General features: G+C 37.1%; 3 protein-coding genes across 7 annotated transcripts; 2 read left to right on the top strand and 1 right to left on the bottom strand.

The window, feature by feature from the left end:
* Nucleotides 1-27,406: 27,406 nt before the first annotated feature.
* On the bottom strand, nucleotides 27,407-45,979 carry METTL4 (methyltransferase 4, N6-adenosine). 3 transcript variants are annotated; one of them, XM_018909165.3, is made up of 9 exons: nucleotides 45,887-45,979; nucleotides 44,668-45,182; nucleotides 43,897-43,959; nucleotides 40,407-40,773; nucleotides 38,242-38,311; nucleotides 36,253-36,427; nucleotides 35,985-36,091; nucleotides 35,310-35,398; nucleotides 27,407-29,164 (listed from the first exon to the last, which is right to left on the bottom strand). In XM_018909165.3, exons 2-9 carry the CDS (start codon nucleotides 45,094-45,096, stop codon nucleotides 29,019-29,021), a joined length of 1,446 nt encoding a protein of 481 aa, XP_018764710.2. In that variant the 5' UTR covers nucleotides 45,097-45,182; nucleotides 45,887-45,979; the 3' UTR covers nucleotides 27,407-29,018. The 3 variants fall into 3 exon arrangements, with proteins under 3 accessions (XP_018764710.2, XP_018764715.2, XP_050826677.1); XM_018909170.3 differs by having other exon boundaries at nucleotides 27,407-29,161; XM_050970720.1 differs by lacking the exon at nucleotides 27,407-29,164 and adding an exon at nucleotides 30,914-31,117.
* A 65-nt stretch (nucleotides 45,980-46,044) lies between these two features.
* On the top strand, nucleotides 46,045-62,147 carry NDC80 (NDC80 kinetochore complex component). Of its 2 annotated transcripts, none has more exons than XM_018909160.3 (17): nucleotides 46,045-46,122; nucleotides 47,868-48,091; nucleotides 48,574-48,660; nucleotides 49,416-49,539; nucleotides 49,690-49,862; nucleotides 51,084-51,186; nucleotides 51,905-51,994; nucleotides 53,241-53,334; nucleotides 54,448-54,554; nucleotides 55,350-55,494; nucleotides 55,791-55,996; nucleotides 57,182-57,334; nucleotides 57,606-57,695; nucleotides 58,497-58,589; nucleotides 60,101-60,231; nucleotides 60,748-60,850; nucleotides 61,205-62,147. In XM_018909160.3, the coding sequence occupies exons 2-17, from the start codon at nucleotides 47,991-47,993 to the stop codon at nucleotides 61,325-61,327; spliced, it is 1,923 nt and encodes a 640-aa protein (XP_018764705.1). In that variant the 5' UTR covers nucleotides 46,045-46,122; nucleotides 47,868-47,990; the 3' UTR covers nucleotides 61,328-62,147. The 2 variants fall into 2 exon arrangements, with proteins under 2 accessions (XP_018764705.1, XP_009100614.1); XM_009102366.4 differs by lacking the exon at nucleotides 46,045-46,122 and adding an exon at nucleotides 46,173-46,264.
* Nucleotides 62,148-73,865: 11,718 nt separating this feature from the next.
* Nucleotides 73,866-143,811, top strand: SMCHD1 (structural maintenance of chromosomes flexible hinge domain containing 1). Of its 2 annotated transcripts, XM_009102356.4 has the most exons (48): nucleotides 73,866-74,069; nucleotides 84,717-84,792; nucleotides 85,237-85,398; nucleotides 87,993-88,075; nucleotides 88,181-88,311; nucleotides 89,809-89,923; nucleotides 90,075-90,194; nucleotides 93,055-93,221; nucleotides 95,256-95,349; nucleotides 95,602-95,812; nucleotides 96,689-96,806; nucleotides 96,894-97,077; nucleotides 97,599-97,796; nucleotides 97,880-97,993; nucleotides 98,446-98,552; nucleotides 98,838-98,920; nucleotides 99,073-99,186; nucleotides 101,488-101,565; nucleotides 101,641-101,760; nucleotides 107,134-107,278; nucleotides 107,488-107,584; nucleotides 109,166-109,238; nucleotides 110,847-110,986; nucleotides 111,954-112,088; nucleotides 112,923-113,150; nucleotides 113,799-113,947; nucleotides 114,652-114,740; nucleotides 115,874-115,992; nucleotides 116,634-116,801; nucleotides 117,848-117,973; nucleotides 119,899-119,978; nucleotides 121,276-121,433; nucleotides 123,070-123,185; nucleotides 123,625-123,686; nucleotides 125,677-125,764; nucleotides 126,176-126,307; nucleotides 127,445-127,594; nucleotides 131,018-131,144; nucleotides 131,315-131,434; nucleotides 132,710-132,795; nucleotides 133,805-133,927; nucleotides 134,138-134,328; nucleotides 135,099-135,208; nucleotides 136,553-136,623; nucleotides 137,493-137,664; nucleotides 139,609-139,767; nucleotides 140,467-140,590; nucleotides 141,299-143,811. In XM_009102356.4, the coding sequence occupies exons 1-48, from the start codon at nucleotides 73,890-73,892 to the stop codon at nucleotides 141,396-141,398; spliced, it is 6,093 nt and encodes a 2,030-aa protein (XP_009100604.2). In that variant the 5' UTR covers nucleotides 73,866-73,889; the 3' UTR covers nucleotides 141,399-143,811. The 2 variants fall into 2 exon arrangements, with proteins under 2 accessions (XP_009100604.2, XP_050826765.1); XM_050970808.1 differs by lacking the exons at nucleotides 73,866-74,069; nucleotides 84,717-84,792; nucleotides 85,237-85,398; ... (1 more) ...; nucleotides 88,181-88,311; nucleotides 89,809-89,923 and having other exon boundaries at nucleotides 93,158-93,221; nucleotides 141,299-143,800.
* The last annotated feature ends 368 nt before the right edge of the window (nucleotides 143,812-144,179 follow it).

Below are 144,179 nucleotides of genomic sequence, written 5' to 3'. Positions count from 1 at the left end.
CCACATTTGCATTTCTCTTTGCTAAATTGCATTCTACTTATTTCTAAATCATTGCTCTTTAAGAAAAAAAAAAAAAAAAAAAAAAGAAAAAGAAAAACTCTATTCCTATCCTTCAACAAGTTTGAAATCCTTAGGAACTGTAGCTTTAGTAACTTCTATGTTTAAGGACTCTTCCTCCAAAGATAAAGCTTTGCAGTCCTTTCAGATCTTAGTCTCATATTCCAAAGAATCCTCCTTCAAAAATCTGGGAAGGCAGAAACAAACCCCAAACTGATGAAGTTGCATTTGTGTATCAGATGACATTCAAATCATATGAAGAACGAAATTAAATATGCAGGCAAGCTAGAACAGTACTTTTTAATTCAGTCCTGAGAATTAAACTAAAAGCAGATTTTATAGACAAAGGTGTATTTTCTTCCACCCACAAACTACATATAAAGTTTTTCCTGGTATTCTTCAATCAAATGATCCATCCCTTGAAGACAATCAGAAAATGGTTCTTCTCAAGCACTGAATATGCTAATGTAGTATTAGTTTGAATGCATAAAGAAAATAAACCCTCTAATTATAAAACTATGGAATGGACCTTTTTAATTCTTGTGATGATTTTTCTTATTTTATAAAAGAAATCTCATCCAATTTAAGAGTGATGTTTTTCTTTAGGTGCCAAAGGAATGTGAGCACTGAGTATAACCTCACTTTCAAAGAGGGAAGGGTGAACAGAAAAGCTGATTATGACTATTGAACAAAGCATGATCCACTTAGGGTAAAATTCTGCATAAAAACACCTTTTTTCCTTTCATGAAAATTTATTCAAAGAACAGATGGGTATGGGTTTTTAGCATTTAAAATGGTCTCTTAGGTGTTTAGAAGCAATGATACATGGAAGCTTGTCAACAAATGGCCTAGGGGGTAAAGAAGCTTGACAGTAACAGAGGATCAAATATTTTTTTAAATACTTTCAGAAACAAGCAAAACATTTTTAGACAAACAGGACACATAAAAGCGAACTCTACATTGAACTTTTTTATAATTCAAATGTGTGGCTTCCTTAACAGAGAGGAAAAGTGGTTTCTTCTTGGATTCTACTTCTGGCTTTTTCAACAGATAACTTCTATTTGTGCTATTCTTCCACAACTCCTTTTCAGATATTAGCAACACCAGTAGAAAGGAGACCTAGTGAGCTGAAATATTTGTTCCTCAGGCTGTAAGTGGGGGAGTCCTGCATTCAGTGCAGACCAAACACCTGTGCTCCTGTGTGTGAATGGAATACACTCCAGAATAAAGTCTCACAAATTGACTCCAGAAGTATCCTAGCCATGACTAGTTTAGTTAAAGCTACTCTTGATTTCTCTTTAGTATAATCTGTCTCATCCAAAGGAATACAATTTTCCTGGTCAACAACATCAGTGGGATGGGCTGTTTAAGTGGATGACTTGGATGTGTTGAGGGCAACCAGGTCTAAAAGAAGCCATAAGAGTGAAATCCTTAGATATTTCTGCTTCATATATGAGTAGTGACAAATGTGAGTTATGTGTGAAGGCAATTCCTGTTCTCTCTCCACTAAAGATAAAAACCATTTTTCTTTCAGAAAAAAGTCTCTGCACTCTTGCAGTATCATCAGGACTTCTGCTGAGCAGTGGTCTTGAGCATGTGCACATGCTGGCAGGCTGTAGTGAAGAATAAACCTCAAATCAAATCTAATCTTTCCAGCAGGGATATCTGGCAAAGTCACAAGGATCACTGAAGTTCCATTTCTTCTGGAACTTCCCAGAAAACACCCAAAAAGCTATTACCTTCAACATTAGCAGCAAATTACTGCAACATCAAAATTAATTTTGGGAACACCTAGGAATACTTTCAACAGTTTGGCTACACTTAAGATTGTCACACTGTGAGATTCATACTTGTTTAAAAAATAGTAAAAAGTAATCACAGTGGATGTGGGAAAAGCAATATTCTTGAGGCACAATGAAAGTTGTTATTCATTTGATGTATGCACCTTCTTAAAGATCCTTTTTTTTACATACTCAAGAAAAACATGTAGATGTTACCACAGAGCCATGAAAATATTTCACTATTTTAAGGGGTTAATGGAAGGCAAAACAAAGCAGCTGTAACTTTAAATCCTGATAATTTAAAAGATGTTGCTCTGTCATTATTACAACTCATAAAAAATGTATTGTTGCTATAACAACTGCCTTATCACATGTGAGACTGCCTGAAAAACTCAAGCTTTCTTTAATCAGACAGACACATGGGCCCAAACCTGAAAATATTTCACCAATACATTCATGACATTTACTCTCTTGTAAAATGAACTTTAATGCACACAAATATTTTTTAACAATCATTACTACAAGGAAAAAAAAAAACCACACACTATTACCAGAAGACTCTAGCAGATTCTGCTTCTCCTCCTAGGCACAAAATTTGTGTCAGGGAATGATTGCATTTCTTCAGATGGAATAGGGTCGATGAATGCACTCAGTGTACATTCTCTTCACTGCCATCATTTTCCTGGGGCTGCACCATGTATCTCTTGAGTAACACTGCACATTAATCCCAGATGGTGGCAGGACTTGCAAATGATCTAATGTGGCAGTCCCTGCCTGCATGCAAGGATTCATTGAAGAGAATTGCATTTTAATGGCAGTAGAACGTGCACCACCTGGCTCCATCTGATAAAAAGCCTACACAAAAGAGCAACCACATTTCCCATCCTATGGGCCTGAGAGCTTCAGCTGAGTACAGGACCTGCTGCTAAAGCTGCATAGTTCAGGCAGAAACATGGAGCTGGAAGGATGGCCATTCAGAGGGATGGGCAGCATGTCCCCACGCCCTGTGGCAAGTCATTCTACAGTGCTGCAGGGCACAGGTGTCTGGTGAGATGGGCAGCAGTGCAGTCACACTGCTCCTGGCTGCCCAAAAGTCATCTCTGCAGCAGTGGTCACCTCATTCCTGTCCCAGACCTTCACAGGAGCAGATTCCTCAGATGGTCCCACACCTGGGCTGAAGCCCTCAGCCTGAATGAGCCAGCATCAGGGGACTTACACCTCAAGTCCCATTCCCAGGGGAGCCTAATCTCTCTAATTAATGGGTATCTGGGGACATTGGCTGGGCTTAGAACAAAAATTTCAGCTTTGATGAAGCAGGGCTTAAGTTACACCCTCCAAATTTTAGTTTCCACAAACTGAAGCTTTCCAGCAAAATCTTATTTTCTTGGATTTTTGTCAGTCAGTTCTCCTGTGCCACACAAATGATGTTTCATGTGCTACATTTGATAAAAAAAAATTAATGTATCCTTTCTTTCTATATGGGTATTTTCTTCAAGTTTTGATAATTTTCAATCTTAATTCTTCTTAAGTGTTGTTCAACAAGTAAATGCATTCCTTTCTAAAATATCCCCTTGTTTAATCATGGTTTAATCTGCTTTTCTGCTTTGGATTTTATGGGTCAAAGTGCTTGGCTCAAATCCTAGAGCAAACTTGCTTTCTGTGCTTCCTTTGCTTTGTGTTTTATCTTTTTTTTTTTTTCCAGGATGTCCCAAAACCTGCTCAATGTGCTCAGTCACTGGTGCTAAGTGCCCAAATTAGCTGTATGAGGGGACATAGTGTTGTGCACTTGTCATTCTAGCATTCAGGCCTCAGCAAATATCCCTCATGAAAAAGGAACAGCCCAGAAATATGTTTCTCCTTCAACTGAAATCCAGTTGTATTCTGCTACTACCTCTTTTTTTTCCCCATACTTCCACAGACTGGGCTAAATTTACCTCTAAAACGGAGAAGGAAACAAGAAAACAGCGCAGATAATTTATATGGTCCAGAGGAATATGTGTCTAATGTCAGAGAGTGGTGGATTAGAGAAACCAGAGGTCTGACTCACTCTGGCAGTTCCTGACTTTCCTCTGTTTTTCTAGAGAAATGCACAAACACTTGGTGAACCGCCAGTCCTTGGCATACACCTGCCTCACTGATAGCTCCCACACACACAGGGGAGGTGGGGATTACTTTGGGAAAGATTTAAAGGAAAAGAGGAAGAGAAAAAAGAGGATGATGGGACAAAACCATGAGTGAATTCAACCCACAGGTTCAGGGAATGGTTAAAGGCAGAGTAAGGAAGAAAGATGCAATCCTCAGCCACCAATAAACCACTTCTCTCACAAGTCACTGCTAGAAAACACATGCTGAGTCACAGGCTCTATAAGCAGTAATTTTAGGAGAGATGATTGAACAGTGTGAATGGTCCCTTAAAACACTAATCTGCTTTGGAAATATTTTAGGTCGTTCAAGGAATACAGAAAACAATCTTCCCTGAAACCCATCTGTCTGTCCAGACAGTTTTGGATCACAAAGAATTAGCTGTTTATTTTGCTCATATTTTCATTAAAAGGTTATGTGTTAAACTTAGTACTAATGAGAAGAAAAATAATGGCACTCAGCCTTCATCCCCAAATGAGTCCCTCCTAGAAGTGTTTCATGTTAAATGTCGAGATCGTTATGCAATTATATTTCAAATTCACACACAGACGTACTGTGCTTGCATATTTAACTATGTTTTCCTATACAAGACCTGCCTTCTCTCTTTCAGACTGAATCACTGACTGAAATGTCCCTTCTGGCTACATTTAAAATCTTGATTATAATCCTTGATGGAACAGGGAAGTGAACAATCCTTGTATTTAATCATAATAAATTAAAATAATGAGCTTTCCTGGCAGATTTATTACTTTTCCTATGGATGAAATTCCACTGGCTGATCAAATGCAAGCCAAAGTCTTATATAAGGGGAGGGGGTGGGGGAAGGGGTGCATAATATTTTACTTGAAAACAGAACATTCCCTATATGTTCCTAAGAACAACTAGGTTTGTGATTTTTTCCTTCACCCTTGTATGAGAACCAGAGAGGAATAGTCAAAGGCAAAGTTCAGAGACTCAGCAATGGGGTGCAGAGGTGCAGGATAGTGCCAGGAATGGTTTTAGCCAATAGCAGTCCTATCTGACACAATGAACAATGGCTTTAGTTCTTTGCCTTTGCATTCACGTAGTACAATACTGTGACTCTTTTGGCAGCACTCTAAAATATATACTCCAAAACTGCACGTTCTTATCTAAGACTATACATAAGAAAAAAGGTAATATTTTCCACTTAAATCCAAGAAGCTGTTGAAGCAATTTTCCTTTTTCATCATGAAAAGCCTCTTAGGATGGGGTCTGGTCTTGACCCTGCAGAGATTTTTCTCTGTAATATGGAGACAAAGCCTGGATCCTAAGCTGCAAGTAGAATCAGAGAGGAGGGCTTTCCTCCTTGAGTTTCCTGGTCCCTTTCAAAAGTAGGCACAAGACGTCTCCCTCTCTTCACATTTGTCTCAGGGCTGCACTAATGTTGGCTGATAGCAAACCAGAAGAAGGCATACCCCAGCATGAGGACACACACTGTCCCAGAGAGCTGTGACCATGCATGAACTTCAATGGGTGATTGTTAGCAAAGTTCAGTGCATGAAAGGGCACAAAAATCTCCATATCCAAGTAACAGTAATTTGTCCTTGCAGTCCTTTCCCTTCTTTTTCTCATGGCAATCAGATAAAGTGTGGGAGGCCATCTCCCACAAGTGTGAAAGGCCATCTTCAAGAAAAAGACAATCATGTCTCTGCCGTCCCCAGTAGGGTGACTTAGTCACTGCTTAAGGAGAGTCACAGGTCTGAGCCAATTACTGCAGACTCTACACACAACATGCTTGCTTCTTCACTCCACTCAGACAGAAAACTATTTTTAAATGCAATCCTCTGACTTTCTTTTCAGACCTCTTGTAATAAAACAGGAAGTGCTTAATGTTTCTGCTTCTGAAACTTTGGTCATTCATACACCATCACTTTAGACCACGCAGTGCCAATCCAAGGACATGGCTAAAACTTGTTGACATGCCTTTCAAAGACCAGTCAATTTGCAAGCACCTTGTTAGAAGAAATGAATAATGTTGTTTTCTGCTGCAGATAAAACTTGTTCCTGACACCAGCAGCAAACTTGGGCATCAAAGAATTTCTGGTCCAGCGGAGCCCTCACAAGCCTAATCGATACTTCAATTGGATACTGCCTGGCAGGGCACTATCCCTGTAATAATTTTCTTTCGACTTTCTTCCTCCCCCGTGGAATATCAGGTGAGAAAAATTTCCAATGCAGTAACAAACCAAGACACAGGGATATATAGCAAAAGCGATGGTGGGAGAGCTGGGCAGCTGCTTCATTACAGGATTACAGGCTACTGGCATTTGACTGACATTCCTACAGCAAAAGACAAACAAGCTCTGGCTACTAACATTCATTTTTCTCTCTCCTGCATACCTCTCTCAGAAGTGGCAAGCCTCTGATAATTGCTGCTGGATTCTCCCCAAAGAAATGGGTGAGATTTTAATCCAAGCAGACTGTGCAACTGCAAACACAACAGAAAGAGAAGAAATTATATTAAATTCCAGTGTTCTTACTTTCTTCTTGTCTAGGTTTGCTGCTTCTGGGTGAGTATGGATTCAGCATGGTATACACAGAGAATTTAATTAAGGAGAGCCAATGAAAGCAAACCTTTCCCTGCTCAGCACACGTACTCCAATTTCAGTTTTAGAAGCTTGCGTGATTACTGCAGGAAGCAGTTGTACAGAAAAGTAAATTTTGATTGTTCTTCATTCTTAAGCTCTGTTTGATTACATCTGGTAAATATTGTGCCCTAAAGTCATTTAATTATTCAGCTTTTCCACTTTTAAATAATATTAGTGCTGTATGAAAGGTTACCTGGAGGGCCAATTTTAATGGCTGAATACATCCTGAATAAAAATATTCAAAATTATATCCAAATGTTTACCAGCCCCAGCTTTAATAATATTCTTTTACAAGTGTAGTTAAATTTCAATGTGTTCATCAAACTACATTTTTCTTATTTAACTGCTGGGCTACTCCAGTTGTGGATTTTTGGATATTTTGGAAACAGGTGGCTGTTAAACTAAGTTCTAGTTGAGAGGATAGTATTAATCAGTATATTGCAATTTGCAAGACACTTAAGACTTGGATCCCCCATTAAATCCAAATCTACCCTCACAAGACATTAATTATGGAAATGCATTCATATATTTCAGTGATATTAGTTGCACATCGACATCTGCCTCCGACAGACAAATTAAAAAATACTGCTGCAAGTTAAACATGGGGCTCTTAGACACATGAGAAGGGAGATGCAGCACCAGGCTACCACCCATTGCAACAGAATTTAATTTCTATGCACTTATAATTGTTTCAAAGATGATAGATAATTTCAAAATACAATCACGGAATAAAAGCAGATGAAAATCAGAAGTTAGCTGAAACCTTTCAGTATAAAAACCTCATATTTTTGCATTGATTAAAGTCCCAGACTGAGCAAATATTCATTTGGAGTCACTAAACTACACTCTCCATCATTTTACATGCTGCTATGTTGTGCAATAAAAAGTATAGGAAGCTCAGCAGTATCTGTCAAAAGTATTGGCAAAAATAAGGCACTCAATTTCAACAATTTTGCTAGTTATAGTATAAAAAATTGTCCTATCACCCTGCCTATAATAAATAATAATCTTCACAAGTGTTTGAAAGAATGATATTACAGTCATGTGAATTCATAACTCACAGGGTATATAAATGGGGGAATAATATCTAAGGTAAGCAAAGCCTTCTGGAGCCTTCCCTTACCAACCACAATCATGCACTAAAGACAGTGCAAAGTTCAGCTAAGCCAGCTGGAAGGCTTCTGTAAGCCTCAGGAAGGATTGATCAGACCATGACAAAAGCACTTCAGTCAAACATAAATAGAACTCACATTCATTCAATAATGGTATATCACTAGTTTAAAAGACAAAGAGCTTTTCTGTCGTCTAGAAACAGAACATCTGAGTTGAGAGTGTGATGTAAAAAGCCTTACAAGTAGATGAATCAAAATGGATTTTCACCATCTATTGGGTCACACATCTGTAATCCAAGCCCCTTGGTTCCTGATAGATTTAGTCTCTGTTCCAAATCAAGAGGCACTTTCCTGTTTAAATCGCTAAGGCTTTACTTTTAGCACTGAAATAATATGGGTGGTTTAGGCAGAGGTAAATTTCTTCACAGGAAAGAAGATCTGGTACAGCTTGAACCCTCTGCAGAAAGAAAAAAGAAAAAAAAAAAAGAAAAAGAAAAAGGAAAAGAAAAAGAAAAAGAAAAAGAAAAAGAAAAAGAAAAAGAAAAAAAAAAGAAAAAGAAAAGAAAAAGAAAAGAAAAAAAAAGAAAAAGAAAAAAAAGAAAAGAAAAAGAAAAAGAAAAGAAAAGAAAAGAAAAAGAAAAAGAAAAGAACAAAGAAAAGAACAAAAAGAAAAAGAAAAAGAAAAGAAAAAGAAAAAGAAAAAGAAAAAGAAAAAGAAAAAGAAAAAGAAGACTGACCAAAGCCATGTAATTTTTCAAAGTGAAGGGCAAATATTTGACAAGGTTATAATAGACTCAGATAGACTTCTCCAAAGGAATCACACTTGTACCCTTACAGGCAGCAGGCCTCTGCAGTGATGAATATATCTGTTTCTTCAGGCCTCATGGGAATGTGGACCTGGGGTTGGGGTTGGTGGTCCCAAGCCAAGATCTCACCTGGGCTGGAGATCGGGTTTACAACCACACAAAACCAATCAACCAAAACCCACCCAGACAAAAGGGACATGTCTATATTTTTTGTCTCTAAACTGAAATTCTCTGAAGTGATTTGATGTTGTTGAGCTTCTTGGTCAAAGAATGGACTTTCCTTGAGGTATTCCTAGTGCCCCTTCTGAACACCACAAGAGATGCCACAGCTCTCTAAGCAAATCTTTGCAGAAGCCCCAAGTGATCAGAACACAATGCGAAATGGTCACAGCCACTTCTTCCTCAGCACACCTTCTCATACCACCCTCTGAAATGTAAGGGGGAGATAAGGAGGAAAATCCTCAGCCACCAGAACTTTTCATGGAAAGTGCATCTGGTTTTGCAGGCATGAGAGAAGCCAAAACTTGGATCTCCTGAGGCTAATCATGGTTTGGAAACTACATCCCAAAGTCTTCACTGTGTTAACACTTCATTTCAGGAAATAAAAAATAATAGGGAATGAGGGTGAATGCTGTACTTCACTAGATGAGCAATCTTGGAAAAGATTCCAAGAACTCCTTCAGATATTTGAGAGTGCTGCTGGCACCAAAATCATCTTGTTTTCCTGTGATGTTGCTTTCACCGAGGTGGATAAATGTTCAGCTTCCAGTTTCCAAACAAATATCATCTCACTTGTGAGGTTCTTTGTCTTCCAAACAAAGCTTTAGTGTTTTGGGTTTTTCCTGAAGAATTTCAGCCTGATGGATATTGGCAGTGGAAGGCATGGTAAATAATGCATGAAGAAAAGGATGGACACAAGAAGTGTCAGTTTTCCATTTTATATCCTTTTCCCCTGCAGCCTTTGAAACATATTTTATGCAGTTTCTTTATAATTCATACAAATACATAAAGGCTAACCCTTCACATTAGGCTGTCATGAATACACCGTGCAAATTCATATGCAAATCAGATGTAACCCTCAGGCCATTGCCACATGCCCAGCTGTAAAAGAGGTACCACTGTATCAGGCAGCATTTTGTTGTTTCTGGCAATCCCTCTGAATTTAAGTCAGTAATGAAACAAAATGGAACAGACAAAGGCAGTATATTTTACACTCCTTTACCCTGTAAGTACAAGTACAAGTCTCTAACCTTGTGGGATTTTTAGCTGTCTCCAGGGTAAATAATCAGTCTCTACTTTTGTTCCTTCCCTCAAAAATGCCCACAATACTGTCAATGATTTGAAAGTAGTGGTGTAGTAAGATATTATCTTAAAAACTGATTCAATATGTACAACAAACATCCTTTATTTCAAACACACATATATTTGCATTGCTTGCTCAGAGCTAGACTGTGACAAAACAAATGGATGATCTCATTCAAGAAAATCTTCTTTCTAATGATACAAGTTGGCATCATATATTTTGATAAAGAAAATACCTTATCTTACCAAGAACCAGTCCTTATACGAGTGTCAGTATGGAACTGAAGAGAAGTATCTGAAAATGTTTGCTTCAGCATGATCCAAAACCAACTAAAACCACTGGAAAGACATCCACAATCTTTTCTGAACTTAGTCTTATCTCTTCCAGGCATCACACGCTATCCTGCACTGATACTCCCACCTAAATAATGTTGAAATATTTGTGCATCAAAGAACAATTAGTCTGAGAAAAGCAAGAAACAAAATATACTTTCAAAGAACAGTTTCTACTAAAAATTTAATATCAGTATTTTACCACTAGGCTAAAACAGCATAATGCAACCATGAATGTTAACATAAGACACCCATTAAAATCTTAATTAAAGTTCATTCTGCATAACAGCAAGTCTTAGCATTGCAAGTCATCTACAAAACCCTATGAATTGCATTTGAAATTTGAAAAGAGTATGTACAATTCTTTTTCAAAAATACATAATTTATCTCAAGAGAGAAGGAGGTTTAAAAGCATTCAAATTGCCCAGCACTTTAGGTTTGCCTGAAATTATACATACATCATATAATTTGGTCCTTATAAATGTTATTATTTATCCTACCCAAATCCACCATGCTATCTAGGCTGAGGTCCCAATAAACTGGTGTTTTTACAGAAGGGCTTAACACTAGTAGCTCTGATCCAATAAATTCTCTCTCCATAATCTCTTTGGAATTAATAATTTATTATACTTAATGAGACTTCTAACATGCAGAAAATTAGACAAGTCATTATGTCTTCAAAGGATCACTTCCTGCCAGGCAAAAGTAAGAAAGTGGCAGACACTCAGCAGAGGGATGATCTCTCCAGCTCAGACAAACAGCTCACTATTTTTTTAAAGATATGAATCAATCATCTCCTCTTATGAAGCCATTGCTGCTTAGTTTTTGTATATAAGTGTACATCTCAAATCTCTATATTCAAGTGTTGCACACCTGTCAATTAGCATTAATGTGATACAAGGCTCCCTATTTTAGGTTTTATGAGAGCTTAAAGTAGTTAATTTCCTCTCAGGTTGCTCCTAAGCATAGAGCTTAACTTCAAAACAGTAAAATCTCACTTTCCTCTCTTCAAACATCCTTCATTCATCTCTTTGTCAGCAGAAATTCTATTTCTTTTAAACGAATACTCTTGTGTTGATGTCGTGACAACCAATTTGTGCGGCAGTGAAAATATGGTCCTTGTCCTCCACTGCTTCTTCCCTTCCTTTGAATCTCACATGCACAAGGCTGGATCAAGACTTTAAGGGTCTTCACCTAAAGAGATTACCCCAGAACTCTTTCCTGGCAAAGGTCAACTGGTTCAGATTAAAACCTCAGATTCAGACTGCCACTCAGAAACTGCTCTTGCTTGAGCCAAGTCGTGTCCGTAACACATGGTCAGAGAGGGAAGTGGCCCTTGCCGTGTAAGAGGGGCTGTTGCACCCTTGTGAGGAAGCCATTGTGCTGCCTGTGGTTGGTTATGGTTTTATTTTAGAGCGAAGCATACTCAGCAAACCTGGTAAAAGGCAGCTATGAGAAATATGGGAAGAAGCTAAACTAGGGTTGAGGTCAGCAAAAAACAGATGCCAATGTAAGAAGGTGGGCCATATTTAGAAATAATAGGATATGGGTTTACACTAGGGAAACCAAGTGTAGTAGGATTCAATAATGCAGGGGAAGATAAGATTCTGGTGTGAGGATCTTAGATTTTCAGTCCTTTCTTTTCTCCAGAAGAGAATAATTTTCAGGGTCTGATCTGATTTCCACTTTTCCATTCATATATGACAGATCTTGGTTTCACTTCCTTAGGCTGTGGGACCAATCAATGTGAAAGGAGAAAAGTGGGAGATGAAAATGCTGTGTACCCACTGTAAACAATATTTACAGCTAAATATTTGTTCAGAATTGCCCATTCTTTCCATAGGGGACTTTGGAGAAGAGAATGGAGTTAAAATACAAGACTCACCTTGTGTGTTTCAGCCTTTTACACTGCTCCAAGATAGGAAAAACATGTGCAGAATTAGGGAAGACCTATTGAGTCACCAACTTTCGTGACCAGCATGGAATCAGTGTTAGCTGTTTTTTTCTTTGGGGCTGAAGGGTGGGATTTAGCACCTGGAATTTTTTTTTTGTGCTATGGTTTCTTTAACTGCTGCCTTTGCAATGTACCAAAAAGAACGCGAGTGCCAATGCTTCTTGAGATTTCCTCTGCATTTACCTTTTCTCATTAGAAGTCATTTTAATAATCACACATGACTCCAGAGCAGCAAAAATGTGCCCTTGTTTCTGTCAGAAATATTGCACTTGGTATGCAAAGTTGTTTTTAATCTTCATATTGGTCTGCATACGTATAGATAGCGCCTTACAGCATTGTTTTTGCAGCCTTAATGGGGAAAATGTACGTACTGGGGCAAGGTAATTGGATTTCAACTGAGAAGCAGCATTTGAATGAAATCAATAAAGATTCTGTCATCTAATATTTTAAGTTTGGTACAATGTGTATACTGCAGGTCAGTGTAAATTCATTAAAAAGATCAATGCGATGAAATTTGTCTTGGGTGCCTTGAAATATCCTAGGGTGACTTGAGAGGAAGTTGCCAAGGAAACAAGAGATGCAACTCAGAGAAACATTTAGGCACTTTAACTTGATGTCTGAGTTCTACTGAGTTTCTGTGATAGTATAATATAGGAAGTTGTCATGGAAACAAAATTCAACAAATGGTTAATGAAGAGCCAGGCCAGGCAATTACTGCAGGTGGCTGTGTCAAACAGTTTGGACCAGAACACCCTTAAAAAATGAGAATTTTCCACAGGTCCTTGGTTGTTGTTTTTCACACCAAATAAAAAGAGGAAATTATGCTTAGGCACCAAAATGGTAGATGCATTCTCAAAACTGCTAACAGATAAAAGTCTTTATAGATGTGTTAATTTTTGGTAATATAAATCATAACCCCTTAACCAGCCTGTAGAAGCTGTCCTACAGGTAATCAACCCGTCTTGAAGTCCAGATATAATTCTCTTGTATTATTGTCCATATTAAATGAAACATTTTAATTAAAAATACTTTTAAAACTCAGTCTGTATCTTGATTGGTGTCTCTCCTCTTCCAAAGGCTTTTTGTTTGACATGATGTTTTGATTTTGCTCTTTTACCCTAGGTTTAGTCCCATGCGTGCTTTTCTTCAGTAGTAAATCCTTGCCAAATTTATTTTAATTTCTGTAATAGAACATAACAGTCATTTTCCAGGATCATGCAAGCATCAATATTTTTCTTCCTTTATTATTCTGTTTCAGCTTCTCAATTTCCTGTCTCATTAGGTCTGAGGCATTTGTTAGCATGTGTACAGTGCTTTAAGGTCTCAGCACTGATGTGAAAACCCATAACTTCCTATTAAATTCAAAGGAGAAATCAAAGAACACAGACAATAGCATGCAATGTGTATTCTTTTTTAATGCATTGAGGAAACCATGGCATTGGTAGTCTCAAGGAGATTGGCTGACACAGGCTCCAAAACTGAATATGCAGAAGGCATTTCATTCTGTTATATACAGAAATTAATATATATACATTCTGTTCTATGCAGACAGACCACACCTAATGAATAGATAGGTAATCTAAATACTTCTGCATGGAAATTCCTTTCACAAAGCAACTTAAAATTCACAATAATTTTACTACCCCAATGGAATACCCTCAAATAGTTGTTCCTGGGATGTATTTCCTATCTAACACTCATACTAAGAACATAATACTATTTAATTTGCTAAAAAGCTCCTGACCATTATGTTCTAGTTTCACCCTGTCACCTGTTAAAAATAAGGCTATTTGAGACATTTCACAAACATTTTTGTCTGCCTTAAACAAAGATGCCAAGTACTGGATGACAATATTTGTAGCTACCTCACCATTTTCAGTTATAACTACAATTGTGAAAATTACATCATGTCATTTCTGCCAACTACACACACACACACACAAATGGCACATTTTGAAGCATATCTGTGCTTGCACAGGAATGAGGGTAAAGAAAGCTTGTGCCATGTGCTTGTGCTTGGCTACTAGAAATGCCATATGCTTTTAATGAGGTTTAGCTTTTTCATGAACACAGAAAAATCTTCCCTTTGATCCCTTCACCTCCTCCTCACCACTGTAGCACAAGGGTGACAGAGGTTGGTGGACTATCCACACACCTGTGGTCCTGTCTCACTCTTCCTGCTGCCCCAGGTTGTTCCTCATTTAGTGCAGCCACACTGATGGTGAACAGGAGAAAAAATAGGAATCCAACTCAAAAATGCAATATTTCTAGCTCAGCAAGACCCCTCCAATTTGCTATGGGATTTTTGTGGAGTTTTGTGACTTAAAGAAAGGGAACGTAAGATGTAGTGTTGCTTTCAAATCTGTCTTCACATGATCTCCACAAGGCCCAGATGGATGCTTGGATAGAAGAAAAAAGGGAATCAAACTTTCACAATCTCATTAAAATTCTGGAAATATCAGCACTTCCCCATTCCTCTGAATAAAGGTTTCCAGGAAAATTTCAGCTGTTATGTAAGTTTCTGGACTTCATGGTCATGTAGAAAAGTGCTTAAAAGGTTTAGAAAGAGAGGACAGATAGGTTAAGCCCTGTTTGGGATTTTTGTATGCCTTTTTTAACATCTACACATTCTTGAGAGGCTGAAAGCGTGATACATGAGTGATTTGGACTGGTCAATTATCAAGACTCCAAATGTAAACCATATTTAACATGAATGCATGCCCTTGGAAACCACACACAATCTCTTTTACCATCAATTCTCCCAGCAGAAAATCTAAATAGAAGTAGGATTTTACCAAGCACCAGATGACATCCCTGAGATGTGAAGGGTACAGTAAGATAAAGAGAGGAAAAATAATTCATTGTCCTTCCCAACATAGTAGTTTTGCCTACCTTGCCCTTAAATGTATTTTGCAACCTGGATGATTCTGTAATTGTACAGCTTTGTGCTAAAGATAATACAATAACCTTGAATTGTGCTTCATAGCAACACAATCAATTAACTACTTACATATGGACAAACACTTGAATATATTGTATTGTGTCTGGATGCCACATTACACTTCTCTTGTAGACTGCATTCAATTAACTCAAGGCTGCAGTGAGTTCCTGAGCATGCTGCAGAATAAAGCCCTTCAGTGAAAGGGTGTTTGCCTCTTGTGTGTCAAGATATTCAAACTTTAAACTTGAATGAGTCCTCTGAAAGTTTAATTGCAACACTATTAGTGCTAGAAAGTCTGTTTTTAAGGCCTGTTGCAGCTTAAGGCAGCTGAGGAAGCAAATCAGACTCTGGCTCACTGCTCATTGCCCAAAGATGGTATAGTCAGCTGGATAAAGGCAAAAATGCATCTTTGTTTGCTATGTAGTCAAATACCAAATGTTCTCTGGAATTTTTTTTTAATAGCATTTATCAGAATTTATCAACTTCTTGAGATCCTAAGTAAAGGGTATGGGAATAAGGAACCTTAAAGTTGGGGTTTCTTTCTCTACTATTTGTACTAGCTAACAAGAAAAAAAGGTGCTCCAAAGTAACAGCAGTATTTTCCCAGCAACACATTTTGCTTGGTGTTCTGAAAATACAAGCTGAAGAGATATGGAAGCTATGGGAATCCTGGGATACAAAGTTATTTTATCTTATTAATCATCTGTCCTTATTAAATGCTCACATAGGTTAGCACTTATGTAAGAATCAATGGCATCACTGGGTTTCTTGCATACTTTGGAATGACCAGTGCTACTATGTTCAGTCAGGGGTAAAAAAATTATACTTTACCTAAATAATACAATTATCATTTCATATTTCAGCTACTCACAGAAAACAATTTGCATCCCATACACAAATTTAATGCTTGAACCTGCGAAATTGGCAGCAGTTCTATAAAGAAAACTGATTCCTTATGAATGATTTTTCAAACTGTAAATGTGAAAACGCAACTTTAAAGAAATTCAACAGTCCTTTTTCCATTAATATAACTTTCAAAATGAATAGGTCTGTGAGATTTTTATTCTTGAAAAACATAGCGAAGAGAGGCCAGAGCTGTCTTCCCAGGAAAAGTCTGTTAAATAATAAATATAAACCCAATAACTTTCAGGCACTTCAAACCAGGCACAAAATACAGAAAACTCACAGCAGTTAGTCAGTAGATCAGAACCAGGGATTCAAGTAATTTTTATTCACTTGCACAACTCAGGGCAGTTTGTCTCTCACTGAACTGCTGTTTACACGAAGCATCCACAGCAGAAGAACATTTTAAACATCTTGTTTATGGAACTTCCCACTAGGAAACACAGCTGGTGATATGGCAATTTAACAAAAATAAATTAAATCTATACACGACCCTCTCAAAGGCAGAGCAGTTTGCCAGTGCTTTGGGGAAAATTCTCCTGTTGCTAACAACCTCTTTCAAAAATTTTCAGGTCTCTTCTGATCTGCAGACCCTCCCTGCATCTTCACAGTATGGACTCATGGGTAAATTTAAGCCTATGGCCAAAAGACCTAGCAAGGACTGAGCAAAAAAATCCACATCAAAGGGTACAGGATGGGACAGGGAATCCAGTCAGCCCCTTGTTCAGCATCAAGGCAATAGCTGTGCACTGTAGGATGTGAGAGTGCACACCCATGAGCCAAGCCTCTTGCAAAGCTGGTGAGGTCTGCTCTTGGTGAACAGTGACAGGACAGGGCACAGACATAAGGCTGCTAAATGCCAATTGTCCCTTGCTGGGGGGCTGCAGCATCTGGGGTGGACACCTCCAGCAGCAACACCTGCTTCTCCTCCATCTGAGAAACTAGACCACCTGCTATCAAACAGATGTGGTGCAGGGTCTGCTAACCCTGACTGTGGCACCCTTCATTCCAGGCAGAGAAATCCTGACCTCTTATTTTCTTTCTTGCCCAACACTTTTCAGCCATTCCCTGCACTGAACAAGCTGCATTGCTGAATTGGGCCACCCTTCAGCAGCGACCTTGACTTCAGACTGTGCCCCTCACTGGGCCAGCAAAGATCTGTTCAGAGCTCATATAAGCACAGGTGAAAAGTTTAAGTGTGCTGCTGACAGAGAGATTTTTACTAAAATGTAGGTGGGAGCTTGAGTTAAGCCTGTGGTGAAAATATGGTCTCAGTCTAGATATTCCATCACAAGAATGACAGATCCAAAGTGCACCAATGCACTGTCCTAAATCACACCGTTGCTAGTGTCAGGAAAGGAAAGCCAATAAAGCAAGGAGGTAAGGATGAGTTCACATGATCAGTGAAAATATGTATGTGTATCCATAAGTACGTGTGCCCACCCTACACACACACACTGCATAATGTAATTGCATTTCCCATGATAACACCTTCAAGAAGACAGTTCAATTCCAGCCATGAAACATAGCTCCATTTTTTTGGGTATGTCATAGATTTCAGCTGGCAGTTTACCAGTTGATAGTTTGAGGCTGAAGGAAACACTTTCATTCATTTCACTGAGGGTAATTGTGGTGTGCAAAGGCACTGATTAAAATGATAAACTGAAAGAGGGCCAGAAGTGAGAGAAAACCTCTCTGCTCCCTCTTGCCTCTACTCACTTCCCGCTCCTCGGCGCTGGATTCTTCAACCTTTGCCACAACTTGCTGGTAAATAGTCTGGGCTAAAATTAGGTATATAGCAAAGGGTAGGTGTTACCATCTGCTGCATGTTGTTAATTCTTGATGGCCTGATAACATCTATTTTTGATGTTCTTTGTTAGCTTTCTGGGGAGGAGAACACAGGGATAGGGCTCTAGTGCCACCATCAGTGGTTTGCAGTATTTGCTGCTTTTCTTCAGTTAACAGCCACCTCTGCCACAGCAAAGGAGTTTTAGAAGAACATGCTAGGTAAAACAAGTGACCATGACAATATTTGAGATATTATCCTTCATTTCAGTGCTTTGAAATCATCACTGCTTCTTCTCATCTGGTTCTGAACTCTCCATATTCATTCTCCACCTACAATCATGCTCCTAAGGATGGAGTAAACAAGCCAGATAAGTGACACATGACTCTCAGCCTCTTACTAAGCACATAAATTATGGTTCTTTAAAGACAACAGCTGAAGGCCTGAGCTGCCTTTCTGATATTTTACATTATACATAGCTACGTAGTTTGCATCATGCTCAGCTAGGCATACTGCAAACAAAACCTGGGAAGAGAAAAATCACTCAGAAATTAGCTCAGGCCTCTCAAACTAAAGATAATCTTCATCATAGGTCAAATATTCAAGTGAAAAGTTCATTAAATATTTTAAAGGTTAGCACTGGAGGCTACCTTTTTAATACAAGCTTGGCATGCATTACAAGTTTTCACCTGGAATCCTAAGCTTTATACCGACCCGTTATTTTGGAATTCCGACATTATGCAGACTTCTTACTCTTATCTTGCACATCCTCATTAAAACTCCTTCATTGCATGCTACCAGTTGTCTCTTCCTAGAGCTCATGTTGGTCATACTCAATAATTCTTTCTTCTCTAAAATACCAGAGATTCACTATGACACCAGCTGTGACAATTAAGTGCTTCATCCTCTAATGAACCACGATGATGCAGCAGTCCAGCTCTCGATCCCACTGAGCTGCCATCCTGGCTGGGTGCCTCTGCCATCTTGACCTGTCTGCCCAAAGCCCTTCCTGAGAAAGCTTGGCTGTGTTCACCAACTGCATGAAAAAACCAACAAGCCAAGCACCGCTTTCAGGACTGGCAAGTATATTTGCTTTCAGCGTCTCTGCGGTGAGTCAGTGAGACAGATGTACTCTGGAGGGCTAGCAAAGTCACATTGCCTTTTTATGAATAGCTGAGATATTCAAAACTGCAAAACAGCTTCCCAGAGGAGGCAAATGCACCCCAGCCTGAGTCGGCTTAGGCCCTCCTGGAAGGCTCAGTGTCTGAAAACATTAAGAGGTAAGAAATATCAACAGCAACTGTAAATGTCAGCAAAGAGAGTTACTACTCACAAGTGATACATTAAAGATCCCCATCCAGTGGGAAAACTGTATCTGATATTAAGCTCTCCCCAGACATAGAGCTCTGCTACAGAGAGATGGAATACTTGTAACTGAAATAGATAAATGCTCTGGCTTCTTTTAGAAAGCCTCCTGCATTATTTGCCTTTTTCAATCTAAAGAGATTTATATCTCAACATGAGCGGGCTCTACTAGAACAAGCAGAGAAAAAGCGAATGTCTGCAGGTGACAGTGTTACCCAACTCCAACACACCATGTGACTTAGAAGCAATATTTAGCTCAGTATTTCTAAAATTGTGGTCCGTGATGTTTCTAAGGGTCAATAAAAAATACAAAAGAAGTTTAAAATGTTAGATATCAGGAGCAGCTAAAGTTCATTTCTAAAGGAGGTGGGTTTTGGATGTGGATTATAATACAAGGCTGCAACATTTACAAGATGAGGAACTCATGCACCCTCAGCTGCTACCAGCAGCTCAGTTCCTTCAAGGTAAATCATTAATAAAAATCACATGTAGCTGTCAATTATAGTTTGGTTTGATACCCCTATAAGACAAGGAAGGAGCTATGTCTCATGCAGCAAGTAAAAATGTTGGGATTACATGGAAAAAATGAGTCAAAAAATAGTCACAGATGGTTTAGAAAATACTACGCCTGCCTTATAGGGAGCTATCTGTTGTTTTCTAGTCTGAATAAGCTGAGAAATTCACAGAAGGGATGAAAAAAGTGGACACCAGAAGCTGTCAGGCAAAGGCTTTGTTTGTGTAATCTAGCAGCATTTCATTAGCTTCCAAAAAAATTCACAAGTTCATTCCAGTTGAAGACCACCACGTGTGCTGCTGCTGTGAAGAAATGGAAGAATAAAAGTCTTGCAAATATGAAATTATCACCTATAGTACCCACTCAGAGGAAGAAAACTAATAGTTTTCTCCCTTCTCTCACAAACACACAGAGTATGCAGAAGGATAAGGACTACTTGCTAATCCCTGGCTGTTGCAAAGGAAGATAAGTAATCTCCTGTAATCAAATCTGTATGCAGCCTTCATTTCTTCATAATAAAGCATTCATGTTACAGATGCCCTGCCAGAGTTTACCATCTTGCCTTTATATTGATTCTTAAATAGGAAAGCTATCATACTTTTGACTGCTTCTCATGAGGAGACTAATTAGATTATTTCATCATCTGGTTCATCAAAGCAGGAAATACTTAAGTGTCACAGCTGGTCTCGAACTAAATATCTAGTACCAAGATTTTAAGTGAAAATTATTACATCTTCAGTGGGTAACATTTCATAAATGGCTAGACAGTAAAAAATTATGAAGATAACAGATATAATCTCACATCTTTGGGCTGCAAAGGGAGTCAACTCTGCAAGTGCATTTGGATTTATTTTCTCTTGCTAGTACTATCATCAAAGAGGTTTTGTATAATGAACAGATCTGGAAAACTGAGAGAGCTGTTTAGATTTCTGGCAAAGATTTATGACTGAGAATTAAAAACTCTGAGGCAACATCTTTATTTTAAGTGAACCTCCTGTTACTGATGCAGCCTTTCCAACCAGAGTACTCACCACTGTGGAAAGATCAACTACAAGGAAGCACATGCCCCTTGCAAAGGAACCATCCCACTGTCCAATCACTATTCACTGCCCATCATTCCTTTCTGAATTTGTAAAAGATCTTCCTCTCTTGCACATACTGTGTATATTCAGTGAATCCTCCTGTAAAGAAACGTGTGACAAAGCCACAACTTGGTTGTGCTTCACCTTCTATATACACACAGAAGAAAAGACAAACTACTCATGTTAAAGAAGAGTTTGTTACCACAGTGATTTGGAATGAAATGGCCACCTATCACCAGCAGACACTTAGGAAAAGACCTAGGCTTTGCAGGTCTACTTAAGACATCAAAAAGAGCAGTGTGATAGTATGTAAATCATTTCCTTAGAAGAGTGTTCTCATGAAAATCATATGGAAAAGTAGAGTCTTCATATTATATCAAAGCCTCAGTAACTTTGTTATGGGATAATATAATCCTGTTTCTCTTACAGACCTATAATGTCATTATGTAAATGGCTATACAAATCCATGATTGTATCAACTAAATGAAATTGTTGTGTAAGACAGTTGCCAGCCTCTGCAAATGAGGCTTTTCAGCACTGTAATACCAGAAAGTTTCCTCCTACAATGCTAGAGGTAATGCTAACATTGTTGATTCTGTGGCATTTTTACTTTGAGGTTTATCACAATTAACCTTGAAGAGCACAGGACCAAAAAAATAATACTTATGTGGAAGCTGCATCATGCAGTGAAAATTGTAATAATATTTAGACTCCTCTTATGTTCTACACTTCCTTGACTTTATTAGAAATTTAGAAATCCTCATAAATTTGCTGGCCAGTTTACTTGGTCAAAAATAGCTTCTTGTAATCTAAACTCTCTTGGGTACTTTTAAAAAATTAGGCTGTAGGCATCATAAAAATTTTCAACTGAAGTTTTGACTGGGTCACTTTGATGTGGAAAAATGTAATTCTTATGTCATAACTATCTTTTTGAAGTTATATGAACCATGAACCTCAGAAAAGGACACACACTTTCTTTCTGAACTCAGCCTAATTTTTGGAGAGCAGAGTAATGGAAGATGCAAATTTTTTAAAACACACATGCAAGAGTTTGAGGGCATTAACAGGGCCATAAGAATATTTCCAATAAGCTGTCTCCTGAATTAATAGCATAAAGCTGTTACAAGACAGTGCTATTAAATAAACTTGGTAAAATTTGGCTAAACAAACTTCAGTTAATGATCCTGTAAAATCATGACCCATGATGCAGATATTTTTAGCCTATTACATCATTAGCTATTCTTAAATTTCTAACTTATCTCTGCCTTTGTGCTGGTTTTACCTTTAAGGCATTTAATTTTCTACATAGTAGTTAATGTGTAGCCATACTTTATGCTGAAAAAAGGCCAGAAATGAAATTCAGATTTTTGTACAATTCTGCAGCTGACCTGCAACCAGCAGTGTGCAACGTCTGCTGTGCTAAAAATGCTGGCCAGGGGACTGCACCCACTCTCCTGTGTTGAAAAATGTCTCCATCTCCAAAAAGGCAAAGAGATGGATCTTAACAGATCTTTACAATAAAGTCTCAAACACATGAATGAGCTTGTCCACAGTAATGGTTTAGAGAACCACGAGCACTGCAGTGGCACTAGCTGTGAAGTGTACAATCCTCATTATTCCACTGCTTTTTGAGCACTGTTTTCCACTTAGTTTTCTCCTCTTTACAGACCCTCATTTTCTCATACATAACTCATTTTCTCATCTCAAAACTGTATCTTACAGAAATACCCTTTAAAAAGGACACAGAAGGGAAAAAAGAGATCTAAGACATCCCAAAGTGAGTATGCCACCAATCCCAGGTGCTTAAAGGACTGTAGGTTCCACAATCTGAGGCAAATGGAGGCAATATTACAGACAAAATGAGAATGTCTGACCTCCTTCTCTCTCAGCAGAAGTTATTGTTTGGGTTTTACACAAGAAAAGGAAAACTGGATATGGGTACCCGACATTCCAACTAGTGATAAGCAATACTGCTATTTTACTTTAACACAATTTACTTACTGACATGGGAAAAAGGAAGACATGCCACTGCATATTGAGCAATAGCAGAGAAAAATCTTACTCAAATATTTGCCTTCACAGCATTTAGCAGTAGTTTTTGTGGTAATCACATATCCTCTGAACAGAGAGAGACATAATTCTCTCCCAGGATCTTCTGTAGACTGTGAGAAGGCTCAGAGAAAACAATTCTTATCACTACTTGCTGCACCTGTTGTTGTGCACATGTGGAATGTGTTATGGAGATTGTTTACCGAAGAGTGATTTCTTAATTGGACACTGGTGATGGTGTTTTGATTGACTGACCAATTAGGTCAAAGCTGTATAGGACTGTATGGCAAGGGTGATGTGTTTTTCATACAGTGTAGGATAGTGTGGCAAGAATAAAGTGATGGATCAGCCTTCTGCAGTCATGGAGTCAATGCTCGTCATTTCCCAGCGGGGACCACTGCTACTACGGTATTTTAACTATGAGTACTATCTCCCTAGCTCATCTGAAAAAAGTCTCCTGTATTCTGTCAGGGCTATCATTTCCATAAAGGTCATCGAATGAGGCCTTACTTTGTTGTTTTGTTATCAAACAGGTAGCACCAGAGAACTGATAAATAAAATTTCCTTGTGGAGAGTAGTCCTGCTATGGTACTACTGTCCTAATTAATTATTTTACTTACAAGTTAGGCAACACAACAGAGAACTCACATCTTTCTCTCATGTGGCTTGCACATTTTATGTTCTTGTGGCAGCAGCCAATTTTGCTATTGCCACAACTTCCCATCCTCTGGCTTACATTTACTAAGTAGCTCCTCATTCCTCCCTAATCACCAGATGTGGTGTTCATGTTTCCAATCCCATGCCATATGGGATTCATGTTTCCAATCCATGCCACTCTGTTATCTACAGCTGTTTGTGGAAACAGGCAACAAACAAATTCAAACCATGCAATTTTACAGATAAGCCTTCCTAACAGTTAAAAGAAATGTAAAGGCACCTCCAGTAAAAAATATTTAACACAATAAAGTTACTAATGTGTAAATGATTATTAGATTGAAGAAAAACAGTTGAGAAATAGAGAAGGAAGAAGGAAGAACTAAGCAGCAAAAAACAGCTTATGGAAATTCAAACTTACTTTGCTGTAAGTAAATGCAAACTACTGACTGAAATACAAAAATGGTCTGAAACAAATAAAGGAAATTTGAGATTTTCTCATCACAGGGAAAATATGAAAGATGATGCATTTCTTAAGAATGCACTGTGATTTCAGTGTCAAGACCCCAGTGTCAACAGTGCCTCCCAGCCCTTCTTTTCATAAGACAGGTAGCTAAAAAAGCCAAAAAGCCAGAAGGGAGGACCGCTACAGAGCTCTGCCTGCAGTTTGGCAGCCAGAGTACTTCCAAGAATGCCTGGATGTCTTGAGACCAGAGGAATTTTGAATGTCAGCCCTGAGAGCACGGCTCATAACTCTCTAACCCCAAAACAGCCGGTGTGGCAGGCTCAGACCCAGAGCTGAAAGCCCAGGCCCTGCAGCACACCAACAGTTCAGCAGGTTGAATAAAAAATGTTTGCAAGTAAAAAGCAATTTTCTTTAAAAAATTTTCAGTCTACTTGAAGAACAACTCTGACAAGGTGATAACCTCAACTCCTTTATGCCAGGAAGGAAAGTCCTCATAGCTAGTCCCAGCAAAGTGACCCAGCCTCATTAGAGCAGCTCTGATGTCATTTTAGCGATGACAAGGCACACGGAAGCTGCCAAAGAACCCACAGAACCCCCTGCAGGCTCCCCATGCTTCTGAGATGTGGCCAGGGTCATGGGAACACACCTGGGCAGCTGCTATGTTGTTCACTTGTGTTTTTTCACAGTCAATGTTATGCTTCCAGAAGATTACAAAGCAAAAATATACCTAATAAACATGCCCCAGACAAGCTTTCAAACCATGTATGGTATTGGAACATCTCTATCCAAATAAATAATACATTTTCCCCACAACTTGGTAACATTAGGACACTGACAAGTGAAAATATGGTGATTTTAAATTTCTAGCAATGCACATATCGTTGTTATTCAAAGCACTGGATACCAGGGATTCACACTACTCCAACAATCAGCTTTGCCTGCATACACATATGCACATACACAACTCTCTCCACAAAAAACTGGCAGACCCAGCCATGGAAACACTGAAGGTCAGGCAGGGGCTGGGTATAGGGCTCTTGGCAACCTGATCCAGACAAAGATGTCCCTGCTCATTGCAGAGAAGTTGGACTAGATGACCTGTAAAGGTCCTTTCCAAATCAAACTATTCTATGATTCTATGAAAAAACCTGCCAGCTTGGACACCACAACACTTCTTTCAGCAGCTGGAACATACCTCATATGCCTTGGCTATTCTCCAACCATCTTCCATTCTCTTCCTCTTATGTCCAATCCAAAATAAGCAGTAGGCAAGTTTTTATTGGTGTGTTGAGGCTAATGAACGCAATTATCAAGGCAGAGTAGCATTCATCTCCTGTAATTTATAGTTGTTTATGTAATTTGGAAATCTATTTTTAAAAGTCAACCCTTTGCTGCTGCTGACACCTATCCAAGCTGAATGCTATGAAGAGGTACGACCTTCCTCAGTTATCTCACTTCTTTAATAATGTTTAATCTTGCAAAAGAAGTTTTGCTGTTTCCACAGGAGTACATGCCTAGCAATCATTATTCCAAAAACATATCTTACTGGTATAATTCTTTTTACTTCACAGAAGTTTAAAAACACAAGTAAAGGTCATATGCTAATTTGACATTTCAAAATCACACTCAAACCTGAAGATTCATAAAAGTTTGATTATGACACTTGATGTACTCTACGTATAGAAAAAGCTTAAAATTACTTCTTTTTGTAATGCAACTGAGGTTTTTATGCAACAAGACACAATGTTAAAAGGCTTTAAATAGTAGAGAATATATTGCCAAAGAAACTTTTACCATTGTCCTGCTAAACAACAACAGATGTACCAAACAACATACTTTCTGAAAATTCTTCAGTAATCACAGTTGTCACTTCTCCAAGTTGCCACAAGTAGAATTTATAGCTTAAAAAAACCTTTTAATTTGTTAATGTTGTAAGTAAAATACACACTCCACCAATTTTTTATTTGAATGTGTGATACAAGAATACAAAAGAAGAAAATTCAATTTAAAATAGGGGAAACAACCTTACAATTCCTTAGGAACGCTGAAGATGTGCATAATACCTAGGCTGATACTTATTAAATACACCTTTAACATCTCATTACCATCTTGTATTCCTCCATCCTTACCTTCTCCCTTTTTCTTTCATTTCTTACCAACTTTGTAAACTTCAGAGCATGTTTTCATTTTTATACAAGTCTTGACACAACAGAGAGTATTACTCCCTCTGAGCAATTGACATATATAACATAAAAGGAAACCAGATCTTAAATTGTCCTGTTATATTAGCTAGTTTCACTCATCACTGATCTTTCAGTATGCTAGATTCTGTCTCAGAAGAATCTTTTGACAGACACTGAACAATCTGATGGCTGGTTAGGAACAGCTGGGGTCTTGGAGAGCTGGAAAAGTGTAAGGGGCTATTTAAATTATGAATTCAGCAAAACAGGCAAATAATTATGTTTAAAAGATAACCCTATCAACTCAAACTATCAACTGCTAATACCTACCACCATGAGATTTCCAAGTTAGCAACAGGCTTTCGCCCCCTGAGAAAATGCAATGGTTTCAGTTTGGCTGCAGATGTGGAACACAACTTCTGTCATTTTCTTCATGGCCAGAGCAGTGGAAAAGCAGGAAACAGGTGTCCAAGGCACAAGTTTGTAACTATTTAGGAAAGAATCAGGTATGACACAAGTTCCAATTTTCAATTTGACTTAGTCTGAGAAGCTTAGAGCCTGCCTCCACAAGTCCTCTACATACAAGCCATACTTAGGAGGCTGGATTCCCAGTTGCTGGAAGTAGCTGCTCAGCTGCTTCTATTTAGTGGTGAACACAGTGATGGAAGGTTAACAGCTGGGTTTGATCTTAGAGGTCTTTTCCAATCTTAATTTTTCTAGGATTCTAGAAAGCCACTATTTGCAAGGGGACTCCACAGAAAAGAAAAATTAATAAAGTCATCAATTCTTAAACAGCCTAAAGAAGGTTATTCCCTTAGAAGGGCTCTGCTGCTTAGCTCAAAGGAGAAAGGTGGTTTCTTGATCTCTAAGATTGCCCATCTTTCTTTTAGTTGGAATTGAAAAGATAATCTGGAGCTGTTCATAGCAGCGGATGTGGAACAGACAACATTGTCATTTCTTGTACTGTTTTGTAAAATACAAAGGGAAAACAAGATAAGTGCAGCAGTTATCATTTATTACATGCCTGAGTCCCATGCAGCACTTAGTACTGGATGAGAGCATCTTGGGAGGGCAGGGGAATTCTGACTGGGAAAGCAGAAGCTCCAGGTAGGGAATGTCTTCTAAGATTGCTTATATACTGACAGTTTAAAACGCAGACTAAATAAAATCATGCAGCAAGGAATATTTTCCTGGGTAACTATTTCCACTGTTCCATTATTTACTTATTTTGAGTATATGTTTAACTGTTGGGGGAGGGAGAAAAAAAACATTTTTCTTGTATTATTAACTCTACTGCTCCAATATGCAAAACATGGAAGACACAAGTTTTCATTTTCATCTTTATTACAAAATTATCAAAAAATACTCTGCTACCATTTGAAGTTTAACTTAAAAAAATTGTCACAGCTCATGAGGCTACCAAAATGGAAATGAAGGTAATGTTAGGTAATTTCCAATGTATTTTGTTCTCCATTAAAAACAGTCAGAACTCAGGAACCTGCCATCAGGAAAATCAGTTTGTCCAGCACCTATGCCTCTACTGCTATAAATAAGTAAGTGGCAGAGGCCTCATTACATTTTCTTTGTATTTTTTAAAGTAAATCTAAGCACAACAAAGGATACACAAAGTGTACAATTCTTTAATATTTTTTAAAGGGATCATTTTTTTGTTAGCTGAAAAATACAGCTCACTAGCATGGCTTTATAATGTTCCAGAACATAAGGAAAGACTCTTTTAAAAAATACATATAATCTGTTAAAATTTCAGAATTTTTTAAGCTGTTGAGACTATTCATTTACAATATTGTCAAAAAATTAACACCATATACACAATGACAGAATTACCAATTGTTTTAAAAGTATAATTTTACATAGAATATGGTCAGTCAAGAATTAATGCGCTAATAAATATAAGCACTGCTCCTTTTATTTTCTCTGAGGCAGACAGACACATACAAATATGTAGGAAGATACACTGCCTTCATAACTATTTTAGCTCAAAATCGATTGTTTTGCAAAAAAAAATTAAAACATGCAGCATTCAGAATTGTTTACTTCCACTGACTCTTGAAAAACAAGATAATATAATTCTTTATTGTAATTCTTTAAAAATAGCAAGAACTATTTTTTTTTAGCTATTACAGCTAATACTGTAGCAAGAGCTACAGTACAGCAGTAGCAATGTGCTATCAGCTCAGATTTGATAGCTGGAGTGAAAATACTTTAAAATTTCTTTTCTTGAGGCTTGAAAAAGAACAGGGATGAACTTACACTCTAACATTGTTGCCAGATTAAAAATTGTTTTAATTCACCATATTAACCTGATGGGTTAATATGATTATTCTTCAAAACCCACAAGCTTATAGAACCACAAAATGCTTATTCTCTAGGGTCATGTTAAACATTGAACAAGAAGGAAAACTGCAGAGTAACCAGCCCAGTTACCAACTTTTTACCAGTTCACTGGATGTTCAAATATGATTTTGGGGTGGCTGACCACCAGGAACCACCAAGGAAACCCCTGGTACAGAGGAACACATGTGCAAAGGGGAGGGAACATATGTTAATGATTTTGGGGAAATTATTATCATCAATGTCAATGCATATGTATGTAAAATACAGAATATAAACAGGAGCTTTCTCTGTAATCAGCATATACAATATTTCACACTACTTCATGCACCTGGCCAAATAAAGAATGCCTGCTTCTTAATGCTTCACTGCTGTTAAGGAGTTTTATCTTCACTGATTTTTGGTAACAACATCAGTATTTAGATATGTCCAGATCATCAAAATAAGGGACCACCTTATACAGAGGGGAGATAGCATTAAACAGATATCTTGTCACTTAAATAATTCTAACTAAAATGCAATTGGTTTTATTTCTGCTACCTTTAGGTGCACCATCAGTAATAAAGCTAAGTTCAAGAGCCCCCCGGGAAGATGTGGAATTTCAGAAGGTATAGATGTCTAAGACCACGCTCAGTTGTCATTCTGCAGAAGAGTAAAATAATCAATGTGCTGAAACTTCAAGACCTCATTTCCCCAGCTGGTCCAACCAGGCTGGAGATTGCGAGCAAACAACTCCAAGCATTCCACATCTGGCTTGATAAACTCTGCCAGAACTGCTGTGCAAGAGAAAAAAAAAAAAAGACAACAACAATGACAATGGTACAAATAACAATAGCAAAAAAGTAAAACCTCCCCTGTGATGCTGGCAGATGAAAAAATGAATGTTTCATTAAAAAAGGGAGAGACAGCAAATTAATTTCAGAGGTTTCATCAAACAGCTGGACTATTTATAGTGAGAAAGTAATCTTAAATAAATGCCCTTGAGATTCTGAAAAATACTGTCAAGGCCTTCAATAGCCTTGATTTATTGGTTTTCATTTAGAGAAAGAGAAGGAGGATTTATTTCAGCCTCTACATAGATGAGATCTGAATTTTTTTTACTAATATCAACCAAACACCTCCTAAAGCCTCACTTAGCTCCAATAATATAGGGGCAATACTTATATATATAAATACATAAACCCTTTCCTTAATTAAGAGCACACTCTCTTTTCCTCTATACCTTAAAGGGAATAAAACTATTTTTGTAATGACAACTGTTAAAAGTAATACCAGTTAAATAAGTATAGCACTAAAAGGGCTATAAAAAAGCAGGAACTATTTTTTTCCCCAATATCAACCTGGCAGCTGAAGAGATATTTCTATAACTGTTACTGCTATTCAGTAACATAAATCTCAAATTTCTTTAACAGTAAGGCATTTTTGCTGCCTAAATCCAAATATAAAGATGCCTGTCATTAACATCAACTGTGTCACTGATCATGACTGGTATTCTTGGAGTCATAGAAAAAGATCTTGCGTCTTGCTTGAAAAGTATTATTGCAAAGAGTTTATTGTTAAATGTGTTACTTGTCATATAGAACCATTTAGTCTGTGGCTGGTTTGAGCAACTCTTGACTAGGTTTCATGAAATGGCTACAAAACCATTGTGTACAAAAACATGAGAAAAACAAAGGGTTAAGGAGCACCCAACACAGAGAAGGGAGAAAGACTGAAAAACTTATCTATACCAAAAATGGCATGCTAAGTTTTTGTTTTGCTGCTGAAGATAAGAGAAGAAAAGTTACAGAAACATTACCTTCCCAAATGAAACTTTGGTCATTTTTAGATCAGATCTGCCAATGATTTCTGAATCTCTGTCACATAAAAATACAGCTCATAAGGCCAACAATTTGCTACTTCACTCAGTCTCTTCAGATATGGTCATTGAAAAAACATATCCAGTCAACATACACCAAAGTATGAGAGGAAATGTTTTTTCTTTTTATTTTTTTTTTGGTGCAATTCAAGTACTGACTTTTTGCATCAAGTTTGCCAGTTGATCAGGTCATGGATTGCTCCTGTTGCAGAAAGATAACCACCCACTTCACTTTCTAGTATTAGCCAAGATGCATTTTCTACCTACATGATCACCTTTTCCAAAGCTCCAATATATTAAAAACTTTTCTGTAAATATTTCTAATGGGTGTTTCCAGGCTTTACTGTATTTCGGCATGGCATAAAAATCTATTCGCCTTCTCCCAATCTTTAACAAATGTCACATGGATGTCTCAGATGGGTTATCATCAAGGCAGCTTTTAATCTAAAAAATACTGCTACCAGAAGGAATCTTATTCCAAAAACCTGCTTCTTTTAGAGGCAAGATAAAATGTTTAAACAAATCTAGCATTTACAGAGAAGAGTCTGGGAAGTTTAGAGGAAAATGTAAGTTCTGACAGAAAATTCACACACTGTTTGGTGTCGTGGGTGTTCATCTAATTAGACACCACTTATGAGTAGTTGCTTAATATCAATTTGCAAACACATCATAATAAAAAAGTGGTAAAATTTATTGTTCTTTTCACAGCTCCATTAAGATAAGAATTTCTTTTGCATAATTTGCTGACAATTTGATCAGAGGGCTAAAGCAACTCTCCTAGGAGGACAAGCTAAGAGGTGGTGTTGTTCATCTTGAAGATGAGAAGGCTCCAGGGAGACCTTATTGTGGCTTTTCAATGCTTATATGGGGCCTGTAAGAAAGAAGGCAACAAGCTTATTTTAGCAGGGCCCGCAGCAGTAGGACAGGGGATAAAGGTTTTAAACTAAAATAGGATCAATAGAAATTGATTTAAATTAGAAAAAAAAATTTAGACTTGATATAAGGAAACAAATTTAGACTTGATATAAGGAAACAATTGTTTACAATGAGGGTGCTGAAACACTGAACAGATTGCCTAGAGAGGTGGTAGATCTTAAAATTCATAAGTTAAAAAAAATCATAATAGCATTAGGTTCAGTAATCCAAAGCAGTTTTAATAGGCACCAAAAACTTCCATGCCTAAAAGAACAAATTTGAAAAGCCCACTTCAGAGATTCAAAGACTGGTTCACCAGAAAGCAAAAAAAGGGTAGCCAAGAAATCGATCAGTTCAGCAGAAGCAGGAAACATGTGCCAGTCTTTCTATCAGTTTGGTTCTAGAATTTAAAAAGGAAGTCACAGGAATCTCCCCCCCTCCTTCTGGCAGAGACAGCATCTTTTTAAACTTAGAGGGCTTTTTAAAAAAAGCAGCCATATTACACATAATTTGAGATCACATTATAGTATGATTGTTCATTGCTAGGTTGTAGGCATTTACATAATCACATCGGGCAGTAACTTGCACTGCAACAAAATTACCATATCAAAAGAGCTGAATTTTGTTGGCTTTAAATCTCATTACATTGCTTTCCTTCAAATAGGAAAAATCAGTGTTCAAGTCACAAATTACGTCTTCTTTGTTAGACCTTTACATCACCAGCAGGCTATCTTAACACACATGGATCTGATCTGCAGCCCTCAAGCAAACCCTTGGGGTTTTTTCCTCTGAAAACAGCTTAGAGGAGTTCCATCAGTAGAAAAAAAATTAAGTATTGAGTTTTTCTACCACAGGAATAGATTGAAAAACAAAACCCAGAACACAATTACTTCTATCCACTTACAGTTACCACTGACAGGAAACAGGTTAAATAGATGATAAACAGCCTATTCTTTATCACTTGCAGGTGTCACAAACACAATGACAGCAACTCAGGTACTTATACTTGAGCACCTAATGCCCTAGGACACGTGAAGCAAGCACAAAGCCAGCTGGCAGACACAACAGCTCCAGAAAACCCATTTCATTCTGAAGTACGATCCAGTGGCCAGGCAGGAGACTTGACACACCTGCATACTCCTAATCCCAGACACGAATTGAAGATGCGTGCACCTAAAAATGTTTAAATGAGCTATCTTTGAAACAAGCAACAGTTTCTCCTTATTTTTTGAACTTCCACTGCCTAAAAAGCAGGTTCTGCATTGACAAACTGGATATATAAAATGAAAATAACTGTCTGCTTTTTCACTGCCTGATCAGTGAGCCACGCAAAGCACAAGTTCTCTCAGTTTAAAACAACCCTTCAAAAGTGTTTGCAGCGTAGAGGTCCTTATTGCCCAATTTGTCTAAACCCTGGACCAGAAAACGATCTGAAATCCAGCTCAAAGATGGCTTTACAGCACTGCATCTTTTCTGAACTTCAAGTTAAACCTAGATGCTGATGCAACAATCAGTCTTACAGCAAGGGCTCACAAGGCCCATAAGGAAACAAAAGGCATTTACTTTTTTCAGTTCCAAGCAAACCTTTGTAACATGGCCTAATAAACCATCATTGCTACAGGAGAGACCTCTCATGAGTCTTCATTGCACAGTTCTCCTGAATATATGCAAATTAGTTAGAACACAGCCAAGAATTAATTCCACTGGTTTTAGGCAAACTCCTACACAACAGCATTATTTTCTGACAATAAATGCATATACTTAAAAACTGGAAGAGCAATGGCTGTAACAAGAACAATCTATAATACAGGAAAAGGAAAAAAGGTGCTGTGGAGTTATGTAAAACTTCATACATACATACCTGTAACAGAGTATCTTTTGTGCTCTCTAAGAGCACCATTGAATTGAATTAGGAAGAAAACCTGCTGTTATTTGAATCAAAACCTGGAGTAATAAAATTTGATTTTAATACATTTGCATAAAGCAGCTTAAGTACATTTACAATGACATATTAGAGCTCTAAGCATTGAACACAGCACATGCATCACCAAAAACCCCTACAGTTGCAATTTCATGGTTAAATGCACTGTAGGAACACAAACATCTCTTTTTGATGGCTTACTTTAATTTACATCTTTCTTTTCCCCCAGAGAGATAAACTCTTATAATCAGTCATTAAGTGGCTACATATGTACCAACATACAACCTTTATTGTTGTAATAAGAAATAAAGTGCCAGACAGCATCAGTAAATACTAATATTTTTGGCTTTGTTACTACTTAAACAAAGCATAAAGAATGTGTGTGACTCATCAAGTGTCCTTCTCCCCCCTTGCCAAATCTCTGCTTCTGTTCAAATTTCTTCTGAACTCCTCTAGGATGCAGCTCAGCTGCTCTCTACTGGCTGCTTGAGAATATTGCCTGGTCATGAAAGCAACACCTTGTACAGCACAGAAGTCAAAGCATCAGCAATCAGCTTTTGCTTTATTGTCTACATTTTCATTACATAACCATATTCTGCACAGACCTGCCAAAAAAACCTGTAGGATATACCTGGATTTTCACAAAAACTTTTTAGATCATTCATACTGCTCCAAGCAAGCTCATTTTTTCAAAGCGAAACACAAATGCTGCACAATGTTATCAAATCCCATTACTCAACTGAAGACTCTAGGAATACACACAAAAAAATTAGGAAGGACACTTTCCTTCAAAATCCACTCAGGGTTGTAATTTATAAAGTATTCTCCAATATGGTTTCTAGATTCTGCCCTACAAAATAATTGTTCCAAGGACCATTGTTGCACTAAAATTTTCCATAATACATCCAAACTGCTGGTTTGCACCCTTGAATGCCTCACAAGTTTCCTGTTTGTGTCCAAGTTTGCTGATAAGTATTGGCTTGCTAAAGAGACCCTAGGTGACAGCCTCATAAATAACCACCCCACTGTTCATCAGCTTAAATCAACACATATACTCCCTGCTATAGTCCTAATTCTTGAAGATGTGGCTTCAGGATGGCACAAAGATCCTCCTAGAACTGCCCTTCTTTTTCTTCTATTTTTAGCTAACCAAAGTATGTCCATTCTACTAGTTTTTTAACAGGTGTGTGTGTAGGTATACATATGTACATATAAATGGTAATTTAATGCATGCAAGCCCCCATACACAGATGTTAGAAGCATCCCCGGAGGTACAACAATTGTTCAGATCAAAAGTAGTTCTACCCCTTGGAAAGAGAAAAAGGAAAGCATATCAGTGAAGCAACGCATGACTCCTCTCCAAGAGCATTAAACACTTCTTCTACCTGCCTTTTCTGATGTGAATACAAAACACATTTGCAGACTCATCACAAGCTTCCCCCTTGGTGAAGGATGAAATCGATTTTTTGAGAGATATTAAATATACTTCCTACCACAGCCTTGTAAAATTCTAAGGCGCTGTAATGATGAAAGAAGTACCACTTTCTATTGATGAAATTAATAGAAGTGCTCCAGAACAATTCTTTGGACTAACTCTAAAAAGCAGAATTTATACCCATGCTAACTGACTGGCTGGAATTACTGCATCAATTTCAGTGAGTGAAATACAACTTCAGTGAGTGAAATACAATTCCTCAGAAACAAGCAGGGCATGCCTTATTTTTTGCCTCTTGTTGGCAGTCTTAAAATAACTACGTTTTTGGATTTAAAGGCATAATTGTACTGCAGGCATATAATCAATTAATGCAGATATGTAAACATTTATTTCAGGATGACATAATAAAGAAAGAGGTTTCTGCTTTCCTATTTTATGTATTCCCAAAGGTCTCTCCCTCACAAGGTACATTAGGTCATTTGTCACAACTTCATATATGAAGTATCTGTAAAACTGCTTTTGCAGCATTTAAAAGATAAGTTCTGAAAAAGGCAACATTTTTTCTATGTCTACCCAAAATGTTCACACAGTACTACCTGAAGTTCTAGTTTTCACATTAATTTTTTGAGACCAGGACTGAGGTGCTTCAAAACACTTTTAGAGGAACCACAAGTTCTGTTGAGTAAAATTGCTTGACAGATGGGAAATTAAGGCATTTCTAGATACATCCCATAATGAGGCATTCAAGTCCACTGTGCTACAGAAACATTAGGCTTAAAAACCAAAACTTACCAGCAAGAGGAGGCTTATGTGAATGCAGACTGCAGGGTATGCTGACAATTAACTGATGCTCTGGAATTGGAAGAGCACCTTCAGATTTCCTGTCATATAAATCAAAATAGAAAAGAAACATGAGAATGAGTGTTACCCAATGTGATGCTACAGCTCTTGCAGTGTTATTTCAGATGGGAGATAACACTCAGAATGCTCATTCACAAATTTCAGGGAAGCCCAAGGGAAGTTAAACGCTGCTCAGATGTAATATATTGAGGCTTTGGCCAAAACATGGTTTACAACAGCCATGTAAAGCCACTGAGAACAAACAATGCAGTCAATGCCACTGAGAACAAACAATGTCGTCATGTGCAGAACAGCAGCATCCCCAAAATGGCATCAGCCTGTGCCAAGGACTCGTGGTCCAAGAGAACCTGTCAGCAAAGGAAGCCCTGTCCACAAGGCTTTTGTCCAAGACAGTTTCCCAAGACAGCAGATGCAGGAACAGACAAGAGGTTCCATTCTTTAGTCTCACTAAGGCATTCCCTTACTCCAAAGCTAATAAGGCTATCTTTAGGTCCACAGTCAGCCAAGAGATTGTGGGACATTATATTGCATTCTGAGTAAGTGATACAATAAAAAGGGAATCCTAGCAGCTGCAAAACAACATTTACCATAAATATCCTGACATACCTTAGGGCTTCCTTTACGTCTCCTTGAACTCTCCCCAATATGAGAACTTCATATGGTTTTTTGTGCAAAGAATCCAAAGGCAACACAAATTCTCCAGCTGTAGTAATCTGACACAAGAGAGTTAAAAATATACAGTAGAAAATTTTAATATCTCATATTTTTCCAAGTCTTTTTTCTTTATAAAAAGAAGGATACTGATGATATCACAAAGCAAATGTAGTGCAAGTCTTAGTCTCCAAGAAAGCAACAAAATAAATTAAGAACTTACTTTTACCCAGTGCCACTCGGCAAGTGTTTTCACCGACCAGTGAGGATAAAGTTCATCCTTAACAAAACGTAAGTGCTTCTGTCTATTAGTCACCCATGTGACTACAAGACAATTTGGAGCAGCCAGTGCTGGTACAGGAATCTGCTTGATTTGCCATGAAGACAAGTAGCTGTACCTATGCCAATAAAGTGAGAAAGCAAATTAGCATATACCAACCATAAAACTCGCAAAGCAAAACAAATGGATAAAAAAATTACACAGACCAGTCACTTCAAGAATTATCTCCTGACAATCTAAGTCATAAAAATAGTTCAAGACTGACACCCAGTGGACAATTCTGAGAGATTTGTTATAAATTCATTAGTGTACATAAGTTTTACTGAGCAGAACCTTGAACTACTCATTTCCACTATCCCTTGTAATAAAGCTCTATTAGTTGTGACTCTGAAGTTTAGAAGCACGTGTTTCATTTAAGAACCATCAGATGTAACTAAATAGTCTCATCTTTTTGCCAGAACAAAGCTATTTAGTGAACAGCTTCTTAGGCAATGTAATACTATTCACTTCTCATAATAAACTCTCTTCTGAATGAAAATGACAAGTGAGTCACACTAATTTGAATGGCAAGAGAAGAGGTCATTAGAGATAATAACTTCTCCAATTATTTTCACAAGTTGTTAATTTTTTTAAATTATCAGCCATGGTAGAAGTTTTCTAGGTTATTCAAAGCCATTCTGCACTTTTCTGAGCTAACTGAATGATACACCAGTGACTGCAGGATGCTTTCCAGATCCTGTCCTGTTCTACCATTTTTTTTCATGATGCAATTCTACACTATCAATAAACTGAAGCTCGTGGAACCTACACATTGCAGCACCAAAAATATTGGCCCACTGCCTAATGAAAATTGGCAGCCACCGTGTGGGTAGCCAGGACCCCACACAATGCTACAGTGAGAAACAGTGAACAAGGATAAAATTCAAATACCTCCTGGACTGTATAGAGGGGAAAATATTCACCTAGATGAGAAATGCTCCACAATGATTAGCTGTCAACAAGATAATTAGGAGCAGTGATAGTTCCTCCACTCTTTGCCTTTATTTCACAAGGGAGAAAGGATCTTGGTGACTAACTTATGCTAACTACAATTATTCTCTGAGTAACTTATATACTCAAGAAAGACATTTCTGAATTAGAAATGTCTCATTTGAATAAGAGTTTATAGAGGTTTCTGAAGGGCTTTCAAAGGAAAGCCTACACATCAGTCTCTACAGCTTCAAATTATGTCTTCATAACAAGCATCAAAAGCCACAGCAAACTTCATTCTAGAAAGTCATAAGACCGTATTTCCTGTCCACCCTTCTTTCAAAGAGATACAATTCTATGGTAATCAAGAGGACTCCACTAGCACAAACATAATGTTTCTCAGCAGTGAAGGAAGCCCATAAAAATTTAAGTTAATAACTTCATAAACTACAGTACTCAGAGCTCCTATTGCAATAGAGGATTTCACTGCTGCATTATTGTGTTCTTCTAAACATTAGACTGAAGCTTAAGTTACACCTCAAATTAAATAAAAACGCACTCAAACTTCTGAGCAAGATTTCAGTCCTGGAAATGCTTACATATTTATCTAGCTTTGTGTCCACTGAAGGAACTCTATTAATTACAAACTAATATGTGCATGATCTAGACCTTACAGAATAGCTGAATCCATACTTTCTTTGTAAAGGGCTAACATTCTCTCAGCAGCTAGATAATTTAAGATCTACTTTTGCAAATATCTTGTATGCCAAGTATCCAACACATTCCAGTGCAATACCTAAGACAGTCCATAGATTTGAAGGTAAGCATGTGTGAAAATATTTACAAGTTTGAGCTACAGTCTCACAGTTATACTGGTCCTGCATTGGATCAATAAATTAAAATGTTAGTTACCCTTTGTAAGCTGCAATGACAAAGTTTGTTTGATTTTACTATAAAACATACCTGTTACTCCTTTTAACAGACTTGTTCTCCCATGGTGGATCAATCACAATTACATCATATTTTTTCTTATCTGGCAAGTGAAATTAAGAAAAAAAAATAAAAATCAGTAAACTAGCTTTAAAAAATATCTATGAGTTAAAACAGATATATAGCAAAACTGCAAATTTCTTCTGTTCTTTCCAAATAAGAAGTTAAAAGACTTTTGACATCTTGTTTTAATTCAGATAATCATATCCAGAAAATTCAATATTTTTAGGCTGATCACCTAAGGAAAGGATTTTATGTGGCCTGTGTCAGAGCCCTCTAAGAAATTTCATGTATCTTTAGGAGTTTCAGGAAAAAAACAGATAGCAGAGTGCAAGTCTGAAAAATAAAAATTTTTCAAAGTTTCCCAACAGAAGCTATGCAATAAGGCACCCAGCTGAGTGAAAACCTACAGCCCTGAATGCAAGATTCTTGTCCTGTTTGATCTTTTATCAGGCCAACAGGGATATGCAGAGATTCAAGCCAGCCCTAGAAAACTGTTTTGCACTACTGGAGGTAAAGAGAGACAGATAGCTAGACATAGTGTATGAAATGGGAATCAATGAAGAAGAGTAAAGAACTGAAAGCATTTTCATGGGAGAAGCTGAGTTTACTTTAGCTGGAAGATAGAAGATACAGAACACATCCATGAAAAAACAGAACTCTCCAATTTTATTTCTCCAGAGAACATATTTGTACTTTCATTGAGTCTGACAGTAAGAACAACAGCTTAGTATTTGATGTTCATGAAATGTGATTACTACATATTATTCATTAAACACTGGAGGTGTTATCCTTACTGTGGACTGACCAGCAAAAATTACTTCTCTTTTGACAGGTGAAAGGGAAGAAGAAAAATAATAATTAAAATGGACAGCAGATTTACTCAGGAAAAAAAGTCTACAGTCAGGGCATTATGTTAACATTCACTGTTGTTTATTTCAAAAGCATTTGCTCAGATTTCCTGGACTGCTCTGTAACTCCTTGGAGAATCTTACACACTCAACTGTGCAGAGTGGTAGCAGAGTAATAATAATCTTCTTTCCTACAGATGAAAACAACTAACTAGCTAGATTTTGGACTTCAAATGCAAGATTATTATTAAGATTCTACCTCCTGAATATCTTCTCAATAAAAAAAAAATTAAAAAATCATAACATCTAAATTACACATGCTTCCTCTCTTCTCATGCACAATTAAAAAATCTAAAATTACTGATTAGAGGGAAGAGCAGTAATGCCCAGCTCTTGCTCACAGGCAACATCTTTACTGCAAGACTGTCTGATAAATCCTAGCTGTGACTGATAGTGATAAAAATAATGGTAATAATAACAATGAAGATCAATTTGAAAGCTAATGGAATGGCACTGAAGACTGATGCATGCTATCCGCTTAAGGTTGGGGATAGTGCCTCAGATAGCTTTTGATCTACTTTTACAGAGAACTTATTATTCTAAAATCCCCTCATTTCCCTGTCATGATTTTTGCATAAGCCAATACTCTCAGCTGTGAAACACAGAAGCTGAAAAGTAAAGTAATGCTTGCTACTGGTGGTCTTGCCCACCAGCTGGGTGCAGCAGCCTCTCAAACCGTTCCCTTCCCTGGGGGATACTGGGCTTTGTTCCACGACCTGTTTATTCCAATCTAAAAAGACCCTACCACTGAACAGGAGGAGTCTGTAAATGAACATTTGCTTTATGGTGCATTATCTCATCCCTCCCCCATAGTTGAATCTAGCTAAAAATCAAGACAGCAGGACCACAACTTCAGCAGCAGCATGGACCTACCTATGCTAAAGGCTCATCCTGTGGGACAGGGACCCAGCAGCACAGCCAGTCCCAATTCAGTTTGTGACTTCTATGCTGACAGCTGCTCAGAACACACTCACAAACTGCTGTATTTTGGCTGAGACTTTTAAAGGAGCCTCCTGGAGACAAATAATCCCCTCATGACATGACTTCCTAACCACTCAACATTCCTTTGAAAGTCCTTACCTATTTGCACAAAGTTAGAAATATCACCTTGAAAGCCTGCAGCAGCATTTGCTACCAGTGTGATACTGTATGTTAAAATCTGTTCATTGAGTCATCTTGACATTAACTGCCCTTCTTGGGCAGGAGAAATCACCTAAAAATACTTACAGTTCAGCAGGGGCTGTAAACATGAAATATCAGATAAGAGAAAAGAGCTTCTTGGTGGCACCAAGTATTTCTGCCCCATTAACACAATTATCTTTGCACAGTCTGAGCTGTTTTCCATGACACACGAAAGCAGGTCCTGCTCTGCACTGGAGGTTTCCTCCTCTAGCACACATACAGCTTGATGGTCACTTTCATTCACAGCTGGAAACTGCTTTGCCATTTCACATAATTCAGCCAACCCACAGACAATGTGCTGAGGAACATTATTCTTCCTGCAACTGAGTTTTGTAGTCGTACGGTGAAGAAAACCACTTTTGAGTCCCTCTTGGACTAAATGCAAAGTCCCTTCCCAAATGAGCTTCCTGACCTGTATGGTGACAAAAAACCAAAGGAAAAAAAGAAAAGATCTTTCAAGTATCTACTTGACCAGGGAAAATGCAACTGAAGTCAAAACATTTTCAATCTGCAGGCAGGGAAAAGGATCCTTGCCAATTACTGAGATCATTGGCTCAAAAGCTACAAAGGCATTATAATAAGGTGTGTGTCTTGGTACAACCCCAGCTGGCAACCAAGTACCACACAGCCATTCGCTCACACCACATGCCTCACAATCCCTGGTGGGGAGAAGAATCCAAGGAAAAAAAGCTAACCTCATGGGCTACTATAAGATCAGTTTAAAAACTAAAACTAAAAAATTATTATCATTATTTTTATTATTGAAAAGTGGAGGAGAGAGAAAAGCACAGCCCAAGAGAAACAACTGACGCACAGTAAGAACACCCACCACCTACCAACTGATGTCCAGCCCATCCCTTAGCAGCAAATCCATGGCTCCTGGCGAACTCTCATTGTTTATATAGTGAGCATGACATCCTATGCATGGAATATCTCTCTGGCCAAATTTAGGTCACCTGTCCTGGCCGTGTTCCCTCCCAGCTTCCTTTGTGCATCTGCTCGCTGGCAGAGCACAGGAAACTGAAAACTCCTTGACTTAGGGTAAGCACGGCTTAACACACTGATGTCTGAATTGTTGCTGTCAACACTATCCTCATGCTAAACCCAAAATGAGAATCTTTGATGTTTTCTGATCTATCCTGACCAGGCTGGAAGGGACAAAGCAGCTGCAGCTGGGCACAGACATTTGGGCAACACATCTACCTTGAACATCCAATATGCTGACTGTGGGGCTTTTTAAAAGTCTTAGGTTTATTTTTCATTTGCAGCACGTCCACCCCATCAACTCTGCATTAGCTGTCCAGCTACCAAGCAGAAAACTAAATCTATCCCAGCCAAAACCAGGACACCACACTAACTTCTGTTGCTGGTTTTCATTTTTTGGTAAAGTTACAATAATTAGAAAGCTGGAGAAAGAAAGAGCGAGAAACTACTGAATAAAACATTTCAGACAACAGATGTGGAATATCATTGTTTCAACCAAACACAAATTTCAAAGCAATTATCTGATGTTTAATTTAAAATTCTAATTTAATTTCAAGTTACTATGCCCATGAACATCTTTTTAATTAAAATGTATACTGGGATCTAAAAATCAGTAATTTTCCACATTTCAATTCACTTCATAAAACAACAGTTTATGCATTTTACAGTCACACAGAAGTACAATCAGTAAATCAAATTAAAGTACCATAATTCGATTTTTGCAACTTTCCTGTGGCAAACATCTTAATAGCCTGTTAGTCAGTCCAGGATGACACGATTCCTGGATGTATATGCACTGTCATTCACCTGCTGGGGAGTCTGCACCACCCCTTCACAAAATTTAGAGGCCCATTTTATTTCCAAATCATGGAGCCTTTATGAGGTGGGTTTATCCATTTGTTCACTGTCAGTTACAGGGGCTTTATTAAAGCCCCCGTAAAAAAGTCATTATATACCGTAGTTTCAAAAGCTTCTGATTACAGAATCTTCAAGATTACAAGAGGGTTTTACAAAATGCACTTTATTACAATTCCCAGATTACTGGCACGGGAAGAAAAAGATTTTTTTTTAGTAATTTAATAGTGCCACCTCTAAATACCAGAGAATACAGAGTTATAAATTTTTAGTACCTATGTTTGTGATAAGAAAAGTTCATACTTCTTCAAAAGAATTAATAAACATATCTTTAGAAATTATATCTTCTTACATGCATGTGTTAACTCACAGATGGAGAAAGTGGACAAAGTCTCTTGACTATGAAGCAATCAAACCAGGAGTTTTAACAAATGGCTGCTGAAGGAATTTAGCATATTGTGTACTGTTTCCTGTGTTGACACTGACTGAAATTCATAGATTCACTTGCAAAAACAAAAAATTGTGGTTGTTTGGGTTTATTTTTGATTAGTCTACAAATATAAATAAGTGACAAAATAATCTGGGTTAACTTGCAGAGCTATAACGTTTAATAACACAAATATAGTTAAAACCCAATACTTTCTAATCTGTGAATGATATAAGAGGCTAACTGGAGTCACAGATATTTCCAAACTCTGTCTTTTCCACATATTCACCAAATATCACCAAAGTTACCCAAGCCTCTGAGGCATCAAACTTCTTATCTTCATTTCTTTTCTTATTGTTAAATCATTTTATTTTAGCCTTAGCGTTTTCATACTCATGTTGATGCTGAATTTCAAAGTTTTCTCCTTTAAGGTGATTCTGCACATGCATAGCTTATTCACAAAAATAATCACAGGACTTCTACATTGTATCAGCAAGTTTACACATGCACATGTGTACTACAAGATTGTTGCCATATAAAAGAAAAAAGCATAGTCCTCTAAATAAAGTTCAAGCAGAACAGATTTAAGCAAAAAGCCCAATTTGACTAAACCTTTGTCAAAGGAAAGAAAGCAAGAGTAGCTCCTAGTTCAGGTTCACATTACTATTTGGGAAAGCAGTAATACATCAAACATTACCTACAGATTGCATTTCTACAACTCACTACTATGTTTCAGTGTAATTCAGTTGTATCTTTACAACTGACATAAGCATACAGACTTGAATTCCAATTCATTCATAATGTTTTAGTAGGACAATATAAAACACTAGGGAAAGATTTTTTTTCAATTGCAGAATAAGATATTTTGAAGCACATTTGGTCACAAAAGTGTTGAGTAACTTCAGCACAATGTCATGAAACACTGAGGAGCTGATCTTCAGAACAGGTTACACTGCCAATTTCAAATCAGCCAATTCCTAATAGTCAACTCATCACAACATTCAGCTGTCTACAACAGTCCAAGTTACTTTGTGAATGAAGCTTCCAGCTCCTTGTAATGTCTCAGATGCAATTTCACATAGAAGATTTATGCTGTAAGCATGAATTCAAATGAGGACTGGAGAGATTGACCTTCCTTTCCCTTTCCTTCTTTTCACCAGTGGAACAAGCTATAAAACCAGAATTTGTTTGCAACCATGCCCTCCACTCGGCACACGCCCAAAGTCAAGTAGCAGGTACTTGCAAAATACACGTTTTTTTCCAACTTACCTTTGAATGGTATTCCAAAGCATCCAGTTCACCTTGGTTGAATACACATTTCCTTTTACGTTTCTGCAGAATTAACAAAAACCAACAACAAATCCACATCACTCCACAATGAAATTAAAGGGGAAAAGAAGTCAAACATACTTGAATAACAAATGAACTCTTTAAAAGCAGAAGAAAGTTTCCATCTGTTTTTCTACAAGTACAAGTCAAATAAGCAAAAAGATCTGAAAATACCTAACCTGCTGCAGGCTTTCAAGGTACATAGGCTTAAAGCTGTTTTAAATTATTCATGGCACTAGGATCTGAGTGTACCTAGTGCACAGTTTTTGCTCATGCCTCCTTTGGGCCCATAGTAAAAGTTTTAGCTGCCAAGTGCAATTTACCAATAAAAGAAAAAAAAAACTATGTCTTCATGTACATTTATTGGTTTAGACCAGTGACTCTCTCTTTTTTTTTGTCCATATGGAACAGTACTGAACAACACTGAAAGTAAATTCATGCTGTCTTTCCCATCTTGCTAATCTGTACAATCTCAACAGCTACCACAGCTTCCAACTGTGTACCTGGCCACAACCAGTGTCAGGAGATTTCAGGAGAAATCCACCGCTTATGAGACATAGAATGCACATTACTGACATGAGGGACACAGGAATATTCTCAAAAGTTCCCACTCTTCTATACCATCTAAAAAGACTTGGGTATGCAAAACAATATTAGTAGTATATTATTTATCAAGGGATTACTGTATTTACTGTGTTACAGGTAACATACCTTCCTAGCAGTGGCAAGAGAATCTCCAGTGTCACTCTTTGCTCCTTCTTGGTATTCCTCTCTGTTGCTGTTGACCTTTATTTCTGTCAGACTCATCTCAGGGCATCCCTGACACAGCTGCTCCTCAGGAGCTATGGCTATATGGGGCTTAGAAACATCAAAGAACTCCTCCCGAAACACGTATCTCATTTTTGCTCTTTTACCTTCTGTTTCCACGGCATTTCCAGGACCATAAGAAGGACCGTCGCTTGATAAGGGGGTGGCAGCAAAAGCAGAAATACTGTGACAGTCTTCAGTAGATGTGACAGAAGTGTTGTGAGTGACACCCCCAGGGTGTGCAAAGGAGTCACAGGTCTCATAGCCACACTGGTTGATGAAAGAGAGATGATCCACAAGCCATCCCACTGCCAGACGATGTACCACAGACATCGTAAGTCCACTTTTCAGGACGAAAAATCAGCTCCCTGAAACCACAGCCTTCACCAACCATTTGCCTTTCCTGGAGCAACCTCCTCCTGGGGGAATTTTTATAAGAATTGACTTTAAAAAACTATCACCGTTTAATAAATTAGCACCTACCTTCTGACACTCATTTCCATGCACGCACAGGGCATACTGTTGAAACTTCTGACTTCAGTTGGTTTCCCCATTATACACCACTATACTTCCCCATCCCTATTTCGTTTTTTATAGCAACTAAATTTTACATGACTTTTTATACTTTTATATGGTATGCACTTACTCTTTTTAACAAGTCAGAAACAGCCCTATGACACACCAGTTATGTCTAACATTATATGGTATGTGTGTATATCTATACACTGTATATACACCACATATACATGCATTTAACACTACATGTCTTTACTACATATGTTACACACATGCTATATAGACTACATATACACACATGTGCTATATATATTCACACAAAAACACACACATATATGCATATATATGTGCATACTCTGTATCTACACACACACACAAATATACATATATATATAGAGAGATATAGATTACTATGACAGCACCCAGGAGCAGTAATACAGGCACAAGGGCAGCTGCAGCCCCAGAGCTGCTGAGGCCGGGCGCCGACTCCCATTCCCGTGGGCACACACGGACCGAGACCTCGGGCTTCTCCCTAGCAAAACTCTCGGCGGCTGGAGAAAAAAGCCAGGGGCTCGCCGTGACACGGCAGCGCCTGGCACACACTCACCGTGGGCGCATCCATGTTGTACGGCCATGGCCCTACCCCGAGCCTTACCGGGGAGTGAGAGTCTCCTCCCCTCTATTTCCACGGCTCCTCCTCCCCTCTATTCCCCCCGCCCCTGGTCCCGCCCGCCGCGCTGCCCGCCCGCGGCCCCGCCGTGACGCAGTTCCGTGTGACGCTCTGGGCCACGTCCGGGCGGGCGGATTTGAAATTGCGAGGAGGCGGCGGCGGCGGCGCTGGCGGTAACGGCAGGGCAGGGCAGGGCAGGGCAGGGCAGGGCAGGGCAGGGCAGGGCGGGGAGCGGGAGGGTAGCAGGAGGGTAGCGGCAGCAATACCTTCACCCTTGCGGCTTCACCTCCTGGGACAAGTGTCCGTGCGGCGGCGGTGAGTCCCGGGCTGCGGACTCGCTGCTGAGTACCCCCGGTCGCCTTCAGTACGGTTTAGACGCGCTCTGAGGGCGAGCGGGTGGAGCTGCGTCCAGCTCTGCCGCGCTCTACGCTTTCTTGGTTTTTTTCCTGCTGGTGTGTTGGCTCTGGCAAATTGCTCTTAAATCTCTGCTTCAACTCTGCTCTTATAGCGTCTTGGCTTATGTCAGCAGCAGTGTGGCCAGCAGGACCAGGGCAGTGACACCCCTGTACGCGGCAATGGTGAGGCCGCACCTCCAGTGCTGTGGCTGATTCTGGGCCCCGCAATTCATTGAGGGGCTGGAGCGTGTTCAGAGAAGGACAACGGAGCTGGGGAAGGTCTGGAGCACAAGTCCTATAAGGAACGGCTGTGGGAGCTGGGGGTGTTTAGCCTGGAGAAAAGGAGGCTCTGGGAGCCTTTTCACTCTGGAACCACCTGAAAGCAGGCTGTAGCCAGGTGGGGGTCGGCCTCTTCTCCCAGGCAATAAGCGAGAGGACACGGTCTCAAACTGCACCAGGCTTTGGTGAGACAGTTGGAGGAATTCCTCCACAGAAAAGGCGATTGGCGGTTATACACTGGAGGAATGGATTACTGTCGTGAATGTCGTGAGTAAGCTTGCTCAAACTACCACCACTCTGCCCAGCATGGTGGTGGAGTCAGTGTCCCTGGAGGTGTTTAAGGAAAGGCTGGATGTAGCACTTAGTGCCATGGTTTAGCTTACAAGGTGGTGTTTGGTCATAAGTTGGACTTGAGGATCTTGTAGGTTTTTTCCAAACTAATCGGTTCTGTTATTCTAGAAGCTAATTGCTTGCTATGATTGTGAAAATTCATTCTCTCTGTGGTTGGTCCCAGTTAAAGTAATGGAATAATGCAGATTCTTCCCCAAACACAGTGAGAAATGCTGCCCTATGAATTGAGCTTGAGCTAAACTCCTGTTGTTTATGAGCAGTGGAACTGGAAGCAAAATGAAGCAACAGTTTATATGAATAATGTGTTTTGGTATCGTCTGTAATAGAGGGATTAAGCCCATCCCGCAAATTAGGTAGAACCTTTGTAGAGGGCAGAAGCTGGCAATTTTTTGTGACTTAATGTTTCGTGAGTTCTGTTTATCTCAAATTCCCCCTTAATGCCACAGTGGGGACAATGGTATTTAATATTCCAGTTTGATTTATATTCTGTGTGCTCTGAAGAGAGCCATAATGTTATCTCAGAATAGCTTTTTCAGTTATTGTGCTATAATACTGGCAGATCATTTGTAGAGGAATGGGTAGGCTCAGAATGAGCAGCTCAGGAGCTGGTATATGGCTGAAGGGCTGTAAGCAGTACTTGTGTAATCGTGGTAGTGTGGCCTTTTTCCCAGTGGACTGAACAGAAAAATTTCTCATGTTCTTTTGCTTTTGGAAACTGGAGGTTTGAAGTGACCAAATATAAAGAAAGGCAAAACAGTAGTTTTAGAACAAGCACTGACACTTTTATCAATAAAATGGTTGACTTAAAAGGCTGTGGGTGCTCTTATATATTTCTGGAGTCTAGCATATTCTTTTTTTTTTTTTTTTTTTTTTTTTTTTTGTCCAACTTACAGGTCTACTTGTTTATTCTGAGCCTTTGGAAAATTATTGTGACATTTAGAAAAGAAAATACCCTTAGGTCCTGGATTTCCTGATACTGCTGGAATACTGAGGGATTGTGGTTTACAGCAGTCACAATGAGGCGAAGCTCAAGTATTGCTGGAAGCAGCAGTCGACAATCTATGATGGCACTGAGAGTGCAGGATAACAACAAGATTGGTCTTCAGACACCTCAGATGTAAGTCTGGCTGGTCATGTTGCTAAAAAGAAGTATATAAAACTAATTCTAAAGAGATTTATCATAGTGTGTTTGAGTGTGTGAGTAGCAACTGAGGAAAAAAAAATGTAAACAGTGAGGAGAAGGCTCCTTACAGCCAAGGATGTTTGCACATGTGCTCCAGTTTTGCAAAAATACTTGCTTTAACCTTTTTGTGTACTTGTGTCACGTTTCAAATTGTAACACTTTGTTACATGTTTCTGAGGAGATAGCTGGATGCATCAGTTAACCTTTCTGAGGTGTTGCTGGGATGAAGGTGCTAAGGAATATACGAGTGTTTGTATAGCACTTGTACGAGCTATGTATGGTCTATGCTGGGGTCTTTTCCTAGGTCTATTCCTTTTAAATATTCCTTAAATATTTTAGATTTTATTTACAGTCACTATAGCTCTTGAATTGAATGGTATGAGGCAGTCACTTGAATCCTTCTCTCTGCTCCTCAGGAAGGACAGAAGTGCCTTTGGGAAGCTAAGCATGAGCAAACCTACATCTGGAGCTTCAGAAAGAAAAGTCAGCTGTTTTGGGAACAGGTATGGATAGCTTTCATTCTCTGCACTGTAAATCAAAATAAAAATGGTCTCTAATTTTGGCATTTTTCTTTCTTGACAGATTTTCACTATAGGGAATAATGGATCTGAGGCAAGCAGACCTTCAGGTCTGCCTTCCTCCAGTGCTTGATCACTAAAACATAGGCTGTGGAGCAGGAATTGCTTTGGGAGCTGTTTTGGGGTTTTTTTGGGGAATGATGTGCACTGTAGACCTTAAGAGTATCTCAATACATTTTCTTATTTAAGGAAGAATGACATCTGAAGTATACTCTGCATTAGTTTCCTCTCTTTAAGATACAAACCTTCCAAAACTCTATAATCTTTCTGTTTAGCTCATGACTTTGTGTGGTGGGTATCTTCTTGATAGCACCCCAGTGTTGCAAGGGTCTATTCCTTTTAAATATTCCTTAAATATTTTTAGAGTTTATTTACAGTCACCAACATTATTTTTTCTTCATCTTTGGGGTATTTTTCTCCTCTCTAGAAGTTTATTTCAATAAAATGAAGAAAGTATTCATCTAGGATGCAGTAATCTCTTTGTTGTACTTATGGCATTGGGGCTTCCAGGTTGATGATGTTTTTCCAATGACCTTAAATGAAGAGAAAACGTCAAGTATCACTTTGTATAACAAATGCAAAAAAAAACCATAAATATAGCGGGTTTTGTGACTTAAACATGAAGAGAGTTCTTCTTTCTATGTATTGACACAAGACCTGTATTTATTGTCTGTCCCTAGAACCAGTGGGGCTGGAGGGTCACGCAGCAGCCAGTATGGTGTGTTTGGGACAGAAAAGATAAAGGATCCCAGGCCCCTTCATGACAAGGCATTCATCCAACAATGTATCAAAAAGCTTTGTGAGGTAACCTATTAACTTACTCTGCATGTATGTTATGAGGTGTAAAATGTGCTAATCAAAATGTTTTTTCTCTTGGTTTCAAAGTTTTTTTTTCTCTTGGTTTCAACTATAAATTTTATTTAGTGACTGGTATTCTGTGTTTGTTTTGCACAGTTTCTCGTTGAGAATGCTTATGCCCACAATGTTTCCATGAAATCACTACAATCTCCATCAGTTAAGGACTTTTTAAAGATCTTCACCTTTATCTATAAATTCCTCTGCCCTTCTTATGAACTGCCTGACTCAAAATTTGAAGAGGAAATTCCCAAAGTTTTCAAAGACCTTGGGTAAGATGATTACTGTTAGTCTCCTGGGCTGAATAGATATGCTATGGCCAAAAATTTAAAAGCTAAGAATTCTGCATTGATAGTTGGGGAGAATGGATAGGTTTCTTTATTCAGATGAGACTCTAAAAATACAGTGTTGTGATTGTTTTGCTTAGCTCTAGGTTTACTCTTATTTTCAGTGTCTGCTATACATTTCATATTTGAACTTGCAGAACTATAAGCTCTTGGAATCTTGCTTTGTAATGTAAAGTTTAATTGATTATTTGTATAGAACTTTGGAAGACAAGACACAATTTTCTTTTACAGACCTTTCTGTTCATTCTGTTAGAATTTAAGAACTAACATTTCCAGAATTTTGGATCAAGACCATTACATTAATTTAGTTTAAACAAATTTAATTTAGTTCAAAATATGTTTTCCTGCCACTTTTCTCATTCTGCTTTCAAAGCAGAATGTGAAAATAACAGAAATTACTGTTGAGATGAAAAAAACACTAAGTAGCTGAGTGGTTTTTTATTGAATTTGTTCAGTGTTTGAAATCATTAATGCCACAATGCTTTCCAAGAAAGAAAATCCTCTGCCTGTTGATAACTGTGAATTTTCAGTCTCATTTGAAAAAAAAAAAAAAGGGAGTGTATTTTATTTTATGCCTGTAGACTTGAACCAATGATGGTGTGAAAGTGCCAGGGCTCCTTAAATGTAGGTGTAAATCTGTTTTGTTCACTTCTCAGGATTTTAATAAAATTTTGTTTTAATCTGTAACATTTGAAACTGCTGATGTAACTTGAAATGTTGATGTAGCTTGAAATGCTTGAAAAGAATTATACTCTGCTGCACCAAGAGTGTAATTCTGGATAAAATAACTAATTTTGACAAGTCACTTAAAGTTTTGGGAGTTCCAGGAGCATCTGGATGACACTCTGGATCACATGGTTTAGTTGTAGGCAGTCCTATGAGGAGTAGGGAGTTGGATTTGTTAGGAGTCTCTTTCAAGCCAAGATATTGTGTGAATCACAAAATTAGAAACCCACGATAAGTTGAATTCTTACAGCAGTATTTTATTCAGTTATTTCCTCTGAAGTACAGTCCAATTGAGTTTGCTCTTCCTTCTGTGCTTTCATGTACATATAAAAATGTTCTGGTTTATTTTAAAAATGTACTGGTTTGTTTTCTTCACTGTCTGCCACTGCTATTAATAATGTATCATCTTTGGCCATACAGGTACCCCTTTGCTCTCTCAAAAAGCTCCATGTACACTGTGGGAGCACCACACACCTGGCCTCAGATTGTGGCAGCTTTGGTTTGGTTAATTGATTGTGTCAAGGTAATGTTTGTCTTAAGATAAATATTTTCACTTTCCAGGCTGGAATGTTAGTTTCAATACAGATCTAGTAAATATTTTCTACAAATCTCTTTGTTTAACATATATGTAGACATATGTTCTTAGCTGTCATCTGGGAGCTGACCCTTAGCCTTATGTTTTAGTAACTTTTAAAGTGAGCTTTTCATGTTATATTGTGATTGGTTTTTAATTTAATTTATGCACTGGATAAATTAATGTATAAAAAAAGAGGGTGAAGTGCTGATCTATACGTACATTAAATGTGAGAAGTTAATTAGTATAATCACTGAATAGAATGTGTATCTTCTGTGCAAATGTTGTGACATCTGCCATTCTCTCCTAAACTCGAAATCTAAGGATGGAATTTTCAATTGAAATTATTGAAATGTCCTGGGTTTCTGATACAGAGTGACGAGTTTTCAGTTTGGGTGGGGTGTTTTTATTTAATTTTGGTTTTGTTTGGTTTGTTTGGGTTTGAAAATCCTGTCCTTTTTTGCTCAAGACACAAGATGATTTAGCAGTGTTGACTGTCCAGTTCAGGCCTCTTTACCTGTATGTTTAGTCAGCTCAACACAGGTTCATTCCAACCTCCTTCCTGAAATCCTAATCCAGCATTACCCTGCTTCCTTTCATGAAACCAGTGTGGAAACTAATGGATGCCTTCCCATTTTCTCTTTGTGTGTGCACCTCTGCTTTTCAGCTGTACAATGCAATCAGGGAAAATGCACCATCGTTCGATGACAGACAGAGCTGGGGAGGAGAGACAGATGATGGAATTGTACATAATAAGGTACCAAAAAAAGGAAATTAGAATCAGAATCGCTCAACTGAATTTTTCCATGTGCTGTAACAACACAATTTAATTACAGTTTCGGTTGTTGTGTCATGTATTTATAGATTCTGTTCCCTTTTATATTCAGAATGCTTTCTAGGAAGTAGAGTATCATTATATAAAAACCTGATCAGCTATTTCCTGAGCAGGTATCATGATCAGTCTATTGGTGAAGACTGGGTATTAAACAAAATATTCTACTTATTTTATATTTGCCTTATTCTACAAGTATCTACCGTTCTCCTTTGTGGAGAAAGGGAATCATCATGCTGCTTATTGTTTTAGTAGAGTTTCTGATATGTTTTCCTTTAGCACTCAGGACTTCTGAGGTTAACTGCAGTTCAGTGTAAAGACAGTGACTTAATTCTAAATATAGTGATTTGTGCCAATATCTACTCAGTTTACTAGGTAAAAATTGGTTGTGAAGTTTTATTTCTGAGGCAGAAAATAGGCTGGCAGTGTAATTCAGGCTCTTAAAAACCCAACAGCTTGCTTTCTTTTTAATTTATCATGGATTATTAGTACTACTCAGATTTAACTCAGTGTTTACTCACAACAGCTGTTTGGAGAGGGTTGAATTATAAGCTAAAACATTTAATTAGAAATTGCAAAAATCAAGTAAAATCATCATTTTGGACTAAGGTTACAACTTGATGGTTGGCAAGTAAAAATGCTTTTAAACTAAATACATTCTTCTACATTGACACTTATGCATATATATATGTATATATATATATAGATACAAAATTCACAATACTGGTGTAATTGCTTCTGAAACATCTGTAATTTAGTGTCTAGCAAATTCTTTTTTGGTAACCTTTCTTTAATTCTAGATAAGTACTTTGACATCTGCAGATCTGAATTTTAATGGTCATAATTATAGAAGAGGTCTGTTAAACAGATCTCCAGTTTCCATAAACTAGCCTGAAAGAATCATATGCATCAAGATGAAAAATTCTTAAATATTCTACCTACAATCTTTGTTAAATACACAGTATTTCCAGACCTTCTCTAGTGTGAATTATAGGTGACTCCTTCTGCCTGAATATATTATCTGTTGACATTCTATGTTCAAAGGGAGGAAAAAAGTTAAATTTTACAAAAGTTTAATTGTTTAATTCCACTGTTTGAGTAACTTTAGACTATGCAGATATTTAACAGGCCTTGGAATTGTTTAAATGAAAGATTTTGAAATTGTTTTCAGCTTTTTATGGACTACTGTGTGAAGTGCTATGATCTTTTCATGAAAGGGAGAGATACCTTTGAAGAGTTGGATGCTGAAGTGCAGTCAAAATTAAGTAAGTTTTCAAGTTTTAATTAAGTATTCAATTGTGTTAGTGGTTTCTTTTCTCCTAGCATCCATTTGTTCAGTTTACAAGTGAAAGTGGTCTAAAGGAGTCTGAAATACCTGAGTATGTTTCTTCAACTTAATGATCTCTTTTTAATATATATTTATATATATATATATTTTAGCAGTACAGATAGATAGGTCATAATCTACTATCAGCTGTAGCTGTGTTACCTGGTTTTTTAATGGCTTTGTCACAGAAAACCAGTGTACAATTCTTCAGATATGAACGCCACCTATGCAGATGACTCTTGCTTCTGTCTGGCAAAGTTAACAATTAAAAAAAAAAAAAAAGAAAAATATTTTCAGAGGGTGCACACCTGATAAAGTTCAGCTTTTGAAAGATCTGAAGACAGCCTGCAAGAGTTCCAAACTATTTTGAGGGTTCCTGTGTTAGTCTTCAGGGAGGTAGAAAATTACTAGGTTTTTTTGACTCACTCATTTCACCACCTACAGAAATACAAACACAATGTGAGAACAAGGAAGCAAAACATTTCTTACTTTCTTTGCTCTCCTATGAAAGCCAGGCTAAGGGCCCTTTGTTTGCAAATTGGAGCCATCAGCTGGAGAGGAAACAAGCTACTATACTGTTACTGGATGTTAGGAAAATATCATCCCATTTTTTGGCAAAAGCCAAGTGAAGTTAGGGAAAAGATGTCTCAAGATGCAAGGAAGTATATGGATAAGAAAGAGGTTGTTAAATAAGTTTGATTTGTTCCAGCTTCACAAGGTAGTCCTGACTTGTATAGTCCCCTGTGGTGTAGGCTATATGAGAGTTTGGAAACCCTTACCTCTTGGGAGTGACTTTCACATGAGGACTCTTTCTGACATGAGGACTAAGAAACCTATTTCTCTTCTCGTTTGTTTTGGGGTTTTTGCCTGGTTGCATTTTAATTAAAAGTTTTTCTGATTAGTTTCTTGGTTGTTTTTAGTTATTTTTTTAGTTTAAAATAATTATCCAGGTAATGGGTATTTACTGTGCTGAAGCTGAAGTTCAGATACTCAAAATAGGTGATGATATTGAGATGAATTTGTAACTCCACTCTCTTCTGCTCTCCCACAGAGGATTTATTTAATATAGATCCATTCCAGATGGAAAGTTTAGCAGCTGAAAACAAAAGACTTCAAGAAGAGATTGCAAGACTAGAAAAAGAAAAGGAAAGTGAGCCGGTTAGTAAATTGTGTCTGTTTTTATGGTAGAGTTGAATTTTATAATATTGACCATTTCTGAATGAAGATACTTATGATACATAACAAATGGAAAATTTTCAGTGCTTTGAGATTTTAATTAGGCCAGGTTTTTACAGACTATACCATTATAGAACAAGGCATTTTCTGTGGAGTCTTCAGTAACTATTTGCTTGATAATGTGCAGGTATAAGGTCTTATATTGACTGAAATAATAAAACACTTGAACCACCACTTTTTTTTAATATAAATTTCAACATTATTTTTTCAAATGTGTTGGTATTCAAATATAAGGCATGGGATTCAGTGGTAACAAATAAGTTTTATGGAAAATACTTTGCTTGAAAAGCTGGCTTCTGCTTTTAATACATCCTGAGTTTAAAAATGTGTTAGTGGCTGTGCAGGTGGCAAATTGAGATTCCTGCCAACTGTGCAAAATGTGCTGAGTTTATTCCTGGTTTTCCATGTCCTTGTTTTATCTGCCCTCCATATATTATTAGAGTTAAGTTGTGAACTACCTGTAGTAAGAATTGTCTGAAGCAGTGTCTGATGCAAATGGGAGACTTAATGCTGAAATGCAAGCATCTTTTCAGCCTTCTTTGCTGTTATTTTAAAGGTGCTTGACCTAGTTGTCACAGAGATAAAAAATTTTTAAAGTTCTTTCCTTTTACATTTGTGCTATTGATATTGATCAATTACTCTACTGTCTTGTCTGGAAAGTGAAGTCATTATTTTATATTTATCTAAGAGTGTTTGTTCTTTTCACTCATTTCCTAGGATCGTAGAGTAACGCTACGAAATGTGAAATCATCTCTTCAAGCAGACGTCCAGAAATACCAGGCTTATTTGGCTAATCTGGAATCTCATATAGCCATCCTTGATCAAAAACTGGAAAGTGTTAATGATGAAGTTGAGACAGCAGGTAAGGAGGCCTTGATCACAGTCAGGACAGTGAAGCTAGAAATAGTCTTCAAATAATTGTAGCTCTTAGCTTGAGGACAGAGCGAGGTACTTGGAGTAGGATGATGCTACAAATAAACTTTCCAGAACGGATTACTGATTAAGATTTTTTTTTGTCTAATAGCTCTTTGTACACTGGAGTAATGAAACAGTAATGATATGTAATAATTATGTTATTTACTCATAGAATGCAGAGGTGAGGTTTATGTATATAGGCTGGTATTTTATGTCCATTTCACAAATGTTTTATGAACTTAGAAATGGAAGTAGAAGCAGTGAAGCAGGAGAATGCCCGTCTCCGGCACATCTTAGATAACCAAAAGTACTCAGCTGCGGACATTGAGAGACTAAATCATGAGAGAAATGAGCTGCAGCAAACCATTAACAAGCTGACTAAGGAACTGGAAGAAGAAGAACATCAGCTGTGGAATGAAGAGCTAAAATATGCTAGGAATAAAGAGGCGGTATGTGAAAACCCCACTACACTCAGAGGTGGCTGTCAATTTTCATCATGCAAGCTCAAAATTGGAGTCTTGATAATTTCTTTCCTAAATAATCTAACACCACCATACATGTATCTAACCAGGCAAAATTGACAAAAATGGCCTCTGTTTACAATATCTCTGAAAACTGTTGCTTTTCTTCCCCTTTTGCTGTTTTGCGTTTAATGGAAATGTACTTTTTTTCTTCGTCATAAGAGATGTATCTAGATTATGAAGCATGGTAAGCTGTCACTGCTTATAGCATTAAGAGCTTTAGTAACATTAGCATGCCATTGCTTTGAAAACACAAGAAATTACAGGCTAATGTTAATATCTCAGAGCAAGGAAGTAAGGCAAACCCAAAGAATTTGAATCAATAGCTTTGCATGCATTTCGGGCCTGATTAGTTTTTTGTGTAGAAGTTGTAACATCTCTCAAGGGCTAAGTTCAATCCCTTCAAACAGAATGAAAATATATAGGCCTGTAAGTGATGGGATTTAAAAGCGTCAGCTTTGCCAATTTGAGAACTAAAGAAAAAGTTTCAAATATATTTGGGAGGGTTACCCTTTATCAAGCACTTTTATTAACTTAAATCCTCATGTACAAGTATGAAGCACATAAAACTGGAAAAAAACCCCTGGGTTCTTTAATGTTTGCATTTAATAGCACTCATTAATTAGAAATTAAAGCATTTAATAAGCTTTGTTGAGAGGCATGCTCAAGTTTGTTTGTTGTTAGGATGTGTGGCTGTGTGGCATTTCCTGTCAAAACTAATGAGAGAAGGCATAGTGACCTGATGACTGATCATTGGTTTAGTATTATTTTCCAGCATGTTTTTAGTTCCCTATCAGCTAGTTCTCAAAAACCTGAGGCAGGAAATATTAAGGCAGATGAATATCAAAAACTACAGGTGAAACCATTCAGTGTTCTCAGTCATATATACTAAGACACCTCAGTGTGCAAACTCTGAAAGAATCATAAAACAGTACCTAATGCACCAAACTGCTGGACTGGCATTACATACAGCTCTTGAATACTGTGGGGTAACAAGGAATTATGGCTACAGAGAGTAACTCAGGAATTTGTTTAAAGTACTATATGAATACTTTTTGCAAAGTTTTCACTTGTATCTCTTCCATGATTTGTGCTCTTTTCTCCTCTGAGCAGATCGAAATGCAACTAGCAGAATATCATAAACTGGCTCGAAAGCTGAAATTAATTCCAGTAAGTGCTGAGAATTCCAAAGGCCACGACTTTGAGATTCAGTTTAATCCTGAGGCAGGACCAAATTGCCTAGTCAAATACAGAACACAGATCAAGGTAAGTAGAGTCAACACTGAAGGCTTTAGATACCACTCACAAAAAAGATGCAATTCTTTGGAAATGCTGGAAGGTCTCTCAATCTCACAATGAAAAGTCACTGAAAAGCTTGTGTGATGAGTCACCATAATGACATTGTAGTATGTGAAAGAAACTTGGTATTGGAGAATACAATGGCCTAAAAAAAATAAAAGGAAAAGATGTACTGGGGTGCATCTTGGTTCAAATAAGCAAATTGCATTTGTTGGATCTTCTTGTATGTGTTTTACAGGCTCCCCTCATGGAGATCATCAACGAGACTGAGGAAGAAATTAGTAAAGCCACTCAACGGAAGATGACTTTGGAAGATACTTTAGAACAGGTGCGTTGGTTAATGAAGATTAACAGTAAGATAACCCAAAATCTTAGCTGCTGCTTTCATCCAACCTTTTGCATGGGGAAAGTCTTGTGTGGTAGGTTGGTGTTTTGGATTGGTTGGGGTTTTTCTGAGGACAAGTAGAGGGGGAAAAGCTGTGAGAAAACTGCTTTAGTTGTGATGGAACCTAGAAGTTTTTCTAAGAATTGGGGTCTTTGTTGGTTGAAATATTGTGTATTCCCTGAATTAAAGTTTATGTAGCTTACATGTGTTTGACCATAAACATTGGAAGTATTTGTTTTTAATAAGTTGCCCATTCCAGTTGATTGTGTGGCTTACTATCACTGACAAATTGTCATCAGGAAGATTTTTAGTAATACTGGATTTGGGACAGATTGAAAGAAGGAGAATTTTATTTCCTCGTTCTCTACCTTTACCTCAGTTTTTATTGCTGAGCATGATGTTATGTTATGAATGTCCTCTTGGCCAGCTGGCCTGCCTATGCACCTTCCAAGTCTCTTGCCTATCCCTACCCTACTCAGTGAGGGGCCCTGGGAACGAGAGCAAGTCTTGGAATGTTGTGCTAGCACTATTCAGCAGTAGCCAAAACTTGGCTGTGCTACCAACACTGTTTTAGCCCCTTATCCAAAATGAAGCATAATACTGCTATGAAGAAAGGTAAGGCCATCCCAGCCTAGCCTCGTTTAATTGGCTTTTTGGAGCTACCAGGTGTAGTTTGTGATGGCATGGATTTTTATGTTGGAATTCTTTTTGAACCATATTTCCTTGGTTATGTTTTCATCCTAGGTGAATGTAATGCTAGAGGACAAGAAACGCAGTGTGAAAATGCTGACGGAAGAAGCTGAAAAGCTGGATGATCTTTACCAGCAGAAGCTTAAGGTAGAACTTCTTACAACTTGATGGCAACTTATCTTTAATGACACCCTTATCCTTAGTTTTTGTATTAATAGATAAATTTTTGGGTTGAATTTTTGTGTGGGCTTCTGCCTTTGCCTTCTTCCCTTCCTCTTACAGGATTTTTCTATTCTTTTCAGAAAAGTGATTTGACTGCTACCTTAATTGAATCAGTTTTCACTTTCTTGTACGAGAATCTGGCATCATCACTGTAGCAGATCCTGTAAATCATAAATTACTGTATCCAGTAATAAAAGCAGCAACAATCATCTGACCTCAGGATGTCTCTGGGCATGTGCTCGAAGGAAATTTTAGGATTAACAGAATCTGCCTTGTCTAATCAATTTGTATATAATAAATACATTTACAGTTTTAGTAAACCTGTTCAAACAGCTTCTGTAAAAACTAAGGAAAACATTGATTGACCAAAAGCATGTTAAATTGTTTTAATGATTTCAAACTGTTGCTTCCTTTAGCTTCCTTTCCCAGCACAGGAGCAGTCCCTATCCTTTTCCCCACTTGCAGTTCAGCAAGAAAACATAGCCCTCTGTTAGCAACTGAGTAGCTATTTTGGTACTTCCCAACTTCTCTGACAACACTGCTTTAGTGGGGCTGTGGTGCCCTGCAGAAAAATGTTCTTTGAACTAGGACAGTATTTACCATATATGCTCCTGTAAATCCAAACTCGTGTGCTATAGTCATGAAACAGGGCTATTTCACTGCTAATACCTGCTGAGGCAGGTATACATAGGTATATAAAGGCAATTAATTTAGTTTATATTTTTCAAAACCACATGACACTTGACTTTTGATCTGTGCTCTTGCATATACTTTTCTCTAAAGTTACGCTCATAAAATACACATTTGCTACCAGATGTTTATAATAAGACATAGTCATGTATTTCCTCTACTAATTTTTTAAATGCTGTTTGTAAGTCTTTAGTATTAAAATTATTTTTGAAGGATGATGTTTCAGTAATCTACCAGAATTGAATGATGGCAGAATTTTGCTTGGTTTTCTGGATTGTGTAGCATCCAGTGGCATTCTCCTTGAAGAGATGATCATTTGGAATTGTACTCTCTTTCAGACAAAAAGGAAAAGTTGTTTTCTTACTTAAATGTGGTTGTGGTTTTTTAACCGAGAAACAGTTGTTCATGATGTGCCATTTCTAAGCTATTTAGACTATTTAAACAACACTTTTTGAGTTTAACTCTGAAGGGAAAGTAGCTGCAACACAGGTCTTTAAATATGGTTAAAGGAATAAAGAGATGGTTAGGCTTATTCTGGGATGGGGATGATACAGCAAACAGGTAAAACTTTATGTTTGGGAGTGATGTCCTTGGGTTTGTTTTTTTTTTCAGTTCTGAATTTGGAGCTATTTGTGTGAATTTTGAATTCAAGCACTGGGATATAATCAGGTAGTAGAAAGAAGAAAAAAAATCCAAATTATACCTGAGAGGCCATTTTTTTTCCTCTTCTTTCCTTATGACTATAGGAGATAGAAGAAGAAGAGCAGAAATGTGCAAATGAACTGGAATCGTTAAAAAAGCATAAAGAGTTACTTGAGAGTGGTGTCTATGAAGGGCTCAGTGAAGCCACAAATGAATTGCATGAACTCCAAAGACAGTAAGACTTGTAACTTCCCTGTTTGCCTTGTTTATTTTGGTTTTTAAGGATAAAGATATTTTCTCAAATGTAACATAAAGTTGTTTCAGCATGTATCCATCTCAGTGCATTAATTTCACAAGTTAACAACTGAAAGATGTTTCTCCTCAACAGTATTTTGCTAAAATATTTGTCTGCTGTATCAGAATTCCTGTTTTCCATGTAATTTTTTAATATATATGGTTGTAGCTGAGAAAATAGTTTGTTTCCAAAATTACATGACAACTGCATTTTATACCTCAGTCTGGAAAGAGTATTCAGACTCAAAGGTCCATTGTTTCTGATCAGTTGGCACAGTACAGTCCTTTGGGTTTTTTTGAGTATTAATATATTGTAACTTTGTTCAAATTAATACTGATGGAAAAAAAGTATGGCTAAACTTGATGATGATGATAAATCAGACTTGAAGTGATTTGTTTTAAATGTCAGGACTTCTCTAATTATGGACATGACCTTCTGAGTATCTTTACCTTTTAGATATCAAGTTGTTTTGCAAACAACAACAGAAGAGAAGAGAAAAATTGGTGCAAACTTGAGTCGTCTTATAGAAACAGTTGCTAGTCATATAGCATCTATAGTGGTAAGCTAATATTTTATATTTAGAATTAAATCTCTCTAGAGACATTTGTAGTTAAACACTTGGAAATTAGAGCTTACTCTTTCTAAGGAAGTATCAGTTATTTAGCTGCTGCACTGAGTCCATGGATTCTAGTTAAATTTTCTGACAAACCCTTCAGTGGAAATAATCAGAATTGATTGTTAAGTTTCAGCAGTAACATCCTGTCAGGTTAAACCTGCTTCTAATAGATGTCTTTCAGGAAAGTGTTTAACTGAAATCAGCTAAGCAGTGCAATGACTGCTTTAAATGCTTTAGCAGAATCAGTAAAATACAGACATGATAGAGCTAATAAAGCTTTCTGTACCTCTTTTCTAGAAATACCTTGATGAACAGAATGCGAGAATTTACAGAGATGATGAAGAATTCATGCCTGAAGATCTATTGTCAGACTTGGCCAGCATCCTAGACAGTTATAAAAAGAAGGCTGAAAGTGTCTAATTACTAGAAAGATGAAGATAAAAATGTTGCATTTCTGAAGCTCTAGTATGGGGCCTTCTAAAGGGATGGGTACTTACCGATGTTTAGCACTGAAACTGGTTTTAAGTGGAAGGAAGTAGTTATGAACATTCTTTGTTTTGTTGACAAAAATACATTTAAGAATTAAACAATATATTTGCATTTTCTTAAGAAATGCTCTGCTCAGACTTTGTACTTTCAATAGCGTATGTATGCGTTTAGGGCACATGCATCACAGACAGTTCAATTCCTTCCCCAAGCCTTATTTTACTAGCAAGATTAAATGTAAATTTCAGTCTCCTGCTTGTTCAGTTACCTATGAAACTGTACAGAGACACCTCTTACGTGAGTAAAAAAACCTCTTTTGAAAAGATTAGTCCTTGTATAGTATTCTTGTAAATAATCTAGAAAAAGAAACACAATAATTTGAAAACCAAGCTTTGTCTTTAGCTGATCATACTCCAAGATGAAACTTCACTGAACTTCTTGAATATGTGTACCAGAGAAAGCTCTAAATAGGACATCATAGTAATTCTGGCTGTATATCTAATCACTTGTAGGTTTGGTGCATGTTAGATGTATCAAAATGGTCTAAAATGTTTGTAGTCTTCTTGTTAGGCCAGTTGGACAGACTGTGATGTTTCCTCAGGAAAGTAACAGTAAAATTAGTGTATGGGCAGCTCTGGTCCAAATACTTTAAAGAAAGTGGAACAATGCTATGTGAAAGTAGTATGTTTTTATCTATTCTGTGTATAATTTTGTGTTAAAAAAAAAATAAATAAAACCCAGCATTCATATCTTGGACAGTTTATGATGGTATTTCCTATTAAAAGCATTGAACTATTTGAGTGTTGTTTTTATAGGTCAAACATTCAAATATACAAAGATAAAACAATTTTGCAGCTGTTTAAAGGCATTTAGCAGCTGATAAAGAAAACTGCTCCTTAATTCTACAATATTTGAATAAATCATGGATCCATAGGATATACAACAAAACTTGAGTTAGACCATCTAAACACAGACTTAATTGGTTAATTCTAGGCTATTTTTTGCAGATTAAGTTTAAAACTCAGATGTTCTTAACATAGTGCGTGAATCTTCTGGCCCTGGTATGAGTATTTTGTTTCAAATATGATAAGGATGACATTATTTAAGCTTCTAATTTTCTGTTCCTTTTTTATACTCCGGAATTCTAATTTGGCAGTTAGAAAAGCCTTCCAACAGGTGGGAAGTTTCTATGCTTTCTTTTGTTGTCCTCTTTTCTCTTTATAGACTTAATTTTTGTTTTCTGTAACAAACTAGTCTTTACTACATCCCAGTTCCTTCTCTTTAGAAGTTTTTTCTTTTGTGATCTCTTTAACATTTTTGTTATCTAAAGCAAGGTAGGAATCTAATGGAGCAAAACTATGAGCTGCAGATGAGAGCCATGTTCCTTTAAACTGTGTGCTTATTTAGGGACTATACTCTCTCTTGACTCCCCCATACTTGTTTATCTCTGCTTCTATAACTGACCTTGTGTTTTTAGCATCTGGAGGTATGCAGTAGTCAGTTGATTTAAATGAGAGCAAAATAAATGGCATTTCCAAGGCCCCTAATGAACATGGGTCAAAGAAGTAAAATCACCATGCCTTCCCTTAATGCAGTGGCCAATGTAATATTCTGAAATTAGAGTAGTCCAAATAACAAAAAAAAAATCCATGTTAATAACATCGGCAGTGTGTTTTTGTTATTGGACTGTATGTCAGTTAAGCTAAACTGCCTTTAGAACTACCTCAAATTTGGATCTAGGTTTTGTACAATACTATGGGGCTGTGTGTTGTAATCTAACAGATCAATGTCAGCCAATGTTTACTAGGTACTATGTCCTCACAATTTAAAAATTGAGGGAATTTTTTAATCCTTGTTCAGCATGTTTTCTCTGTAATATTGAAAATCAGGCAGATCTTTTTTGACTTGTGTTCTGGAATATGGCTTCTAAATTTAGGCAGTAAGCACTAGAACAAAATTACTGCTCTTGGTTTTGGTTTTGTTTCTTTATTGGAATATAAAGTCTTAATGAGAAAGTACCCACAGCACCTGTACATTTCAGTAGTATGAGTCATTTGTAAGTGTTGGCTCTTGAAAGGATACAGTTGCCTCATATCTTTTGTACAGTTTAATGTGTCAATTTCTGTATTCTTACACTCAATAAAATTTCTTATTCCTGTTTCTATAAAAGACTGATCCTTACTGCAAGTGTAGAAATATGACATAAAATCCCAATCATCTGACTTTCCTTGAGGAACTAGATTAATCATTTTAGCAGCAGATACTAATTCCCTGGCTCTCATTGTTGTTCAATATGCATTGTGTAGGAGAAAACTAAAATCCAGAAACATCTTTGTGTAAGTTTTAGAGGAATAAAAATTGCTTTAACCTTTTTAAAAATAGATGGTTTTTTAAAAATTCTTAGGAACATAGGGCCAAGCTGCTTTGACAATGATTTATGTAGTATCCTTTTGGCATTAATCTCACCAACAGTATTTCCTTTACATGACCACTCTTGCATCTGCTTTATTATTATTATTGTTATTATTTAGCAATGAAAAATAACACTTTGCTGTAGAAGCATGCTTTTCCCTAGGGTCTGTTGTTTTTTTCATATTTTGTTGTCAGAAACTCTCATCACCATCAAGAACATGGTAGTTTTGGTTTTTTTTGGAGTACTTCTTGAGTGCATCATGTGGATTCATTCAGGTTGGAAAGGGCTTCTAATTTCATTGAGTACCACTGTTAATCCAACACTGCCCAGTGCACCACTCAACCGTGTCTCTGAGTGCCACATCCTCATGACTTATAAATGCCTCCAGGGCTGGCAACTCAACCGCTTCCTTCAGCAGCCTGGTCCAGAGCTTGACAACTCCTGCTGTGAAGAAATTTTTCCTAATAGCCTATTGAAACCTCCTCTGCTGCAACCTGTGCCTGCTCAGGCTTTAACTTTGCAGTGTCTTATATGAGGCCTCTGCAATGCTCTTCATTGATTTTGCCAACATAAAGCACGTCATGCCTATGCAAGCCTTTAGTTCTCTTAACTGGGTAAGAATTTGTGCTCTGTGGTTCTGTAATACTTCCAATAGTTTGCCTGCTCTGGCCTTTTATGGGAGCTTTCATCCCTGCTCCAACTTATGTGGTATAATTTAAAAAACAGCTATTTTTTTAATGCTCTTTTTTGAAAGAGTAAGGAAGAAGAAAAAGTCAGTAGCTGAAGACACTCCCTTTTCACCAACAGGGGCAACTCCCTCAGTGCCATGCTCTGGTGAAAAAGGAAAACTCTGGTCTCTCATGCTAAATGACTGTAAAGCAATGGAGATTTTGTTAACAAGGGTATTGCCTATTCATTGCTAATCTCTAGGTTATTTGGTATGCAAGTATTTTGAGCACTGCAAACAATCTGAAGAGACTATATATACAATACTGTAAACCTTAATGTATCCTTTAGAGCCACTTAACCTTCCTCTTTTGGCAGCAGGAAATTCACCTGTTTTTTCAATACTTCCTGTCTACAGATTTTCGGCTGTGAAAAGGTCCTGGTATGATGAAATAATGTATCATTGAGTCTTTTATGCTTGCAAAGCTCTCCACCATATAGGGCTATTGAATCTTCATCAGGATTTTACATTTTAGGTGCTTGTTGGAAGTTTTGATGGTATTCATTCCTTTTTAAGAAATGGAAGAAGAACAGAAGACACAAAGGCCTCAGTGTCCCCCTCTGGATGAGGGACTGTCAATGTCTTAGCCAATATCATATCTAAAGGATATGATGCGCTGACATCTTCAGTCCTCTACCAGGAGATTTTCAGAGTCCAGCCACTCAGCCTGAGGAAACTCTTGATTTTTCAGGTGTTGTTTTTTTTTTTTGGTTGGTTTTTTTTTTCCCTTGGGTTTTGGGGTTTTGTTTGTTTGTTTGTTTGTTTCTGGTTTTGGTTTTTGTAGGACTTTATCTATTTACAGGATTTTTCTAGACATGACAGATGTCAGGTCTGTTGTCCACTACTGCCCACTGGAGAGTGGACCTTTTGTGAACCCTGGTTCATAAAGGTCTACCAGTCCCAGTATTTGCCTGAGGGAGAGAGAATCACATTGGCTGCACTATCCCTCTATTACAGAAGTTCTTATCAACAGCTTCATGGCAACAAGGAGCCTTTGTGATGTGTGGTCTGTATGTTGTTTTCCCTAGAACCTCATACAGGAGACCACAGTTTTAATTGGCAGTGACCTGATAAGCATTTTAGTCTCAAGAACCCTTTGCACAAGGCAAAGATTTAAAAGGACATCTATTACTCTAATTTCACCTCTAAAGAAATATTTATTAGTCTGGAAAGACTCCAAAGCAGAAGGAAAGGTGATGGAATGTGTATAAGTATTTTGAAACAAGTGAGATGTATGCAATTTTATTTCACTTTTCCTACAAGGATTCAGAATAGTGCATGCCTTTGTATTGGTAGAAGTCATGTGGTTCTGAGAACACTGAGCACTAGCACAGTCATGCATGACAACTGGTATGCCCAGCTGAAAGGCATTCACTATTCTGCCTGGAAAAGAACATCTGGAGTTACTAGTTCTAATTATCTGGAAGGTCTTGATTAGCAATGGAAATTACATTTGAAATGCAGACTGGACACCAAATAATGGGGTCTGCTTAACTACTGCTGGGTAGTGACTTACCATCTTCCCCCTCCTAAAGGTTAGGCCATCACTCATAACAAAGTCATAAGGAAAGCTGCAGGGTTGAGTCACACAAGACAAGAAAGGGAGAGCAGTCAGGTTGCATGGTTCAGGCAAGTTTAGGTATTTTAAGAGAAAACCACTCACTTGAAAGATATAGAATTATGAAGGTATAAACAAGAAATCAAGGAATGACAATTCAGCATTAATGAGGATCTCTTCCAGCAATTGCTGCATGGTTTGATTCCGCAGAAGCTACTCCTCAGATTTTTTATTATGGGTTCTGAGAACATAAATACTTAGCCTAGAAGCTCCTTAAATACCATCTGTCTTTTGCATGTTCTTGTATTGGGTTTGCATGGCCAGGTTTTGGTAGCAGGGGGACTACAGGGGTGGCTTCTGTGAGAAGGCACTGGAGGATTCCTCCATCTCCAGCAGAGCCAATATCCAAAGCAGCTCCTAGACATGCCGCTGGCCAAGGCTGGGCCAACCTAAATGGTGGCAACACCTCTGTAAAAACATATCAAAAAAGAAAAAAGTAAAGGTTATTGTACAGCAGAAATTGTAGCCAGAGAAGAGCAGAGTGAGAATATGGGAGAGGAACAACCCTGTTAGCACCAAGGTCAATGGAAAAGGAGAGGAAGGAGGTGCTCCAGGTCTGATATTCCTCTGACGCCCATGGTAAGAACCATGCTGAAGAAGGCTGTCTTCCTGCAGCCCACGGGAATGCTGAGATCCACCTGCAGCCCATGGAAAAGACCAACACCAGAACAGGTGGATGCCCAAGACAAGGCTGTGAATCCATGGGAAACCCATGCTGGAATAGGCTCCTGCCAGAGACCTGTGCAGAGAGGAGCCCACACTGGAGCAGGTTTTGTGGTATGACCTAGTGACCTTGTTGGGGGCCCACACTGGAGTAGGCTGTGCCTGAAGAACTGCACAATGTGAAAAGGTGACCTACATTCCAGCAGTTTGCAGAGAACTGTTTCCTGTAGAAGCGACCCCACACTGGAGCAGGGGAAGGGCTCATCTTACTGATCAGCATAAGGAAAAATATGTGATGAACTGACTGAAACCCCCATTCCCTGTCTCCTTGTGCCACTGAGGGGAGGAGGTAGACCTGGGAAGAAGCGTGGTGAGAAGGTGTTTTTAAGGTTTATTTTACTTCCCATTTTACTTCTTACCTGTTTGGATTCAGTTAGCAATAAATTTAATTAATATCTCTAATTGGAATGTGTTTTGCCCGTGACCGTATTTGGTGAATGATCTCCCCCTGGCCTTACCCCAGCCCATGAATTCATTGAATTTTCTCTCTCCTGCCCAGCTGCAGAAGGGAGAGACCAGTTTTGGTGGGTGCCTGGCATCTGACCAGGGTTAACCCACCACAGTGCTACAACAAAAACTGTGTGATACATACTTGAAGAATTTCTGCATGGCAAAACACGCCCATAGTGACAAAGACAGGGCAATGGTCACACAAAGACTGTGTGACCATCTCAAAATCCAGAGTATGAGGCAATGCCATGCAGAGATACATCACAAATAACTAAGCAATCAACTGGGATGCCTGGGCTTTCTTGGAGTCCATGGTGCCACTGCTACTGGAGCTTGTGATAAAATCACTCCTTGAAGGTTCAGGAGAAAGCAGTCAGGGAAAGGGAAAGAGTTAAAAGAAGAGTGTAAATAGGAGTTAAAAGCAAAGTAATAGGAAGAGAAAAAGGAGGAAGCACCCTTCCAAAAAAAAAAAAAAAGAAGAAAGAAAAGAAAAGAAAAGAAAAGAAAATTAAATACTAGTGATACTCAGCTACAGAACACCTGGGAGATACTCAGCTAAGGCCACAGAACAGCAATAGCAATTTGTATGGAAAAGCATAGGGTCTTACACATGAGGCAGGATTTTCTTTATGACAATGTATTTATCAAGTTTTCCTATTTCTTACACATTTTACAGGAGTGAATCATGTATTTGATCCCAGTCTTTTAAGAGTGTGATTGGAGGGACTTCTTCAGACATGATCTTAAAAATCGTTGCATTCATAGCATCAACAGTGTTTTATTAGAACAGTAATGCTTGAAGACATAAATCTTATACTGCAACAGCTTTTCAGATAAAAAAATGTTTTCTTCCTATGTGCATTTGCCAGATTCATGTTCTCATGTATTTGTTCAAGAATTATACATGTTTCTTTGTCTACAGAGCAAGAAAGTTTTTAAGGTTTGGTACATCCTAACTAATTTAACTCTGGAACTCACAAGGAACAGTGGATTGCCAACAAACTTATTTCGTGAACACTGAATATTTGGCTGCATTCATTTGCCCTTGTCAGAGGTGAATGACAAGAGCTTCTTGCTGAGAGCAGCTTCTTGCTGAGCTTTTCAGAGACATTCCCTGCTATTGCCATGGTTTCCCTCTAATAGTCACATGACAATCCTAGGAGAGCTGACAGGCTAAATCCTACAAGTATCCATCTGGTGTGGTGTCTTCCTTACAAATACGTCTTTGGAAAATAGGGCAAAACACTACAATGATCAGATAAGGAGTAACTTGTTTTCCAACTTAAACTCTTCCTACTCAGTAATATTTGGATATTTTATTCTAAGGCCAAAGTATATGATTTGTATGTCTCCTGGGAATAATTTCATTCTTAATTTTTCTAGTCCTTTTTCTCTTTTCTATTCATAGGATAAATTGTTTTAAACCTCACTAAATTATTCCTTCTCATTACATATTTCATAGCTCCATCCAATGTTTTATGAAGAGTAGATCTTCCTGTGAGTTCAGCATATTTCTTAATATAACTCCATCTTCTTTCTTTCTTTGGGAGATATACTAGAAGGTCCTGATTATCTTTCTTATTTTTATACTTTTAACCATAATACTTTCTTAGTTTGAAAATCCCACTGATCTTAGGCATGCTTTCCACAACTATTTATAGCCTATCTGTAGTCATCAGAGGCTTTATTTCTACTGGATTTTAATGAGCATGTCACTTCATATTTTTCTTAATGAAGTACACAATGAACAGTGAGAATTTACATGAGTTTTACTCACAAAGCCCAGCTGACAGACTTAATTTGGACCACAGGAGGTTGAACAAATGGTTTGTTGTCCCTCCCCCTCTTCACCATCTCTCTCTCAGTTGCCTTCAATTTTTAAAATTTAATTTAATCTTTTATCACATCAGTCAGGTATTTCAGAACCACGGACTGTGTTTACAGTCCTCAACTTGACTAAGTCAATTGTGTTTCACACATTTTGTCACTTTATTTGCTCACTAATTTTTGTCAAGTTACTGAGAAGCAAATAAAAATAATTATTAGATAGCACTTCAGTAACCCACTTCTCCATATCTATCTTAGTTTTCATGGTATGATGATTTTGTTTAATTCTATGATTTGGTTTCTGTCTCTCAGATGGTTTGGTTTTCTGAATAGTGATGCTATTGTTTCACACCTCAGTGGCTCAGATAATGATATTCTTTTGTTTCACACCTCAGGGGTTCTCACTAAGCTATTTTTTCTAACAGGCCAGGTCAAAGGTTCACAGAGTTCTAAATCCAAGATGCCACCTCTTCTTACATATAAAACCTTTGTTACCTTAAGGAGGAACAGCATTTTTATTGGATCATTTGGAATTGGTAGCATTGCACCTACACATGTAGGCAGTGGCATCCAGTATCACTCAATAGACTGTGCCACTGCAACAAGCTACTAGAGAGGCTGTGCACTTTCTTCTAGTTAAACTACAGCATTTTTCATTATGTGTATACAAAATATTTACTACCTAAAAATGTTCAGCGCTGGAACTTAGTTATTATTTGCCCTCAATTAAAAAAAGAAATCAGGCATTTAATTTATTCCTTGAATTTTAAAAAAAATTAAATTTAAAAAAATTAAATTTATACATGCAGGATATAACAATAAATACATCCTTGCACACATGCGCAAAAAACCCCCACTTTCCTGAGCATTATCTGAAATATGAAATTGCAAGGTGAACAAATTATTGGTTAACCTACTATTACTAATAATTTTGAAAAATAACATGATATCTGACCTTAAAATACAGTAGATGATAAATGAATTCCTTTTTCCAGATAAGAAATTCTTTTTCACAAGGATTAAAATGATTATTCAGTTGTTCAAGAACAGAATACTTTATACTGCAAAATGAAAACTTTGCAACTGCAGGCACTCTTTAAACCAGACTAGAGATAGGCTGAAGGGTGAGAAACTTCTTTTCATGTAAATTAAGTGGCTGCATTTCAGGTAGAAACACCCCTTCCTCCTTGCAATATTAATTTTGAAACTAGAATAAATAGTTCATCAAGTTTTTTTCCCAAAGCACTTAGCATTCCAAAATGGAAGTGCTGTCTCATGCTGTAAAACTAAATTTTGTTTGATGAACTCATAAAGTAACAAGGTTTGACACACTCTTCCAAATTTCATCAGGTCATCATTTAGAGGGCTTCAGAGTCACAGCCTATATAAAAACTCTCAAAACACCCTTTCTCTCTTAACTGCTCAGCACAAATGTTCTTCATTCTCACAAAACTCACTGCCCAGTTCCACTATGCAATTTGCTTTCTTGTAGTCTAACTGGCCCCAGAGAATGGTGGAGTTACGTCCCAATGATGGCCAGTCACAAGCAGTGCTCTGCGGGCTTGGGGCTGGGGCCTGTCCTGTTTAGTATCTTCATTGACAGCCCAGGTGATCAAGTGAACCCTCAATCACTTGGCACCAAGATGTGCAGAACTGTTGATCTGCTGGAGGGGAAGAAGACTGCAGAGATCTGAAAAGGCTGGATTGATGGGCTGAGGACAGTGGTGGACAAGGCCAAGTGCTGGATCCTGCCCTTGGGTCACAACAATCCCAGGCAATGCTACAGGCTTGGGTAAGAGTCACTGCAAAGCTGCCCAGAGGAAAAGGACCTGGGGGTGCTGGTTGGCAGCAGCTGAACATGAGCCAGGGTGTGCTCAAGTGGCCAAGAAGGCCAATGGCATCCTGGCCTGGATCAGCAACAGTGTGGCCAGCAGGACAGTCTACCCTGTACTGGGCACTGGTGAGGACGCACCTCAAACCCTGTGTTCTGTTTGAGCCCCTCACTACACAAAGGACATTAAGGTGCTGGAGTGTGTCCAGAGAAGGGCAATGGAGCTGGTGAAGGATCCGACACACAAATCTTATGAAAAACAGCTGAGGGTGCTGGGGTTGTTTAGCCTGGAGAAAAGGAGGCTCAGGGGAAGCCTTATCCCTCTCTACAACCACCTGAAAGGAGGCTGGAGCCATGTGGTGGTCAGTCGCTTCTCCCAAAACACAAGTGGCAGGACAAGAGGATATAGCTTCAAGCTGTGCCAGAAGAGGTTGAGGTTGGACATCAGGAAGACCTTGGAAGTGTTCAAAAGGCAAGATTTTTTTGTTCCTCATTTGTTACCTCTACTGATTTACAAACCTCCTATACATGCCATGACAATCCTTTCCTCAAAACCAAGACTCCTTGGAATAGAAGCAGCTGCACTTTTGTGAGGGTTGGATGAGTAGACAGTGGGGTAGATTGAAAACCAGGTGACTGGCAGATCCCAGAAGGTCATGTTCAGTGGCATAGGATATATTTGGAGGCCTATCAATAGTGTTGTCCCCCAAATCAATAGTGTTGTCCCCCAAAACTCAATACTGGGTCCAGTACTGTTTAATTTGTCCACCAATGACTTGGATGAAGGGACAGAGGCCTCCTCAGCAAGTTAACTGGTAACACAAAGCTGGGAGAAGTGGCTGACACCTACCCCAGAGGGCTGTGCTGCCCTTCAGAGGGACCTCAGCAGGGTAGAGAAACGGATAAAGAACCTTCTGAAGTTCAATCCAGGTACACACAGGTTCTGGCACAGGAAGAATAAACCCCTGAAGCAGCACAAGCTGGGGGTTTACCTGCTGGAAAGCAGCTCTGCAAAGAAGGACCTGGTGTCCTGGTGGACAACAAGGTGTCCATGAGCCAGCAGTGCCCTTGTGGCCAAGAAGGCCAATGGGATCCTGGGGAAGAGAGCATCACTAACCCTGGATCAAGGAAGGTGATCCTACTCCTCTATTCAACCCCAATGGGGCCACAACTGGCGTTCTATATCCAGTTCTGGGCTCCTCAGTAGAACATATGGAGCTCCTGCAGTGAATATAGTGGAAAGCAACAAAGATGATTGAGGGACTGGAGCACCTCTCTTACTAGGACAGATCTGGGCCTGTTCAACCTCAGGAAGAGACAAGAGAGAGATGACCCCACCAACGTGTGCACATATCTAAAGGGGGGTGCCAAGAGGATGGAGTCAGGCTCTCCTCAGTGGTCCCAAGCAGTAGGACAAGAGGCAACTGGCAGAAACTGATGCACAGGAGTTCCACCTGAACACGAGGAAGAACTTTACTGTGCGGGTGACTGTGCACTGGAACAGATTGTCCAGAGAGGTTGTGGAGTCTCCCCCACTGGAGACACTCAAGAACCATCTGGGCACAATTCTTTGTTCTGGGATGACCCTGTCTGAGCACAGATTTGACCAGGTGACCCACTGTGAAAAGTGCATACTGTATGGCTCTATGCAGATATTTACTATATGTATTTTGCTGTATTAACATTTTAATAATATGATAAATGTAGTCATGTAGTCAAAAAGGTAACTTTTGTAGTTGAAATAGAATCTATGTTACGTAGGATTTTTTTTTTAGGACTTGCAGCGAGATAGCAGCCATAGCACACCTAAATCTTTCAGAGAAAAGGAATTTTTTGCCCTCTTATCAGAAGAAACTAACTTCTTCCCACCTCGAAGGCACAGTTGGGATTAAGAGGAAGAAGTTGATGATGACCAAACTGAATCCTTTGTTTGAGTGGAATTTATGCATCATGTATGAAGTGTATGAATATGCAACAGGCTGTTGTTTTTAAGGGTTAATCCCTTGTTAACGGGGGTCCTTTTTAGGGCTTGTGCTGCCCAGAAAAAGGCACCCGGACGTCCGTAACTCTTTGTTTTTGTAGTCTCATATTGTCCTAATCCAAATTGTTCAATTTATTATTACTCTAATTGTATTACTACTTTTATAACCATTTTATTACTATTAAACGTTTAAAATCTTGAAAACAAGTGATTAGCGTTTTTCACACCCACTGTGGTCCCTTCCAACCGGACCGTTCTGAGATTCTGTCATTATGTAAAACAACACTGTTGGGATCCGGACTGCCCGCTTTGTTTTACGGCAGACGAAGCGGGACTTCACACCTCCGGTCCCGCCCTGACCGCTGCCCGACCTGCGCCGGGGACGCGCCCACCGCTGACAGGAGCGCGCCCGCCGGTCCCGCTCGCGCGGCAGGTCCCGCGCCGCCGCCCGCGCCGCGCGCAACGGCCGGGGGGCGGCGAACGCGGGCGCAGCACGCGCTGCCACGGCCCAGCCCGCCCTCGCTTCCTGCGTCGACGATGCCGATGCCGATGCCGATGCCGATCCCGCTCCTGCCCCACCCGGCGGCGGAAGTAGCACAAGGCGGAGGGCGCTAACTCATTCCGAGGTCGCACCACCGAAGTGGCGCTTTTGTTTCCAGGCTCCTCCCACCCGCCTGCCCGGCGCCCCCTCGCACCACTCCGCACGGCCGGCAGCGTACTTAACCCCGTCCCTCTCCTTTCCTCCCTCCCACCGTTTCCTTCCGGGCCTCCACGGCGCCTCCTTCCCCGGCTTCCGGGCCGGCTCCGCCTCCTCCTTCCCCTGCCAGGACGTATTTTGCCGGGCGGGGGCGCTGGCGGGCTCGGCAGCAGCAGCCGTTGCTGCCGCCATCGCTGCAGGACGGTTTCAGTCTCCTCAGCTCCCCAACATGGCAGCAGCGGCGGGAGGCGGCCGCGCACCTCGCAGGCCGGTGCTGCTGACCCCTCGCGGCAACGCGGACCGCACCGTGTTCCTCTTCGACCGGCGCCGGGAGCAGGCGGACCCGGACGAGAAAGTGCTCAGCTACGGCAAGGACAACTACCGCGCTTTCCGCAGCGCCGTCTGCCAGGTACGCGGCAGGGCGAGCGCGTCGGGCGCGGCGGTGGCGTTGTTTCAGAAGTGAGCGTCCGTCTCTGAGGCGCTGGGGCTGGGGGACGGCCGGGGCGGGGCGGGGGTGTCAGAGTCTGCTCAGGACTCGCCGCGCTCGCCTCCTGCCCTCCAGCTTTGTTGCTGGGATAGGTGGGCGGCCATGGCGGAGAGCCCGCGGCCGCCCCGTCGCCGTCGCCTTCCTCCCGCAGCCCGAGAGGCCGGTGCTGGGCGGCGGCGGGAGCAGCCCCTGGCGGCGGGCGAGAAGGCAGCGGGTGTTCCCCGAGCGCCCCCGCGCGGGGAGCGGCGGACGCGGTGCCGCGCTCCGGAGGGCGTTTGTAGCTGACGCGGTGGTTGGTGTTCGGTCACAGCGCCGGCTCGGGGGTCTCAGAGGTCTCTTCCAACCTAGATGGTTCTGTGGCTCTGTTTCTGCTGTCCAAAGTGTTGGCGATGAGCGCCGTTTCCCGTCTGCCATTGTGTCTGCCATTTAAATGCCGTGTCTGGCGGCGCCTTTGCCCTGTTGCGTGTCCTTTCGGTTCTTTTTCTCGGTCGTAACGCGAAACGAAACTACTCCGTCTTTACAGTTCGGGAAGGTGGAGATTGTTTTCCTCGTACGGGCTGTTTCCAGTAGTTTGCTGGCGCTGCCATTAGGCATCGCCCGTTTCTGTCGTGGTTTCGTTTTCTGAGCCTGCATGTTTTGCCATGTGGAATGCACAGGAAAATGAGCTCTGAATTTCTGTACTAATTTAGTCTGATAAAAACATTTAGTTTCTTTATCCAGTATAATTTGCGCTTCGTTTTCTAGCATGTAAATTCTATTTGTTACATATAGATGGGATATAATAAATACATGTAAATACATGTATTTATTATATGTAATACATATAAATGTTAAATTAATAGAATTATTTCTAAATTTTATAAAATTTATCGATTATTTATGAACAATATAAGTACTACCAAGTATCACTTTTATATGTAATATTTAATGATGAAATATATAATTAATATAATTATACGTGGTGATAACATAATTCTATATGAGATACAGGCAAAATATTTATTAAGGGAAAAATAACTAAATAAGTAGTGTGTAAATTGTTGTGTATCTGGACAGTGTTTAATGTAATCGCTTCCTATTGTGATGGAAGCTTTGAGTTGCCAATGTCAGCAGGGATAGCTGTCACCTGTGATTGCAGAGTTCTGTGTCCAAAATGGCATAGCCATGATCTTTAGGCGGAGTCATCTTCCTTAGAAGTGGCCAAAAAAGGAGTAGAGGTGGCACTTTGTGATAGGAAATGGTTTAGAGTGTGAAGTCTCAGAAGACGTGGGCTTTTTGATTCTGTACTCATAAAGTGGAGTGTTAGCACATTGCTTTGTCTGATCATTGCCCCATAAAGAGTGAATACACTACAGTGTAACATTCTGAGAAGCAAGACAGTGGGGTGGATTCATGACCTTCCTAGGGTTTGTATCTCATGTGAGTAATTTATGAGTGTTACATAATTTTCTCCAAGAGTTGTCTTAAAAGATACAACTTCACCTAGCAGATAAGCTGCAAGAATACTAAGTATTTTCAGTAGCTGAGGCAAATATGTACCTGATGAACCCACCCCTCTTTCTCTTAAATTTTGTAATTAATCAATGGGCTGAGTTAAATACTAATATACAATTTGTTCTAGAACGGAGCCTGTCTTTTTCTGTTGTTTTTTTTTTTTTTTTTACATATAGTGCACACTCCAGTGATTTAATGTTTCCGTGCGTCCTCATGGTGTACAGTAGTTCACACAGCTTTTAGCATATTTGCAGTTTTATTGAGAACTAAGCCATCATCACCAGCTGTGACAGATCTTGGGTACAAACAGCTTCGGGGATTTTTTTACCAGAGAAATGTATTGACGTTTTGAAGTCAGTACCTTAATGCTGTTAGGCAGACTTCTCGCATGGGCAGCAGAGCATTTGAGAAGCCTGGTTCTGCAAAGCAGACCTTGCTGTGTTTGATTGTGCTGCCTGTGAAAATAAAATTTTCAAGTATAGTTTTTTTTATTATGTCTAATATCACAAGACAAGGACTTGTCACCAGTCCTGGGGGGTGTTTTGGGTGTTAAGGATAACAGGGTCTGTGCTCTTACAAACTTATGCAGCAAGAACCTCAGCTGATTATTCTCTTAGAGAAAGACCTTCTCCAATAATGCGTTTACCATCGGTGAGTGCAGCCAGAGGTGCCTCTGTCACTGCTAGTTTCAGTGTGATGGCTCTTTGCACTTTGGAGCTGTCATTATCTGATATGTGGGGCATCTGACTCTGAAAGGATGCTGAGACAGGTGGATTGGCATGACCTGTAAATGTTGGCACAACGAAAACTGCTGGACAGGCAGAGGGTTGGGGATGTTTGCTATCTCATGTCTCCCACTCCAACAATATACAAGTTCTAAGACTTGTAGAAGAACATTCTGGCATCTCAGTGCTCCAAGAGCTTTGTAAATTGTGTTACTCTGAGTGTTGTACTCTAAAGTTCTCAATTTCTGGCATCTTGAAAGTTGCAATTAATTCCTTTTAGGAGAAAGTGATGAATGGGTTTACCGGCTTGGGACAGACTTTCCTAGGTTTGTGGTGCTGAAAATGTCTGGGAAGTGATGAAAGCCCAGGAAGAACAATTCTTTTGTTAAGCAGATTTTGAGCTGGTTCAAACTAAGGTGAAGCAGAATGTTGTAGTCGCTTTTAGACAATTAAAGCTGTTAAGCACTGTCAGGCTGCTTGATTGGGCAGATACCGAGTATGCAGCAGTGTTGTTTCCACGGGTCTCCTGTCTGGTGGCTCAGCCTCAGTACAGGCTCAGCTCTCAATGGATTTCGACTGGAAATTTGTCATGCAACTGAATGATGTGACTGTAGCAGCAAAGGTCCTCCCACGTGGTCACGGCTGACAAGGATGCCAGAAATATTAAGCTGTTGGAACTGTTTATGTTGTGAACATCTTCCTATGGCACAAGAGGATTCTTCTGGATAAAACTGGATGTGTAGGAGTCAAATCCTACCAAAAAAAAAAAAGAAACCTGATTGTGGTATGTGATGATCCTGAGTTAAAAATACTTAGTACTTGGAGGTCTTCGGCTGCTACTTCTGAGACTTAGAGGTTTTTTTCATAATGCAGAGAGAAGGTATTTTCTTGTTTGTGGAGCAAAATTGATTCAGCCACTTCAGAGGTTGATTTAGAAGCTTATGCGTGTCATGTCTCTTGTCATATAAAATATTCCTCTATTATCACTAAAATATTCTTAATTAATTTTTGAATTTTTGGGGTGTTTTTTTTAAGCAATTTTTTTTTTACTATCCCCTAAGCAGTTAATGCATGTCTATGTAGTTGGAAGGGTCTTTATATATTGATAAATTATCCTTTTATTCTCAGTGTTGCAGGAGGGAAGATTTAGAGAAAAAAATCTTATAGGAGGATGGAGCTTGTATGGTCTTCATTCTTCATCCTTGTAGTGATCAATCATAAAGCAGAAACCTCGTAATTTAGATTAATGCTAGCTGGAGTATTCCATTTGTGCCCTGTGAAGCAGTCATATCATTTCAGTCTACAGAAGCAAGAAGTTTTAAGGTGTATAAGGGGGTTAAATGCTGTGTTTTACTTCTTCTTGGCTGTACTGTTTCTTGTGCTCCTTGTTGTTGTCTTCTCTTAGGTCTGTGCCCCACAGCTTGTCCTGATATTTTAGAGTATAGTTCAAAAATACTTAGTAGCAATAAGCAAAATGGAGCTGAACTGTTGGCAGCTAATCTGAGATTCCTTGCTCCCCTTATCCAGGTGCACAGTGGAGCTGGAACACTTCATTTTGTTGCTGAGATGGCAGAAATCCTTCATGCACTTAGGTCGTGCTCCTTTGATAGCAGAAAGGTGTCTGTGCTGAAAACTGCACAGAAGTTTTGCCATGTGTAAAGGGATTTTTAATAGGCTTTGAGGTGAACTACCAGTCTGAACTCAGTTAATGGTACTAAGATTAGGGTTACTACTTGTATAGGAACCAAACTTTTTGGTAAATGCTTCCTTAGTTCTTCTGAACCTTCTCCTCATTGTTGTGATCTCCCTGTGTAAAAAAAAAAAAAAAAAGCATAGATTTGTAATCTGTATAAAAAGCAAATATCTGTAATTAAAGCAAATACTCAACAAGTATCACGATAAAACAAATTTTTGCTTTTAGTCTTTTGTCACATCTTTTTTTGAGCGTCCTGTTGTATCCTAACCTGTCTCCTTACTATTTAAATAGATGATTTTTCCAATCTACCCAAATAAATTCCAGTGTCTCAATGAGCCAAGAGGCAGAAAAGGATAGTCAATAAGATGGTGTATGGAAAATAAGCATAAGTGTAATATCAAATCAAGACAAGAAATAAGGGAAAATTTTGGTGGATATTTGCTTACCATGCATAATAAATAAAGTATAATCAAATTATTTGCAATCAAAGAAAAAATATTAAGAACTTTTGCAAGTTTATATTGCTAAAACATCATTTTGATAAATGCTTAATAGAGATATTTCCATTAATGATGAAATCAGTCTATCTTGCAATAGTTGTGGTTTTGTATTTTAAGCCCTTTGTTTGTTTCGCAATTCTCTGTTACCAGAAACTAAAAATAGGTGTATTTTAGACATGCTATACATATGCAAAGCAAGTTTCTCCTTGGTTTTTAAAGACACTGTTGGAAATACTTTAAGATGCAGCAATGCTGTAAGTTTTTTCTAACACTATCACTCTGTATTTCAGACTTCAGTGAATTGTTACTGGTGTTTTGGTGGGAAGAAGGATGCAGTTTGCCTACCTTTGTGCACTTAGGTACAGCCTTATGTGTATCGGTTGATTTGGAAAGCTGAGTGGCTTGTAGGCTTCTGGTCAAATTCGAGTATTGGCAACATAGTCAGATGAAGAGTATCTGCAGTCTTTGGGATTAGTTATCCAGGTGCAATTGTTAGATGTGACTAAATATTTTTTGGTTTTGAAGAGTGGTTTTATGAATTCTTGTTCCTTTAACAAGTGATGCCATACAAAGTATTTTGGTAGGAGAAGCTGGCATGAAGCTAATGTTCAAACTTTGGCTGATAGCTGCACTGAGTATTTGTGATTGTGATTTTAGACCTGGTAGTTTGTGCAGGTCTTGTGAAAGTTACTGTCTAGACTCAGACTAAGTCTAGTAACATGGTCTTTGTAGAAATTCTGGGGTTTCTTTCTGCTTCTAAAAGTTGCAAATCTTGAAAAGATGTCTGAGTTAATGCATCATTGCGGACAAATACACTTGTGATTTCTGTAGCGATCTTGTGTCATACCATTTGCCTCTTTGCTTTTTTTCTTTTTCCATCAAAATTGTGATAAAACTCTAAGACACCTCAAAAACCTATTCTATTACTGAAACTTGTGATACATAGCAATGTTCTAAGTGTTTCTGTTAAACTCTTAGTTCTTAACTTCTTAACATCTTTTATTGGTTACTTTTTGTGACTATTTAGAAGCATATCAACTGAACTTTTGAAAGTAGTGAAGCTTTTAAGTATGAGACCTTGAAGTTCTGCAAATGTTATCCTCTGTAATTTGTTCTGTAGATGGAGATGGTGCTGTCAATAAAGGATGGTTGGAAAATATTTTAGACTTTTGGTGTTCATTGCTATTTTTTGTCTGCAGATAGTCTCTAAAAACCATTTGACCAGAAGATAGGAGATCCTGTGTATTTCTGTAATATACAAATTTTTGCTTTTAGCTCTAAAAAATGCATAGAAATAATTTCTGCCTTTATTTTTAATTTCAGCTACTTTTCTAGAGACTTTTGGATTCCTCTTTCTGTTGGTGTCCAAAGATGTTATATAGAAGTTTGTGTTGTGACATTAGGGAAACTTAGTGAGATTATGATTAGAGATGACTGTTATCATCCTTGCCCTGCTACCATGAGTGCTTAGTCCCAGGTCCTCACTAAGACATCCTCAGCAAGTTGTCATTGTGTTGAGAACTGTCCTAACAGTGGATTGGAAAAGTTTTTTTGATTAGCATTCTTACGAGGCACATACATTTGTTCTTATGTACTTCTGGCAAGGTCTCCATATAATCTTTAACTAATACAGTTCAGGTTCCCCTGTAGAGGTTTGCGTTGGCAGTACAGTTCTAGTAGTCAGAAAAAATAATTCTTGGCTGTGGAAGGTGACTCCATGGATGTTATGTCTCTGTTATCCCTTGGCTGCATCACCAAGCTCTGCGGCCATTTATTCTCATTGTTCTTATGTGCTGTCTGCTTGGATTGGTTATGGTTGGAGGATGCAGAATTTTAAGGGTACAAAAGTTGCATATTGTAGGGAACAACTGTTTGTGTTGGAAAGGTTTGGATTCCAAGTGGTTAAATGTCTTTTCTGAAGATATTGTATTTTTGGCTTCACTGTTCTACCTTTGTCATGTTGGAGAGTGTTCTATTCCTTCAGTTTTAAAAGTCACCACCAGAAGGACCAGAGGAAGCAGGCCAATGACTCTGTCCTTACAGCATGTTATTACCTCCTTCACTTACTGCCTCAAGCCTATTCATGTGACTGCAAGCTGTGGTGGTACACACACTAAGTCAAATATTTGCTGTTTGAACACCTTTTCCAAGGCAGATAGTAAATCCAGAGGCAAAATCTATGTTGACTTCAAGCTGAGTGTTTTAGTTGGCTCAGTAGGCAGGTTAAGACTTGCTCTGTGTGTGTAGATCAAGTAGCAGTAAAACTTTTGAGCTTTTGTGTTTGTATGTGAAAGAGAAAAGAAACAGAGACCTGTTTGAAGTGTAAGCTGCTGAGGAGTTATCTATGATTTGAGATGATGTGTTTTTGTTTTCAGGTTTGTCAGGGTTTTTTTGGTTTGTAAAGAAAACCTGTGACTGAAGCTGGTACATAAACTGGACCTTGCTTCTTGATTCAGATTTAAAGGTTAAAGATACCACAGTTCATTCACACTTTCATGTGTCATACCTGTAAAGTGCTCTGCTGAAAGCTTCTTGGACACATGACGTTATCTCAAACTCCTTTAGCATTATATACATCTCATGTCATAAACATCTACCAGCAGATTGAGAGCTATTAACTTTATTTATCATGAAACATAGGTGGTGCTCCAGACTGATCCTGCAGTTACAAGGAGGATCACTTTTCTTGTTTGTACAGGCAGCTTTTTTGCTTCTGTATCATTCCATGGGTTTAAGGACTGATACCCTGCTATGTGCAAAGTAGACTAAACTCAGGGGTTTTGTTTTTCTTAATTTAACTTATTGCCCGTTAACACAAACTTCTGATGATTGATTGTGGGGAAATTGGTCACTTAGACAAGTGATGCATTTCTTTCCCCTTTTCCAAACTCATCTTCCATGGTGCCCTTTTCCAAACTCATCTTCTTCCATACACGATTCTTTTCCCATTCCTAGTCTATTTTATCCTTGTTCTCCCAATGCACATCTCATGGTTGATCCCAATTCCTTTGGTTAGGCAACAGGTGGTGTGAGACATCAGAGCATGTACAGGACTTTATTCTGCTGCTCTGTTTTCCTGCTATGATGAATTGCCAAAGGTCTCAGCTCCATGGGAGTAGGAGGACAGAGAGATGAAATTCTGTGCCCTGATGTGGGTCCTGCATGGGCCCCAGCACCTTTGGGACCCTCCCTGCTCTGGTGTGGAGAACATCCTTTCAATGGGTCTGTCCCTGGCATTGTCTTTTGATGCATTTCCTCTTTTGCTTCTCTTTGGTCTCTTCTATTTGTTCCTTGATACGTTAGAGCGGAAGCACCATGTGCCCTTCTGGCGGGAATTTGGGAGAAGAGTGAGTTATATATTTAGATTTGAGAGCTATCTGGAACTGGCTATTGCTGTCTCAGGGCAATTGATTGCCTCTTCTTACACTGGTCACCCCTGCAGCTCTCTGACATCAAAGCCTAGCAACGTACGCTCAGCATGCTTCCAAGTGTGTTTTAGCAACTAATTTGGTTTTCAGTCAACAGCTATGGTTGTTTTCCCAGAATATTAAAATTTTGGTTTGTTCACATAATTTATACTTTTCAAGCTTTTGGTATAATTTTTCTCTTCTCTATGCACATTACAGTTCATATTTGTACCATTTTAACTCTTGCATTTGCGTGTAGCAATAGTACGTAACCACCAGTTTAGGGATCCTTCCCTTTTCATATGTCTGCCTTTTCTAGCTTGTGGGTTTATTTGGAGTTTGTGTCTGCTTTTTCCCTTCTTTTGTATACAAAAAGATAAAAGTTTTCACTTAGTTGTTTGAACACATTAACCTCCAAACATGCTGCCACGTTGAATGTGCAGAGGCATTTCTGAGCATAGTGATTGTACTCTGGAAGATTTTGGTGACAGTGAAAGCTTCATTATGCTTGTGTGTCTGGATTATCATAGAATAACTCACAGATTTGTCATATGAATGTGTTTCTGAGTTGTCTCATGAATCGTATCAAATTGAGTTGTGTGCATCTTCAGTACTTATTTGGAAAAGGGCACCATGCTGGGCTGAAAAAGACATGGCACTGAAACCTGAACTTCTCACTAACAGAAGATACCTTGATATCTCTTACATGCGCAGATCTTACTGAGAAATTATACGCTTGACCAAACATTGTCAGAACCGAATGAAAATCACCAACTGTACAAGTAAATTGCCCAGTATGTTCACTTCAATTCAGGAATGACCAACAGCTTCTCGTTCTGGAAATTAATACTGGCACAGGTGTGCAGCTGCTTCACTGCTACCTGGCATAGTGGGAAAAGACAGGGACTAGGATAACCAAGAATGTAGGAGAGAGGGAGGGAGGAAGTGAAACAAGTAAGTCTTATATAAAGTGAAGCATTCAAACTGAGTAATCCCCAAAGTTTGCAAAGGATATAGCCTGTCAAACTGTGACATGGACCAGAAAAAACAGTAATCTGCAGTCCAGACTGCCAAACTTGGTCTGTGTACCTACTTATGAAGTGGAAAATTACCTGCTGCCAGTGGACACTGAAGTGCTGGGTTCACCCAGGAAATTAAAGCATAGCCTGCCAGGCTGTTGGGGTTGGTTTAGTTGAGGCTCTCCCGTGCAATGGGGGAGAGAACCAGAAGGATGAGGCTGCCCCTGCTTCCTTAGCCGGCTGCTGCCTTGTACCTGCACTAGCTGATCCTAACTTCTTGCTGCCTTAAAGTAAATACTGCACTCTTCATAAGGGTGTGAGAGCAGAAGAACCTTTAGGAGATTGAGAAAACAAGGAAGCTGTAGTTTTAGCTGGAGGGAAAGATGCTTGTCTGTGCTTTCAAATGTAGAACTCTACACTTACTCTATATTAACCACTGACCTCAAATGACACAGTTGGATGTCAGCTTTCTAAAATCCATTTTAATGCTTACTTTTCTTGCTCTCAGCAGTTGTCTAGTTTTTCCTGTACAGATTTGCTGTGTGGAAATTTGTGTAATGTGAGAGGTAAAATGGAAGTGATCTGAATTCAGAAGAGCTGCAAAGTATTACTCCTGGTTCTTAAGTCTGAGTATCAGTCTCTGTGTCATCTGCATTTGTTTCACTTGCCCCAAGTGAAACAAATATTATGTCAAGTACTAGGAGAAGTTTAACATTATTTCTAATTTTGCCGATGGATAATACCTGTAACTTTAATGTGGTCACAGGGAGAAAGTAACTGAAATATGGAAAGTAGGCTCTTAATGAAACCATAAGTAGTGTTTAAAAATATTTTCATGAATCTGAGTAATAGGGATGGAAAGAGAGATACGGGAAATGATGAGGGCAAGCTGCTGCAGAGAATGTTCAAGCTTCCTTCAGGGAAGAATCTGGCTAAAAGTGCTTAAAGTACCTGTCTGAATTGTCACCGCAAGACTGACTGGGTTGATGGAGTGTGGTGAGACCAGGATTGACTTCTACTTGAGTTTCATAGACTGGAAAGGCAGGAGAAGGTACAGATATTTATTTTATTATTTTGGGAAAGAGATTAGTGTTAGACATCAGGGTGCAAAATGAAAGTAAAATAGAAGCATTTAAATGCATGTAGAAAGCAGGATAAAAAGTCTAAAGCTACCGTAAACACATTCAAAACAAGGCATCAAAGTGGCAAAGATTGAGTAGGTTCAGAAAAATAAACCAGTGTTTTAACAGTAAAGAATTTTTCTGAAAGAAATCTTTATTATTTTTTAGATGTATGATATAATTGAAGAACAAAGACTTTAATATCCAACATTAAGAAATATTAGGTTGGTTTGGTGTCTCAGGAGTGCAGTCAAATATGGGACACCCTCTGGATCATAACTATTGTTGTTGTAGTTTCACAGTCTTGTTCCTCTGCCCTCAGGGGTGTTATCTATAAGACAGTTCTTCCTCCTTAAAATTCCTGTTGCTCACTAAGCGTATTTTTATTTTATGCAGGTAAAAGAGCAAGCCACCCTAGTACAGACAGATTTGACTAAATTGAGAAAACAAGCAATCCTAAGTTCAGCTGTGTACTAAGAGATTACGTGATTGCTCATCAGTAGCTTGTGACAAAATAACTAGACTGTGCCTTTTTTTGTTTTAATGCATCTGAATAGTTTTTTTGACTACTTAGTTATCATAACTAAATACCCTTCAATTTTTATAGGCATTTGGCATACCTTCTGATGAAACCTTTGTTATCACCACAACAAATAGGAAGGAAATTACAGAAGATAACTTCAGTAAGTATCTTAGATGGCAAAATAATTACAGTTATTTCTTATATTGATCATAAAGGTCACATGGTAACTGTTTGTGCTCTGTGACACACAATAATTAATTGAAAGTACAAATCCTGTGTTATTTTGCCAAAAATTGTTTAAAAATTACTTTCACAAACATGTTTTTGATGAGTTCGTATGATGACAGTTATAATAAGTATTTTCTGTCACAAAGTCTGTAAATGATAGGAAAAATTATATATACATAGCTGTCACCTGAGAAAACTTACATTCTAAAGTTTGGAAATGTGAAAAGATACTAATTTAAACGTTGTTGTTAAATGCTGAATGGGCAACGCCTAGGACAGTGCTCAGATTACCAGTGGCTAAGCCCATACTTGTTTTAAAAGCTGAAGTTGCCTGATGTGGTGCTCTTCAACCTACTTTGTTTCATCTTCACTGCAGGTGAGCTTGTTCATGATGGAGTTACTTTATATCTGCTACAGTCAGTTGATCAAATGTTGCTTTTGGCAACCAAGGAGCGAATTGACTTTCTGCCCCACTATGACACACTTGTCAAAAGTGGCATGTACGAGTACTATGCCAGCGAGGGCCAAAATCCTTTGCGTAAGTACTGCAAAAGTAATCTTGTGTAAATGATGTTTATGTGAATATAATGTGGTTATGAGCAATTCAACTTAAAATTATAGCTGCTAAAAAATAGTCTTAACTGTAAGAGAAAAAGTACCTGTGTTCTTTATATAAATTTTTTCTTTTAAAAGTTATTAAAAGTAGCCACCTGAGAATCCAGATTTATAGAGATACCTTCTCAAATATTTGTTCAAGAGGTTTGAGTATTTTAGAAGTAAAATAACTTTAGCCTGAATAATCTTGTGCATGTCATTCAGACAGGTCAGCATTTGTGTTATCAGATTTTTGTCTCCTGTATTAAACTGTAGACTTTATGTTTGAATTTCATGAACGGTTTTTGTGTGAGCTACTATAGAATGTTGTGTGCCCTCCCATCTGGGGTGCTACAGAGCTTAACTTACCAACAAGAGCAAGTATTTCTTTAAAAAGATGCTGCTTTAATTAGTTTTTTGTCTAAGTGGTGCATGAAATGTGTAACCAGCATTTTGTATTTTGTTTTATTGAATAAATTACTTACTGTTTATGGCTTCTCTGAAAATTCTGTCTGTGGCTGTGATTACCTTCTAAGTACTCTGTACTTCATAGGTACAGCAGGTTCAGAATTGCACAGAAAAAAATGCAAAACAATTATCAAGAATCAAGCGTGATACCTGTTGTTTTAAAACAATATAAAAAATGCTTATAAATAGCAGCTATTATTTTTAAGGACCAGTCTTTCCCCTTTCCTCTTTGTGCACATCATTTGTCCTGTGCCCCGGCAAAGGCACTGTTTTGGTTTGGGTTTGGTGGTACTGTTGAGTCAGTGGTACATCTATCCCTGTGCACAGGAATTGCTGTGTGAGGCCACTCAGAGCAAGCACTCTGTGGATATCTGCGCTTTACTCCTGCCAGCAGCCAGTAGTGGACCTGTTGCTTTCCAACACGGAGAAACTGATTGGAAAGGCCAAGCTGGGCTGGTCTATAGCGACCACACCCTGGTGGAATTCGATTAAATAGGCAAGCGTAAAATATTGTAAGGACTCTAAACCTTAGGAAAAAACCTTTCACTTGTTAAAGGGTGTGGTGCATCGGACACCAGGAAACACCCTTGGGGATAAAGGAGTAGAAGAGTGCTTGCAGTTACTTAAATTACATTTAAGAGCACAAGCACTATTGATTTCTATGTGGAAGAGATCGGAGAGGCAGGAGAATAGCATGGCTGAGTAAAAACCTCCTGGTCAAACTAAAACACAAGACAGAATTGCACAGGTGGTGGAAGCAAGTTAGAGAATAATAGCAAGCTAGAGAATAATACAGAAAAAATAACTAGCAAGCAAGCTAGAGAATAATATAGGGGTATTGCCTGGGAATGTGCGGATGAGATCAGGAACGCTAAGGTACATCTGGAGCAAATTTGGGAAGGGATGTGAGGAGGGATAATAAGGGTTTTACAGATACATTTGAAAAGGATGACAAAAAAAGTTGCACCTTAAATAAATGAAATGCTAGGTGAGGAGGTCAAGGGGCAGCTGGCATGGAAAAGACTGAAGTACTAAACTAATGCCTAACCAATTCTGAATGTTGATGAAGGACCATTGCTCTTTGCTATGAAATAGTAAATATGGATCACATGACTGATGCTCAGCTACTCTGTTTGTAATGGAGAAAGTTGCAAAAAGTGCAGAACTGTTTTGGTACTTCAATAAAAGTTTGAGGGAAAATACCACGTGCTTCAGTGTTGCTGTGTTGCACTAATACTCAAGGGTTTTCTTTTGCACGTCTGAAGTGTGTGGCCAGTGTAAATCGCACTGTAGCATTCTGAAGAACTCTGCAAATTGTAGGAAATAAGGTTTCCTTTTTAGAGAGACTGGATGGAAATGTCTATTCACTAAAGCTGGTCAGTCAGATCGAGTTAATCTGAATTTGATGTATTTTTTTCAGATTAAATGCAATTTTCCAGTAAACTTAGGTACTTTTACTTTAATTAGGTAAGTGCTCCAAGCATTAATGGTTAGAAACAACAAATTTGTGCAAGAAATTTGCCTATTTCTGCAGTGTATTGCCATGGATCTTATAGAAATTTGGTTGTATTTACCGTTCACTGAAATCCTTCAACCATTTCTACAATTTTCTTTGTTTTTTATTAAAACAATTAACATTGTAGTTTTAGATGTTTCACAAAATTTCAATTCCGGTTTCTTCAGTTAATTCATTCTTCTGTCAATACTTTAACAAGTCAAAGTCCATTTTTTATGTACTTTTGACTCACATATGAATCATAAAAATTAGTTTCTAATTGTGAAAGGGACAAATCTGTCTTTTGGTTAGGAGACAGTTAATTTATCATTGTTCTTTCTAATAGCTTACCATTAAGAGTGATGAGAAATTCAATGATGAAACAAATCATAAAGTACATGTAGAAAAGCTATTTTATTTTTTAAACAAGATGTTATTTGATTTTGATTGTTCTCACAGGGCTTAGGTCTTGTCTCTGTTTAGGTACTGTGTTTTCCTAATTGTTGAAAGAAACTACTGTAAGTGAGTGTCTCTTTTCTGAGCATTAATAGGATTATTTTTGTCAATTTCTTTAGCATTTGCCCTTGCTGAATTGATTGACAATTCTCTCTCAGCTACCTCTCAAAATACTGGCATTCGAAGTATAGAGATAAAATTGGTAAGATAAAAATACTTCAATGTTTTCAGATGTAGTTTGCATTATCCTTTTTTTTCCTGTTGCTCCTTGTTGATTTGTGCTGTTTGTTTGTCTTTCCCCACACAGTTGTTTGATGATTCCCAAGGAAAACCAGCTGTTGCTGTGATTGATAATGGAAGTGGAATGACATCTAAACAGCTTAACAACTGGGCTGTATATAGATTGTCAAAGTTTACAAGACAAGGTGACTTTGAAAGGTTAGCAAGTTCTAAATACTTCTACAACAGTTAGCAAGCTCTGCAAAGGTCCATGAAATATGCTTTTAAGGCATAGCTGTATACCAACACTTAGCTAAACCCTGTCATCTTATGATTACATTAATGGACCCATACTTTTTCTAAGTAGGCAATAGAGAAGCTTTATGACACAAAACTGCTCTTCTATTATTGTGACACACTGAATGCTTTTTTGTTCCTAAGACCTTTTCTAAACTGTCTTTTGCTTGCCTGCATACAATTCTGGCCATGCTATGTCCTGCAGGGGACTTTTGTACCATGTTCATCTCTTACCTGAAAACTTTTCAGTAGTGCATTAAATGATACATCCAATATCTGTTAAGCTACTGCAGTAACAGATACATGGTTTTAGTCCAAATTTGCTTTTTTTTTAATTTAAATTTTGATTCTGTATAATGTATAATAAATTACATGTGGAGATGTCTATTTTTTGATGCAGGCTATACTAAATAAATGTTTTGCATTGAAAGAAGAAAGTGGAGGTTCTCTGGTGGGTTTTGCTACTTATATGAATTAACTTTATGGTTTTAAGTCTGTTCTCAAGAGATGTTCTACCTGCACAGCCAGATTTAATCCTAGTGTATGAAATTCCACAAAATCAGTTATGTACAGTTTTTGAGCTTCAGTCACATTTTAAATACCTTAAGCCTAAGATTGCAAATGTGAAGGTGATAATTACAATCTCAGTCAACTAATTTGTCATATGAGCAGGTAGTGTAAAAAGTAATAGGGCTGTGGGAAGTGATAATATAGCTGGGGGAATTGAAAACATCTCCAAATAGGAAGTTAATGTCTTTTAAGCATCTGGAGGTAAGTGCATAAAAAGTGATTGAGTCATTTGTAAAGAAATTCACTGCTTTTTGAAATTGCTGTAGGCAAGTTTAGTAACAGAAATGTGTAGTATTCCTAAAATGCAGATTTAAACTGTGGATTACTACCACTTAATGGAAACAGAGGTCTAAATTATAGTAGGATACCATCTACACCTTATTTTCATTTGGGACAGCTGTGATTTAATAATAAATGCTTTCCTAAACTAGATAAGACTGTTCAAGGTGACTTAAAAGACATGGAATTTCAATACTGATGGCATATGTTATCTCTCCCATCATTTCCCACTTTGACTTAAAAGTATTTTTATGAAAGGATGCTGTCAGAAAGATCAGGCTTGTTTTTTAAGCCATTTTCATTTATTAAGATTTGGTTTGCGAGAAGGGGCAGAAATATTCTATATGATTACTTAGGAAGATACTCTGTCATCATCCTTTTAAAAAGAGTACATCAAGAATTTCAGGCACATATGTTTTAATCTTGCAGTTTTAAAAGGTATAAAGTAAAGGATTTTTTAACAAAATGAGAGGAAGAAGAATTTAATTGAAGCTTTAGATCAGAAGTATCTTTGGATTTTTGAATTACTTTTGTCTTGAAAAAATTTATTAAGGACACTCTTATTCTCAGTGATCACTCAGGATATGTACGCCCTTTGCCAGTGCCTCGTAGTTTAAATAGTGATATCTCATATTTTGGAGTTGGAGGCAAGCAAGCTGTGTTCTTCGTGGGACAGTCTGCCAGAGTAAGTCAATGTCTGACTTTATTTTATTTTAGAACTTTGGCACACAATCAGATTGTTACTTCCTAACTTTTAATCACAGCATTAAAGTATTTTATTATGTTAAAATTAAGTCTTACTCTGTTTTTAAATGTTGTTTCTTTAATAAAATCAGATGATAAGCAAACCTGCAGCATCTCAGGATGTTCATGAACTTGTCCTTTCTAAGGAGGATTTTGAAAAGAAGGAGAAAAACAAAGAAGCAATATATACTGGATTCATTCGAAACAGAAAGGTAAATAGCCTTAAGATTCTCATATTTGTAGTTGAAAGCCTTTCCCAGGTTAATGTGATTTAACTGTGTAATATTCCTGTAATACTTATCTGGGGATATCTTCATCTTATTGAATCATTTGCACCTTGTAGTGTGTAAGGAAGTAACCAAGAACTGTGAGATACTAAAGACAATTTATACCTTATTTTATGTGATGCTTTTTCCTCTTTTCAGTTTAGGTTAAATGACAGAAATGCATTATAGTTTTACATGTCAGGTTAAGAAAAATGCTTAAAAATACTTTTCTAAGCACCACAAATTTTTTAGTTGTGTATGAAACATAAATGAATTTTCTCTGAAGCAGTAAGGAATAAATTAGGAAACCAAATTGTACTTGTTTAGAAATACGTAAGACTAACCTCCATATGGGAGAAAAGTCCAGCCAGACCAGCAAAACCCATTGGCTTTAGAAATATTCATAAATATTGTGAAATAAATCAACTGTTTAGCTGAAAATTAAACTCAACAGTCCTGATGCTTTTCATGAAGACAAAGAGTCAAAGTAAAAAAGCTGTAAGATAAGGAGGAAGACTGAAAAGAACTGTTTTTTGGACATTTTTGGGCAAGGAGGGAGAGGCAAAGATGTAGCTAAGGGTACAGATGGGAGGAAAAATGGGTGGTGTGTATGACAAGGTAGTCAGACCTTGAGCCCATATCTGGTGGGTTATATCAGTGTTCTTGGTGTTTCATATGGATGAGAAAGGAACAGTAGGTAAATAAGGTTTTTATCATAAGGTCAGTTAGTTGCAGCAAAAATGAATTGCCAGTTTTGTTTTCATTCTCTCTGCAATATCAGACTCAAAAAATAGAAACTGAAAATAAAAGCTGACAAAATCTGCTTTATTGTAAAGGGTACAAATGCTTCCCCTCCCTGCTTGATATTAAAGAGGAAGATTGGATTATATAAAGTAGAAGACAAACTGGCAGGCATAAGTTGTAAGAAAGTAGCAGAATGAGATGCATAGGTATTACTAGAGTTCAAGAAGCTGTTGCAATCAACTGTTTGAAAAGTTTTAGTAATAATATAAAATGAAAGTTAAATTGATTAAATTAGTTAAATTGACACTGTTAAAAATTTAAGTAAAGTTTTATTTAGAGTTAAAAGATAACTTGTAACTATCTAAGAGGGAGGAGATGTGAAAAGTAATACAAGTGAAGTGTGAAGATAATAGAGGTTCCCCTAAAAGATTCCTAAAACTCAGGTTTAGGATTTTTTTTTTTTTGCAAATCATTGAAATAAATACCTAGGCCAGTTCATTATATTGGTGTGAAATAAAATGTGTGAATTCATCTCGCTAATGACTTGAAAAATGATCTGCACTGCACATACATCAGCAAGAGAATACTGTGGCAGAAGTAGAAATTTTAAATGGATTACTAGTGTGAGAAGAATAATTGAGCCTTTGAGCCATTCAGTTGGTGAAGGAAGTTACTTTTGCAAAGAAATCAAGATGTTACTAATATGAAACAGAAAGGACTTTAGAACAAGGCCATAACACTGAAGAGAAGTGGTATTAATGGTATCCCTGCTGGTCATCTTTCCTTGATGGGTAATAGGCATCACTGAATATTGCAAAGAAGTAAATAGCAATTTTCTAGTTGAGATAGATGATAGGAATGTAGGGGAAGGTGCCATGGTAGTTTGTCATCTGTAGTGAGAAGGCAGCCAGATAATTTGGGAGTGATATTTTGGAGGCTCTTTCAATCTGTAAATTTCTTCCATGCTGTACAAAGTGGCACTTGTTCAGCATCAGTGTGCAGCTTCTAGGTTTGTTAGATCACATGGAGATGAGGACCAAGCAGCTCTGGCTTTTCTTTATTATTGCCAATCCCATCACTAGCATAGAATAGTCCAGGCTATACTGTGGGCAGGAGAAAGAGATGCAGTCTTCTTTGATGAAAAAGTCTCAAAATTGATTTAATTATCCTCTTAGCTAAGGAGAGCTCTTTGATTCCCTGGGGAAAGTAAGTCTTGATAGAATACCCTTAACTATTTCACCTAACTATGGTTAGGTAAGACATGTCTCCTTCCATGCCTTAGTGATGTGGGGTTTGTCTGCTTTCCTGCAAAATAAGGCATGTAGCTGCATTTACTACAACATGTATTCTCAGTTGTAGCGATTGTTTGCATTCACTAGAAATACTTAATATTTGTTTTAAAAATAGGGGTTTTTTTCTGGATGTACCAAATGTAAGAGATTACTCACTGGTCCAGTGTGAAGTATTATGTCAACCACTGTGTTTCTCTGCGCTTTAGAAAACTGTCAAAAGAGCGAAGTGTATCCATTCAGGAAAAGACAATCATCAGTAGTTTCTGGAATGCGGAATCTCTCTTTCTGTTCGACTGCTTGACATTTCATCTGGAATTGAGGATTCACCTTTTTTTCTTTTATAACAAAAGTGTTTCTTCTGCTTGAGTTTCTGCTTTAGAAAGTAGCCTAGCCCTTTAAAAGCCAATAACTTTTTTTGGCTTTGTTTTCTTAAAGAGGACTTAATGTCTTGCACACTTATTGCTTCCACTTGATGGATGAGGACATGGATATCGCAGTGTGCTACATTCAGCATGATTAAATGCATTTTTAGACGGCACACTTTAAGTGCTGTGATGAAAGTGAGTCGAAAATGAACTGGATTAGTGATGTCACATTCTCAGCTTGTTGACTTTAATTTGGAAACCTTTATTTTAAACTTTAATCCTTTGTGATACTTCGCATCATGTGTTCTGTATTACTTTTCTGGTTTTTTTTAATCCCTTTCAAGTTGATGGGAGTTCAGAAATTCAGTTTACATCCCTGCTTTTATTATTTTACTCTTTTTGTAGCCATCTGATTCTACTCACATCACAAGTGATGATGAAAGATTTCTTCATAATCTAATATTAGAAGAAAGGGATAAAGAGAGTTTCACAGCAGTTGTCATTACAGGTGTACAACCAGATCACATGCAGTACTTGAAAAACTACTTTCATCTTTGGACAAGGCAGCTGGCGTAAGTTGCTGATTTAAAAGATTTGATTTAAAAATGGGCTACTAAAAAAGTCAAATAATTATTAACTGCTTCCTTTTTGTACTTTGACATTGGCCTTACTCTTTTTAAGGCTGTTGATACTACAATTAGCTTCCCTATCTAACCAGCTTTACAGAAACGAACACAACTGAATGGGGCAGCCCCAACCAAAGATATGACTTGATGATTGATACATAATTATCCACTGTAATTTTTAGTAGCCTATTAATTTAATGGTGTATTACTAATGTAAGAAGTTGTTTATCTAATTACTAATAACTGCATCAGTTACTTTCCTCACAGCTGTGCTCCTAACCTTGGTAACTAGTTTTGTATTTACAGTTTTAGGTTTGGGCTTACCTGTTGTGATGATGGATGCATCTGTGAATGTAAACTGAAATACAAAGTTGTTGACCAATTTTGAAATCTGGCAAACTAGAGAACTTTGTTTTCAAACTATGATTTTATTTTTGTGATGCCTATAATCTGGTAATAATAGATGTACATAAAAAGAGGATTAATATAAAAATTAGGTAATATCTTACTATGTGAAATATCATTCAGTGTTGCACATAAAGACTTGTTCCTGAAACAATTTTTAACCTCATGAAAATATAGGGTACATCTACCGGCAGAGGATAATTTAGATCCCTCATTAGCTTCCAGGTGCTAATCAAGTGAACACTCACACTTAAGTGTGTGTTGATTCTTTCCAGCTGTTTCTTGAAGTGAAAGAGCTGCCTCTGAGATGGAACCCAAGTGCAGTTATTCAGATATATGCCCTGTAGCTGTTACAGTAAAACCACTCATTTAGCTTTCCAGTGCTACACAGTCCTGTGTCACTGTTTCAGCTGTAGTGGCCCTTTTCCCCTCGAACACCTCCCCGTTCCCTTCTGTCATGCCTTTGCACACATGCATGATACCAGTTTTATTCCGCTTTCATGCGCTGCAGCACAGCCCTCATTATTTTGAATGCCTTGAAGTGGAGATGAACCCCTAAAACAACAATGTCTTAAGGCCAGGAAACTGCCTTTTGAAGTCTGGAAGAAATGCACACAAAATACTAAGCAATTTGGACATATTGTAAAATCCTGAGCAATGAGACCAGGAGGAGATTTTTTCTGGAAACCAAGATTTCTCTTAGGGGAACATTTGGGGAACCCCAGTGGAGGTCAAAGGCAAAGCAGCTGTAAACTTGCAGGTGCATTTGACTTTAGTCATGCATTCAGTCCCCTTGACTAGTACAATCTTATTTTTTCCCAGACCATCCCCCAGAGGTTTAAGGATTCAGTCTTTGAAGTTGGAAGAATTAGCTAGCTTGCTGAAAAGTTGAAGTAAATGGCATTAAGTTCCTCAATTTTCTCAAACTGCATATCTCTATGAAATTATTTAATCTATTTGGCCACGTGGATTTTTTTGAAATTTCTTAAATGAGGAAAAATGCCAATTAGAAAGCAATGTTTACAACTGAAAAATTATTTCCATTATGCAGATCACATCCATGACTCCTACCTGTATTCAAATTTGTGTAAATACTGTAAAGGTAGTGATTGTTTGTTACATATTTCTATTATTATTAGATGATTGATGTAAAACTGGTATCAGAGACTAAGTGTGGAAAGATTTGTGGCTCTAGTTCTTTCTGATTTCCAGAGTGCAGAACAATTTACAGTAGTTTTTTTAGTTTACCCTTTGATGAAAAGGATCTGTAGCCATGTAACTGTGGTATTTTTTTTCCACTTACTCATTTTTTTCAAATTTGTTTCCAATTATTTTACCCAAAAATTGGTCCTAGTGTGATTGTGTATGACAGAGATAAGAGGAATGAGGAGTCACTCCCTTTAGTATATCTTTTGTACCAGATCTACGTTGTCAAAGAGTTGATTTATAACAGTGCAACAAACCAGTCATATTTTAATAAAAATACAAACTTATTTAGAATTTTTTTAAAAATTATAATGTGCAATTTTTAAATTTCACTTGCTGATTTGGTTTTTTTTCTGAAATGTATTTCAGACATATCTATCACTATTATATCCATGGACCAAAAGGAAATGAAGCTAATGCTGTAACAAAAGAGATAAGCCCTTTCAACAACATTGATATTCAGGTAAGAGATTTTATACATGTTAGTTAAAAGTCCTCTTTGATGGCAACTTATTTTATATTGTGCCTGTTTCTCTGTAATTGTGCATTTTAAAATACAACATTTAAGATGTGTATGTAGTTTAATTTTTTGAAGTAATTCTGTTTAGCATTGCAGTGTAGGAACTAACTCCTTTGCTAATAGTCTATTGTCAAAATGCTTATTACTGTAAGTCTTTTGCTCTAAGGAAAATCAACTTGTTTTCCTTTTTTCCAGATTTCAATGTTTGAAAAGGGAAAAGTACCAAAGATTGTCAATCTGAGGGAGATCAAAGATGACATGCAGACATTGTATATAAACACTGCAGCAGATAGTTTTGAATTCAAGGCACATGTTGAAGAAGAAGGTATAGTTGAAGGCATCATCCGATACCATCCCTTCCTTTATGATAAAGAAACATACCCTGATGATCCATGTTTTCCATCAAGTAAGTGAAATGTTTTGCTGCTTGTCAGTCCTATCATAGACAGTCCTACAACTCTAAGTATTTTAATGAAATAAAAACCAGAACAACTTTAAGTTGAAGTGCAAATATTACCAGAATTAGGTTGTGACAGAAGAGTTTGCATTCTTTTGGATGAACAGATCTCGTGAATTGGCTGTTGTGGTAACTCATTTCTGTAAACTTGATCTTTGGCATAACACCATCTGATTCCAAATTATAAACTCTTATGGAATGTACTCCAGTTGAAACTTTGCACTTTCTTGACTGCATCTTTGCTCCAACAAAGTAATAAAATATGAGCAGTTGATTCAAGAGATTCTAGTATCGAAATACTGCAAAGGACAATATATGATCTTGCCGTGGTTTGAGAGGAAGTGAGGTTTTTTTTGGGATGGTGTGGTCACGCCAATCGGTGTTCAGATCTGAAGTCTTTAGTTTAAAATTTGTTTTACTCAGTTGTGAGTTTTCAAATGCTAGGGGTTTTAAAATCCTTTGTGCCTTTTTTTTTTTTTTGACAAAACAAATCTTGAGTTAATTCGGACAAAATTTCCTGATAGTAGAAGAACATCAGTTGAAACAAATGAAAAAGTAACACTCAAATTTTAAAGTTTCAAATTTGTCAATATTTAACTTCCATTTAGAATTTTTCTTTACCTTCCTTAGTTTTTCTGCTTGGTATTTCTAAAACAGGAAAAAAATGTAATATTGTATGTAATGAGCTTGATATAATGTGCATTACTACTGTGCTGAATGTAATAACAATAGTACTTCTCACTAAAATTGCTATGGATTTTGATACTATATTAATTTTTTAAGGAAATATATTCAAGGACACTATCTTTCTTTTTTTTAATCAAGGATTAAATGATGATGATGACGATGACTGTTTTTTAGTAGAAAAAGGGGCCAGAGGAAAAAGGCCTATTTTTGAATGTTTTTGGAATGGAAGATTAATACCATACACAACTGTGGAAGAGTAAGTGGTGATGTGTTTGTACAGTGTCTTTCTATAACGTAAACCTCTCTGTATGAAAAAGAATTGTAATGACTTTCTCCTTTTAAGTTTTGACTGGTGTGCTCCTCCAAAGAAGAGAGGATTGGCACCAATTGAATGCTACAACAGAATTTCTGGTGCATTGTTTACCAATGATAAGTTCCAGGTCAGCACAAACAAACTCACTTTCATGGACCTGGAGCTGAAGCTAAAGGATAAGAATACTCTGTTCACAAGAATCTTCAATGGACAGGTAATTACTGCGTTCTGTTAAGTGTTTCTTCTTGGTGAAGTTCAGTGCATTTAATACAGAAACCTTTGCTTTCTGGTTATTTGTTCATGTCTCTATTGTTTAGTGAGTAGTAAAGCTAATCTTTTAATTTGAAAAATTAAGACTCAGTATTTTTCCTTTTATTTTCTTGAACAATTACTTTATTTAGTTGTTATATGACATTTTTTTGGAAAGACATTTTTCCTAAAGGAATATGGCCGCTGGGGGAAGCACTTTTTTTTGACTTGAAGTGTAGCTTTCCTAGAATTTTTTGAAGTTTTCAAACTGAAGAATCCTTTTTTTTCTTTGTGTCTTTATTTCTGTTTCTGTGTTTCTTTCTTTTTCTTTTCTGTTTGTTCCTTTGCTTTTCTGTATGTCATTTTGTCTTTTGGTTTGAGTACAGTATCTCTGGTACTCTTACAATTGTTCAGGCTTCTGAGGTGGTCAGATTCAAATTTTATAATACTTTGTTAATGTGTACTTATTTTTTAATCTCTCTATAGGAGCAGCGAATGAAAATTGACAGGGAATTTGCTCTGTGGCTCAAAGACTGTCATGAAAAATATGACAAACAGATAAAATTCACAGTCTTTAAAGGAATAACTGTACGTACTGATGTATTATCCAAAAGAATGCAGAGCCCTTGGACAATGTATGCTGCAATAGAGTGGGATGGAAAAACATACAAAACTGGACAGCTGGTAAGTTAGTTAAAGCCTATAAAAGGCACATACTGTGCATTTGATGCAGGAGTAATGAATTAATTGGTGTCTTCTGCTTATAGGTGAAAACTACTAAGACTCATCCAATATTTTATGGAAGCATTGAGAAATTTTATTTGTATGGGGACCATGATGGGGATATATTTGCCACTGGTGGAGAGGTTCAAATTGCTTTGGTAAGAAGAAATACAGAAAGGATTCACACAGCTAGTGTGGATATTAAATCTTTAAACATAATCCCTTGTCTGACCTGATTAAATTACTTTATATAACAGTAAATACCTTTAACATCATTTTTTACCATCAGCGGTCTAGAAATACTCAGCTTCAGCTTTCATGTGATATATTAAAATTATTATTCATTATGAACAGTCTAGTTTATTAAGATTTGTGTATGAAATAAAGTATGACAGTTAGCATCACTAGTATGTTGTGCTTCCATTTGTGATTCAGCAAATTTTAAAACATGTCTTGTAGATTCACCAGGTAATATTTTTAGCATATTGCATTATATCTGTGTTGACTTGTTTAGTCCCTGTATTGGGAGGTCTTTCTCATCTGACATATTATAAAGTCTGGCCATTTATAACTGAATGCACTGACTTCATACACTGAATTCTTATTTCAGGAACCACAGGCACTGTATGCTGAAACAAAAATAATTCCAATCTCAAAACTTGACAGAACAGTGTCTGACAAAGTCGTTAAAAAATACATAGAGGATGAAATGGCAAGGTAAGCACTAAGTGACAATTACATAATTGTGGAGTTCCTAATTATAGCTTTTGTACTTAATCAGGAATCAAACAAAGTTCAGTTTTATTCCCAAATGGGAAAGCAGTCAGCTGTTTCAGTAGAAACAAAAAAAATATATATAAACCAAAAAGAAATAGGTTGGGATTTGGTTTTTCTTTCCCTACCATAAAAATAGTTTCATGTGTATTTAACTGAAGGTAAATTGCTCTTTTTTTTAACTTACTGAAAAAATGCTCACCTTTTTTTTATTTTTTTTTTTATTAGACTTCCTGACAAATTATCAGTAACATGGCCTGAAGGAGATGAGTTGTTACCAAATGAAACACGATTTGCTGGTACACCAATAGGTATATTTTTTTCTTCCAAATACTAAAGCATTAAATGCCAATTTAAAAATATATTGTGCACCCTTGTTAAAAAGAGAAGCATACAGAAATCTCTGATCACTTTTAATCCACAACATATTTTAAAAGTCTGTCATTTTTCATTTTAAATTCAGGAGCATTAAGAATAGAAATTTTAAATAAAAAAGGAGAAGCAATGCAAAAACTTCCAGGTACAAGCCACGGAGGTTCAAAGAAACTTCTTGTTGAGCTCAAAGTTATTTTGCATTGTGAGTATTTCATTATATTTAATTGTATCTTTATTATTTTTAAAGTGTATAATGGATAATAAGATATTTCATTGTATTAATATATGTATATGTTTAAAATACATATTAGAATTTGGTAAATGGATGTAGTAGTTAGACAATACTCCCTCAGAGCATGTAGCATTTCAAAGCCACTTTTCATAAAATGTCAACTGCCTCAATATCATGCATTACTCGTGCATTTGATTCAGGAGTAATGAATTATGTCTTAATGCTGTATTTTGATTACATCTTCTGTCACAAGTAAGGAGGGCCTATCAATTCCAGCGTGTTCTACTACCCTGGGTAAAATGGATAATGTTTCTGTAGTTAGCATAGCAATTTACAGGAGGTACATAAAAGTGGGGATCAGACTTGTTTAGTATCTGACATAAACTTACTTCAGAATTTTTAAAAAATGAAGGGTTTTTTTTGATTTACTGGTTTGTAGTTTCCATTTTGTGGATGCTTCACTTGATGTTCTCACATTGCATTGTTAAGAATTGTGTTCTGTCCAAGGCAGCTGAAATCACTCAAGTTTTGTTTTGTTTTGTTTTGTTTTGAACACAGAATTAGAACACTGAATTTTCTGAAAACTCCGATTCTGCCATGTCAAATGTATTTGAAACTTGTAGAAACCTAAAATCTTCTTTCTTTCCATACACCATAGGAAAATCCAATTCCTTTATCTGTTAGGATTTGTTAGAATTTATAAAAATAGCTTTCTGAGCACTGAGGTTATTGTAGTGATACATGTCAAGGAAACCAAATGGAAGTATCTAAGCTACGGTTTAGTGTACATGTCTTGAGGCTGCACATGGTATTTTAATGGCACTTGTTTATGAGAGCTGGCTGCTGTGCATGACCATTGTCCAGCATAGTGTGCTGGGGCATAAAGAGGTTGGAATTGAACAAAATCTGTACATTTAATCTAGATTATCAAATTGTCTCCTATCAGCATGTGTGACAAACCAGTGTTCTGTAAGCTTGATAAGATATGGCATCCTGATGTCCAGAAGTATGGGCTTGAGAGAGACCTGGTGTTTCTATTGTTCTGTTTCATCAGGTTCATTCCTAGGATCACTGAAAAGTCTGCCTTCAGACCTTTCATGTCCTCTGACCCATTTATTGATGGAAATTTGTACTTTTAACTGTTTCTGTGGCTTCCTGTGGTAGCTTTTTTCTCTACTCACCTGAAGAATCAGTAGTGTAATCCTCTTTCTTCACCAGAACAATGAAAAAGTCCTATAAGTGATGACTTGGGCATAGCACACCTAGCAAAACTCAAACCCTTAATTGTATAAATGAGAGAAATATAGATACACCCTACAAAGGCCAAGAGCAAATATCATGTACAAAAAGTTTCCCTTCTCTTTTGAAGAGTGGAATACTTGGTGAACTGTACTATGGGCTACCAAGAGATCCTGAGCTATGAGAAAGCTGCTTTGTTACTGGGGAGTCTCATTATACAAGCTTCAATTCAAAATTAGAGTTTGAATTAGGGTAAGAGAATGATAAAGTCTCATTGACAGCTCTTACTTTATCTTATGTATGCCATTTGGTGCAAGGACAGGGTCTTGAAACAGTTTTGCTTAGCTATTAAACAATTGGTATTTCTACTTCATTTATTTTTGTTCTGTGTAGTCTTATTGCAGTCACATTCTGTATTCTGAAGTGTGTTTTGGGGGAAGATAAAAAGTATTAATACCTCTTGACACTTCCAACAATAAATCTTACTTCTGTATTTATCTTAGGTTATAGAACCAGTCACTAAAACTGCCTCAGAATTTCAGTGTGTTATATTTTTGTGTATATCTTAATTCTGCAGAGGTTTATAAAGACAGACAAAACAATTTGGAGCCAAACAGGAATTTTTTTTCTTTCAGTTTTATTTTCTGTCAACTCCACATTTTTATCATTGCTCCCATTTAAGCAATTTTGCTGCAGTTATTTGTCAGTTTGATCCATTGCCAGCATGGAGTGCAGAGTGCTCATACTTACAGGGAAGGTACAACCAAAGAGCTAACAAAATTCAACTTGACAAACCTTTTACTTTTCAGTGCAGTGTGCCTGAGGCTAGCAGGTTTTAATTAAAATGGGATTAGACAGGGAACTCATTTGTTTAGCTGTGATCATTGTGTTTAGTTGTAAAGCTGAATTGATAGTTAGATCCAGAGGTGATAGATCCAGAGGTGATAGTAATAATAAGTGATACCAATGCTTGAAAAAGTTAAGAATTATGGTGTAAAATTTAAATACATGAGCTAAGTGTTTGCTTTGCAGCACCTACTGAGAATAAAGAAATAATTTCCCATATCAGTCAGCATGGAGGCAAGTGGCCATACTGGTTTAAAAAAATGGGTAAGTTGCATATTCAATATCTTCAGTTTATTTATAATTTGTTTTCTTTCTAATTGTACTTTTATATCTGTTTAGAAAATCTTCAGAAACTTGGTAACTACTCCTTGAAACTGCAAGTAGTGTTGAATGAAAGTAATGCAGACACTTATGCGGGAAGGCCTCTGCCATCTAAAGTATTTAAGTTTACTATTGTAGGTAAGAATTCCCATATTTTTTTCCTACTTTTACTGTTTCTATTAATGGTATATCAAAATTTGTCATGTCTTAGTTGAGGCGTGGTTTTCTGCACTGAAAAGTAGCATTTGCATGTCAAATTTGAAGAATTTCCAGGAAAAAAATTGTGGGTTTTAGTAGGTTTTGATCTCATGTGTAATGGGTTAGCTCTGTGGCAGGCAGTTTTACATAAAAAATAAAGCTCCTTGATGTGAGCTTGCCCAAATGTGCTTAAAAAAACAAACTTAGGTTTCATTAGAATCCTCCTTTTTCCTCATGCCATTGACATAAATATTCTTTCATAAAGCCAGTATTTGTTAGGCCAACTTTCATGCATAAGCCACAGAAGTGCATTAAAAAACAGGTTATACATTTAAAATAAACATATTGAGATTGAAGTCTTTAATTAATTAAGGAAGAATCCTATGCAAAACTAAATTCTCTTTTGGTTGTAATGGATATGTCTCTTTACTGTAATGCTTACTAGCATACTCATTTCAGAAAGGGTTGGAGTGAAAGGAGAGGTGGTGAGGTAGCCTGGGAGTGTTAAGACTTTCTGGAGCTTGATGATGGTGACAATTATTGTTGAGTGTTTGTGGCTAAGAGAACAGGGAAGGCCAGAAAGACAGATGCTGGGGTATTTGTCTGTTCCTTACCACCCAGCTGGGACACAGAGGCAGATTAAATACATAAACAGCTGAGAGAGGTGTCACAATCACTAGTCCTTGTTCTCGTGGGGGACTTCCTCTTTACCAGATGTGTGCTGGAAATACAACACAGCAGAGAGAAAATGGTCTAGGAGGTTTCTAGAGTGTGTTGAAGAGAACTTGCTGAGCTGACACAACTGGTGAGGGAGCCCCATCTCCCTTGTGACTTTCTCTTTGTGAAGAGAGAAGGACTGGTGGGTGATTGGAGACTGTCTTGAGCATGTTGATCACAAAGTGAATGTTTACAGTGTTCAATGTTCCTGAAGTAAGGAGAAAAGTTAGCAGAACTGTCACCTTGGTCTTCCAGAGGGCAGAATTTGGTCTGTTAGGTGAGTGGTTGACAGAGTCTTTTTGGAGGTAGTTCTCAAGGGCATAGGAATCCAGAAAGGCAGGAAGAAGAAGAGCAAAAAGAAGTTCACAACCTGAGCTTCAGGAGAAGACTGGCCTCTTCAAAGATCTGCCTGTTAGAGTTCTATGGAAAGTGGCCCTGGACAGACTGGAGGCCTAAGCAAGTTTATTAGTATTCACAGTCACTTTAAAGCTTAAGGCTGGTTCGTCACGATGAATAGAAAGTCAGACAAAAATTCCTGGAGGCTTGTATGTATGAACAAGGAGCTGCTGGCAAAACTCAACACAAAGAAGTATACAGAAGGTGGAAATGGGACCAAGTAACCAGGGAGGAATATAGACACTATCCAAGCATGCAGGGATGGGGTTAGAAAAGCCAAAGTCTAGATGGAATTGAAAATGGAATCACTAGCAAGTAATATCAAAGTCAGGAAGATAGACTTCTTTAAATAAATAGGTGACAAAGGATGGCTGAAATAAGCATGGGCCTACTGTTGAATGAGGCAGGGAACACAGGATGTGGAAAAGGCTGAGATCATGAAATCATCTGCCTTCGTATTTACTAATATGACAGACCTCAGGAATCCCAGACCCCAAAGACTGGTGGAAGGTTTGGGGAAAGGAAGATACACCGTTGGTAGAAGATGATCAGATCAGGGAATACCTAAGCAAACTGGTGATACCTAGGGCCATGATGGGATGCACTCATGAGCCAGAGAGAGCTGGCTGATACCCTTATGAGGCCACTCACACTAATTGAATAATCATGGCAATTGAGAGAACCACCTGATGTTTTGAGGGAAGCATCACTCCCATCTAGAGAAGTCGGAAGGAGGACACACAGAGCTACAGGCCAGTCAACTTCATCTCAGTTTGTGGGAAGGTGATGGAGCAACTAATCCTGAAAACCGTTTCCAGGTATGTGAAGGACAAGAAGATCGCCAGGAGTAGTTAGCGTGGATTCACCTTCTATGATGAAAGGACTAGCTTAGTAGGTGTTGTCAACCTAGACTTCAGCTGGGTTCTCATCATTAAGTTCCCATGAGATCTTTACAGAGAGGCTGATGAAGTTTGGAGTGGGTGAGCAGAGTGAGGTGAGTTAATGAACAGCGAGCCCAGAGAGTGGTGATCTGTCTAGTTGGTGGGCAGCAAGTAGGGGTTACCCCAGGGGTCAGTACAGGGTTTGATCCTGCTCAATGTCTTCATTAATAATCTGGATAAGAAGACAGAACGTACCTTTAGCAAGTCTTCCTGATAAAACTGGGAAGAGTGGCTGATACACCTGAGAATTTGCCACCATCCAGAGTGACCTCAATGGCTGCAGAAATTGGCTGTCTAGAGCTTTAGGAAATTTGGCATGAAGCGCCAAGTCCTGCACCTGCAGAAGAACAACCCCCTACCTGCCACGGTATCTGGAAAGCAGCAGGAAAGGACCTGGAAGTCCTGGTGTCCAAGTGGACACAGATCAGCAATGTGCCCTCATAGGAACAAGCAGCAACAACCTCTTGGGCTGCATTAGAAGCAGATAAAGGGAGATGATCCTTTCTCTCCACTCAGAATTGGTGAGGCTAGCTGGGTTCCTGTGCCCAGAACTGGTTATTACATTACAACACAGAGACATGGATATACATTAGGGAGTCTAGCACAGGCCCCTGAAGATGATGAAGGGGCTGGATGGTGCTGAGGCAGTGAAACAGTTTTTCCAGAGAAGTTGTGGTAGCCCCATCCTTGGTGGTGTCCAAGGCCAGGTAGTATGGCAGTCTGAGCAACCTTGTCTAGTGGAAGGTGTTCCTGTCCACAGCAAGGGGCGGGGGGGTGGAACTGGGTGATGTTTAAGGTCCTTTCCAACTCAAACCATTTTATGATTCCATGATCTCTTACCTGAAAAGTCTCTGGGAGCAGTGACTGCTTTGCCTGGAGATGACTCATTGGGGTCTTACCAGTGTGTAGAAATAACTGAAGGGAGTGTAAAGAAGGTAGAGCCAGGCTTTTTCCAGCGGTGCTCAGTGACAGGACCAGAGTCTAATGGGCACTCACTGAAACACAGGAGGTTCTCTCCAAACATCAGGAAACAGGTTTTTCACTATAAAGGTGACGCAGCGCTGGCGCAAGTTGCCCAAGAAGTTGTGGAGTTTCCTTTCTTGACGATATCAAAAGTTGTCTAAAGATGTTCCTGGGCAACTGACTCTAGGTGGTCCCATTTGAGGCAGGGGCACTGGATGACCTACAGAAAACCCTTCTGACCTCAGCCATTCTGTGAACTTTATCTACAACAGGGACAGGAATAGGGAAAGAAAAAAAGCTAATTTCTTTGCATTTAATATTAAACTGGTTATTTTTGTCACAATTTTGGGAGGTACAGCTAACATCTGTTTTCAGAAGATCAAAAGGGAAAAAAAAAAATCAATGTTTTCTATTTCTTCCACAAAAGAGAGGCTTTGAATGCAAATTCTTGAGGCAGAAAATAGTGCTTTTTATGTAGTATATTCTTCTAAGAGTTTCTACATATTGGCAGAGTAGAAAGAGGTATTCTTGTATGACAGTAAAGGAAAAAAATGTTTGGCATTACTTGAAAAGAGTAGTTATCTAAACATATGTCTGAAAACATGCCATGGAAGGCTCAAGATATTTCTGTGAACTTAGAAGTAAAGAAGAGAAAAAAGACTTGTTCTCTGAACAAAAATGAACCTTCCCTCCTTTTATCTCTTTATCAAAGTGAAAATAGAATCTTATGATTCTCCAATAGTAGTGTGGCTTCCCCCAGTATGGCAGCATTCAGTTAAAAATTCCTTCAGCTATAACAACTGAAATGAACAAATCTCAATGGAAAGGAATAAAAATTTGAAAAAACAATTTAGCTAATAGTATGGTACTTTTAACATGTGGGATATACCAAAATCAACTTTAGCTATCTGTTGCTGCTTTTTTATTTATTTAGAAAATAATTCAACATTTTTAACATTGTCAGTTTTTAAAGGTAGATATTTCAAGTCTTTATTTTTACAATTGTGTTTTGTGTTTTTTCAGAGGTACCTATAAAGCTTCACACTTGTTACTCCAAAGTGTTAACATTTGTGTTACCATTTATGATGTAGATTCTAAAAATCCAGAAAAGAACAGTCTAAACTGAAAAAGCATTTTTGGCCAAGAAACAAATGATTCTGTTTCTCTAACAGAAGGTTGTCACTGAGCGTTTGTAGTTGTTCTTGATAAGCTAAAAAATCACCACAAATGCTGGTTAAAACTGAGCTTCCTAAGTCAGTCTACAAGGTTTGTGATTTTAATTCAGACATGTTCTTTTGGCAGTTACTCACTTTAATATTGCAGAAGTTATTCTACTGTTACTTTCTTAAATCACTTTACAAGTGATCCTTTAAAAGGTAGATATTTCAAGTCTTTATTTTTGCAATTGTGTTTTGTGTTTTTTCAGAGGCACCTATAAAGCTTTACACTTGTTACTCCAAAGTGTTAACATTGTTACTCCAAACTGTTTAACATTACAGTTTTATCGTTCACTTACAATGATAAATAAAGTTGTAGACACTGTAAGGTTGAGGTCTTTCTCTTGTTATAATCAGTGACTAATTTTGGCCAATACAAGTTGTCTGACATCTCTTGTGCAAAGGAAGCGCCCTGATAATGGATATCCGTAGGTTTTATAAATAGTTGTAAATTTGAAATTTGAGTTCAAAATTGTTTGGTAGGATATTAATTTACCATTTAACTCAGCATGCATTGCTGCTTTTTTCAAAGGTCACTTGGTCAAGACATTTTGTTTCCACAAAATATGATTATTGATTCACATGCTCCAGTTGATAGACACTCCGCTTGTTACTGCTGTTTGGTCTTGTTTGTTAGTGCTTAATTGGAGCCAGTGGAGTGGGGCCAGGTTTCACAGGAAAGATACACTCACGTTTCTTTTTCCAATACTCATATATCTTTATTTCTCAAATTTGAGGTAGTTGTGGAACAAAAATGTTCTGTTCTGTGAATGATTTATTTTACTAGAATTAAAGCAATTAAATATTTAGGAAAAGCTGTCCATATAGAACTTTTTCACTTTCAGGTGCTGTATTAGTGTTTTAAATACTTGGGGAATTTTGACTATTCTGCTATGTTTCTATACTATAGTCTCCTGCTATTATATTTTTACTATTGTTTTTATTTTAGTGTAAATTTTAAAAAAATAATATAACATAACATTTTGTTATAACAGTGTTCTGAACAGCCTGCTTACTTTGCATCTGAAAACCTCTTGGCTTATAATTCTCTCTAAAAATGTATTATTCTTTTCTCTTAGAGGGCAAACCTGAGAAATTTTTGGTGGGTCTCTTGGAGCTTCCTTTTCGAATTGGAGTACCTTTTAGTATTCCTTTGGAATTGCAGGATGAATTTGGTCATGCAACACGCTTGACGAATCGCATTAGACCAATTCTGGAAGCTAGGTAATTCAGCCATCTTTTTTTTTTTTCCCCTTTCTTTATACGACAATAATACTTTAGGGTTTATCTGAATGATATATAGGGAATTTCTCACATAATTAACTGATACTTTTGCTTTTATTTTCATAAGAATGTCTGAAAGTATCTTGTATATTAAAATACTGTGTTTATTTTTAAATTGATTCTATTGTGTTTTCTATATATTTTTCTAGTGGATTAACACTGAAGCATGAAGACATACCTGTAGCAGCAAATTGTGTCATTAAGGGTGTTACTGCTAAAGGCTGTGTAAATAGTTGCCAAGGCAAGGTAGGCTAATAAATTTAAACTTGAAGTAACATATTAAAAAAAAAAGACAGAGAAAATAATTTTTGTGTAAAATGAATTGTCATGGAGCTTTAGCTTAAGTTTGTCTACACTAATGACTACAGATATTTCTTGGGATATTTTTTAATTCTCTTAGAGCTCTACTTGGAGCAATTTGTATTTCCCATACCTGCACTCTTTTTGCAGCTGATGGGACTGGAGCTAGAAGGGCTGAGCATCACATGGATGTGTGGTAGAGTGTACCCAGCACATAAATCAGCTGTCTTAGTTTGAACTAGAGCTGAGATTGGTTTAAGCCAAATCATCCTGGTGACTTTTGCACTGCAAGATACTAGGGAGCTAAAGAAGATGAAATCTTCTGTTCTTAGTTCAGATGAGGAGTAGTAACAGCTAATATGCAGGGTGTCTGCTCAAGCTTCTTTAATTTTTTCTGCTATTCTTGTTGCACTTACACAGTTATGTTTATCCACTAACTCACTTATGTTATCCAAATCCAACCTGTTATTGATGGATTCTCAGCACCTTGTCAAGCTTGTACTTTAGTGTAAAACCCAAAATGTACATTCCATGCAAAAAATTTTTTTTTCATAAAACATATTTTAATGCTTTTGATAAATATAGATTTAAATATTTTTTAAATTATTTATAAGGCATAGTTACACAGTATTTTAGCCAGGTCCCTATCCTTTCATTTAGACTCATAGTCTAGCATAGTAAAGACAAAGCTAGGAGATGAGATACCCCATTTTACTGTTGATATTGTTGCTTAGAAAATAGCAAATAATGTTGCTGGTGGAAAGATGTATAAATAGGAGAAAGAGCTTATTGAAAATTAAAGAGTGTTCAGTGTAGTAAATTTTGTAGGCAAAGTTCAGAATTTAAGGTGAAGGGCAGGAACAATAACATAAAAAGGAGTGGATTATGAGAAATAAAGTATAGGAGCAAATGTGCCACACTTTAGCAAGAGATTAATTTGGTGAGGGCCAAGAATCATTTAGGGAACTTGCAGTACAATAAATAATGTACTATAACAATTTCAAAAATTATTCTTACTACTATTTTTCATTATTTTAATGAAAAATAGTAGTAAGAATAATTTTAATGAGAAAATTTGTTTTTAATGAGAAAATTTGTTTTAGTAATGCAGTTTACAGCAGTTATTTTTCTAACATCCCTCATCAAAGATAGATGATTGGTGATAGTGGTACTGTGCTAAGAAATAACAAACTTGTAGACCCTTATTTTAAAACTACTCTTTTTTTAAACTGCTACAATTTTCCCCATTAAAACAGCCTCTAAGCAGGAAATGAAAAGTTATGATAGCTGCTTTTTGTAGTTTCAGAATCATGAAGTTTAATATAAAAATCCTGAATTGAACATGTCTGATTATAATAACATGGAAAAGAGGTTTCAGTACAGGGGAAAAAAATCTTTATTTTGTGTAGCACTGCAAGACGATTTCTAGGGACTTCTGAAATTAACATATGTACAAATTGATGTGATTATGTGAAACTAATATATGGTTTTATTTAAGGTTAATAATTAAAATATTCTCTTCATTAGAACTTTAATCTGAAGATTACTCTTCCTGGTTTGAAAGAAGATACGCAAATCATTAAAATAAGATTGCAGCCTGGTAAGTATCCTTAAAATATTTAGTGAAATTCTGTTAAAAATTATTCTGACACTATTAATGAAAGCTTCTCCCAAGAAAATAAAATAAGGATCCAGGTGATGACTAGAAAGGAAATAAAGCAAAGAGCATCTCATTCTTGGGAGGAGTATCATTGTACTCTCAGCCCAATCCTATCTACTATTCTAGGAGCTGGAATATTGGTCTGCTTTTTTGAGACACATTTTTGTCTTTTAATTACTTTTAATCTTTTTCTAATCTAGCACCACTGAACAGATGAATTTATCTTCTTGCTTTTCTTTAGCATTAAGATTTTAACCTGTACTAATCATCATTGACCTGTTCTCCCTGCAGAAAACCTCTTATGAATGAATAAATGCGCATTCAGTTTCCTAACTGAGGAAAGGAGGATGCTTTGAATTGTGTCTGAAATTTTAATGTTACATGAATTTATGATAATGCAAGGCAGGAACATATAGGTCTGTAAGGACACTGCCCTTACCAGAGTTTTATGTTTTGTGCATGTCTTGATTCAGAGGATTCCCTTACGTGAGATCTTTTACCCCTTGTTACCTGGGTTTTTCTGGATTTGGGATATAAAGTATAGTATGAAAGCTAAGTTTTGTCCTCCCAGATTACCAAACTTCAGGCTTGCCCATCTCATTTTGCAGAGATGCTGTCTTCTGCTTTGTAAGACCAACAATGCACAGTTTAGTCCATTATTCTTTATCCGTTGAGGAGTTAAGGGTTTATGTAGAAAACAATGAAATGATTGGACTTGAGACAGACTGTGTTGTGTGTTGCTGTTATTTACCTTGGACTGTTACTTACTTTCATCCTTCATTTTGCTTTTAACAATGTAGAGATGCTTCAATGCCTCTTTCTTCTCACTTGAGTTACATCCTTGTAACTCAAGTTAGTTTTTTGAGGAAGGAATAATAAAAGCTATTTCATTCTTCAACCAGTGAGTTTGAAATAGAAGATTTAATAAGTCATGCATAAAGGATGCTTCTGAAAAATTACCATCATTGTTCCTTCAGAACCTGTCTTTTAATAGTAATCTATTACTTCCTTGTCTTTTTAAAAACTGATAAAATAATTATGTATTCCAGGAGATAGACTTATCTGAACAGCTTCACTTTATTATCTAAGTAATGACAACAAAATTTTCTTTGGCATTTTTTACATGCAGATTGTAGCTGAGATAGCTTTTGGCAATTAATTGGATATCACAACAGAATTATTTTTATGTTTATCATGTCACAAGAAAGCTCAAAGTTTCTTTTTTGATGAGTGTGAATCCATATAGCATGTAAACAAAATTATATCATGTGTTTACACCTTGTATATTCTGAATTTCACCATGTTTGTCTAAGGGTTCTCTACTAAAATAATTCAAAAGGTTGGCAGATGGTATGTGTTGAAGAACAGAAAGTCTAAGACTTTCCAGTACAAACCAACATATATACCTGAATTGTTTGAAATGGTTTGTTACCACAAATATCTTGGTTGCTTGGCTTTAAAATCTCTGAGATAGCAAAGATTTAAATTTAGTTTCGTAGAAGTTATCCAAAATGTAACTATTGTTCTGCAATTGTGCTTGTTTTACAGGCCCTCCTCGTCAATTGAAAGTAAAACCAGATTCAGAAATTCTAAAGATTGAAAATGGTACAGCTTTTCCCTTTCAGGTTGAAGTACTAGATGAATCAGGAAATATAACAGCACAGCCAGAGTTGATTGTTCATTGTAAGGTAAACTGCTTTTCATAATGTGCCATAAGGATTTTTATTCTTGCTTTTTAAAGGGCTGGAAGAAGAATCTGTGTTGGATTCTACATAGAATTTAATATCTTTAGCAATACTTTTCAAGTTTCTACAGCTTGCCAGCCATAACTGCGACTCTCTTACCTCTTATCTATTATAAGCCATTCAGTAAGTTCTAGAATCAGTAGAACATGACCTTAGAAAAGGAAGAGAAAATTATGTGAGGATGTATATGTTCAGTTTTAAGGCATTTTAGACCACATTTATCATATACAATATTAAAACTTATTCAGAAAAATAATTTCAGAAAGCTTACTCCTGGTATTTATAAATTGAAAATTCAGTCTAGTGCCTAATAATAATATTAGAAGTTATCATAAGCACCAATATAAGCTCAGAAGAGAACGCATATCTTGCTCTGACTTTAGGAAGTAAAAAACTCCTTTTGGCCGTCTTTTTTTGACTCAAGTAAGTGACTTTCCAAATCCTAGTGAAATTCAGCAAGGTGTTTTCCCACTGCAAAATAGGCTGCATTCCATTTGCACTTTATATCGGTGCATGCACTTCTTGTAGACTGGGTCTGCAGTGATTTGATGGCATGTTGAATGCCATGTTTAAATTCCTTTAATGTGGGATTTTTAGTAAACTACTTCACAAGTTAATTGAATTTATTGCATAGTGGCAAAAGAGTCTAATTATAGTGTGTTATTAAAGCAAGTGAATAGATAGGAGTAAGTTATAGAAATGAAGTATACTTTCTCCCATGCACCTCTTATCACCTGCAGAAAAATACAGGTGTATTTCCGATCGTCTTACAGTTGTTGGAAAACTGAAATAGATTAATTTTTTCTGTAAATAATTATATATATACTTGGACTTTGCAAATAATAATTTCTGAAACAATCATAGTAGTTCTGTAAAAGAAACTTGATGTTTAATCATAGATTTTAAATAGTTTTTAGGTGCTTCAGACCTTCCTGTGTATTCTGTGGACTGCAGTAATGGAGGAACAAACATTTTAACTGGCCCAGTTATACATGTACAGAATATCAAGAAAGACCAGATATTGAAAGCAAGGTTTGAAGTACTTGTAAGTATTGGTTGGAATGTTTGGATTAACAAAAGATAGAAAAGTTTATTATACCATCTTGCCGGCGTTTTTTATGAATAAGCTTAGCTCTACCAGAGTTAGTGATTTAGGTATCATAAACCTCATAATCAGGTGCTATGCTTTTTTATCACTAGAAAATCATAAAAAGGCAAAGAGTTTTTTCCATTTTTTTCTTCACTTCTAACTCTATTTGTTAAATCCCTGAGGTGTTTCAGACATATGCATGTTTTCTGGGATTTTTCTTCCCCTTTTTAATTCCTAGATTGTTTTCACAAATTGCCCTCATTGCATAAACATTTTAGTGTAAGAATAGGTATGGCAATCAATAGTTTTTTGTAGCATTTGAGTTTCAAAGCTCATGAAGTATAAATTTTTTTAACTGCTGTTGAACATTTTAGTGCTCTGGCAGTCAGGAGAGTCACACTGCTGGAGAAAATAAGACTCAAGTGTGTTCTACTCTGGAAAAATGTGTGAATAAATGCTAGTATGGCAAGGTGAATTATGTGAAAGGATACTTAGGATTGTGCTTAAAAAAGTACTTTGTAAATTTTATAACCTACTGCTTCTGGAATAGGAAAAAATCTAAACAGCTAGCATCAATTCTAATATCTGTTAAAAATTGTAATATATTGGCATATCTTTTTGATATACTTTTGATAAGTCAAGCTGATTTCATGTTTGGACACCTGGTCATACCTGGAAATTCTGGGTAGAGCCATAGGCTATTATGGTGTTATGTGTATGCATATCTAAATTTAATATCTAAATTATGTCTCTTTTTTTTTTTTTTTTTTTTTTTTAACCCATGAATAGAATTGTAAAGATGTGCCACCAGTGGAAAAGATTATAAAACTTCTTCCCAGCAGTCACGTTGCACGACTACAAGTCTTAAGTATGAACGGACAAAAAGCTCTTCAGGTTAAACATCGGGATGAAATCACTTGTGTTGCTGGCCAAGTCATGAATAAACTTATATTTCAAATGTATGATGAAGCAGAGAGGGAAATACCTATAACTGCAGCTGCTGCAGAAAAAATCAAGGCAAGTACTTTTGAGTAAACAGCAGCATAATATGGGGGAGAAACACAAAGCTGATACCCTTAAAATCCATAAATGTCGGACTACTAAGTAGTATTCCTCAAAACTGTATTAATAAGCATGGAAACTTTCCTTTCAATTATCTTTTAAAGATATTTTTTATTTATTAAATATCAAGTAATGCTTCAGGGTAATATTATGAAAAGCAGGTTAGTATTTCCAGTGCTTCTCCTAAATGCTTTAAATAATTATCACATAGTTATAATTCCTCAGATCCAGGGCCTTCCCAACATTTAGAAACTTTAAATAGGCATGTTCCCCATGAAGGCTTGCTTGCCTGTCTTATCCCCACTGTCTTACGTGTGTGTACTTAGGTGGAGTCTGAAACAAACATAGAGATTCACCAAATTCTAACTCAAGTTCAGTGAGGAAAACCTAATGTATGTTTTGATCTGCTTGTGATTTTTTTCAAGTAATTGACTGCATTTTAGCAGATAGCGTTGGTAAATGCTGGGAAATGTCCAGGCTTTCCATTGAAAGCTGCTATTGCCTGGATGTTACATCAGCATATTTAGAATGCCTTCAAGATGTATTATGTAGCTAGTAATTTATAAATTAGCTTTTGATTAATTTATAAAATTTTCATTTTAGGTCAACTGGACACCTAAAATTGACAGAGAGCTGTTGATGCAGGGATTATTACCTGATGTAAAAGTACCTACTTCAGTAAAAGATTCGCGTTACTGTCTAATTACTTACCTTGATGAGCACGTGTCTTTGGAAAGTGCATTCATAGTCAGGTTTGTTCATTTGGTATATTTCTTTATTAACCATGTTATTGGCATAGCATTGTAGATCTCATTACTTTGGAGTAAAAGTCTTTCTAGAGAAACTGAAATAATGAAAGCAGTTGGGAAATTAACAGGAGAGTGTCAGCTTGGGAAATGGGAAGGGTTTGTGTAAATTTATTGTACGTGAGAACATTACCTGTGTGAAAGACTCCATTGTGATTACTGACTTGCATCCAGCCCTGTAATCACTTGTGTAAGTACATACACACTGAAGAAGACTTGATTTTTTTCTAAAGTTGAAGTAAACATTAGCTCACAGAATAAGGTGACTGAGGAGAAAGAAATAGCCCTGCGAAGTTAGTTCTTATCTGATTTCTCAGTCAAAACTGACAGGCTGTAAATTGAACTTTAAAATTACCTGTTTATCTCTGTTAGTGAGTGTAAGACTTTTATCTTATAAAGCTTATTAAAGGAATCTCATTCTAAATTACTTCAGTGTATTTTATGTGATTTTAATAGGTTAAAATTAATTCATTCACAGCACTCTGATGCCAGGGGTAAATTTGCAGCAATTAGTCATTTCACAGATCTGTTGTAGGAAAATAAAATACACTGCATGACAAAGCATTAAGATTCTTAAATATATTTATCATGCCTGCTATGATGTTATATTTACCTTTATGAGAGAAATAAGTCAATTTTCATGTACTCAGACCAGTTCCTGATGAACCCAAACACATTAAATGTAAACTAAAAGGCTCAAACACACTGCAGATGGGCGAAGAACTGCAGAGTGAAATCGGTAAGTTATTTGCATATTCTTCATTTTCTTCTAAGATAGGTTTCTTTTTCTTGGTAGTTTAAGACTGTTATATATACAGATGTCATCAGGAGTAAATTACCTTCAACTACTTTAATATAAAAAACAGGTTTCTATTCTCATTCACAGAAAGATGTTCAGACTCCAAATTGCCACTTTACATTTCTCTGATACAATTTGCCTCTTACGTTATGCATCAGGACATTCATCATGCTCCATTCAAATCGTTCATAAATTTTTGTTTAGTTCATGTTTTCTGAAATCTCAAAGGCCGTAACTGCATTCAAACTATTGCTAAGGCATGGACTTCAAAGTGACATGTTTTGAGGTTAACTTTAATCTAAGAGGAAGACATGTTAGGGATCAGTCTTCTCATTCTCCTTTGGTTTCTGTATGCAGCTTTCATATGACATAGTGGGAAATTAAAAATTCTTTCAGTATTGGGACATTAAAAGCTTGGGTGTGAATGAAGAAAGCACATAGAACAAAAAGAGGTAGGAAAAAAACTGAGGTTGAAAAAAGCTTTCAATATTAAGATCTTTTTTTTTTTTTAAACTTTTTGGTAAGAAATAATCTTTTTATTCAAAGAAGTGGGAAGCACAAAGATGGGATATAACTAAATAGATACATTTAATTTATACCCACAAGACTGGGTGCTCTTATCAATGTATATAAAAACGTGAAGAGAGTGTAAAAAAGTTGGAGCCAGGCTTTTCCTAGGTGTGTTCAGAGGCAGTAAATAGAGACAGTAGGCACCAAGTGAAACATGGGATGTAGCCCCTGAACATCAGGAAGCACTTCTTTGCTGTGAGGGTGACAGCACTGGCACAGATTGCTCAGAATTTGTGGAGTCTCCCTCCTTAGAGATACTCAGAAGCTGCCTGTCTGCAACTGGCTGAAGATCGCCTTACTTGAGCAGGGGGTTTGAACCAGGTGACATCCAGAAATACCTTCCAACCTCAGCCTGTGATGCAGTGATAGTTATGTAAATTTTTTCTATATTGTGTCTATGTTGTGTACGTTTATATTCCGTATGTTGTATAATGTTTCATTAAAGTAGCTGCTGAGGTGATCATCCTAATAATCATTTTAATCATCATCATCTTTTTTAACAGATGTAATGATTACAGATCAGTTTGGAAATCAGGTTCAGACAGTGACATCTGCATGTGTAAATTCCCTAGGAGTTTCTGGGCCTGGACTTGATAAATCAAATTTGAAAGTAACTTGGCAGGTATTTATAAGATGTCATATAGTTTATTTCTTTGTGGTATTTGTTTGGTAATTGTCTTAATTCTGTTACACAGAACTGAACCAAAATTGTGGGAAGGTAGTCAAATTACATTACGTTAGTTGGTTGCTTAAAGCATAAAAATTGTATGATCCTGTTCTAAGGAGCACAGCTGCATCTGTTAAAAACCTTATCACTGCTGCAGCTATACAATGTGGAGGCCAGTTCATTCTGTGCTTTAGTCAGGTTTGCTTTGTTTCTAGGTCATTGTTCTATATGTTTTCTTCTATCTTGCTTTTAGTCTTATCTTCTATGGGTTTTTGTGTTGGTACAGTTGGTTTTAAGATCTTTTGAAGAACCTTGTAGAATGGACTAGTATCTATACCTTTTAAAATACACTGGATACAACCTGAAAAACAGGTTATTGAGAAATTCTTGAGTTTGAAATGGGTCACTTCTTACTCATGAAGTTAATTTAAATTTAAGAGAGGGACTAGAACTTGTAGTTTAATTTTTAGTTCACTGTCTCACAGGAAAAATACCAAACAGTATTTATAGCATAAATGCTGTATTGAAAAAATGCTAATAAATTTTACTTTGCTTTATTTGTTCTTGATAAAAATCTTCTCTTTGTTTCTCAATAGGAAAGTACTCAAACGATGAAAGTAAAAGGTATTCGATACAAACCCTGTTTACTTGGCAGCAAAGAATTGTGCTTTGCTTGGCGTGAATTTTCTGACTTTATCAGAGTGAATTTAGTAGCAGGATCCCCAGCTAAATTGCAGCTTGTGGATTGGCCAGAGTTAGACAAGGTAAGTTGAACAATTTTGCTTTGAGAAAAAACAGCATGGTCTCTAGTCAGGTATTTTAATTCCATTTTTCATGCAATAGCTAGCTACATAGGCTTTTAAAAGTAAATTTATTTTTGAGTAATCTAACTCAAATGTGTATGTTTACTACTTTTAAGTACTATAAACTTTATTCTGCCCCATTTGCCTTTCTACAGATAGTGTAACTTTTCTCAGGTGCAGTAATTTTACTGCAGGCTGCATCCTGACACCCATCTTTCACTGCTGTTTTCCAAAGATACACTCCTTAGTGGTAGCAATGGCTGGCAGCTCATCTCTCTGTCTCTTACTGGGGTTTTTTGATGTTCAGGATGTAGGATGGCAGTCCCAGATTTACTTCAGTTTACAAGTGTTTACTCTCAGAAAGTAAACACTTAGAGACAATGGAGTACTGGACTTAAAGGAAAGGGCTGGAGATTTTTGGTGCTGTACATCTATTTACCTTAGGTTTTTAAAATTATTTTTCAGTGTTTACTTTAGCTATTCAAAGAACAGTGCTTAACTTCTTGCAGAAATCAGAATAGAAAATTGAAAGCAGAAAAAAGAAAATTGTCTGAATAGAGGACAGGAATCAAGATAGGTGTTTTGGGAAAATGGAGAAGGAGTTTACTGAAGAAAATGAAACAAAAGGTTCAGGGAGTCGCATAACTATTTTTTTTTCTAGGCAGCTGTTTAAGTATATCAGAAAATAAAAATTTTAGGCCATAGCTCTTCCTACAACAAGAACATTGATAAGGCCCTTCAGAATCATGTCCTTCCTTTTAGTCACATCAACATGAATAACCCATGCCATTTAGTTCAATTAATGCATTTTACTCTAAAAAGAGAATATAAACAAACTCTAGAAATACATTTCTACATACTATTCAGTCATGGTCTAGCTGTTCTGGGAGACAAATAGGATGGGAAAGGTGGACACTCTTGCTCTGGAGATTCCTGAACTGCTGTGAATGTCCAAGATATGTACAATTGAATATCATTTGAGTATCATGTATTTGTATCTCTTCCAGTCTGTTGCAGTGATTAATGGTAGAGAATTGCAGAGGCCCCTTATTGTTCAGTTGTGTGATCAGTGGGGAAATCCAACTCCTGAACCTAATGTCAAAATCAACCTTACAAAGAGTAACAACTTAAAGGTAAGCCTTGGCCTTATTAGGTAAACTTTTTTTAACACGAGTTTTGTTGTCATGTCTATAGTATGTTAATTTTCAGGACATTTTTGGAAATGTAAATAAAATATTGTGAGGCCACAAAAGAATAACTAATTTAGTATAAGAACTCTGGCAGTAAATATCATAAACTGGTCCCAGGACAAAAACCACAAATATAACAAAATTTGGATAGCACAGGATTTGAGTACACTTCAGATACATTCCAGATATTCTAGAAATCCTTTTTCCAAATTTTGCACACGCATTATACCACCACATCCCCCATGTTATCAGAGGTAATTTACTGCATGATAGTAATGACAATGGTACAGTCTCAACTAGCAACCAAATAATTTTTATCTGGTGATTCTATGATTTTGATTCCAGAATGTATGACTTTCTGGTCTGTATGTAAAGCTGGTCAGCAGGTTTGGGCCCTACTTGATTATCCTGTGAAAAGCGAGATAAATGAAATTAAAGCAGGATAAATGAAATTAAAACAATGAGGATGCAAATCTAGCCCAGATTTAAGTGGTTACTGCCTGTTCCATAAGTGCTGTGTGAGTATCAGATGGTTTTCTCAGTGATCTGTACAAAGGAAGGACTTTAACAGAATACTCCATTCATTAAAAATTTATTCCTGTGTTTGAACAAAAAAGGAAAGTCCAAGCTGTCAAACATTCCTACCTGTCAGCACAGAGACTGTTATATTGAATATATATATTATGAAAGTAGGGTATATTCATCCACCTCTGGATATAACATTTTTTCATTCAGGGTGGGTCCTGTTCCCTTTTTGTTCCTGCTTGCCATGCATTTGCGTTCCTCAGTTTTCTCAGAATAAACAAGAGGCAAGAACCTTCTTTTGCTCACTCCTCCAAAGCTGTGCCACAACCTTAGCTTTTGCCCAATTTAAGTATGCTATTATTACTTTTTTTAGTTGGATATTTTGAAGTAGATTTCTTGATATCCTGAACATTTTTATTCTGTCTTTTTTTCTCTCTTGCCATAGAAGCCTGCCTCACAGTTTGGGGATTTTCTTCTTTGCACCAACTACTGACTTTATGGTGTCAGCTGAAGCTCATTGTGGGTTCTATTTATGTTGCTCTTGAGAGAAGACTCTACCTGGGCAGTAGCACTGCATGATGGTGCTGCCTGGTCAAAGAGATGTTGGTGTGGCATGCTGTGTCTTCTCAGATTTTTTGCCTTCTTCCAGGCAGCATCAGCAGCATGTCTTAGAGTCCACATGTTCTTTAGCTTAGTGGGATGTGTCCAGGAGAAAGTGTTCTGAAAGCCAAGGTTGAACATTGTTATAAAGTGTTTATTACAGCATGCTCCGCCTTGGCATTTCCAATAAGTTGTATGCACAGTCTCCCAAAAGAAATGAGAAGATTTTGGGAATGGAAATTCTCAAATAAGATGTTCAGATAAGATATATTTCAGGTTTCACCCTCCAAGTCTCCAAAGCCTGATACTATGCAGTTGCAGCATGTGTTCGCTGTACTCCTTTATCTTACAGATCCAAAACTGAATAAGAATTGGAGGAACACTGTAAGAAGCACTAAATAGTTTGTAGAAAGTTTTTGGATCTGAAAATACACTCAGATTACCGTCTACTATGGATGATACAATAGCATCAGTAGCAATTTCAAAATAACATTTATAAAATATTTGAACATATTAATGAAGAAAAATATCCTAGTTCAGATGAAGTGATTGCTTTTAAAATCTGGTAGAGAATTTGAACCCTCTTCCTTAATATTGTCTTAATAACATTATATCTTTCCCTAACTTACAGTACAAATTTTAGCTACAGCTCAAATTAACAGACAGTATGCAGGCAAACGAGATAAACATTTTATCCTAAGACTATTTCTGTATCACTGAAAGATTTTTTTTTTTTTTGACAGCTTGTTCCTTCAAACCAGCAACATAAAACAGATGACACTGGTAGGGCTAACTTGGGTGTTTTTAGTATTCACGCACCGAGGTAAGTAGTGAAAACCAGATGGATTTCGTTAAGTACTTCCAAGTATTAATCTAGAGCTAAGATTTACTATTCATCTGCAGGTGGTTGGCCAGATAGTAAGTTCTAAAAATCTAAGTACTTAACTAAATAAAATTCAGTAGCTGCTTCTTTTAAACTACTGAGAAGCTGCTGCTGTAATTTTCTGAATCTTGTTTTATTGTGCTAGACATTGCTTTAAAAGATTACATTGAGTGTCCAAAGGAATTTTAAATAGATGTATTTCATTTTTCCTATTTGCAGTTCAACGGTTCAAGTCTCATTTCCAGCAGATATGTGTCCTGTGTCTCCTGCTTCTTCATCTTGTGCTTCTTCATGCTCCCTTCATGTATAGCTTCCCTTTCACACTTATGTCCTGTATGGCTTTTCAAATTCATCATTTCTGTATCTTCCTCATATTCACAGTTCTCCAACCCATGCCCCATATCCCTGAGTTTTTGGAGCAAGACTGGGTTGGCTTTAGGTTATTTTGAAACTAGCAATAAGTGCTTGTTCGTTGCATTTAAATATGGAGGATTTGACTCATAGCACTCTTGCATTTGGAAATCTAAAACAGCATTGTTTTAAAGGCTGTTGATGGTGCTCAGTGTATTTATAATGTCTGTGACTTGGTAGAAGGATGATGAATATTAGTTATCAGTTTACTGCTGGAGGTTAGAAACAGGTATGACATCTTGCTTTTTACAGCATAATCAAAACTGGCTGGGAAGTACAGCCTCTGAGCAGTTAAATACTATATTCCCAGTTATATTTTTTAAAAGGCTGGGAGTTTTGAAAAAACTTTAAAAATTAAACTTAATTTTTTAAAGTTTTTAATACTGTAAAGAAAATTAGTTGTTTGATAGCATTGAAGATATTATATACTTTCAGTGTACTTTGCTATATGTGAATGCTACTTGGATTTCACTCTTTGGAAACTTGTCAAAGTGGAATGCTCCTCACCATTTTAACTGCTTTCTGCTTTACTGTCTTCTCCTGCTTGAAGCTGTAGTTGCTAATGTCTTACAGATAAAGAAACGTGTTCAAAATAATGAAATATTAACACAAAATTAAATTTAATAAGTTAATATCTTAAGAATAGCTTGAACTCGTGACTTATCTAACATTGCATTAACAGTTCCTTCCTTTTCTTCTCTTTACTACTACATTACTAGATATTTTTAGCGTGCTTTCATTTACATTATTTAGACTTGAAGCCAGTTGAAAATTGTCTTTTCAGAAGAGATTTTACATCTCTTTTTATGATTTCTGTATATTGCAGGGGAGAGCACATTTTACAGATTAAAGCCTCATACAACAAGGCCATATTAGAGTGTCTTGTAATCACAATAAATGTCCTGCCTGATCCTGAGAAACCAATCTGCCTAAATGTTAAATATGACAAAAGTCCTTCTTTTCCAGCAGGAGGTACTTTTCCTGGTAAGTATATTAATTTTTGGTGGAAACCAATCACTCAAGAGCTTTGAAAACCTGTGGAAAACTATTTTGATGGTTTGCCTACTGTATTTTTTGTTTTGTTTTGTTTTTCTGGTCTGTTTTCTCTGTTCTTTGTAACAGCTGTGTCTGAGATGTAACACTTGGATAGAAGAGATATGTAGGTCATCTTTGGAAAGCATTTCAAAGGCCTTTTATATATTCCAAATTGCTCCTTTTATCCATCTATAAATGGTAAAACTACAGAATTTCTTTTCTGTCTTACTAAAATATGATCTGAGCTAGTTCATGTATGTTTTCCCTCATCTCTTTCTCTGGAATAGTAGCAAAGGAAGTAGCTAAGAAATTCTAGGCCAGCTGTGAGCCAAGACAAACCAAAAGTAATCAGCAGGAGGACAACACAAAATATTCTTTTCTCCTGCTGTATTCTCTCACAAAAGAGTTTGTTTCTTGGCTGTCATAACTTGATCAGCCAGCATTTTTATGGCAAGAGGTTTTTGTTTTTTAAAATACTCCATACAATGTTATGACCTTGATTAAATTCACAAGGTATTTTGGTTTTTCTTGGAGGAGTCATAAAATGACAGAGTGGTTTGGGTTGGAAGGGACCTGTAAAATTATCTACCTCCAACCTCCCTGCCTAACAGACATTTTTCAAATGTAGTGTGTAGTGTAAATCAACCAGGTTTTTAGTTAAGAAAGAGAATTAAACAGCTTCTTCAGGACAATATGCATAGTATATATGATATTAAATTATTACATAATAAATTCTGTATTAACAGCCTCATGTTACTAAATAAATAAAATAACATCCTAATTATTTGACTTACTGATGATCTCAGGTATACCCGAGGGCAGGCACTGTAATCTTGGAGGGGGTCATGCCTGAACTTTTCATGCTCAGCAAATCATAGTCCTTCCTTAAAGTGCAAAATTCAGTCCTGCACAGTGCAAGTTCATTTACATGCATTAAATCCATTTGCTTTGTTCACATTTTGAACTAGAAGAAGAGTAGCTTTGTTCTAGTTTGCATTCCATTTCCTTCAGATCACTGCACTTTCTATGGGACCTACAGGAAAAGTGAAATTTATCATACTGGGATATAACATGGCAGGTAGTTTGACTGCAAAACCAGTCAACAGAGTGAAATGTCTCCCTATAGCCTACTTCTGACAGATACAACTGTGTGATCCTAGTCTGTAAGAAATAAAGCACAGTGAAGGAAAAGGGGGATTCGGATTTCCTGTCCTTGAAGGAAGGAATCAACTACTTAACTGCTACTGGTATACATTCCTGAGAGCAAGAAGTAGCCTGTGTGCTGTTTTGATAAGAATGATAATTTGAGAAAGGCAGGCTTGAAATTGTAGGATTTCTTTTTTAAAGCTGTCATAAAGTAGGTGTTTGGTTTTTCTTAGGATTGTTACCTGGTCTGATTACAGGGATAAGGAGAGAAATTTTTTCATACCTGATTTGAAATTCTTAGTGGTTTTGGCTTTTTTTGAAATGCTTGTTTTGTAAGTTTTTTTTCACTTAAGTATGAGTGAGACACAGACATTAATGAAGTTTGAGCTGCTTAATTCTGAATAAAAATAGTCTTCAAAACATGTTTTTCGTCCTACAGATTTTATGGTTAGTGTTCTTTCTGAAGATGACAGCATTATTAAAAATATTAATCCAGCACGGATTTCTATGAAAATGTGGGAAGCACAGAGCAGCCGGGTTAGGACACCAGTTGATGTAAGTCATCAAAATGCATTTTCAAAATGGCTATGAACATGCCAGCATAGGACAAACATAGTAGAAGCTGTCTTTCATTTGACTTAGATCTGCATCCTGTTCTAGATTTTTAAGTAACAAATATTACAGATCAACCCTACATGTTTATCAGTGTCTGTCCTGTTACAAGTTGTCAGATTAATCAAGCATCAGTACTACAGTAATGAGAAAAATGTTGCTGTTCTGCAGAAGCTAACTCATCGCAGGGAGAGTATTAGAAGTAGCCACGTTGAATTTTGCAAAGAAAAGACTTTGAGAATTAAGAGCATGAAATTAGTGTCTAAAATACAGGCAGTCTCATTGATTTACTGTGGGCTATCAGTACTGCAAATCGTTAGGACTTGGTAGCGTATTGCAAGTACTTTCAGTACATTGCATTAAATTTTTTGCATCTTTACAGGTTACAACATTTAGCTGTAGTAAGGTGAAGGATGACAAGGAAGATGGCTTCTTCTACTTCAGGTATAACAGCATTTATTCTATAATTACTCATGGAACTTGGTATACAAAATACATAGTTTGAAATAGAAGAGTTTTATGTTTTGATAATAACAGTCCATCACAGAATTAGTATGATAAAGAAGAGGTGAAAGATACTAGCAAGATGCATTGAGATGAAGATTGAATTCTTTCCTAGATACTTTTGACATTTGTATAATCTGACAGTAGAGAAGAAAGGAGTATAAGATAATATATTAGAATATGTTTTGAGAAACGCTAGCAATGAGGGAATTAAATCATCAGCTTGTAACTTAGATGGTAACTTTCTTTAATTCTTTTCAATATTGCTTTAACTACTGTAGAATTGCAGGCTGGTCAAAGCAGACTTTGCTCTTTTTTTACTACCTTCTCTAGCTGTGCATCAATCCTGAGCCATGACTTTGGTCCTGTTAGTGATCATTGCTTGGGCTACTTATTTAGAAATAGTGTCTTAAATGAAAGGTGGCAGAACTAGAGCTCATCATAAGCCGGTGCCTCACTGCCATGTTCTTTCTACATCTTTTTCTAGTAGGCAATATATGGGATTAGCTAAATAGTTATGGTACTGGCTATTGACTTAAGCTTTTGCCTCCTGGGAATGGGCTTTTCTTGACATAGGTGCCTGTAGTTTACTAGTTGTCCACAAATGTCCAGAATTAAAACTCCCAGCCTTACTGAAAAATTTGAAAGGAGAGTAGACGCTGCCCATTAGCAGCCCTTGTAGAAAAGTACGTTTTACATGTTGCTGCCAGTGTCTGGCATCACTGTCTGTCAAGATACTTTCTTTCAAGTTTTCCTGTTCTTGGCACTTTCAGATGGTTTTCATCTATTTATTGCCAGTCAGTAACTCAGTTGCCATTACACAGTCTTAAGCAACTTCCATAGCAATTGTGTAATTTCTTCTTTTTCTAAAGCCTGTGTCTGTCCAGCCATGAGATCCTTAGCTGATTATTTACTAATTAGTGTTTTAATGTATCCTGACACGGCAGATGCTACTGTCAGTCTTAAACTAAATAAAATGCAGAAAAGAAGTTTTACTTCTGTATGTGAAATCTAAACCAGGAAAAGTCTTGGTCTGTTCTAGAAATATTAAAGCTTTGGGATTTCATTTTTTTCCAAGCTAAGCATTCCAGGGAATCTTACATATTGCTACTTCCCAAACAAAATCAGAAGAAATAAATGACTTAATATTGACAAAACAGTTAAACTGCTGTTTGTTGAAAACAAGAATCATTAATCAATTCAAGAATGCCACATGTCATGTTTGGAGAAATACCTTTATCTTGGCTGTTTGCATCTCTTCAAAAGTTTGTAAGCACTTTTAAGTCACTGCTATCCCTTGCTGAATACTGCAGAGGTCCTCTGGATGCCATGTGGCCTTCCTTGCTGAATAGAATTATAGCAGCAGAACCTCAGGTGTCTGGGCTTTTCTTCATGTTTTGGTGGTAGGAGTTCTTTGCCAGTGGTCTACACTCTGGAATGCTGTAAGGTAGAAGGAAAACTCTATTTCTCTCTCACTGTACTCAGACTTGACCAGTGATCCAAGTTACCCGGCTTTGTACAATCTGACTAAGGAGGGAATTAGATACTCTGATTTTGTGAAAATTTTAATAAATTTGGAGAGAAATGGTGGTTGTTCCAGATCTAGACATGTCTATGTTTTGTTCTGGTAGCTTTATGAAAATTCTGTATAGGAAATTAAATGGTGTAGACTTGCAGATTTCTGAATAGGGCCATGACAAAATTCCTGTCTTCTAGAAGAGACAAACTCTTGGAAGAGACTTCCCTCATTCAAGCTTCCAAAAGCCTTACTCTGATTCTCAAGGAAGTTTGATGGCCTTCTTGCTGAAGGAAGTAGGGCTTTCTAACTAGTTTGGAGGACTACTCAGAGTTTGAATTGCTTGTGTACTTTCATACTTGTGACTATAATACTGCCTCATGCTTGCTTGGGTTGTATTTTTGGTTTTTTTAGGGATAAAGTGGTTCCGGAGAGGGTGGGCACTTATGTGATCCAGTTTACCTTTGCAATGGATAAGACAAACATGCTCAACAGTGAACAGGTTTGTATCTATAATTAATCGCAAGTAGCCAAGAACATGTAATACAGAATCATCTGGGTGAAGTGCTAGGATACTTTTTAGGTTCAGAATGGAAATACTTTCACTCACAAGTTTTGAAAAAAATTGTATTTTTATTTTTGATAGTTACTGATTTCAAACTGTTGATTATCCAAATATGCTTTCATTAACTTCTACAGCCAACAATTTGATGATATAACAGAGGTGCACAATTTGTAACCTAGCAGAACTGCTTTATGGTTGTGCTAATTTATTTCAGTTCTGTCCATAAATTTCACATACATTTGCTTTAGTGTTTTTTTGAGCAACCCAGGTGTGCAGGTGATTTGTCGTTAATTATATCAGTCTTTATTTTATTTTGTTTTGTTTCATTCTTCCTTCTTTTTCTGCTAGATTATAATTGAAGTTGTACCTAATGACCCCGTACGCTTGTTACCTGATTCTTTACCAGCTACTCCAGCAGTTTCCAATGTTCGTGCTCTTACCAGCCGTACACTGGTCAAGGATTTATACCTCCATTTAATGGTAACTATACTTCCATACAAAATCATAATTAAGGAAATGTAGAAGACTGCTGAAACTATGTTGAATTTTGCTGTAAGGCATTGCTACTGTTTCTTTGCAGGTTCACTTCATTTAAAAAGATGTTAATCAGTGATTTTTCAGCATATGGCAGTTCCATCTTCTTTCATTTACATACGGATGACCAAAACTGAAATGTTTGGTCCTTGCTGTCAGTATCTCAATTGAAATCCATGTCTTGTTGCCACATAAAAAAATTGTTTCAAGAGTAGATTCTAGTGGGAAAACACGTGTACAGCAGATGTTTCTCTCTATGATTTTTATTCCCAGGTACAGTTTGTCTTAAAAATCTTGTATTACCAAAAATAACATTTCTTGAGCTTTTGAGTGTTAACAGGGATAAAAGGAAATCACATATCAGCTACCACAATAGCAAAGCAGACTCAGCTTGTGAAAAAGTAATTTAATTTAATTTCCAGTTAAAAAGACTTGTGTAATAAGAAAGAAAGACCGAAAAACTAAAGGAACACCTACTGCCCCAACCCTCCTAGGCTCAGCTTTGTTCCAGATTCCTGTACCCTCCCCCAAGCAGTGCAGGGGTATGGAGAATGGGGGCCACAGTCAACCTGTATCATCTCAGCTCTTTTCCTGCCAGTGCTTTTTCTCTGGTTTCCCTGTTCTAGTGTGGGTCCCTTTGTGGGCCACAGTCCTTCATGAACTGCTCCACTGTGAGCAGTTGCCACAGGCTGCAGTGCAGGAATTATCTGCCTGGTTTAGTATGGGGTCCCCTTCCATGCAGGTCTCTGCTCCACCGTGGACCTTCATCGGCTACAGGGAAGTACCTGCTTCAGTGTAGTTTCCCTGTGGGCTGCAGGGGAATTTCTGCTTCTCCTTTGTTTCTTCTCTCACCCTCTGCTGTTTTCTTTCTTTTTTTCTTTTTTTCCCATTCTCACCTGCCTGTGAATTTCTGCCCATTCTCAAATATAAAGAAACACAATTTTTGGCTCAGTGCTCAGCCTCTCTGCACAGAGGCTGCCTCTGCAGAGACTGCTAGCCCCTTTCCATATAAATCCATGGCAGTACAGGAATGGATTATTTAGTTCAGTCCCAAACTAACTTTAATTTCTTTTTTGCTCACAGGATGAATACAACAACCACACTGGACTTGATCTAGTTGGCAGAATAATAGCAAAAATTAAAAGCCCCAGTGAAGAAGATATTGAGATCCCGCAGTTTCAGGGGAAAGTCAATACAGTGGAGTTTCCATTGGAGAATGGATCAGCTGAAATTGTAAGTGACTAAAATACACAGCTCCATGAACACTGTGTCTAATGAGGCTTATTTTCCTGCAGTTTTAAAGTTATCTTACACCTCATTGGGTTCTGTGGAGATTTAGTTTATATTGTAGCTTTTGCTTAGAAATAAGTAGATTATTTCTTCTGTGTTTGGTTGCTGATTTTCAGAAAATCTGAAGGAAGGACATTCTTTATAAAGTTAGTCCTTTCCAAGTGAGGGAAGTGTACAGGTACTTTCAATTAGAGATCAGGACATTCAGGAAAATCCAGGAAAAATATTTTCTTCATTTGAATTTCATGTGTGAATAACATTTAACCAGTTTGTAGTTAAACCATTAATATTACCAGTATTTTACATTTTTATTTATAATACTCTCAGACAATTATATCTTAAGATCATGTAGACTGACTTCTTCATATATTTCTAATTAAATTTTGCTAGGCTCTCTTTACTTTTTGTTTAAGTAGTCGGCATATGTATACTTTGTAGAAAGGCATTCTACCCTCATTTGAAGAAGATAAAACTACCATTTTTCTTTATGCTTTGTTTCACTCGTTAATGCACCTGGCTGTTAGAAACACTTTCCTTGTTTTGGTTTGAATCTCTGACATCATGCATACTTTGAAAGTACTGCATATTGTAGTCACATCACTGCAGTCACTTTTTCTTCAACAAATCCAGATTGACTTTTTAAAACATGTAAGTTCCATCTTTCACAGTTGCTATAAAATAAGATTCAAAGACAGTGTAAAATGTGCACATGCACAAAACCCCAGGAACTGTTCAAAACACACCAAAGAAAATCCAACTGAATTAGGAGCTTCTTCTGAGTGGAAACGGTTGCAGTCTCTGTCTACAATCTCAAGCCTACACAGAACTTCAGTCAATAGTATTCCTGTGGTGAAACAGTTGTATATTGATTTTTGTTTTCAACTTGAAATATCATATAAGAATGGCAGCGCAAAATTATACCCCTACTTCCTTTGGTTGTCACATATTTTAAAAGTCTGACTTGTGCAGAATTCTTCAAACAGTTAGAAGATGTACCAGAGGGGGATCCAACTTTTTAAGGACATTTTCTCAGCCTTTTCTAACTCGCTCTTAGGAAGCAGCTTTAGGACAGACTAACATCAGTATGGGCCAAGTGGAGACATACACTGCATAGCAATCCAAACCAATTCTCCAAAATACATCTTGAACATCACCGCCATAAGACTACAGTAGAATCCTAAAATCTACAGGTCCTACATAGAAACTTCTTTACAATATATTTTATTCAGTACTTTGACTGCTTTTGTGGAGCTACATACATGAGACTGAATGACACAGCATAAGTTATTCTCTGTCAATAACAGTCAAGAACAGAAACATCTAGTTAACATGGCCAAATGTTATTAATGTGCCAAATTCTCATCTACTCTAATCCATACAGAAAAGTGACAAAATATGTGTGAAAAACAACCTAGTAAAATGAAATGCAGAGACTGAATACTATCAGATATCAGATAAAATAGTATCAGGTATCAGATAAAATTAATATGCTGATTGATTTATGGTACACTCTTGGGTTTTTCTGGTTTCTGTGCCATTTTTCAGGAGTAATTAACTGGTTTGTGAACACATTTTTCTCCAGGCAGATGGGGTTAAGAAAACCTAAAGGTTTTAGCTTTAGGTAAAGAATCAGCTAAAACCACTGATCTAACAAAACACTCTGCAATTCTTGTATTTACATCTGTGGTAAGAAGGTGAAAATTGAACTCCTTTTTGTGGGTAACAATAACCCAATATACAACTTGTGACAGTTCAGATAAAATTACTGGATAATTTTGAAGACTCCTTACTAATGCAGAAATAATTTTTTTTTTTGGTTTATCTCCATGTAGTAACCTCCTGTTGCATAATTGTGTCCTAAATTCTCCAGTTACCCATCAGTGACAAAGCTAACCTATGTAGTCGAGGGGAGAGTGTGCTGAGTTTCATGGTGTTTGGGGGGCTGTTTGTTTGTTTGGCTTGTTTTGCCCCTTCTTTTATTCTTTTTTTGTAAGCCATTGGAGTTGGTTTTTTTTTTTCTACTTGGGTCTTCCTGGTTTGGTGGGAGATGTGGGGTTTTGCATGCCACTTCCTTTTTTATTACAATGATCTAAAGAGATCCTGCTGCTTTTGACAGTAACTTGTGCTCCCCAGTCATCCTCAGGGACTAATTGCATTTCAGTGAACCCAGTATCTTTTCCCTTCTTCAGGCAGTTTTCAGGCACCTGGTTTATACTGAGTTCACTGACTTGAGACTACTCACAAAACCCATGTGGAAACGATTTGTTGGTTGTGATGCACTGTCCTTTTCATATGACTTGTAATGGGGAGGGGACTCATGTTCTTCAAGTATTTTGAAATTATTCCATCTTGTTTGTAAAGACAGTTGTGTGCAATTAGCACCAATAATGAAAGTGATAACCTGACACGTTTACCCTTAGTCACAAGTTCAGGAATACTAAACTTGTTTAATGAAGAAAAATGTTAAGATTTTTGTTGGCATATATTTTCTAAGGAAAAGATATTTCCACTACAGACTTCTGATAAAAGATGTAGCTGCAATATTTTTGAAAGATATGAAGACTATCTTTGAAGGTTATATATCTATCTCTTCTTTTAGGCTGCAACCATTTCTCTCTTGATTTGGCCAGTTGAGTAGCAATTCCTACATATTAAAGGTGGAAACAGTATGAGTTTTATTATAAGAATTATTCATTTTATGCATTATACCTTTCCCAAAGTAGCAGCACATTTAGATAGTACCTTTACTAATTTTGTTTGATTTTACCTTTATGGTTTTATAATATTTCTCACATGTATAAAGAAAGGCAAAGGATATAGTATGTCTTTTCAATAAGGAATTGATAAGAAGTTAAATGTTTATGATAGTGTTTGGATGTAAATTGTTCTTTCATTTGGGATTTGCTGTCTACTTCCATGGTAACAGCAGTAACTTTAACTGAGCACTGGGAATAGTTTGTTTTTCCTTCTCTGTGTTTATGCTTAGGGTCTTTCTTTTTAATGATCTGTTTGCATTTCACATACTGAATAAAGTACACCTGAGGATGTCTTGCTTATGAGACAGTGCAGAGGATATTATTTCTGAGTGTATGTCTCTGAAATAAAATACATAGCCAAAAATACTAAGACTTTTTAAACAGGTAAAATGACAATCTTAATTCTTAGATAATAAAATAGCTATATCTTTGTATTTTACTTTTGTTTAATTGTTATAAGAGGCTGTCTACTCTATGGATATCATGTGTTATGTAACTTATAAGATTGACATTTACACTTATGTAACTTCTGAGATTTAGCTCTGAAGAATGTTTGTTTTGTATGTAACCTCAAGCATGGGCATAAACTTATGTTTGTTTATTTTCACAGAATTTAGTGTTGGCTGAAGACAGTCCTGGAAGAGATAGCACTGAATATATTCTTGTCTTTGAGCCACATCTGCCAGCTTTGAAAAAACCTTTGGAACCATATTGTCTCTCATTTATGTTTTACAATGGTATGTTTCAAGTGCTCTAAAATACTTGCTTTTCCTTAGAATCAGCTATTTTTAGATCCATAATATGTTTTCAGAACTATGTAATAGCTTAATAGATTTTTGCTAATGCTTAAAGCAGTTAAGTATGTTACTGTGTTTTCTTTTGAAAGTGTATATGTTTATTTCTGTAGATTCCAAGAAGCAGCAGCTGATGGCAACACTGACCAGGGAGAAAGACCAATTATCTAAGTCCATAGATCTTTACAGAAAGATGTTTGATACTACGAATCAGCTCGTAGCTGAAATGAAATGTAAGTTCAATCAAATATGTGTATAATTTTTCTGTGAATTAAACTTCTGTCCTATAATGATTTTGAGAAAATAGATAAGGAGAGAAAAATCAATATTGAAATCATGAGAGATAGTAATTATAGGTTAACAGAAGTATATGTCTTGCAGGGAAGTATCTAATTATTAAGCATTGGATGTTCCTACCTATAAAAGTCTTGATTTGATGTAGAATGTCTTATGTCAGAATTATCAAAAGGAGAAAGAAAACATTGAAGTTGGTGTTCTTTTTATCCATGACTGTCTTTTACTCCCATCTTTACATGCCTATACATCTGGAAATTCAACAGTTGCCTAAAAACAATTTGAGGAGAATGAACTAAAGATAATCATCTTTTAAAAAGTTAATCTTATGTTTTCAAAGTGTTACTTTTCCCCCTCACGTTTGACCCTGTGTACATTATTCAGAAGTGTTGTGTCAATTTTTATATTCTTCAGGAAATGTAATTATTTATGAATGAAGGAAATGTTTTCTTTACTGTTTATTTTCTGTTTAAATCATCCTGCCTGTTGATCAAAAGGTTTGCTTTAATAATTGCATTTTTAATTTTTATTTTAAATAATCACCAAAAGTAAATAAAGTAGACTGGCACTGAAGATGCTGTTGTTTCTTGTAATTTTAGTACTGTATATTTCCATTATGAATGAAAAATCCTGAATTCCAGTGTGAAAGGCATAAAATCATTGTTTCATACATGCACATCTGTAGAGAGTAAGTTAGAGTACAGCATTAAACTTCATGTTTAAGTAATAAGATAATTTCAAATATAAACATGTTGTGAATAGAGGGTAGAAAGCAACTCACCTGTTTTACTCATTTGTTTTTGAAATTAGTTCAGGTATGAGAGCTGAGTAAATGCTGTCCAGAAAGTGGTGTCCTATATAACAGACAAAAGAAGGTAGTGCCAGCCACCACTCTTCTGTCTTGCCAATTCACCTGCTGGAGAACCATTTATGATGATAATTGAGGATGAAAAATAAGACCAGCTACCATTCTCAGACTGATATAAGGTCTTGGCCCCTTTGCTTCTTGAAGCTGAAGGTGTGACATCTGCTGAAATGTTTAGAAACTGGATAAAATCATGAGATCTTTGTGGAAAAATTCTTATATTCTGTGCTGAAATTAAGAAGTAGATAGGGTCAGTTGCAGCTGGCATAATTCTGAAAAGTTGTAAGAAATTCTCTAAGTGTTCCATTGCTTCCTATCACTTCCTCACTCTCTTTTGATTTTGTTTCAGGTCAGGTTAAAGAAGCTGAAACACGAGAAGCTCTCCTGAGGAATGAACTGAAAAAGCACCAAATTGAATTACCACAGACAAACACAGTATGGCTTGATTCTTACTAAACTCCATTAACACATCTAAAATTGATATCAATAATATATCAATACTAATATTGCTGAATCACACCTGTTACCAAAACAGTGAAAATTTAAACTGTAGAATTTTTTTTTTGTATTGTTATGTTAGTCTGAGGATCTTTTAAAATACTGTTAAAGAACTAACAAAAACATTGTCTTTTATATCCTGGTCTTGTGTTTCTGCTGGTCATGTTTCTGCTATGGTTATCAGTGTCACTGGTACTGCTAGATGTTACAAGAGGTTTTTGGGGGCTTGTCAGTATATATTGGGTGTATTCTGGCATAAGTAAGCCAAAGGAAAGCACTTTTTTTAAGAGAATCAGAGAATTGCATATGTTATTGCCACAGTTCATGTAAAAATAAGTTTGGAAATATTCAGGGCAATGTACCCTGTTACTAATTTCCCTTAAAGATACAATTATGTTTTAAGAAACTTTAAAAAAGTTTTCGAGCTACTGACATTTGGGGGAAGAAAACACCTCTGTAAACAATTATCTTTAGATCAAATAAGAACAAGTTACAGTCATTAATCACAAATCAGTGGAATTAAATTGCAGTCACAGTACTCAAGTTCCCCCTGCTGGCTAAATTTTTCAAACCTGGACATAGTCACCTTCTGAAATGGTTTCTTTTTGTGCATTCATGATTGTGTCTTCCTGCTGTTTTAAACTTTCCTCACTTTGGTCTCTAATCAAGCACTGATAGTTCTTTGTGAAATGCTCCTTGAAGTCCTTAAAAAATTAAAAAAAAAAAAAAAGAAAAGGAAAAAAAAGTAATTAGAAAATTTGGTCACAATTGCAGTGAGTTTTCCCTTTGCTCTTCTCTGGGATTGTGCATGGTGGTCCCTTATACATGAAAAGTCTGTTTCAAGTTATTGAATGTTCATTGTTAGAAAGTTAATTGATGACAGATAACTACTTCTGCTGCTCAGTCCAATGGTACATGCTTGCTGATTTTAAATTTTCATTCTCAGCTTCAGTATGTGGATTCTCTTCTGAAAAAAAAGATGTTGGAACAAGAAGGAGTAATGAAGCAGCCAAGGAGAACTTGTACCCTCCCAAACTATCCAAAAGGCAGCCAGGATATTCTAGGCAAGGTGAGTTTTCTTGCAGGGAGCCTTCTAATGAGTTCTGTTGGTTCCACAAAGTGGTAGTAATGAAAAATTATTTGATGACTAGCTCTCCTAACAGAGCCGTCAACAGGGGAATTAAATGTCTGTCTGAAGTTGCAGGATTATTGTGATTACTCTGAAAAAGGGGCCATGGTCTTGGTTTCTGTTTTGACTGTTGTAACTTCTGTGGTACAGATTGCACATTTAGCTCAGATTGAGGATAATGAAGCAGCCAAAGTCATCTCTTGGCACCTGGCAAGTGACATGGACTGTGTAGTCACACTGACCACAGAAGCTGCTCGTTCTATCTTCGATGAAACTCAAGGTCGACAACAAGTGTTACCCCTTGATTCTATTTACAAGAAGACACTTCCAGATTGGAGCAGGTAGAGAAAAAACAATGAAAGTTCTGCATTTGTATTACATACTTCTTCAATTCTTTTTTCTTGTCTAATTTGATTGTTAAACTTCAGTAAAGATTTGAAGTATAAAATTTATGAGTTTATAATTATAGTAACAGTAATGTCACTTGAAGTGTTAGCTGAAATCTCAGCCTTATGTCTTTAACTGCTGTGTGATGTTCTATTTTATAATAAGGTGTTTCTATTAAATAAGATGATCTTTTTTTTCTTCGTGTCTACATGTTTTCTAGAGCAGGAATTTATTTTAAATAATTATAGTGCTTCTAATCAGAGTATAATTTCAAAAATCCAGTTTCATAATACATTGCTAAAATCATCTGTAGTAATAGAAATTTATTTTGCTGTTTCAGTTGCCTGAAAAATAAAGTACAATATTTCTGCTCCTGAAAATCATTTGTTTATGAAGGTGACTGCTAATATAATAAAAATGCCCTTTAGAAAAGATCTGATGTATAAATGCATTTATAATGTTCAAATTCTCAGTTTTCATAATACAGTGCATTAAAACTTGTCCATAAATTAGTCGTATGAATTTGTTGGAAATAATGTTTCATAACAAATCAATGTTTCACTAAACCATCTTTAATATAACTGGCATTTCAGATAATGGTGGGATCATTTATCTAATGTGGAAGTGTTAAGATGCATTCAATTCAGTTGGAGATTCCTGACTAGAATAAAGAAAAATGGCTTTCTTCTTTTCTTCTCCTTCGCTGTCCCCTTTCTTTAACCAGACCTTTACCTCACTTGAGAAATGGAAGAACCTTCTTCAGACCTATTGGAAATCCTGTATTTGCCAGAGATCTGTTAACATTTCCAGATAACATAGAGCATTGTCAAACAGGTAAATGATAAGAAAGAAATAATTAATAACTTATTTCTTTTAAAGAATGAAATACAGAAACCTGACAAATGATAATCCCTTCAATAATCTTCACTGACACATTTGCAAATACGAGAGTACATTCCTCCTGAGTTCTGTTGGTAAAAATAGGAGGGCATTAGCATTAATTATTTTTAAGCAAAAGTTGTGAAAATTTCAACTGTGACCACTTTCTTCTGCGTGTTATCTTAGTTTCATTTTGTCTACTTAGATGTATGGCAGGTTTTTCTTTTTTAAATTCTTGCAGCATTACCTTATTCTCAAGCTTTTTAGAGCAGGAACTGACTATCACAAGAATAATTTTATAATCTCATATTGCAGAAGTTACTCCTTTTGTTAGGATTTGTTTCTAGTTTGGTTCTTCTCAGAAATGTGAAATGCATAGATTTAAGTACATGCAGACCGAACTGTACATGACTGTATGTTATGCTTAAACAGCTTAATAGTTGTGAGAAATCTTTCAATTTTTATGTAGATTTCAGTTTAGCAAACTGTTGTCCTCTTGCTCTTTCTAACAATGTAGCAATCCCTACCTTTTCCTACACTTTTTTTTTAAATGAAGTAGATCTGCTCCTTTATATGGAGAGTTGGCGTCTGTAGTTACTTCAGTAAGTTTTGCATTTTATTTCATGACTTCCCACTATTGAAGTATCCCTCTCTGCTGTTAATAAAGACCAATTTTTTAACCCTGTGCTTTTCAGAAAGTTAGATATTGACAGACTTTCACCTATAAATTCTTCTTCATGCCCATTGGCGGAATTGAAAAACCACGTTGCATGACATATCTCATGCATGACTATGTTGTTAGATTTTGTATGGAACAGACTTTTGTCAGCAGAAGAGTCTTGAGCTCAGTTGGATCATTTGCCTGTGAATGTTTTTTTTTTCCTTTGATAAACCACTGAATATGAAGAAAAATATTAAGAAACCAAGAGCAAAATTCAACATTCCAGGAAGATTTTTAAATATATATAATTTATGTAATTTCATGAAACTTGGGATTTTATTATGTGTGTCTTGATCAATGTAAAGTATCAAGAGAGTTTTTTATTGAAAAATACACTCAATTATGCCAAAAAGCACTTAAATGTACTATATTTTCCCTTATGAATTCACTGATGAAAGCAGAAGATTGCATATCTATCTCAACCTCAAGAGAATTTGTTGAAACAAAAATTATTTATATGCTGTTTCCCTTTCACTTATCTTAGAACATGTAATAATGATAACTCAGAATTGACTTTTCAAGACTCAAGTTATTTTACTCCGGAGAAATTTCATGGTTCAAAAATTTATATTTTTCAGTGTTTGGTATGCTCTTGGGTGATACTATCATTATAGATAACTTGGATGCTGCCAACCACTACAGAAAAGAGGTTTGTTTCAATTTTTCTTTAAATGTTATGATACAGATATTTGCAGAGCTACATATTTAATACATGAAAAACTTAGAGTAATTTCCTAGTGTAATGCTGTGATAGCTGTAAGTGTACTTACTGTCTATGGGTCTCAAAGAACTTTACAGTGAATGAAATCTGTTATTGGCACTGACAAAATTACCTCCATTCCAAAAATTCCTTTATGTGAATGTTGCTATGGCACATGGGACCATGTTTCCAAAGATAAGTGTCTTCAGTTCTGCTGTGTTAGTGTTAAGCACAGGTTCTTCTGTACTTTCCTCGTCACTCTCTGTCATAAAACCCAGGAGTCTAAGGCACATGGTGAAATTTCAGGTCCACTTGACTAAAAACTTGATGTGAAGCTTACTAGGTGTCTCTGAGACCCATTTTATTTAGGTTTAGTGGTACATGTTTTAGCAGGCAGGAGTGTCTGAGGAAGTTCTGATACTGACCACTTTTACTTTTAGCTTATGAGTTTGCTAGACTCAAAATAATGATTGAGCATAAAAATGTAGAACTGTAGTGATTGCCACGGCTTCCCAATATATGTTGATAATCAGTTTTTCCCAGTTATAGATCTATATTCTGCCTTCAGAGCTCTGGTAAAATGTGAGAACACAAATCCCAAAAAACTGGTCTTCATAATTATTGACAATAATGCTTAATTTTAATACATGTATTCATTGCTTGAAAGCAAAGTCATGATGTAATTTCATAAAATATCTTTTTCATTGGGGACAAAATTGCATTGCAGTTAAAAAATACAAAGGTTTACAACAGCATTGCTGAACACTTAGATTTTCTGTGGAGTTAGTAATTTATTACTGATTTTTATACCTGTGCAGGTTGTAAAAATTACACACTGCCCTACCTTGCTGACTAGGGAAGGAGACAGGATTCGCAGCAATGGAAAATTTGGAGGCCTGCAGAATAAAGCTCCTCCAATGGACAAACTCAGAGGAATGGTATTTGGAGCACCAATGCCAAAACTTTACTCGACTATCTCTGGACAGATAGGTGGGTTAATGAAGTTACAAACGTACAAAACTTACACAATTACATTGCTTGTCCTATGTTTTTTATTCTCTGATGTAATACAGAGAGGAAAACTTCAATATAGCATACAGTTAAAGAAGTAGGAGCTATACAGTGTTCTGTTTATAAATTTGCCTTTTCTTAAAAGCTTATAGCTATTACATTTCCTGAAATAAAAAATAATAATAATGAGACAATGGCCTTTATTCTTAGTCTTATTAAAGGAGTATAAGCAGTAATAAACATTGAAATAGCCAGCATGAGAAGCTTGAGCTGATTAAATTCTGGCATCACTGAGAAACAAGTTTTAGGTCTTTCTGGAAACACCATAATCAATTTAGAATTTCTTATGTGTAAGTGAACTCTATGAAACAGTGGTAGAAAAACTCATATTCTCAAGAGAGAATATCCCATAAGTTACACTATTTCCATTGAAATGATCCCATGGAAATGGGATCATTTCCATTTCTTTGTGTTTGGATTCTTCATTTCAGAATAAAGGTTAGAAATTAAGTTAGAAGATGCAGTTTCTAACATGTAACAACTGACCTGACTGATGAGTAAAACATTGAAAAGTCTTACTTACAAACAAGATTGTTCTTAAATACTTAATTTTAAAAAGAAGGGACATGAAGTTTGTCCATGATAGTGCAATTGAGGGATGTGGGGAGAGAACACATATACCTATTAAAGTAGCCATATATATGAGCAAACTATTTAGCACTGACCAGTTGAGTAGGGGGGAAAAAAATAAGGACTAAAAAGATCTTTTCTCAGCATTTTAGTAAAAATATATTATGCCTAGGGAAAACACAGTAAGCATGTCAATCACAGACTAAAATACACTGGGTTTAGCACACTGTCTATCAGCATGTATTCAATTGTTGAACTCAATTATTACCCAATACAAATTAAATTGAAATTTTCTATAGTCTAGTACTGGAGCAGTCATGGTAGAAGAAAAGGGCATGTTTTAATTTCACTTAGATAGATACTAGGCATTTAAAGGAAAATCATAGTAAAATTCCATTTAAAGGGCAGCATCTCATTACACAGGGCTTGTTTTGAACCTAATTTTACAGTTAGCATTAGTTCTGACATGCTCTTTTTCAATGTTTGTAGGATAAAAGTTGCTTAATCTGTTACTACACTGGCAAGGTACTTGTAAAATAAGTTGTACTAAGAGTCTGCAGACTTTTGTTAGTCTGAAGCAGCTCTCTGTGTGAGAGCTTTCACCCCATGGCAAACTAAAGGTCATTTAGTGTTCAGTTAAGCTTTGTGCAAGATACTTCATACTTGCCTGAAAGTAAAATGAATGAGTCCAGGCTAATATGCTTCCTTTATTACTTGACATATTTATTCAATGCCTGGAGTGGAAAAAAATTTGTCTCATATGTTTAAAGAGGAAAAAGGATTGTCAAAAAAATGCACCTTTGTTTATCTGAGTCTGCTTGATTCGATTTCCATAGTGGGACAGAGTGAAACTCCGTAAATGTTCACTTGGTCCACAAGGTGGAATACAATTCAAGTCAGTAATACAAGCTTCTGCTTTGTAGCACTGAAAACACAACATGCTACAAGCACTTCATGTCATCAGAGGTATAGAATTTCACTTGGGGCACACAGGCAACACGATGTGTACAGTGATACCAGTTTCCCACATCATTTTCAGAGCTTGCAGGTAGTTCACTGTCATCTAAGATATGAAGTCAAAAAGAAAAGAGGAGTCAAAATATTGGATATGATTTTTTTTTACAGTCATTTTAAGAACAGCCACTATAAGTTTGGATGGTTTTTGAAGTAGTGTTTTTGAAATATATGTTTTCTTGTGGATTTACACATTGCCTAGATTGTATTGGTAGCATTCTAAATCAAAATGGTCCTTTACTTATTGTTCTGTGGTTTATTGTTTTATTTCTCAATTAGATCTTCTTCAGCAATACCGTGCAGCAGTGATTAAATTTGATAATGTGAATAAAGACTTGGATCTACATTTGCAGTCACTAAACACTCCAGAAATGCAAAAGAAAAAACAGGAACTTGCTGAACAAGAGAAAAGCCTCAAGCTAGTAAAACAAAAGTTGGGTAGGTTATTGTACTATAATTTTGGTGTGCTATAGGAAGAGAACAGTTAACTGCAACCAGATGTATTCGGCTCTTACAAACTAAGAAGTTCAAACTATGAATGAAAATTGTTAACATTAATTAGCAGCTTAGAGATGTCACATTTTAAGGAAAGAATAGAAAAACTGTATGTAGTAGTTTGATGCTGTGGATACTGCCTAGAGCAGCACTGCCCTGTATTGTGTTCAGATAATAAGAATGTGGTCAGTCTGTATCTTGTGAACATGAAACTATGATCTCACTAATAAGAGATTATATAACTATTACTGTGGCTGGCCCTGTGCTACAGAACATTGGCATGGTTTTTGAAATGACTGTGTAGTAAAGAGCTGAATTGCTTTTGCTAAGGAAACACAATCAAAACATTGTGCTATAAAAAGAAACACCCTGAAGTCTGCAAGGATTGTCTATCTGAGTTACAAGTTTTTTTAATGTCAATATCGAATAATATTTTAAAAACCAACATTTACTCTGCGACAGTTATAAATAAGTCGTTTTAACTGTCATCTCTGAACTCTGTTTCACATATAATGTAACCTTAAAATTAATGACATTTCTAAAGTTTTATTTCAAAGGTTTAACTCTATTGTTATAGGCCCCATCTATAACCAGCAGGTTTAATTTTTCTGTTATTGGTTCTTACTTGCAACTTTTTCACAGGTATGACTCCTGCTTTATCAGATAAAGGTTCTGAATCATTACTTCAGCCTATAATGTTCGATATATCAGACACCCCTATTCCTCCCAAAAGAATGAGAAGAGACACAGTGAAAAAATTGTATAGGTAAGTATTTTCTGAGTCTAGTAATTATTTTTGCATAATCTGAATTCAAAACAAAAAATAGTTTATTCTGCATATTTTTAATTCATATTTGTATCTAATAAGCAACAATTAATAGAGTTTGCATAAAGCTGATTTTCAAGATAATTTTAATTCCTTCTAAAAATTTCTGCCTCATTTAAAAGTTAAATCTCATATAAAGATTTACTTACTAATTCTAATTCTGCTTCTCTTTATGAACTGATCCTTATCTTTGTGCATCACATTCCCCATATTTTTTTGTATATTCCACACTGTTACACCCAAAATTATTTGAGATGGCTTGGTCTGTAAACTCTTTTAAGGTCTGCTGTCAAATACTGGGTAGATGAACACAGAAACAATTATTCTTATGTAATTGTAATAGAATCATTCTTACACTATTTTTTTCTAAGTAACTGTCTGAGGTGAACTGGTGGTAAAGTGTTTTACCCATGTATCTGTTCTCATTCCTTCTGTGCTGATGAGCGTTTGAACACACACACACACACAAATCTGGGAAATCTGTATATCTCTATCTATATATATCTCAAACCACGACAATATATATATATATATATATATATATAGTACTATATATAATATATATATATATATATATTATATATATATATATATATATATATAAAAGCAACGCTTTGTTTATAAGCCACTGTGCTATGTTTTGTTTAGCTCAGAAGAATGGATCTCCTCTCCTCCAAAGCAGCAACAGCAAGTGCTGCAAATGGCCCCTTCAGAACTTAATGGAACTCCACGGAAAAGAAAGGCATAGACTGATCAGACTTGCTGGGAAAATCTGTGTATTGAAAATGTGAATACATTCAGTTAAAGGAAATACTTATGCGGTATTACCATTACTCTGAAGATTTTTATACTGATAGAAGATACAAATGTATTTCAGTTAGTAGGAACAAAAGTGTAAGTATTTAACATTGATAGCCCAATTTTTGTATAGGTAATTTTCATTTCTAAAAGGTTTCAGAGTTTTTATGTTCGTGTGTGAAAAAAAGGTTTTAAATATATTCTTTTTTTATTTATGAAAATAAAAGATCTTTGCAATAAAATTGCTTCAGTACAAAGCACTGACAGTACAATCACTTGTGTTGAATAGATTGTGTTATGAAATGAGATTTTTAATTTAAAAAGCATCCCAAGCTGTCTTGAGGAAGATAGTCAATGATCTGCATTGCAAAGATTTTAGTGATGAACAGGGCAGAAAGGGATCAGGCATGATTAAAGACAGAATTTCAGCCAGGGTCAGAGCAAGCAGCTGGAAACAGACTTGATTGAAAGAAAAAGATAGGGTAGGAGTAGGAAACTAAACTTGAAAATATAATAGTTATTAGTTGAAGCCCTGTGAATAACATAGGAGACAGTGTTCATGGGTGTGGACATGTGGGTTCACATCTGCCTCAAAGAATTTCTGCCTCAGAGTGAATGTTGACACCAGATCTGAGAGTACTGATCTGTACTCTCAGCAACATGCATCTTATATACATACTCCTTTTCTGAAAAAGAGCTTTAAACTTAAAAAGACATGGTGGTCTCCTGCTAGAAGTTTTAGAATGCTGATCACTGGTGCACGTCTCTCTGACAATTCTAATAAAATGAAATTTCACCAAATTAAGGAGAAATAAAGCAGTCTAATTTTTGGCTGAAGGCTTTCCAGAGCTTCATGCTTTAAAGACAGGTTAAACATCAAATTATCCTATTCTTAAAGAAAATAAATATATTCAAGTATAACATGTAACACCATCAAACTAAGCTAGCCCTACCTCAGCCCTTTTTTCTATTTTTTCTCTCTAAATTTAGACATCAAGACTTGAATCAGGTAGCCATCATGAAGGGTTTGCCATGTAATAATTTGTCCCACCACACCAAGTTACTTGATAGTACTTCTTTTAAATGCAATTCTTTTAATTCTGACATCTGCCTAGCTTCAGCCTCCAGCCTCTGCATAACCTTGAATCTTACTGGATCAAATATGTATTCCTGCAGAAATTTAATCCAGAATTGGATTAAATACATATTCCTGCAGAAATATGTATTGCCTTTCATAGTCAGTGTAGGCACTATGAGTATCATATGATTTATCTCCCTGGTGGAAGAGGCAAACAGAAAATTAAGGATGGTTTCCAGCGTTGTGCAATAGCTATCAGAGATTTCAGGAAATTTCACCAGGGAACTTTGAGGATTTTCCAGCAGAGTGATGGCAAGTTACTACAGTGCAAGTCACTGCTTTGCAAAGCTGTTGAGGGCAGCTGATTTGGTCACGACCACAAATTGGAGCTCTGAAGGTAAGTGTCATTTTTTTTCCTTTACCCACTCTTTACTCGCAGCGGAGCAGAGCAGGGACCTCAGCCATGCGGGGCACTGTGTGTTGTCCTCACTGATTTGAGGAAGGGCTGGTAGAAATCCATGCAGACTGGGAGAAAGTGGTTGTGGTTTTGGTCTGGGCCTGCTTTTCAGCTATCCCCCAGGGATGCAGAGACTGCCTGTGAGGTGAGTGGGGATGGACACCCCATGTAACCCAGGACAAGTAGTCCTTTCTGCCAAACCACACTTGCGGTGTTACAGCCCCACCATCAGTATCATGGCCCTGACTCTACATCTCTACAATCCCAGTGTCACCAGTGCTTCTCTAGCCATGGGACTTGCTCTGCCTCCTCCAGGGCCTAAGTCCCCTTGTCAGCCAGAGCTGCAGTTCAGGGAAAGAGCAGTGGAAAGGGAAGGAAGAAGGGATGATGCCCAGGGGGCAAAAGGGGGGCAGGGAACCACTGCAGGGTGTTGCTATGTTACTGCTACAGTAGTAGCCTGGATGAAAAACATGCATTCCAAATGTCCATTGAGACATTGTGAGACTGTAGCAGTGTAATTACTGGAAGTTTTCTGCTGAAGTCTCCAGAGTAGGTGCATATTTGATTAAGTTAGCATTGCATTGCTATCCTGAACGCCATTTCAGCTAAGCCTTTAAAGGGATTTGCAGTCTCCATTGGTGAATGGTTCATTCTTCAGTTGGTCACAATGGGAAAAGAAAGGTAAGTTCCTTGCTTTTTAACAGCAAAGATCTCAGCTGTTCTAAAGACTGTTATTATAGTACATTGCTGCAGTTGTGGTAGTGTCATTTTGTGGATATTTAATAAAGCGTTATTAAGGAGCTGTCATTAAAACATTATCTGCCTTCATGCACCAACATTTTCTCCCAATAAAATTGCTCCCAAATTGTTCTGTTTAGTGGGGTTTTTTTTTAATACTTAGGACACAAAATCCATTAAAGTTGCATTTCAACATAACACAGCAAGGATAGGTAACCATCACAGACCAGATCTACAGTAAATTCCTTTTCACCTGTCAGAATGCAGTACACCATAGGAGAAGCCCAAATCACTTTTAAGTTTTCTTTTTTACAAGTCAGTTTACTTATTATCTAGGAAATAGGACATGACTTGCTGATGGTAGCAGTACCAGTATCAGTAAAAAGCAGCTCTTTGCCTCTGTTTCTGCCTGTGACCCGACAGGGTCTATTCAGGGATTTTGACATTCCAGATCATCT

The sequence above is a fragment of the Serinus canaria genome, chromosome 2 (genome assembly GCF_022539315.1).
Source record: "Serinus canaria isolate serCan28SL12 chromosome 2, serCan2020, whole genome shotgun sequence".
Lineage (NCBI taxonomy): Eukaryota > Metazoa > Chordata > Aves > Passeriformes > Fringillidae > Serinus > Serinus canaria.
Note: the sequence above shows the minus strand (reverse complement) of the source record. Positions and strands in the feature narration are given on the sequence as shown.

Coding starts and splice junctions, on each gene's coding strand:
- NDC80 (XM_018909160.3), top strand. CDS start 47,991: ATGAGGCGAAGCTCAAGTATTGCTGGAAGCAGCAGTCGACAATCTATG. Junction 55,997..57,181: donor ATGCTAGGAATAAAGAGGCG/GTATGTGAAAAC, acceptor TCCTCTGAGCAG/ATCGAAATGCAACTAGCAGA. Junction 57,696..58,496: donor TGGAAGATACTTTAGAACAG/GTGCGTTGGTTA, acceptor TTTTCATCCTAG/GTGAATGTAATGCTAGAGGA.
- METTL4 (XM_018909165.3), bottom strand. CDS start 45,096: ATGTCTGTGGTACATCGTCTGGCAGTGGGATGGCTTGTGGATCATCTC. Junction 43,960..44,667: donor CTCTTGCCACTGCTAGGAAG/GTATGTTACCTG, acceptor TTAATTCTGCAG/AAACGTAAAAGGAAATGTGT. Junction 29,165..35,309: donor ACATAAGCCTCCTCTTGCTG/GTAAGTTTTGGT, acceptor TCTCTTGCACAG/CAGTTCTGGCAGAGTTTATC.
- SMCHD1 (XM_009102356.4), top strand. CDS start 73,890: ATGGCAGCAGCGGCGGGAGGCGGCCGCGCACCTCGCAGGCCGGTGCTG. Junction 114,741..115,873: donor AGAACTGCAGAGTGAAATCG/GTAAGTTATTTG, acceptor CTTTTTTAACAG/ATGTAATGATTACAGATCAG. Junction 137,665..139,608: donor GACTATCTCTGGACAGATAG/GTGGGTTAATGA, acceptor TTTCTCAATTAG/ATCTTCTTCAGCAATACCGT.